General features: G+C 48.1%; 1 long non-coding RNA gene across 1 annotated transcript; it reads left to right on the top strand.

Annotated features, from left to right (window-relative positions):
• The first annotated feature begins 23,090 nt into the window (after window positions 1-23,090).
• On the top strand, window positions 23,091-124,779 carry LOC119382475 (uncharacterized). The gene is made up of 3 exons (XR_005181542.1): window positions 23,091-23,744; window positions 104,491-104,530; window positions 124,748-124,779. It is a non-coding gene; the product is annotated as an uncharacterized LOC119382475 (long non-coding RNA).
• Window positions 124,780-144,179: the final 19,400 nt, after the last annotated feature.

Below are 144,179 nucleotides of genomic sequence, written 5' to 3'. Positions count from 1 at the left end.
CATAGATTTTTTCTGCCCATTATCCCGATGTGCGTGATGCCGCGACACTCACAATGCGCTAACCAGCGGCTTAGGCCGCCAAAAAACTGCTGAAATCAGCCGAAGCATTAAATCGAAATGGCTGTAATCAGCTCAGAAGTTGAAGCTGCTAATGACAAAGCATACACCAAAAATGGGTAATTTGCTCATTCGCAACTTTCCAGCTTGTCCCTGATCACGCCAACTGTGAAATGTGAGTCGCACATTACTGCGTATCACTTTAGAAGACGACTCAGAATAGTAGATGCGATCGTACTATACCATTCCTCATTTTCGTGGCGTCGATCGCAGTCTTCATTTTATTCTTTCGTTTTCTTTCGCGAGTCGCCGCAGGTCACGAAATGCAATCGGAAATCTTTCTCTTAATAGTTTTGCTGAACTGCTTGGTCCCGATGTGATGTCACAGTTACGTTATGGTTTAGTGAAAAAGTGCATTGTGCGCCCTGTAATACCGACCATCGTGCCTTCTTTTACTTTACATTCAGCGGAGTTTTTTCTCACTCATTCACCATATAGTCACCGTTGCGATGATGCCACTAATGGGGCGCTGCGGGCGACCCGTGTGCCAGATTTAAAAATAATGTGCCGCACCTTTTGCATTTATTCGCGCTTTAAAACACAACTAACGTAAATAATACAAACTCTCGTGATAAATTATTGAATTAAATCAAGCTACACCTGCACTGTCTGAGCTTGCACGTTTCCGTTCACATATCAGTGTAGGGGAACAAACCGGATGTTTCAATGTTGCTTGACCTCCCTGCCTTTCCCGCATCTCTCTCTCTCTCTCTCGGTGTCCCCGATCGTGTACTTAATGCTTTGAGTGCACAAGGCTCCTTTGCTGATTCCATACGCATGCATGGACGCATAGGCGTGCGCAGGGTTCACCCCTCACCCCGTTGGTCGAGTTCGAAAGAAAACAAGCTCCAAAATGGATGCAAAAATGAAAATGAAATGATGACGCGCTTCTTGCAAAGGCCTGCCATGGGTTCCCGGTTATCCAGTTAAACGTGAGAAGTAAACAGATCCATGAATAAATTAGGGGTCGTTGGTCACATTATTAACAAAAAAAGCAAACATGCGTAGTCATAACCCCGCGCATTAAAAAAAAAGTGACATGAAAGGTACGACTGAGTAAAGGTATGGAGCAGAATTGGTGCCCCCCCCCCCCCCCCCCCGGATGATTTGGGTGGGCGACCGCCCCTCTTGACATACCCACGTGTAACGTACCATGTGTAATTAATATAAGGCGCTACATATACATGACTTGGTTGAGCATAGATGATATTGTGGACAAATGCAGCTAAAGGAGAAACTTCCTTTAATGCAAGTGGTCGATATGAAAATTTTTCGACGTGAAGATAATGCGAATTGCTGGCCTATCCGCTTTAAACAGCTCAGTTTTGCGAGAAGGCGGATCTTTTTCAACTCGAAACGGGCTATATACATACATCGTAACAAATTTAAGAATGATGAGGTTAAAGAAGACTGCGCCTAAATTTTAAGCCGTCTTTGATGTATCCTTCATTGAAAACACGAAAACAGGTGTAATACGGATAGCTTCGCATTCCTTGTCTGCCTCTGGCACTGCCATGCACCGGTAAACACATTCCAGCCCACGCAGCACCTGCTGGCTGTTTCGTGCCGGATGTGAGGTGTCGTGTTCGTCTCTGAGTTGGATAACGTCAGCCCCGACCTCTGTGCGCTTAATAAACAGCACAAAAGTCGCTCCACGTGCACTTCGAGGTTTGAAGACTACGATAATTTTGTCGCCACAGAGTTTATTGCAAACAGTCGAACGCTTAAGCTAATAGATGGAGTCCAAATCGCACGCACCAGCACCGCTTCTCGATGCAGCATGCACCAATCTCGAATGTAATGACACTGCAGTGTATAAGTAAACTGCAGGAGCCGCAAACGCGTTATATATGGGAACCGTGTTTTGGTCATTGCTTGCACTTCTTCGGCTCAACGGCAATCTGCGTGAGCATCTCTGGCTCTTAACCAGTCGGCTTATAGAGAAATGCCGACAGGTTCTTTCCTTTTTGTATTTGAGGGCAAACATGAGTCAATATTTAGAGCGGAACGTGATACACTCAAGATCCTGCGTCCAGTACTATCAAGTTGTCAAGATACGAACGTGCATGGAACGCGGCAGTGTTGTTTAAGCTCAAGAGATTTTAACACGAAAGTGTTTTATGCCGGGGTCCACCAAGTACATCCGTTACGGATATGACGTTGATAAAATGGACGCCAACGGGTGAGAAAGAAAAAAACCAAGAAAAAGATCCGCCACTGGGAATCGAACCCACGACCTCGCGGCCGTGACGGTGCAGCGCTAGACGCTCAACCGACTAAGCTACCTTAGCAGACGCTATGCAGCTTCCACATGCACCAACGACATTTCTCCGCCGCCGACTGCTTCGATTGCGAGAGCACCGTCTAACAAAACTGCTGCAATACGCGTTGCAGAAAGGACACGATTTCGACGGGCGAATGTCGTGCCTTGTTGGAGCGAGACAGAAGCCAGCGGGACGCACGCGTTTGCGGCTCAAGCTATGAACCTCTGCCTCCCGTGTTGCTGAAGCGCAGTGTGGTAGTGCATGCATGAGCACAGGCGTTGGTTACCCATTACTAGAAGTAGAAGTTTATTTCAGGCAAAAATAAAAAAAAGAAAGGTACAATTTGCCTAGGGGACCGGCGAAAAGGCATAAAAGCCTGACAAAGCGCCTGCCCCCTGTAAACCCAAAACCCACCAAAATGACACAGTACTCAGTGTAAAGTAAAAAGTCAATAAAAAGTAAGCATAAATGAGTTTCTACACGCAAAACATGTGTGTACAGGAAAACATATATGAGCGAAAAATTTGCCCAGCAATGAAATCAATAAAGCATATATGTGTCTGACAAATCAAACAAACTGTAGAGGACATAAAGAAACACTAATGTAAGACATGTAAAATACTTGAAGAAACTTCAAATTTCAATACACAAGGTTTCAAAAATCAAAAGGCAACAGCATCAATAAGCAATATGTGTGACAATAAATTAAACACAGTTTAGATAACATAACCAAACACGAAAGCGTACACCGTGTCCTTTCTTTCCTTAATTGACGAAGTTTTGAAGAAGTGCATAGCGGGTACCAGTGTTGATGATGAGCTTGTTGATGTCATCTTTACGCGAGATTCACGATTCTGTGTCCAAATACATGTTCACAACTTCAGTTGCCACAACGGTTTAATCATGATCATGGGCGTTAGTCGTCGCGATGGAGACATGCCACTAGGCGTCAACATGGGTGCATCCACGTCAAACGGTGCTAAAGCTGCCAAACACGAATAGACATTGTACAAGCTTTCGTATATCACTGTACAATTAGCACTACTTCTGTGAAGACACGTTTCACCTTCGTGTTATACCGATTCCTATGACGGAGGGATCAGCCATGTTTTAGATGCGAAGCATCTTATAGCGGAGTTCAAACCGGTGGTGGTGGTAGTGGTGGTGTGCGGCGTGACCACCCTTACTGCGCATGCGCATACCCTCTCCACACACCTCCTCTCCACTTCGCCTCACCCCTCCCCCTCTCCGCTTTCTCTCTCTACTTCCCCTCTCCCGTTTCCCCTCTCCACTTCCCCTCTCCCATCCCCCCTCTCCAATCTTCCTCTGAAACGCAGGCTATAGACATGCCGAAATCCTCTCCTGCGCAACGCCGCGATGAGCACCAGCGCATGCGCGTCCCCTCCCCCTCTCTCTCTCCTCTCCTACGCTGCCGCCCTCTCGCGCGCCTGTCGACCGCGTTCCCCGCTCGCCCTGTGAGAATTAACGGCCAGGCTAGAGGGAAGACAAGACGCGCGTAGCATTTCTCTTCGCGTTCCACGACGCGAGGTCGGTAGCATGCCTAACGAACGCCAACGGAACGTGATCGTGCAAGTGCTCCGGCTTCGCATCGCCTCATGGTCCCCTTTAGCGAGAAATGTTTTGTATGCTCACTCCTTTCTATATCCCTTTCTTTTCCTGCCCTTTTTTTTTTTATTGACATGATGTAAGGAGATGTTGGCGCACAAATAAGGCGCCGGCTACTCCTTAGCTCTTGGAGTACATAGGGTCCATAAAGATAAAGTACATATTGTCCACATTTCTAATCACAATTAACCCGTAGTACATACAATATACAACTTAGCGTAACAGTCAAGACATAACACCTAATCCCCTTCGATCCCCCAGCGTGGGATAGCAAGCCGCACACGCGTCTGGTTGACCTTCCTGCCTTTCCTTCCTCTTCCTCCTTGAAACTCGTTATGTATGGTGCGCCTGCAAAAGTACAGACTAGAGCGTGCTCCTATTTGCATTTGAAAGTGTAACCAATGCATCGTTAATTCGTGCACTTTGGCCTCACTTCGAACTCACCAATTCTGTAACCTAGAGTGGCCCGCGGATAGGGGGATCGCCGAGGCCCACATAAAACCAGGCCAAGTTCCTGCTTTTGTTTTCTCGCTGTGTCGCGCTACAGTTTTTTACTTCATCACTGGAAGAAGCAGGTTGACATGTACGCTACCTGGAGTGCCTAATCTCACTGGAACATGTAGTGTTACTATACATAGTGTTTTGCCCATGCGCCACAATGTGTGGCGCGAACAAAGGGACAAATAAATTAGGAGTGTGCGAATAGTGAAATTTCACCTCGAATCGAATTCGAATCGAATAGTGCCGAATAGTGGCCAAAAATATCGAATATCGAATCGAATATCGAATCGAATATCGAATACAAAAAATTATATTGAAAATTGAAATAAAGAACAAAAAAATAAATAAATATGCTAATGCCCTCAAGCGCATAACGCGGTGAGGGACTGCTACCGAAAGACTACAAATTTTCATGCAGAAACACAAGCTGTTCCACGTGACCTGGCTTCAGGCTCTCTCGCCCTGATGCTGCTGTGTTTCCTGCAGTTGAAAAAATGCGCACTCTGGGCACCTCACTAGCAGGGATGGGAAGGTATCGCAAAACAGTTTTGGCGATACCTCGATAAAGTGCAGCTGCATGCTCTTTTCAGTATGTCAAAGAATCATACTTCCTTAGGATCAGAAGCTTATTAAAGTAGTTTTGAACCTCTTGACTGTAAGGTCTGAGCTCAGTGGGCTGGTTATTTTTTGACGCTGGCAGCTCGACAGACTCCCATACTGTTCCTTGGCCTTCTTTGCTGGAGCCATGACGTGCAGAAATGACATAATCTCCTTTTGAATAAACATGCGCTCGCTTTTGAGCCAGTATATCAGTGAAAGTTTTAGACCTACTGTAACGACGTTAGCCTTAGATTTAGCCACCCCACTCAAACCAAGTTGTATTGACATTTGTCGCGTTTTAGATATTCGTCCTGTCGAATTATTCGAAAGTTCGAATACTAGCTATTCGAAGGTCGAATCGAATTATTCGATTGGATATTACTCGATTCGAATTCGAAACTCGAATATTCGCACACCCCTAAAATAAATGCTAACTGCTAAATGAGGCTGATGTTCTTTTCTCTTTCTTTACCCATTCCCAACGCTTCAGTGGCGTAGTCAGGGGTGGCACACCGGGCCCGTGCACCGCCCCCCCCCCCCGACTTTTTTTTTTTTTTTTTGCCATGGCATACACAGCCCAAAATGACACTCGACGACATCTGCCTGCCCGTCCTCCACTTCAGACCCGGAAGCTGCCACCTCTCCCTCGAAAAACATTTCTGCCTAAGCCCGTGCAACGCTTCAACTCTTTTACCCCTGTGTAAGAGCGAGTAGACAAAAATAAATAAAGACAGTCGACACTCGAAAGCAAGGTTGCAGAAGAGAAACGTTGCTCGCGTTAAGAGGAGGACATCCTGGAGCTTCCTCGCCCACATAATCGACGCCACAAGCCGAGCCCCTAAGGGTCCATTGCGCTATAGTGTTGCAACGTGGGAGGAGGAACCTCTCTGGACTGTTCATACTTGAGCCTGATTTCATTCTTAGCAGGAACCAACCGGTGAGACGCAGAAGAAAAACGTAACTCGACAAAACAAGGCGAGAAGCCACGCGGTCCAGTTGCCGTATCTTTATTCGTGTCGCGCCTAGAAGTTAAGCCTGTTTACGACAGCTTTTTACGCGCTCACAAAGCACCGATAAAATGCGTGGATTCCCGCTGGGATATGCGGGGCCTCCTTTCATAGCTCGACAGTGAGCTAGCGGTCCTCGTGAAAGAGGTGTCGTTGGCAAGGACGCTTGCTCCGCGGTGTCCTTTCATGCATAGCTGGGATTTCTTTCGAGCATTTCGTACGACACGCCAGCCAATGACCCTCCCTCTAAGCGCATTTCTCATAAACACAGGTGACCGCTCCGCTGTACGAGCGCACTTTTGTTGTCGCAAAACCCGGCGCCACCTGAACAGCCACAGTGCCTTCTCTTTTTCACCTCGACAGCTTCGTGTTTCGGTTTGCCTTTCGGGACTCGACCGCCAACAACTTTTGTGCAGCCTCCATTGTAGTGGTAGCTGTAGATACGCCATTTGACACGCACACACACACACACACACACACACACACACACACACACACACACACACACACACACACACACACACACACACACACACACATATATATATATATATATATATATATATATATATATATATATATATATACACGCACACACAAAACACACACTAGTCGAACCCGCATATATCTAACGCACATATAATGAATTGTGTATATCGAACAGTTGTAAAATCCCCTTGAAAAAAGAAAAAAAAAAAACAAGGGACGAGGTTGCTTATTCAAAGAAATATATGTCCAGTCGTCAGCAAGCTTAACTCGAACGCTCCGCAGCGTATCCTGAAACGGTCTGATTGACGCAAGCGCCCGATAGCTCTGGCTTCTGATGCCGAGATGTTACCAACGCATGCCGACACACTATCCAAGCATACCGAGGTATTATCTCGGTAACAGCGCCCAGCGCTTCGCGACTGGCATCAGTCAAACGAGTCCAGGCCACGCTGCGGGGCGTTCGAGTTAAGCTTGCTGACGACTGTACAAGAGGCTTTTCGGTAGCAAATGCGGTTCCCTTTTACACAGACCTTCCTCCACTGATGAATCGAGAAGAGTCATCGATACAATCGCCATTCCTTCCTTCAACCCACACAAACAGCTATCCACCGTCGTCTAATTGTTTTTGTACGACGAGTGGCGTCGTTTGCAGTGTCATTCCTGGCACCAGACACACGTGACCTTCCTTCCTTCATCGCTTGTGTTGCCCTCCATTATTTGCATCTGTGGTGACCGAGTCTGCGCAAACGCTGCCGATACATCCTCATTGGCGTCGCGTGGTAGTTTCCTTAATGTTCTCCGAGGCCGTATTCTATGGCGTGGTTGCCTTCATTAGAAGTAGTCGTTTTAATGGATGCCCGAGTAGGCCCTTCCAGAGAGCAATATTCACTTTTATTATGGTCTTCTTCTTGATCTTATGAATCGCCTCATTATTTCGCGAGTCGCAAGTTCGTACAAGCCGCCGACGTAGTATACTCAAATAACCGTGACTAAGCATTTTTCAACGGACGCTCGACAGTTGTCGTGTTGCAACGTCCGGTCTTTCGCTGCAGCCTCTTGACATTAAGATGGCCGCCAACTGCGACCGGAAGATCTCATTTAGCCGTCGTGCGACGTTCCTGACCCAGTTGAATAAACTTCAAGGCCTGCCAGTCTTGTTAGCGCCATGATTGGCTTCTTCATTACGGCATGTCCAACCTTTGCACACTTCCGGGGGCTGCCTTGGCCGTGCCTTTGCGACCTTCATCCCGTTTCGGCAGCATGCGCTCAGCAACATCCGCAGCATATTGTCGCATTTTATTGAATCAACAGCGTGAGGCGAATCTCAAGTAAGTTCGGAAGCAAACACAGTGTGTGCTTGGCCTGTAAACGAAGTTTTCAGTCGTGCAGTTAGCCTTTCTCCTGTTTCGGGTTTCCATGCAATGTCGATTCTCGACTACTGACCCGAAGGTCGCGGGATCGAATTCCGGCCGCGGCGGCTGCATTTCCGATGAAGGCGAAAATGTTTGAGGCCCGTGTACTAGCTTAGATTTAGGTGCACGTTAAAGAACCCCAGGTGGTCGAAATTTCCGGAGCCCTTCAGTACGGCGTTCCACATAATCATATCGTAGTTTTGCGACGTTAAACCCCAGATATTATTATTGCAATGCCGATTCTAATAATTATATACCGTTGCTGTTTAAGCTCGGAGCTGTACCGCATACAATAAGTGCGCAGATCGCGGTGTAAGTGCACCTATAAATAAATATATATATATATATATATATATATATATATATATATATATATATATATATATATATATATATATATATATATATATATATATATATGAAGTAGGGCGAACGATGGTTAAGACTGCTTGCGTTTGCGCATGCAAAACATTGTGTTGACGCTGTCATTCACGATCTGCCGGAAGTCCTGGCTTTTCTAGCGTGCGTGGCATGGTGCTTAGATGAAGTACATATTTCTGCTTCGCCCGCAGACTCTGTTCCATTTCAAGGGTGTACGTTTGGCTTAGCGTGCTGTGTTGGGCCGTCGGCGAGTTCCGCTGCTGTTCTCAAATGCAAAAGTATTGCGCAACATGAATTGCTTCTGTATCAGGCCAGAAGTCACGGGAACCCCCTTCCCCTGAAATTTTGGTGAAGTAGGTGTTTTTACCAAAAATCAATAATGAAAATAGGTGTTTTTCTCAAATAGTCAAGACTTTCAGCAAGTGCCCCCCGCCCCCGAAAAAAATTCCTGGCTACGGGCCACTTCTGCACATATGTGTTCTTTCATTGTTTACAATTACCTAATGCACTACGTACGTTCGTGTTCCATCCGCCGTGATCGCCTATAGCGGCTGTGGCATTGCGGTTCAAAGACGGCTAACCCTGAGCGCTCGCGGAGGTGCACTGCCTCCCTTTCTTTATTCCTTCCTTCTTTTCCTTTTCACCAGCCTTGTACTTATTTTCTTTTTGGCTATTCCTTCTCCTTTCTTTTTTGGGAACATGAAGAACGAACAAAATGATTTCATTACCCTCATGAAGAACACTCTTGCCTTGTTTAGAGGTATGCCCCGCCACGGTGGTCTAGTGGTTATGGCGCTCGAATGCTGACCCGAAGATTGCGGGATCGAATCCCAGCCGCGGCTGCTGCATTTTCGATGGAGGCGAAAACGTTTGAGGCCCGTGTACTTAGATTTAGGTGCACGTTAAAGAACCCCAGGTGGTCGAAATTTCCGGAGCACTCCACTACGGCGTCCCTCATAATCATATCGTGGCTTTGGGACGTTAAACCCCAGATATTATTATGTTTAGAGGTATACAATGAAGTCCGATTGTACTATACGCGTCATTGTTTTTTCTCAGTGCTTGACCTATTGCACACAAACATCGAACGTATCTTCTTCAATAGCGCTGCTGAAAAGAACCGGATGGTGTGCGTAGCTTCACGGAAACCAACACAGACACACGAGTGCGTGGACATAGCGCATGCGCACATAAGTGGTTAGGGTGTCTCAATAGCAGATATCGAAGTGTCGTACCAGTGGTGCGAACATAGGTGTCAGATACGACGTGTGTGTGTGTGTGTGTGTGTGTGTGTGTGTGTGTGTGTGTGTGTGTGTGTGTGTGTGTGTGTGTGTGTGCACTAGTGATGCAGAACTATCGATGGTACTATGGATAGTTCAGTCACTGTCGAACTATCGATGGTAAAAAAAAAACACTATCGATAGTGCTATCGATAATAAGTTTGATAGTACTACCCATAGTATAAAATCAACCGCGCGAACTCATTGCAGCATAAACTTGGTTCCCCAAGTGTGTGGAACAGGAGGAGCAGGATGAAGGGCAAGAAAGTTCACACGCTTGCGTTCCTTCACAAGAATTCTCGGCTGACACGTAACAATTAAGTTGAAATGTTCAGGTGTACAGGAAATGAGATCGTTACATTTGACGGCACTGTGCGGCTTCAAATTTATATTGCGTTTTGTGATTTCAATATAAAAAGATATCAAGAACTAGGTTTGTTAATTGTAAGCTTCAAGGGGTTACTTTTTAATATTAATTTATTGATGGACATATTCCTGCGTTCTCACAGCTGAAATAATTTTTGTTTCGCCAGAAAATTGCTTATAAAATAAGTAAACGGAGTATCGCTGATAGTATACGCTATCGCAGTTGCTTTTTGCCAGTATCGCCGGCCAGCACCAGCAAAATTATTCATAGCACCCTGATTTGTATACAGACAACTCATGCAAGTATTGCACTAATAGGGCCACACTAGCGCATATTCTCTGGGAGTGTCCAGCGCTAATTCGCAAAACTAGGGACGCGGCCTCCAATGAAGACCTTCGGGTGCGTTGGCGGGCCGCGCTGCTCAGCTCAGGACTAGACAATCAACTCTGGGCGATCCAGCAGGCCAAGGAAGCTGCTGAGAGACACGGTCTCTCGGCCGACTCCTAGGCGGGAACCCAGCCCGGAAACCTGCAGGAACTTATTAAAGTTATTCACACACACACACTACTGATAGTATTGTCGGTAGTAATACTACCGATGGTACTGTCGATTGCACTATCAATAATATTATCGATAGTTCATCGATAGTAGTACTATCGGTAGTTTTTTACATTATTTAAAAAAAGAACTATCAATGCTATCGATAGTCGATTTGCCGATAGTTTTGCATCACTACTGTGCGCTCGCCCCATCATGTCTTCTCTTCTTTCTCTTTCCCGGCCGAGAACTTTAACATCATTATCTGAAGTTACTCTACATGTGGCATACTGCTAGAATTTACCTGGTGTAAGTGAGCATGAAATTTTCATCACAGCACAACACTGACTCATTTTGCGTGCCTCCCTCAAAACACAGCTTCCCGCCCCTTTGGGAAAGTAAGAAAGCTACGCCCGTGGGTTTGAAATTCTTCTTCGCGTTATTCTTGACGTGGCCGTTGATAAACTAAATGTTCGTTTGTGCCCAGAGGGCTGTCCTGTCCGTCACCTGCCCGGCGGCAAAAGCCGCCGACGTCAGCATTACTGGCTTGTCTTGAGTAGGGAATAAGCGAAGCCGCATTGTTTCCCACCGCAGGGTGCTTCTGATGCCCCGAATGTAGGTCAGTGCTGTATGCCACCAACGCGGCCTCCTCACACTCTGTTTTCTGGGCACGTGTTGCTCTCAGCACAATGCGGTGCCCACGGGCGAGACGGCGACACACCGAGGCGCCCCATGCGTTGAGTATGTGTGCAGGCTCGGCATCCTGCGTACGACCCACATATGCAACGCTGTGCTTCGCATAGTCGGAACGAAGGGCACTTCTTAATTCAATGCCACTGCTCGTCTAACTGCACCTAATTAATTAGGCCATGAGGAAGAAAAAAAAACACTCATGAGGTTGGTGAAAAAGACGTCGGATTATGAGGCGCCTATAGCTCTGTAATGCGCAGAGACAGGTGCACATGAAGAAGAATTGGAGCGAAAATCTCTTGTTTTTTTTTATCACGGATCATTTATTTTGAGGGTAACAGGCAGTTTGTACAACTGTAACCTCGTTGGTATAGCAATTATTTAATTAGCACTTCGTCTATCGAACCTTCCATGAGTGAAGGGCAATTACGACTTACGAAAAATGCAGCAAGAGGCTTTGTGCGAAGCTTCGCAATTCCAAATCAGCATTTTCAGCCACCAAGCTCAGTGTTGCGGATATGATACATTGCGAATAATAGTTGTAAATAAGAAACCATGTTATGTTCATAAGACTGTAAGAATAAATCTGAAGGCAGCAACATAGACATTGCCATAGCACTTCCCTCTACGTGGCGCGTGTTGAACTCTCCCAAACTGGCATTAGTGCCCACTACGTTGTCTGCATGCATTCCTATCCCGATCTGTGGCTCGCAGAATACAAAAAATCCAAGAGCTGTCGGCAGCACATGGTACGGAAACCACTAGTTACCGCGTATAGACAAGGCAGGGGTGCGCAGAAGATTGTGGCCCTGGCATCGTTGTGCCTATATCAGCCATGTACTGCAATTGGGCCCATACACGGGCAAGGTCTCTCCGGTGACGCGATAACCCACGTGACAAAGCTGCCGGAAGCAGACAGTATGCACCCGCACGCAACGTCAACATTGCCTGTACGCGGCATCCGGCTCCAAAGGTGTGCCCCTGCTAAAATGGCGCCATTTGTCACCGGATAAGAGGAACAGGTTAGCCAGCCCTTCGAAGCAGAAAAAGACCCTTCTGCGAAGCGAACAAACAAAACTCTACTGACAAAAGAGGTTCCTGCGGCGATGGGGTGACGGCAGTTAGCACTCGGCACATATATGATAGGCTACTGTTTCTAGATGTGGCGCCAGTCTTGGGAATACAAAATGTCCCTCCAGCCGCACTGGCACGTACAACACGCGCTCGCTCGGATTTCAGCGTCGAGCGTTCCTGGCAGAGCCAGAAGAAAATGATACAGATGCCGTGCAAATGCCGCTTTGGACGAATAACTTACTTATCGCTACGGCTGGTTGCACTTAAGGAGCTCTGCCAGTCGAACCATTCAGATAGACACATCTTCTTGCGCCGTTTAATTTATATGTCACGTACCGCGCGTTATAAATAGCACGAGTGCGCGGCCGGGTCCCTTTGTGGCCTGCAGATGGGCCGTTGCTGCTGCAAAGAGATTTCGTGAGTCGGGCTGCCCTCTCTGCGTGTGTTACAGCCGCTGTTTGTGCAGCCACTTGGCGTTCATGTGGACTACGATGCCAGGCGGCGTGTGCAGTTGCAATGCGCTCTACAGCAGCCGAAAATTACGAATGATTGGGAGCAGATTACAAGTCTGCCGAGCGCCTATCGACGAGACGCCCTCGGAGGTGCGAGAAAATAAAGACGGCCGCCCTAAGCGGCGGCGTGTGTCCGCGGCGGTTACGCTTGTCTTGTTCGTTGACCTTCAGGTGGCTGCTCTTGCAGCGAAATGCAGTGGGCGCCCTTGCATTTTATGCGCACTCTCCGAAAGGCTGCGCGAAGGCGATCGCTAGCAGGCGTATTTTGCTCTCACACATTGACACTTCCCTAAAAATGTATTCGAACGTTTGAATAGTCGCACGTGGAGGTATGCAAGACCGCATTTGTCAGTATTTAGCCTAAATTGAACCAACAAGTAGAACGTTTAAATTTTTTTGTTGGAAATGTGCAGGAAATTGCTAAAAATATTTAAACTCACGTATATCTTCGCAATACTCGTGAAATTGCTTATCATTCTGTTGTACCAAGTTCGTTTTTTTTTTTCGAGAATAAACAACAGAACTCTAACCGACATATAGTGAGGATAGCGGTAGGCGCGAAATTATAGAAAAGCTTTCCTACCTTCATTTCCTCATGTTGTAGTGAGCCTACACGTACCGTGTAAATTAAAATAAAGATTTATTGTCGTTGTTGTTGTTGTTGCATAATGTTTCAGTCGGATAGCGGTTGCTAGCGCCTGATTGAGACACATAATTATTCATGCGGCTGTAAAAAATTGCACTATCTCCCGCTAAAGGGAACCATGTGTGGATGTGAAGCAGCGGGGAGATGGTTCGCTTGAGCGGGAGATGGTTTAATTTTTTTTTCTTGCGTTCTCGAGCCTGCGCCTTCCTCTGGCGTAGAATCAGCACTGCCTTCCAGTCTCCATCCAGCTCCCGCTGCGTGGAACTGCCGGCGTCGGAGGTATTCGACTCCCGCAAAGTCGCAAGATCATGTGCGTCTGCCTCTCTGCAGTCCATGCTATTGGTGTCGTCGTGGGATTCTTCAGCGAGGAAAGGAGAGCACGAGCGCCCCGCGTCTAGAGCCACAGAAGCAGAGGCGGCCATCGGCCGCTCGTGCCACGTCAAGACACAGGAGGCGTCGCTGCTGCCTACTCGTCGCAGGAGAGAATGAGGGGCGCGAGAAGGGGGGAGCGTAGGAGAGGAGAGAGGGGGGGGGGACGCGCATGCGCAGTGGGGGGTGTGGACGCCGCGGGAAGGGTGGACAAAGCCCCCGCCTTAAAATGCTTCGCATCTAAAAAGCCTGCTGTAGGCTTCCTCTGTATGCAAAGGCCCTACACGAAGTGTTCGACCTAGCAAGTGTACTATAAATATATTTCAATCCGCTGTCAAAGGGTGCCTAAATGCTCGGTCTCGCAACCTAGACCCATCGCTAGCGTGACTGACACCGACGTCAGCACATGTGTAGGAGGCGTAGCGAAAGCTTTAGCGACGTATAATCATGGAGGAAGGAAAAATAAGGAGAGGCCCTGACGTCACATTCGTGAAGCCTCCACATCGCAAACACCCGCATCGCCTCCTAGCGAAGGAGCCTCGAAACATTTCGCGATTTCCGTCGTGTCGTTTGCAAGCGCATGCGCGATTCGAGCTTTTTTTTTTTTTTTCGCCGTGCAAGCGGCGCCGCGGCATAGTCGATTCACGCATGCTGCTCCTTGTGTGTGTTCTTTAGGAAAGCTACGCAATGCCCACCTGCTGCGTATACCCGGTGTAAATCGCGTGCACTGCGGAAAGTACCGGGCGTCACTTTTCATGTGTACGTACACGTTCGCTTCATTGCTGATCACTAATGCATGGTCTTTGCATGCGAAGCTCTCGGAGGTGCGCTCTGTTGCTTCTTACTCATTGTGTCAACTCAGAACACACGTGAACTATGCGCCGAAGGCATCGTACGTTTTAGAGGCTGTGTCGTTCAACGAAAGGGCAATAAACTTATGTTGTTGTTATCGGACTACGTGATGCGGTGCTCACGATGCGTTGTGCGGTGTGCGTGATGCTGCGTGCTTGTTGTTGTGTACGTACTGGAATTACAAACTTTACGTGCACGATCGCGTATACAATACAGCGGTGTCCTCTTTTCGACGTGAAGTTACGTAAACTATAGGTTGGCGTTGCGCCGAATAGCTACTACGCTCACTCCATATACACGAACAAAGAACCGCTAATCCGGCAACAGATCGGGAAATCGGGCTACGAGAAAGGGAAGGCCTAACGCCCAGCAGAACGCGTAAGTCACTGCTAGGTGAGTTCGAATACGATGACGCAGGGGCTGAACGTTTTTGATCACGGCACGTACCGGTATTCTGTACTGTTGCACAAAAACGGTCCACGAAGAATTTCAGCACGCAGCGCTCGGGCCTGCCACGCACGAACAGCCTGGTAAATGTCTGCTTGCAACATTTTACTGCGTGCGAACCGCACAACACGGGCTAAGTTTACGCCGGGACTACAAATCTGCGCAGAAGCTAACCACCGCGGAGAGCACGCCGCGGGGCGTCTGCTGTTTTGTTTGCCCCATACCGGTTTGTTTGCCCCATAAATCTGACGTCACTTCCGCCACACTTTTCGCAATGCATTGAAATACGATAGGGCCTCTCCTTAGCATTCCTACCTCCATGCGTATAATACCACATTACAGTGACGTATAATGAGCGGTGACCCGCATCACCGCCGCGCCGGGCACGGCTACAAAGCACCGGCTGCGAACCCATATTCGCTTTTTGGAGCGTTAGCTACACTTGCCTAGCCGGAGCCGATTTCGCGTGGAGGGTCATAAGCCGTGCTGCGCATGCGCGAGGATCAGTGATGTCACACAGCTGGGTCACCGGAGCTCGCATCTCACGCGCTCTCCGACACCGCCTCGCGCGGCATCGCCGCTGCTGGTCCGCGCGTTCGGGAGGAGTGGCGTCGTAGGCACGGTAGACACGGTGGCGCCGGCGCACGCGCAGACTCCGCCACCGCCGCGCGCGGCTCGCCACTGCTGGTCTGCGCCGCATTCGAGAGGAGTGACGTCGTAGCCATAGACACAGTGGCGCCGGCGCGCTGTGCAGTCGCCGTCTGACACTGCGCTGGGGCCGCTTGATAGCACCTCTGACTGGCGTTTGCAGGTGGGTAACGCCATGGAGAAGGAGAGCGCAAATGCTGCTCGACAGCGCAGAAGAGCCGAGAAGCTTATCTCATCAGATCCCGAAGTAGTGCCTGGCAATTAGCGGTTCAGCGTACGAAGAATGAGCAGAAGAAGGCTAATAATCCTAGACAGTCTGGAAAGCTTAGAATAATCACCTGAACCTTTGCTAACGCTACGTATATCCTGGCATAGCCGAGCTAAGCCACCGCAAATTTTTTTTCTCAACGTGTTGCCGAACTAGCCAAGCTTGCTGGCATTTTGCAAAGTGCTCTTCATCGTCACGCTAACCAGGCATCCGGACGGTTTCTCGCGTGTGTGTGCGAGAGCAGACGATACAGCACTGCGTGCGTTACGGATTTTTGGGCTCATTGTCATGCTTCCTACACAGTGACCTCACTGTCGAACTCGGCGCCCGGAAACCGACACCGAAAGTTATTCACATAAATAATGCGATATTAAATTGTTTACCGGGAATATAAGAACCTTCGAGGGTGTATCATGCTTCTTGAAGCAATGCTTGAAACAAAGAACGCGCGCACCACAAAATTTGGTACCTCAGCCACTTTAAACAGCTCAGTGACACAGTTGACAACAACGACACGATGACGTCCACATGCGTAGCCTTCCCATTTACCCGGAAGAGAGGCGTGGGGATGGAAGATGTCTGTTAAACAAAGAAGCGCTCACAATAAATCATTAGTTTGACGAAAACTTGGAGTTTATTTATGTAAGCTCATTTCTGGCAGTACACGTGTAGAATAAGTTCATGATGTTTTCTTCGGCAAGGAGAGGCTCCCTTCCCCAACCACCTTTTTTTGACCTTACCATGAGGGCGGGGGGAGGGGAGGAGAGGTGTGTACCCCTGCCTGCACGCCCTTCAGTATATGACGCCTCCGACGGTGATGAAGCGGGAATGCCCAGAAAACCGCATCGGATTATTTTTAAGGGACTTAAAAAATGTTTATGCAGCCATTGATGTAGTCCTCACTCCTGCGCTGAATGCTGCTCTACTACTTTTAAACCTTAGGCATTGCGTAGCCGCGGGCGTCGGGCACCCAGCAATTCCCGTTCGTGTTCCCACTGCTCCGTTTACCAAACCGCCGATGACGTCAATGCTTGACGTAAGCATGTACGCTTTCTCTAGAACGAGTAGGAGATTCGCTAAGTAGGCGTGCGACATGCACGCTACTTTTTTGCTGCACTTATCGACTTCCTGCTTGTTACGGCAGCTGAGACACTTGCCGTCTGCAGCGAGTTCCGTCAGGTTGTTTCCCCCTTTAGATCTAGCGACGAAGGTGCCGGAGAAGCTCCGTAGGAGCGCCGGTGGAAGGAGAAATCGCGCGTTTGGCGAGGCGGTGGCGCCCTCTCTCGCGCGGCGCGGGTGTCAGCCACATGTTCCCAAGGGTTTTTAGCGTTTATAAGTTCATTATTGCGATTACTTCTTGGTTATTTCTGTTAATTATATTATTTTAGACCATGTCCGTGTACTTTAACCCGATTTTGAGCATTGCTAGCCTTGTTCTAGGCCTGCACTGAGCACTTAATTGTGAGCATGATCGCTCCACAGGGTATGCACGGACAAGCCGGGCCTTTTCATGGCTGCGCGCTAAAAAAAGAAAAAAGAAAGGAAAAAAGAAAGGGCTACACATGATCGCTTTGGTTGGAGCGTACCAGAACAGGGGAGTGCTCGGAACGAGCTTCGAAAAGTGAAGCCCAAACAGGGGCAATCCGCTTGTGGCGCTGCGATCGGTAGTCTGCAATGTGTCGTCGTTTATGAGTTGCGCGCGGCTCCAACGAAGTGGTGCTGGGGTAGAATGCCCGCTTCCCACTCAAAAGGCCCGGGTTCGAATCGCAGCTTTATATGGGGGGTTTTTATTCTTAATCTCACCTTTTCTAGCTGTATTGGTTTTCCTTTGTTTCTTGAAACTAGCTTCCGTTGCTGCATATATTGCTACAAAAAGTAACGCAAAACGTGAAGTAAAATAGAAGAAATTTGACAGTGAGCGTAGTTATTTGCAGCGCCCCCGCCCGGGATTCAACAAAAACGCAAAGTATGGCCTCCGACATTTTTGCGAATACGAGACTCGAAACGATATTTCACATTTTACGTTACTTTTTGTAGCAATACGCAGCAACGGAAGCTAGTTTTAAGAAACAAAGTAAAACCATTAGAGCTAGAAAATGTGACACTAAGAATAAAAACCCACCATCTACAGCTGCTATTCTAACCCTCGCTTTTTTAAGTGGGAAGCGGGCATTCTACCCCTGCACCACTTCGGTAGAGCCGCGCGCAACTCTTAAAGGGACCGACAACTGATTTTTCTCGACCCATTTTTTTTTTACGTCGTGACAGAAAGCTCACCCTTCGCAGTGTTTGTAGCTGCAGTAGTTAATCCCAAAAGCACGTAGTAACTTTACAAGCAGTATTTTTCTATCTGAAAGGCTCTAAACACGGACGTACCTTTCCTTCAGCAGCGCTGAGAATTGATAGCGATGCCGTCAGCCCTTCTCGCGATTTGTGAAAGCTATCGTTGTTCTGCTTTCGCAGGAGTTCCCGTAACTATGCTTAACCACCTTTATTTAGAGCTTTTCAACTATTTTTGAAAATAACAAGCTGTTACAATGAGATGATATGGCATTATACACCTTCCCTGTATTTGTACCGCATTGTGTGCGCATGCGTCCAAGGGTGCCTGCGCCTGTGTCATGGGTGGCTTGTCCCGGCGTCGTGATTCTCTCGATGCACGAGCCAAGCCAGTCATCGAAAACGTCACTACGCATATGCGTGGCCGCGCCGAGTAGCAGCGCGCGTCATTTCTGAGACGAAGTGTAGGTAGCAAAACTATGTCGCTCCAAAATCTTAGCGACCTGGAAACTGATAATTAATATCTGGGGTTTAACGTCCCAAAACCACGATATGGTTATGAGAGACGCCGTAGTGGAGGGCTCCGGAAATTTCGACCACCTGGGGTTCTTTAACGTGCACCTAAATCTAAGTACGACCTGGAAACTGCGTACACGGTTGCATGAGCACACTGAAAAGTTGCTTAAGACGCGCTGACGAGCATGGAATCATTACGTCACGCGAAGGCAGCGCCACTTTAATGCATACTTTTAATGCAGGCCTATATGTACATTTTTATGGAGTAATGCCTTTTAATATAAAGACACGAACAATATTTCAATACTAACAAAAATATCGTCGACTGCGTACAGCAATCAACGGTCACGTGGACGGGTACATCAGATTGTTCATGTTCTTGCTGCCAGAGGCGACACAGGTCATTGTTTGCGACTTCCAATTAAGAAAAAAAATTGAAATCCACCTCTCACAGAAGAAAAAACAAACAGGGTTGGTTTGAGTCAATGCGATGGATAAATGCCATCAGTGGAGTCATCTCATTTCATGTTCTGGGCACCGATCGCAGCGCCATAAGCGGATTGGCCCTGCTCGAGCTTCACTTTTCGAAGCTCGTTCCGAGCACTCCCCTGTTCTAGTCAGGGTTGCCAGGTTTGGCTACTTTGCGCCAATTTGGCTACTTTTTTTTGGCCAATGGCGGCAGAAAAATCGTCTTGGCTACTTGTCTCTTTTTTGGCTACTTTCTTGTCCCCTGGATATGAGCAAAATTATCAATATTTCATAACGTGGCAGCCGCTGGTGCTCGAGTATATGGTGCCAAAACATGGAAGTGAGAGCATGCTTCCAGCTCCGAAAATGGAATTTTGCACTTTGATTACGGAGCTAATGAACTTTGATGAAAAGAATGGCGCCGTGGCCTAAGTAGGCGTAAGGGTCAATGGTCGATCATAACTTAAATATAAAAACAACTACACGTTTATAACCTGCCAGTCAAGCAGGCTTCGCACACACACAAAAAGAAATGCTTTTGGATGTGTGGTTGGGACTCGGCGAGAACTGTTGCAAGAGACGTCATTTTGCAGATCACCCATTGCTGAACGCGGCTTCAAACCGCAATTGCAAGTGAACAAGAATCGAAAGCGCTCCGGATTCCGGGCGCTCTGCACTCATCGACATTAGAAATAGGATATCCGACATTCTAAAGACAGCACTAAAAGGAACCAGGACGCAAGAGACAAAGGCGGGATACAAGCGCTCACTAACAATAGTTGTTAGTGAGCGCTTGTGTTGCCGCCTTTGACTCTTGTGTCCTGTTTTTTTTTTTTTTTTTTAGTGCTCTCTTTAGAGTGTCGTACTAACTTGCCCAACAAACAATCCTTCTAGGATATCCATCGAACTGCTTGTATCATTTCTTAGGCTTGGGTACGGATTACGACTCTGGATTCATCATCACCGAAGAAATTTTTGTGACAGTGGCTTCAGTATATGCTTCAATGCAGTGACTGAGATTTTGAGCGAACTCATCATGGCGTAGACTCATTTTTATTGTCGCAACTTCTAGTCATTTCAAGAAAAGTCATGCAACACGTATGAAGAGAGAGTAATGTTTTCATCAGCGTGAACACTGCGTCATCATGCATGAAATGATTGCTAAAGTCAACAATTTGTGCTGGAATCTTAGGAATCATGATTTTGAATTGTCCATGCAGCACATATTTACATTTCGCCGAAAGTCTTTTGCATTTAGCCATTTAACTAAAGATGTGGAAGGGATTTTCACACATGCGTGGCTACTTTTGGCTATTTCCTTGCCCTGGACTCAAGTTGGCTACATTTTGGCTAGTTTCTGCAATTTTGTGGCTATTTTTTTGTCTTTTCGACCTGGCAACCATGGTTCTAGTACACTCGGTACACTCTCACCTAACTTTGACGGCAAGCCTGCGTCCTGGTGGGTTGTTTCCCTCATGTCGCATTCTTCGTTTTCATGAACCTCTTTCAAGGGATCCTTTATCAAGTTTCAAGTGCTCCGCCCTCCGTCAAATATTGATAGCTTTGTATTTCTGGTTTCTTCGGCGGATACTCGCACTGCATGTTGGTCAAACGTGAGCTTGGTGTTTAACGATCCTTTTCGTGGGCATGCGCTTTACAGGCCTCGTAAACGTATATCTATTGACTACGCTAAGTGTATGTCTCTTATTTTCTTAGAACTTCACCATTCAGCCGCCTTGGTAGTGAACGTGTAATGAATGGCCTTTCGACTCGAGCCATTTTATCCTCGTTGCCTCTGTTGCGTACCTGCGCACTTATTAAAGCAAATTGAATTAATGCGTTGTGATTTGTCACTGTTAATTGATGGGATTCGGTTTCATTAATAGCTATCTTCTGCTGTGCGAGGGCACTCATTAACCTTAGTTTATTAAGCGACTGTCCATTAAAGAGACGCGGTTGAGAGCCGCCCCGAAGCAACCTAGTATACGCTACGCTTGTTGTAGGACCCTGTTCGCCAGCTCGACCATCCTTGGAGCCAACGGTGCTTATAAGATGCCCCGTCGTCAGTATCACCATAGCTCCACTGAGGCACGAAGACACTACAGAAAACTCGTGGGACGCCAAGCCAGTTGCTCTCGTTTAGACATTGGTGCTTTTTTAAATGCGAAGCATTTCTTAGCGAACCTCTGGCACTTTGAGCGTTTCTATCTACGTATCTATCTATCTATCTATCTATCTATCTAGCCGCCTACGTCTGGGTGCTCTCATGATGGCCTCCTTAACTTGGTGTTGACCAAAATTTGCACGGGAGGGTAAGAGCATTTGATGAATACAATGGCCGGGTCATGACATGAATAACGTTAAAATCTTGTCATGTACGTCGTCAAACCCTCTCCACTAGACACGTGTGGCACATACGCGTTTACCACAGGCCGCGATGTACGGGTATGCGCCACAGGTGATTGACAGTTTATATCTACCCAGGAACGACGAGAACGGACATTGGTCACTTAAATGCTAGAGCGTTAAGGAAAACCAACATCGGCAGCGTTGATTCAACGAATGGAATGAATGAAAATTAGGATCCCAGCAGGAATCGAACCCGAGAATTGTGCGTGGCAATCAGGTATTCTACCACTGAGCCACACCAGGACTATAAACCGGTTTGGACAAACAGCCTACGCAGGCGTAATATCGGTGCAACGTCAATTGTGGTTGTGGTGCTGGCTATCTAATTTTACAAGAAAGCAATAAAAACTACATGATACTCCTATGACATAGGCGTCATATGAGTTTAACGTCTGTAGTTCCAGTGTTGGCTCCGCTGTTATAGCAGTCTAATAAACATTACGTTTGTATTCCTGTGATTCAGCAAGCTATATTGAAGCATTGCTCGACCCCGGAGGAATATATTAACGAAAGTTACATATGATATCCACATCACCGCACTGTAATGTGCACTTCGTCCACCAGAACGACGCAGTGTCCTCTTCATTTCTTAATAGGCTGGGCGATGGCCTCATGCTGACGGAGGATGATGCCAGATTGATTGACAGCCGCTTTGTAGACTAGGCTACGTAGGCCATATACGCCCACGTAGTCTACAAATACGACAAACACCATCCACTGATGTTGGTCTACGTACCACTCTCCAGGCCTACCAGCCTCGACGGCCTATACCTCACCAACGTGAAGGGTGGCTTCAGGTTCCGACATGTCGCCGGCTCCGTTGACAGAGAATTTGTCGACGAAATTACTGAGGCATCCACGAATTTCAACAGTTCTACTATACGACATACTTCACTACAAATAGACCACTCTTCACCATGATCACGACCGGATTCTATAACAAGTGTCGACCAGCTGCTGGTGCTCACTGATCACGGTGATGATGCCCTTGTTTAAGAACTGTCAAGAACTTCTTGCACACATGCACACGGGTTCGTGAAACGTGCGTGCGTTCTCGGGACACGTATAAGCACTACATATCAACTTACCGCTTCTGGTGTTGGTAATACCCACGTTGCCATTGGCAGCGTTACCCAATCGTAAACAGCTGGTTATACAACACATATGCGGCTCTTCAAGATATATATGTGTGCGTATAAAATTTATACAAATCTTTAGCGTCATTTTGTAAGGTGTGGCTCAGTAAAAAAAGTTACGCCACAGTCACCTACCCGCCGCATGCTTCGCATAGCATCGACTCCCACGGTACGTGGGATCTGCCGAATTTTTTCTTCTTTTTTCATTTTTTTGTGACCAGCTCGTCCACCATCTTCGTGCTGTTGTTCTTAATGAAACGTCCCGTTCAGCGTCTTAACGAAATGATCTTACGTACGACCCGTACGACTAATGAAGCAGGCAGAAGAAGCACCACTGAGCAACAAGTCCGCCGTCGCTAGCAGAGAGGCCGAGAGGCATCGCACATGCCTTCTTTCTGCAGGCCGCCGCTGCAACTTCACCCGATCTCCCCCGAGCTGCCAGAGTAGGCTCGACCGGAAATATGGTCTGTGTACTTTTTTGCTTCACTCTCGCTCCGCTTGGGGCGCCACCTGCAACACTTTCGCTGATGCCGCCGTGGCGAGCGGTTGTTCAAGTTTTCGTCTCTTGCTGATGTTTGTGGTTGCCCGTTGAGTGTTGTCATCCGACAATACACCGGTGATCTGCTGCTAAAGGGCTTGCGAGTCCGTGGTGGGCGTCGACTGGCAGTGACGCATTTGTGCGTGCGTGTTTTGAAGTGAAGTGTAGCGGCTTCAAACAGAAGTGTTGTGTGCGAAAGGTCATCCTCGTTTCCTCGTCGAATAATTCGCCTGGCTTTTAACAGCAGGCGGTGGTGGCTGTGTCACCTTCATGCGGATACACGTCACGTCATCGTCACCAGCGTCACACGGTGAGTTGTCCTTCGTTCGGCGTCGGCACGTTCGCTCCCCCCGCATGCCGGGCTCACCTGTTGCATCACTTTAAAAGGCAACCACCCTGGCCGGCTTCGTGCTGCTGCCGCGGCGCTCGATTTGCATGTTGTAGGCGCACGTGGTTGTAGGCGCAGTGCCAAAACATCTCACCGCTCTCGCTTGGAAAAAGGATAAAAGCGCGGAACGCGCGCCTTGTCTGCGTGGGCGGAGGGGTTTATACGAGAGCTTCGCGTGTTTGTGCATGATCATATCGTCCGGGAGTGCAGTGCGCTTAGGGCTTGCGCGATGCAATATTTTGCATTCGCAAACGATCGCACAGGAAGGCCCTGCGTGTTGTGTAGCCGTAGGTGCAGTGTGGGTGGTGCGTGAAGAAAATCGCGCGAAACCGAATTGGCGTAGAAGGCGGCGGAACTTTGGTCGTTCGTCGTGCTTTCAAGCCATTGGAACAGGTGTACTGTTCTGTTCCATGCTTGTTTCTGATCTTTACATATTGAGCATCGATGATGTACTGTAGCTAAAAGGAGCTTGCCTACGTGAGGGCCACGCTCATTATTAAGTACTTTGCCCCTGCCAGCGCTAACTGAACAAAATGTAGTCCTCTTCGATGAGTATGCGGTTTCGTTTAGGCGAAAGGTTTCACACCATGGGCGTAACCAGGATCTTGTACAGGGTTAGCAGCGATGGAGGAGTGCGGTTTCTGCACCTGCGATTGTCATAAACTGCGTACGCTGTGTCCACTGCAGGCCTGTCCTAACGCTGTATTGTGCGAGCTGATTACACTTTACGCCTGCGACCTTAATTTAATCGCCACACATTTGTAACTATCTGCCGCCCTCGGTTGCGTTTCCCATCCAATGGTATCCATTCATTCGCCTTCACTGACCATCGATTATCTGTTCTACACATTACGTGATCCGCTCAGGTCAACTTTTTTCACTTAGTGGCAACAAAAATAGCGGCTACCGCTGTTTGTTCTCTGATCCATTCTGCTGTCCTCCGATATTTTATATTATGCCTGTGTGTGTGTGTGTGTGTGTGTGTGTGTGTGTGTATGTGTGTGTGTGTGTGTGTGTATATATATATATATATATATATATATATATATATATATATATATATATATAAACACACACACACACTCTTGTACAGATTCCATGGTCCGGTTGCCAAACGTGAATCTCGTTCTCTCGGGAAACGTTGTGCTTTGGATGTTTATCTTCAATTCTAGTTTAGCCCTCTACGGTTAAGGTCTTCAATCACTTTTTTTTTTTTTTTTTTGCAAGTCGTAGGTGTATTAATATACGTCTACATACGGTGGGTGTCAAGAAATGTTTGGGGAGCGGCGGGGCTTGCATACGATTTAAAAGTAATGAGCCCAACTGATGTTTTTCCTGAGAAGTTAGTGCTAACAGCCGGTTTGCTGTCTTCGCAATGCAATTTCGGTCATCTCGCTTTTCGAACGAAATGCAACCTCGGCAATACCACGTCGGCTTGCTCGCCGCTCTGACGCGAAGTGCGCTTCCCGATGTTAGCGAAGAGCTGCAATGTTCGGCCGTCGCACTACCCTTCAGCGAAATGGTCCTTCCCGTTACTCAAGGCAATGTCGCGTGCCGACCTTCGGGCTTTTACGAGCACGCGCGCTCTAAGTGGATGGCGGCAAGTTTGCAGCAGGGCAGTGTTGTCGTTGGATATCACCGGCAATCCCTGTGGCCTATGCGTTTCCATCGTTTTCTGCGCTGATTCAGTGTATTTGTTGTAGCAGTTACCTTGCTTTGTTTTCATTGTATTTTGCGTATTTAGACATCACTAATTGTACTGACCTTCGGAATATAAGCGTAATTTATGTGTTGCTACGAGTACGGAGTATGTGATATTTTCTGCAAATAGCTCCAGAGGCAAGCCGTGGTGCATGTAAGGTTTACTTAGTAATTATTATCACTGACGACAATATATTATTAACAGTTCGTACATACGCGCCCGTGTACCTGCAGATGTCCACTGTGATCTTAAAATGCTTGTCAAGGGGTTTTGCTTTCTTTTTTTTTTTTCTCTGCATGGCACGCTCACTACGGCCACAGCGCTACTTATGAGACAGACATGCCACGCCCCCATTATTTCGGGATCTCCCGTTTCATCGGAACGCGTGCAACAGGACTTTCGCTTGGCCTGTGCCGGGCAGGTCGGAACGAAATCTGCTTCATGTAATAATAATAATATTCAAATACAGCATTTATTCACTTATCTTGGCAATAACTGCCATGAATGGACAATTTTTTCTATAATGTGCACCAAATTTTGAGTCGTCATTTTGTGCCGCTCGAACACGTACAACGATGAAACAATTACAGGACACAAGCGCTGAACTGAAAGCCTTTTCTGTTAATATGTTACATAGTGGGGAGGATAATGAACTAGGCGCCTGTGGGAAGGGCGCTCTCGATTCGCGCAATGGATGCTTTGCCAAGGAAATATACGAAATGAAGTAAGGTGGGGTCAGTCACTAATTATGTTCAGACAATCAGTAATTATGTTCCTTTAACAGCGCATTGACGCAGTTGTCGCTCTGTCCTGCGTATTCCTCCTGGCTTTCCGCAAGAAAGCAGTAAGTGATGGTTGCGATGATAACTACTCGTTAATGACTTCAGACACTTGTCCGCGCATGTGCCGTATGAAATTGTTTTCAATTGGCAGCAGAGCCCGTCATTATGTATTCTACTGGTAACCTTTCGTCTTTGTTTGAGCAAAAATGTAAACGTTAATCTAGGGTGGGCAGCTATCTCAAGGCAGTGTCTGGAAAAAAACACAAGTTTAGCAACTGCAGCTTTTGAACGGTGCTTAGTGGAGTGTTACCAGAAATTTTCGTCGGCGGTTGGAGGAGATAGAGAGAGAGGGGGGGGGGGGAGGGGGCGGATTTTCGAGCACATTTTTCAGACATCTTTTATATTACTATAATAATATTTGTTCTCGGACGAGTAGGCCTCAGCCTCCCAAGAAAGGCCGAGGGTGTTTTTAAAGAGTAATGGAAGCTGGTGTATTCCATCCCTTCCTGTGTGTGCTATGTGCGAGAAATTTCGGCACCTTTAGCACACCACATTTTGCGTTAAGTGCCGTTGTCTGCAGTTTACGGTCAGTGCTCGTCCTCAGATGACCGTCTTTCCTCCTCATGGTCGCTGGCGCGATTAGCATGCGGCAGCGGGTAAACGCCGCTCTCGTCTTGTCGGGCCACTTTAGCAGTCGCATCGCAAAACTGCTTGAACTCGTCTGAGGGGTCACGGACACGTCGTCGCTCCGGTAAAGAGCCGCTTTCATTGGCGATGTGGAAGCGGCCATCGGCGTACGGACGCCAGCGGTTTTCGCGGAGCCTTCGTTCGGCGCTGCTGCTGTGCGGCCATGTCGAGAGGAAATTCAACTGCTGGCGCTTACTTCTTCTTTTTGAAACGCTTTTCCCTTCAATTTTATGACTGGCTGATCTCGGTCCTCCCGTTGCCTCTGCATGCGTTTCGTCACGAAGCCGCGCAGCTGCGATCCAACTGGTGGCTGTCATTGACGCGGCTGGCGTCTCTGCTTATTTATTTCTTTATTGCTGATAACAGCGTGTCTCTTTCCTCCTCAAAACGAGCGAATTGTAGCTGCTTCCACGACGCTCTTTTTACAGCGCTGGCGCGGCTGTCTCGCGGTTCGGATAATCTACAATCTTCTTCTTCTGCTCCAAGTGCTCAAAAGAGACGAGAGGGAAAAAGAACACGCTCATCTCTTCGCCCGCTGCTGTACAAGTCCAGCCTTTTCCTTTACGCGTGTGTCATTGATGCCTTTCTGGCCGAGCCTGTCGAGCGTGCCCGACAAGGTGGTGTTTAGCCTCCTCCAAACGGGCCATTCAGCCGGCGAACAACAATCCGCATGCACTGAAGTCGGTCGCGTGTGTTGAAAACGCGTCAGCGTGTCGCGCGTGTTGAAATTGTGAGCGCGTGGTGGCGTTCTGAAACACGCCTGGCATCAATGTCTGAGGGTGGGAGGCCATGGATGTGGTAAGCGAGAGTACATCTACACACGGTAGAGCTCTATTACCTCCACGGCCCAGAGGAGAACATCGTCCTGCAGACCAGGCTTGTTGCATAAAGGTACAGTGCAGATTGTAATAAAGGGATGCGCAATGATAACAGCCGGCATCGGGAAATTGATCGGGGTTTGAGTGTCGGAGTAGTCAATCTAGTCGTATTGTCTGAAGTTGACCGCATATAATTGCAAATTCCCTGGAACGAGGACGAAAGTGCGATGAGTAGTGTTCGCAGATGTCTTGGTGTGCAATGAACCTGTCGCGCGAGCCGCTGGCCTCCCCTTGCGGCGTCTCTTTCCGGTTCGTGAAACCTCGGCCACAGGCGTGGCAGACCCTCGTCCGCAGGAGCCCGAACGGTTGTAAAGTCGGTTGAATGGCGTATTCGCGTGATAATTCCTGCCAGTCTGCCTATCGGTCCACCCGGCACAGCTTGAAAGCGATAAGGCACGAAAGAAAAGAGTTGGCAGTCACAAGAAAGAAGTCACGTGATGAGAGACGCAACATTGTGTCGCACGGGTCCCTCGCTTTTTCCGAAGGTCGTAATGACTCGCCTATGGGAGGCGTATATTTGAATATTCGTCTTTTTCCTTTGCTGGTGTGAAACTGTGTAGGCTTTTCGCAGACAGACAGACAATGAACTTTATTCAGGCCCTGTGGGGCGACTCCGAAAACTCCATTACAGGGGAGGAGCCGCCGCGGGCCGCTCGCACGTCGGGACAATTAGAATGAATAAAGAAATAAAAAGTAAATAACTAAATAAAAGAAAAAGATATCGTGGTTTCCCAGGCGGGCTTTCATTTTATAGTATACTATAATGGTAACTCGATCGACACTCAACAGAAGAGGACCCTAGGACAGATGTATAGCATTTTGATAATAACTTTTAGGGTTTTACGTCCCAAAACCACGATATGATTATGAAGGACGCCGCAGTGGAGGGCTCCGGAAGTTTCAACCATCTGGTGTTCTTTAACGTGCACCTAAATCGAAGTACACGGGCAGCATTTCGCCTACATCGAATTGCCGCCGCCGCGGCCGGGATTCGATCCCGCGATAGCAGTCGAGCACCATAACCACTGGACCACCATGGCGGGGGAGCAGATGGCGAGTTTCTGAGGGTCGAACAGCGGACAGGTTCATTCTCGCCGGAGATGGCGATGAACAGCAGTAAGCTATGAGTAAGCGTAATCTCACTTGGTGATTGGAACGATAAAAGTGGGTGATGAGGTCATCGCCATGTTTTATGATGACGACAGTGATGACGAGGTGGAGCAGCTGTGTCCAGATGACAAAGCCACGGGCAGCAGCGGTGGCCGAGTGGCTGGTGTACCGGCGTAGTTTGTGGCGATGACTGGCGGCCACTGCTCTTTCGGCGTCACCTCCACGAGGCGGCAAGGTACGGGCACTGGAACGCCGCCACGACGGTGTTCTTCTCGGTGTTTTATTCGCCCCTGCCGAACAACCTCGCAAACAAGCGAGACCCAACCCTGCCCGACTTCCTGCTAACACGGGCGACCGTGGTGCTAAACTCGTTTGTCTCGTTTTCGGGATTAAAGAGAAGAAAATGGGAGGCCCTGTCATCCGGGGACCGCTTGCCGGGCCGCCCGTTCTTGCAAGATGCGCAGCGAGCAGAATTTATTTGTTCTCGAGTCCACGTTCGCCGTCGGTTGCGTAGCATGCTGGTTCAGAACCTGCGAGTGCTAGGTTCTTCGCCGCGCTTATCGTCGTTCTCGGCCAGGATGCGGAGAACTGCTGGTGTGCACGAGGCACCCGCCGTGGTAGCTTAGCACGGACGATGTCGCGCTGCTAAGCTCGAGGGCGCGGGTTCGATTCCCTGCCACGGCGGCCGCGTTTAGATGGGGGCGAAGTGCAAAGAACACCCGTGTACTTAGACCCAGGCGCACTTGAAATAACCCCAGGTGGGCCCCCATTACGGCGTGCCTCACAATCACGTCGTGGTTTTGGCACGTGAAACCCCAGCCAATGACGTGCTCGAGGAAGATTTTGAAGGTAGCGCTGATCTACCATACGTGGTTTCGGCCGTTCTGCGCTGAGCACAATGCCGAAGGTTCGATGCCCGGCTCTTTTTTTTTATTTATTTCTTTCTCTGTCTATTTGGTTCTCTTTCTCTCAGTTTCTTCTATCTCTTTTTTGTCTGTTTTTCTATTTCTTTCGCTCTCTCTATTTCTAGCTTCCTCTTTCTATTTCTTTCTCGTTCTTTTTTCCCTTTCTTTTTGTCTATTTCTATTATATGCTTCACTCTCTCCCCTCCCTCTCCTCCTCACTCTCATTTCCCTTTTCCACACCCTGGCTATGCTATACAAGGCTATGTTATGCTCTGCTTGCGTGCCTGGATAGCCGAGTGGTTACGATGCGCGCCTTCGATCGTGGGTACGCGTGTTCGAATCCCGCCTCGTCAAGGCAGTTTTCTCCCCAAGAATTTCCTTGTTTATTTCTCTGTCACCCATCAGAGTTATCAGAATCGTGCGCTCGGCAGATCGGCGCACTTGTTCTGTGAGCGAAGCGGAAGATGAAGAAGAGGACGAACGTGCCAGTTTTGTCCTCTCTTTATGATGATGGTTTTCTGTTGACGGATTACAACCAACGGCTGGCATAAACAGCTGCCTTGTTAATAATTGTAATATCTGGTGTTTTACGCGCCAAAACCACGATATGATTATGGGGCACGCCGCATGGAGGGCGCCGGAAATTTCGAGCATCATGGTGTTCGAACCCGCGTGTTTCGAGTCGGCAGCCGAGCACCGTAACCACTGTGGCACCTATAGGCGGAGTGCAAAAAACTCCCATCTATACTTACATTGAGGTTGAGGTTAACCTCAGGCGTTCGAGGCTAATCCGATGCAGCCGACCGCATCGCTGTTTCGAAACTTCAAGCTTAATAGTTACTTAAAAGTCTTAACGTGTGCGTGCTAGCTCCGGTGTAGTATTCTGTTAAAAAAAAAAAAAAGATATCGCGCCATTTATTTCTCTCTTGTTTTGATCTGGATCTATATATATGATATCCACTTTCGTGCGTTCTTCTTATGCATGCGATGCACAGAACATTCTCGGGTCTGCATGAACACGTTGTGATTGTTTAAAGATTACCATTGCACCAGAAGTGTTCACTATAATCTTGGCAGTGTTTGCATTGTTTTGACGCTGCGCAGTCATCCCAGGGCAACACGGGGCAGAAAACTGCGCGTTTCTATAGACGTCGACATGCGTGGCATCGTTTGTATTGAGGTACAGTCGTGCTCAATATGACTTGCAACACGGGAGCGCGTGGCCTCACGCGTTTAAAGACGACTCACGGTTTCCACTAGCCCTTATTTCCATAACTAAACGCTGTTCTCGCACTCGGGGATGATTCCAAATGAGGAAATGTCATTTAGTTGCTGAAATGAAGACAAGTTGAGACCATACGCAATCTTTGAACTCATGAGGCCACGCCCTCCCGTGTTGCAAGTCATATTGAGTGCGACTGTACATGTCATGCGGGAAATGAAATGCGTGCCCGTATGAAGCGCCGCTGTCGTTTCGGCCATTGAATCGAGGCGTTCATTCTTTATGGGAATGACAGTCGGGGCTTTTCTTGTCCGGACGGCGCGACACAGCCGGCCAGGAATGACGGTACGAGTGCGTCCTTATCAACGCGAACCCGCAGCGCCCTGATGCCCGTTGTCGTGACTCAGCGTTCCGGACAAGTGGTTTGATGCTGACCCGGATATTTATCACTTTCAGTTCCACGCACATATCGGGCACAAATATTTCCGAATTCAGATCTCGGCGACATCTCTATCATGTGCGAAGGAATAATAATAATAATAATAATAATAATAATAATAATAATAATAATAATAATAATAATAATAATAATAATATAATTTCTAGGACTTCACGTGTCAAAACCACAGTATTGCTTGAATGTTCGCAATGGAAGCAAGGAAGTGAATGAATGAACATCACGGTGAGGCACGCCGTAATGGAAGACTCCGAAATCAATATGGCCACCTTTTGTTTCTTTAACGTGAACCTAAACCTATCGGTCGCTGTCATATTGACTCATTCGTTCACTGTTTTTGGCTCATATTTTAATGGCGATAGGCAAAAAACTTTAGAAACCCCGTCTTCCATGGGAACGTGTCATTTTATTTATTTATTTATTTATTTATTTATTTATTTATTTATTTATTTATCGGCAAGTGCAATCCTTTTCTATATAGCGCTTTTGTAAACGTGTACTTCAGATGAAGCGTATATGGTATCTCCATTTTATAAAGGTTTTAAACTGAGCTATGAAGACGGGACGACAACAGGAACAAAAACACACACACACAAGCGCAGATCTTCTCCTGCACCTGTTTGTGTATGTGTTCCTGTTGTCGTCTCTTCATCGCGTAGTTTAAAACTTTCCTGAAACATGAACCGACTAGTCCAACAACATGCCTTCCTCCATTCTATCTCGTGGGCTTTCAGAAACTGCTTCTTAGCTGTTAAGTGCGTGGGCCCGGCTTGTCCATCCGTAGATCTCATATGGCGTGATCACGCTCAAGATCAATGGTCAATACAGACCTAAAACAAGGCCAGCAACGCTCAAAACCGGGTTACAATAAACGAATATGGTCTAAAATAATATAATTAACAGAAATAACCAAGAAGTAATCGCAATAATTAACTTAAGATTGCTAGAAAGCCTTCGAAAACATGCGGCTGACACCCGCGCCGCGCTAGAGAGGGCGCCACCGCCTTGCCAAGCACGCGATTTCTCCTCCCACCGGCGCTTCTCCGGCGCCTTCGTCGCTACATCCGGAGGGGGAAACAATCTGACGGAACTCGCTGCAGATGACACGTATGATATCTCACCTGCCGTAACGAGCAGGAAGTCGATAAAGCGCAGCAAAAAGTGGCGCGCATGTCGCACACCGAGTTTGCGAATCTCCCTATCAAGATTCTACTCGTGCCGGGGAAACCCTACATGATTTGAAGTGGGGGCCGGGCAGGCAGATGTCTTCGAGTGTCATTTTGTGCTCTGTGTGCCATGGCAAAAAAAAAATCCGGGGGGGGGGGGGGGGGCTGTTCACGGGCTCGGTGTGCCACCCGCTGGCTACGCTATGGCTTTAGCGCAGGATTTAGCATTACACCAATCGCTACATAAGCTTTTTGTTTGAAGCGCAGACCTTGTTCTAGGTAGTCTTCTCTTTTTTTATTTTATTTTCTCACAGGGTAATGTGTAGACTGGAAGATACCGTGTTCGAAAAGGCGCTCCCCGCCGTTCATTTTTTTAAATGCGAATGCATTTCTTAGTTGGGCTATGTCAGGCGTCCGGCGTTGTCCGCGGCGCCCTCTCCCATAGCAACAGCTGCGGGCGCTTATCCTCGCCCCTAGCAACCGGAGCATGTGGTGCTAGAGAGTGTAGGAGAGGGTAGATGCAGTGCTTCGCCGCTCCTTGTCTCGCCGTTCGCTCTCTCTCCTCCCTGCGCCCCACTCTCCCGACCGCTCGCGCCTCACTCTCGACCGTTCGCTGGCTGGGCGCCTCTCAAGGCGATGGCAGAAGTCGGTGAAGGCGAATGTCTGACGGCAGCGGTACCCTCTCTCGGCGCAAGAAATGCATTCGCATTTCCTCACGATTCCCTTCGGGGAGGTGGGGGCATTTTTTTTTCTCTCATAATGTGCCAAGGGGATGCGGTGATAGGAGCTAAACGGTGGGATTTTCACGCTGTTTCGTAATCTGCGCGACAAACGCTGACAAAAAGCTGGAGAAATGTCGCGAGGTCTCGTTGCGCCAGTGCAAAAAGCCTTCAGGTCGCGAAGATGACGCGGCGACAGCTGCCGCAGCATGCGCCAGCGAGCGCCGGTGAGCCGACCCGTGACGTCACCCTTCATGTCTCTGCAGCTGCTGCGTTGGTTCTGCTCGGCTGCCCGTCCTGCGCACTGATTGCCGGGAAGGACCGGCGGAAGCGGCCGCCACGCGCCGCTGCCTGCACGCTCTTTGGTTTTAAATGTTAAAAAATAAGAATGAATATACGTCGGTTGGACGAAGGCGCGATGCATTCAGCGCAAATGGTCACGTAAACAGGTTACCGACGTCTGTAGATCCCGATCTTCGCTTCGTTCTATTTTCCACTTTCGCCGCCGCGTACCGGATGCAAACAACAGGCGCATTTGCCGCTTGATGTATTAGTGGCTGCCTCCGCGTGGCTCTTATCTGCACGAAGAATCGCCCGCGGAAATACGCTTACGCGGACCGAAACGGCCGGCACAAATCGTTGAAGGGGTTGCACGGACCCGCTGTTTCCCGTGAGCGATGGCACGTGCCGAAAAGTTGACACACCACCATATATTCTCCCACGACACGCGGTTATCGAAATAGGACTTTATTGTTTGTGATACTTATTGCGTTCAATTGGTGCGCGAAAAACGACAGGCCTGCGCGGAAAGCGCAGCACAGTCACAGCGAAAGCTGGAAGAGCGGCATTTCTAGAGCCCGTTATAAACTCTTTTGTGGCTACTAATACAAGTACATTAGCAACGTACCCACTACGCCACAAATCATAATTTTTGGGAAGTTGGGAAGCACCCACCACAACGTTATTCGTTATTCTGCGGAGAAGAGCGGTATCATCTGTAAGGCATTTTGTGCACTTTGTTGATTCGACGGTTGACGGGGATGAAGAATTATGGCTGAGCCCTTTTTAATGGGTTGGAAGCTTTAAATGACCCACTAGTTACGTAATTCATATTGCGTGACGCCCGGTCGTTATTTAACTGTCCCACCGCGCTTTATAACATACGTTAACCAGAGAAACGGAGAGAGAGAGAGAGAGAGAAAGAGAGGGGGAGTTAACTTTATTGAGAGCCTGAGGAAATGGATCATGAGAGCCTTATGGGCTTCCTTGGCAACCAATAATAGAGCACTTGCGAGGAACCCACTACGCTATAATCATCATAATTTTTGTGAAGTAGGGAAGCAGCCACTATGCAAATTTTCGTCATTCTGAGGAGAACCGTGGTACTCGCTAAACACCTGTGAGGCATTATGTGCACTTTGTTGATGCTGTGGCTTATGACGATGAAGAATTATGGCAGAGCCCTTTGTAATGGGTTGGAAGCATTCAACAACCCACTCGTTGTGCAATTCGCATTGTGTGACGCCTGGTTACAGAATTCGCGTTTGTGTAACGCCTGGTTGTTATTTTACTCTTCGACCACACTACATTACATATGTTAAAGGGACACTAAAGGCAAATATTAAGTCGACGTTGATTGTTGAAATAGCGGTCCAGAAACCTTGTAGTGCTGCTTTTGTGCCAAGGAAGTGCTTATTTTGAAATAAAATCACGTTTTTAGTGGTCCGCATCGCGTTAGCGCGCTTCAAATCTCCCGCCTGAAAATACGACTTTCATACGTCACTGCTGCCGCGCCCAACGTTGCCCGCTTTTACTGCGCGGCCGCCGACACTAGTAGCAGCCGAGCGGAAGTAGCGGGACCCACAGTAGCAACAACGGCGCTGCGGCAAAGACTTGCTCGGATGGGCACATTCAAAGCCTTCACCAAGTTGCGGTTGGTCTCGTAATCCTCAGTACGAAAGTGCAGCGAGCACACACGCAGAGGTTTTGACTGTTTAGCACACTGGCGCAATGGCATGACAAAGCCACTTCGAGCGTAAGGGTTCATTCCGCGGCACCCAGTGAAAAGACACACCGGTTTCCTTGCTGCAGCACTGGCGTTGTGCACCATTTGGGCATCCGGCAATATCACACGCATGCGGCATTTTGTCGAACTTTGTCATAGCGACTTTCACGAGCGCGCAAAACACGCACGGCAGTACGCGATCCCGAAACTACCACTGAGACGGGCGAGGCGCGGTTCGGCGAAAACGGAAAATTTGAACCACGCGCGCCGTTCCCCATGACAACGCCACGGAGGTTTTTTTTTCCATGAATCAAGCGGAAACGAACAAACAGCATTTTATTACGTCTTTTGATGCTCGGAATGTTCTTTTTTTACTGCTGCTAGTTTGATTACTAGTGATTTATTGTAGGCCGACTTCCATACGTCATCGGGATCACTTCGAAAATGTCCCACTCGTGGCGCTCATCATGTGATACATTTAGCTTAATTTCTCGGTAAGTAGGGCACTGCTGTTTATAATATTGCCGTTTTAGAAGTTGTCATACATTGGGCTTTCACTCTGACATAAATTGTTATTTGCCTTTAGTGTCCCTTTAATGTGGTTCTTTCCCGACATGAAGCCTGTATAGGGTCTTTTTGCAAAGCACTTTCAAGCACCGGCATGGCTCCGACAATAAAAAAAAGAACGGCATGGCTCCGAGGTAGAACACTGGGCTCCCACGGAGAGGGCCCAGGTTCGAACCTCGTTCCACCCTAGAATTGTTTTATTTCCTTTTTTTTTCTTATTTCGTGCGATAGTGGTTACGGACACCGGCGGCGGCGGCGGCGGCGGCGGCGGCGGCGGACAACTACGGCGCCAAAAACGGCCGTTGAAATGATCTCATAACAGCTTTCGCTGTAATAATGCTCAGAAGAGCACTGTCTATTTAAAGTGGCACGGAACTGGAGCCGCATGGTGCTCCTCGCTTTTCAGTGGCACGAAGTGGTGGCGTATCGGTTAGTGCCATGACGCTGCTCGATGCCCAGCCACGGCCCCGCCATATGCCTCGTAATTATATTGTGTTTTGCTCCGTAATTCCGATAATTTATGTTTAGCTCTTCAAGTGCTTCGCTATTTAAATTGTCGGAACAGCAGTCCCGCCTTCTTTTATTTTTTTTCCTGTTTCTCTTTGTTTGTTCCTTAGGTTACCGTTGGTGATGTGTACGTCAACTGAGATGACATGGCGATCGTCATTGCGATTGGCTACATTGGCTATTCACAGATCATTCAATATGAAAGCGACCGATGTAGCCGAGATGGACAGCCACGACGTGGAGATTTTGGGAATATGTTAGAGCGGGCAAAACCAGGCATCCACGTAGAACGAGAGACACAGGACGGGCGCTGGAGATTAACCGTGGAGATTAACCACGTGCCTGAGCACGCGGAGATTAATCGTGCCTGAGAATATGGCTCAATTTATTTCCTTTTTTTTTGTTTCTCTTTTTCCTTCTACAACAGTGGTCTGGTTCACTTGCGTTCCCTTTCGTGAAACTCGGCGCTCGCTACTTTCTTGTAAAGATTGCTATGTCGCGCTGATAGCGCGCACACCGCTCGTGACCTGAATGAACCAGGCGCGCGGCATTAAAGCAAGGAAAGACACGCGGGGGGTACTTTACAATTATTGCTGGCAGACCAAAAAGAAAAAGAAAAGAAAAACGCCCTCGAGGTTCGAACTGTTTAAAGGGGTACTGACACACAGTTTTCGAACCTTAGTTTTCTTTGTCATACAAATCTCCTGTATACAGAGACGGCTCAGTGCAAGTTTGAAGCTCAGTAAATGCTGACAAGGTATTTTATATTGGTATTAAAGTCAATTTTCGCATGGGGCACTTACTGACATCGACACTAGCGTGGCGTCAAGCTATACAGTACGCCTGTATAGCCTGGAAGGGTGGATTAGAGTGGCTAGAATGGGCCCACCCTATACCCTACCCCTGCCCATTTCTAGCCACCCTATACCAGTATGGCTGACGTCAGGTAGCAAAACGTACAAAATGGCCGCTTGTGCGTAACCAACGGAACCACGCAGCGGAGCGACCGTGGAAACGTCACGATATCTTGCGAGAACACGTGACGAGGAGCTCATACTGGTCGTGACGTCAGAATACATTAGGGATCGAAAGTAGCTTTTAAAAACGTTGTAATTAATTTTTCAGGGTGCACTCACGCTAGCCAGTACACGTTCTAGGATCTTGAAGACTTGGTCATTCATGTGGCGCCAAAAAAAAAAAAAAAGAAGCTACTGAAAATTTTTGTGTGAGTACACTGCAGAAAGACGCTGCAGAAAACGGGCCTTCGTCGATAGAATGAGGAAAAGCCAGCCACGCACGCTTCGCTCGCGTGCTGTTCTGCACAAAGTTTAGTCTCTCTCTGACTGACGGGGCGACGTGTACTTTTATGGCCCGCTTTACGCTTCGCTTGTGCGTGAGGCCTCCATAGACGGCGAGCGGCGCTTTCCCGACTTAATCCTTTGAAACCATTCTACGAGCCGCGACGTTGTGCGTACTCGTACGCACACGCGAGCAGGGAGTGGAAGACGAGAGGGAGACCCGCAGACTGCGCGATCGCCGCCAAGGGCACGCTGGGGGCGCCGCCGGCGTGGGAGCCGTGCTAGTTCAGCCGCAATTGGCTGCAGCACTGCTGAACCTCCGAGTGAGCAAAGGGAAGCGCCGCCACCTACTGCTGAGGTTGCATTCTGGCGTCGTGCTCCGTTGAGGCTCTTCGTGACCAGCCATTCGCACTTTTGCAAATTGACTCTCACCTGGTGGCCTTTTTGAGGAAGGGAGTGGCCCTAGGGAGATATACGGACTACAAAAAAAAAGGTCGCCTCGAAGGAACGATACAGCTGCTGGGCGCGCTGCTCTCTCGAATTCATCACGCAGATGTCATTCAAAACGTTGAGCGCAACTGTTGCTACGCCGTGCAGAAGCGCCGCCGCGTCAGCGTGACCCTGAGCGCACCACGCTCGCGCGAGATGGTGGAGAGAGTGTGCGTTTTCTTCGTTTGCGCGTATATGTAAGTATAGTGCGTTCCGATTCAGAAGTGCTGGCGTCCACACCAGGGATTAGCAGTTTGGGAAAGAAAGAAGGCACTGAGTTGTCAATGAATTGCCGTGGCCATAGGCAATGTGTGTGTGTGTGTGTGTGTCCTTGGCTTTGCTGTCTGTTCTTATTAAGGTGGCGTCTAGCAAAGAAAACCGAGCCCTTAAAATTTCCCTTCTTTCGCTTATATATATATATATATATATATATATATATATATATATATAATATATATATATATATATATATATATACCCTTATACAAATGCACTCTTTTTTTTTTTTTTCTTAAGTCCAGCCAAAGGACAAAAGAAAAGGAATAGGCATTGGCGATGAACTTCAATTGCATGCTAGATTGATACGCAGCATTCATTGCCCCAGGAGTCCGTTTTATGAGTTGAAATGAAATATCTCAAATCGGGCCTTTGCCATTCTTACGTACGTCTCAACACCTGCGATAAATACACGCCATTACCTGTTGCCGTGTGCTAAGAGGGGGCGGAGTTTCGTATACCTCATTAACCTTGAGCTTGACGGTCAAGGCTCTGTGAGTATACTGATTAATTTATGATCTTTGTTTCTGTTTTATTACTGCAATTTTATGCCGCACTTTCAATTTCTAGCGAGACTTTTAGCTAACAAATGGCAAGAGATTGGCGATATTGTGACGACTGAATTTTTTTTTAGTGAACTTGAGGTTTGCAGGCCAGCTAATGCCTCGCATTAAGTACCGAAAATCGATCTCAGCGGCCAAGCATTACGGGCATCGCGATAACAATCACTGTTTGCGTCTTTCATTTTCTTAGTTTTCTATGCAGTTTTTCGTGTTCTTTCTCTTTGTTGGTGACGTCGTTCGCGTGTGCTACTCCTATGCGTTGCTCGACGTCACCAGGCCCATCGAGCCCCACTTGCTTTCATGAATGAAACGGATTTGGCCCGTGTTCCTACACTTACTTCTGTCGGAGTCATCTTTTTTTGTTTGGTGCTATCTTTTTCTCCGTTTATCCCCCCCCCCCCCCCCGCCCCTCTAGAGGGTGCTTCCGTACTTTGTCCGTGTCCTTGCGTGTTTGTGTATACATACCACAGAATAATAATAGTGGGGTGTGTACCTTAAAAGCCGTTGCTGGCCCTGATTGTCGGCGACGTCTGTGTGCTGTGGTGACTTAGCATCTCTGTTGGTGGCAAAGAACGCAATCTGCTTACGTTTGAGATGAAGGTAAACGTTATCGATGTCTTCGAGAGTAAATGCGTTACTAAAGCATTTTTCACTACTATATTTATTATTTTTTCGTAATAATGTATTGTACCGCTAGCTCTAGTTAGTAGCTGCGCGACATTACAAAGTTGCGTCACAGCGGCGTGACATTAAGTAGACACTAGGAAGAAACTCAGTTGTGAACAGATTGCTATAACAATTATCTACTTTTGCCAGTGAAGAAAAAAAAAAACGCGTCTTGTGATCTTAATCTCAAGGTAAACGGAAACCCTGATAAGCGAAGCTATTTTCGTGGTTGCTTGAGGTTCCGTTTATGAAGTCCATTATCTAGGCAACGCGGAATAATTGAGAAATATTATTACACCTGCTTTAAATGCAATCTGTTTGTTCCGCTTAAGCACGCCTCAGCAGAAACAGAAAGTGTCTCACGACTCATGAGTGTCGTTATAGTTGCCAAACAGCCATGCTTACCGAACCGTTGTCACGAGCTATTGTCACATTTTCGTCGGTGTATAGTGTTAGTTCAAGCTTGTTCGGACAATTTGGTTTTAGTGTATTCAGGGTTTGTTTCGAAGGCTTGGAACTCTTTCTGCCTCAAGGCTCACCCACAGCTTCATCATTAAGGACATATTCAAGCAACCTTCCACAGTTAGAATGTAGCGCGACCTTTGTTTCTTCTCCCTTTCAGTAAAGCCCATTGCGAAAAATGTTCAGGAAGCTTGATTACCACAATATTTTCGACAAATGTGGCTTATCACAGCTACGAACATGCCTGATTGTTTCATATAGGTTTTTATCATGTTTGCGCGTATGTCCGCAGCTGCGTTGCATGAAGTTGTCGAGCGTTTATTCGATCAAGCTCACTTAAATACTCATCGGTGTGCAGGATTGATTTACGTGGTCCTCAAATACCGCCACTTTTTGCCGGGGGATCAATGAAAAAGCGCGAACTTAGTGGCGACAAAAGTATGAAACATAGAAAGTATTCGCCGCGAGGTCGGACTATAGGTGTCAGCACCGTCGTCACGTTAGTGTGGATAGGCGGTCGGCGGCGCGTCAACAAATGTTACACAGCGGCGCTGCGTTGTGAGCTGTTTGAGCCGATTGTAGGCAAATAAAGCGCGTTGAGTGCAACCTAATGGGGATACATACGCCCTCCATTGCCACACGAATGCGCATAGCTGGTCTAAAGTTCCTATTACGTGTGAGAGAAGCGCAATCTGCCAATCAATGGGGTGCTGCTGGCTTTCGGTGACGGTCGTCTTTTGCACTGTGCTCGATGCTTCTTTTTTATTTTTTGCTTTATCCTTATTTGTGCGTGTTTAGCTTGTGTTCTGCTTATACTACAATATAAATGGTATTGCGCGACTAAGCCAATTACGTCTTTACTTCTTGCTCTAGCGGCTACAAAAAAAGAGATCCTGTATTTTTGCCTAATTCTGACGTACAGCTTTGTGCTTTCTGCTTTTCTGGTTGCATGAATACGTGTACCGCTATGAAACTGCGTGGCTTGAGGCCTTTTTTACCGCTAACCGCCCTTTGCTGACGCTAGTTCGTGCTCTGCGGTATCACAAGGATTTCAAAATCGCCAACACTTCACGAGACTGTGTCGCTAAAATTCTGCATTCACACCTCGACGTTTAGTACTTCTTTAGGACGGCGCCAAATGCATAATGTGATGTGCTTGAACGAGAAAGTGGCACCTACATTGAAATGATCTTGGCTAATGGAGGGTACAATGATTACACTTAGCGCCATACCGACATGTCCATGCACTCACTTATTAGAGTGCATGCAAGCCTCGGAAGTCGAAGTGCTTGTATACATCGTGCAGGCATACGTACAGTCATCTGATACTGTGCTAGCACACCGGAATAAGCTGCCCTCTGAGGACGTGCATGATGTTCGCACACATGCGAACATGGCGTGGCCAGCAGACGACGCAAGGACCCATCCACACTGTATACGCGGTTTCGTCCGCTCGCCGCTAGGTGCCGACTCTGTTCGATGTCGAGGCCAAATCTTCAGCGTCACAACAGTCACAAGCTGAACATGACTCTAACGCAACCATGGGCACTTGACCTTCGTACATACTGCATGATATGAAGTCGTTTTCCGTGCCGTGTATGAAATAGGTTCTCGCAGCATGTCCCGCGAATAAATGTGCTTTTAGGTGACGCCACGATGAAGCGTCGCGTGCTTACGTTTTTCTTTTTGCCAATATATTGCGCATTGTGCTTGCTTTAGAGAATGATTGTGTACTTTCTCGTGGCTGCTTATTTGTATTATGTGTTTGCACTTGTAGTGCACACTTTGCATACATTAAATAAGGTCTATGGCTCTGTAAGCGCGTGTCTTCTTTCCCACACTGGCGGGGACCGTTTAGATGCGTGGAAAATACTAGGTTTTGGACGATACCTTTCTGCGAGGTCGTGCATATCTCGAACACAAGTAAACGAGACATGAGTGGGCTTAGTTTGGCTCATCTTGGCATCGGCGTTTTCCTTTTTCTGCCGCCCGTTTGATCAGTTCTCTCTTCATACTATACGTCCGATGGTTGTGCACTGTGGAGGATCCCGTGACGTCCGCACGGGAAAGCGGGGCACGGGCGGTCGTGCAACGGCGCATCGAGGCGCCCGATAGGAGCCTGATTGGCCGCATGTTTTATGGCAGGCGCCGGACACCGGCGGCCGGCAGTGCGATATCGTGTCTTGCTCGGCCGACCGTCGTCGCTGTGTGCGCGCTTGGCGCCCTCGGTGCCTTCGTCGGGGGCCTGGTTAGGGGACAACGCGAACGGGGCTCACGTCCGGTCCTGAAAGGACACGCCGTCCCCTCTTCGAAATGCGGCGAAAGGTGAAGCTAGCCCTGGTCGAGTTCTTTTCGGCTTGCATTTCCTTGTACTTTCTTTCAAGCCAGAGAAGGCGCTGGCCAAGCCGCACGGTGCATGTGTCACGGCATTACTTCTTGGGGCAAAAAAAAAAAAAAAAAAAAAAAAAAAAAGCGGAGGATAGGCGATGAACACTGGGTCTCGCTTCGTGTCTGAAAATACGCTTGTAATAATGTAACAAATTCGCGCTTCTGTGTGCGAGCACTCGATGAATGTCACGACCATGCAGCAGGTACTGTCGAATTTCGCCATCTTGGCGTTCCGAGCCAATCAGAGACGGCGTATAGCCTATGATGTTCCGTGCAGGGAATTTTCCCTTTTTCGGGATATTTTCAGCCGTCATTTTAGACGAAAGGGAACTTTGTGATATTGCAGGGAATTTCAGGCATTGTGAATTTTCCTATTATGACAAAGGTCACAGTGCGCTTTCAACTTCTGCAGTCGCGTAATATGTAATAATGGGCTAGTTGGTGAGCCATGATATTGATGAAGCAGCGCAGAAAAGGCACAATCACGCATACACGTACAAATGACGCAAACACAAGTGGTGTGTTTCGTCATTTTATGTGCGCATACTTGTGCATTTTGTGTGCTGCTTCGTCAATTCCTGCACTTGGTTCTGGCGCACGAAGCACGCAAAGTCATATCACTTAAAATTTGTTTCCCATAATTATATGAAGAGACTTGTTGCCCACTCCAGGTGTTAGACTCAAAACCCACGTATGTATAGTGTATACTTACAGCACATGAGTTATGAAGGCCGTGCTTTTTTGTTGTATGGGAGGCTAGGCGCTAGTCATGATTTGAATAGTTGTAAACATGTCACCCACATTCATTATAGCCTACATGCGTGCATGCGTGCGTGTATGTTTGCGCGCATTACTACCACTGTGCAGGTAAATATGCGGGGGCTTTTTCCTTTTCGAAGTATGCAGGGGGAAATGCCCGAAATAGGGAATTTTCATGTCTCGAAATGGGAATTCTTCGACGTAGTACGGACCATCACTGTGCATAGCTGCGCTGTGAGACAATCAGGCGCGGAAGGCCGGAGACACTTGGCACTGCTTCTCATTGTTCAAAGTAACGTCCTTGTCCAACTGGCTCTCTGAAAACTCCCATGTATACCGAAGTCCAGATGCTCTGTGCTGTTTGTGCGTCGTCGGCCACATGATTTGAGTGTCTGATAGCACTGCCGGTTACGTGGCGAACAACAAGCCGCTTGTTGCACATGCGCACGCGCCGCATTTTCAGCAGTGGTCTACGGTTCTACTGAGAGTGGGCGTGGTTGTTTCGCGGGTATTTATTTTTTCTGGTGCCGTTGCTATCTGATCACTTCAAGATTGCCACCATTTTGTTACAGAAGGACAGCGCATGTCAAGAGAAGTGTCTGGCGGAGCGTAGTGAGGCTATTCTTGTTGGTCGTTGTGTTTGGTCTCCGAATGACAATGCCGGTTTGCGCTGTTAATTGTGGGTACTCTTGGGCTTATTGCGCTGGGAAAGTGCACTTAAGAGTCAACCAAAAATGTAAAATGTAATGTAAGCAGCTTACCTCGTTCGGTCCCTTCTTGTCCGAGCGATGTTTGCGATGCGTTACAATCAACGCGTGATAGCCGCGTCCGTGTAATGTTTCGCCACTCTCCCAGGAGTTAGTGCTCAACGCTAAACTTTGATATCGTGTTCATGTTTCGCTTATCGGTTTCAACTGCCTATTTTTATCTCGTAACTTCTGGACAGTAGTACTATTACCGTCTTTTTTGGTATATGTATATCTATTGAAAGTCAAGCTGTAGTTCAAAGCGTCCTTTTTCGTTATAGTCGCTTGCTAGTAGTAATATTTTACACTTCTTTAAATTTTATTATATTTCTGTCCCCAACCACGACGAAATTCTTGGCATATTCTTCATTTTGTATTATGTGCTAGTTCTCGCGGGATCGAACCGGCCGACACCCGCCATGGTGTCCTAGTGGTTATGGTGCTCAAGTGCTGACCCGAAGGTCGCGGGATCAAATCCCGGCCGCAGTGGCCGCGGCAAGATGGAGGCAAGATGCTAGAGGCCCGTGTACTGTGCGATGTCAGTGCACGTTAAAAAACACCAGGTGGTCAAACTTTTCGGAGCACTCCACATACAGCGTCTCTCATGATCATATCCTGGTTTCGGGACGTAAATCATCAACAATTATTGGGGAAAAAAAAGGGAAAAAAAACCTGCCGACGCTTTTCCGCTCGTCTTGTGGCGGGGGGATGCGCGAATCCATACAGAATCGGCCGCCGCCTTCAGTTCATGGCTGTCATCGCGCGCATGCCATGGCGACAAGGTGTCGGAACGAAATGTTTTTTTTTGTTTCGGTTTTAGTTTCGTTCCACCGCAAAAAGTTCCATTCTGTTTCGGTTCCGGAACGAAAAAAAAAAAGTTCCGTAATGGTTCGTAATGGTTTTTATTTGTATGCAAAAAAATTCAAGTTCAAATAACAATAAAAACATAGGATTTGTGATCTAGTTACTTGCGCTCCTCCTTAGAACATGGGACAGGCATAAAAGACGCTCTTCCCACGTTCTTAAGAGGAGCGCAAGTAACTGTGCCACGAATTCCTATTGACTATAGCGCAAACCAGTACCCTTCTAAGATATAGTACTTAATTTTCTCCAAAGTGAAATACGAATTTTCTGAGCAGGCTCAATGCTTTGTGTCAAGGAAGCATGATCTCAGAAACAGCCGTCATCCAGTGTACCTCTCATATGAGAGACCGCTGTTCTGATAAAACAAATTTCTGCGCAGAGAATGCCCTCTTCACGCTAGCCTCTGTGACAGGCGCACGAAAGTCCACTTTCGTAGATATAAACGTCTTTGCCTACCACTCTTTTCGTTTTTTCGCAAAATTTAACGCATATTTACTTCAGACTTCCTGCCTGAGATACGCACTATTACTCTCCCCTGAGATGTAAATTAATGCTCACGTTGCATGACCTCGGTTGTTCGGGATTGCCGAGCTTTCCCGTGAACCGAAAAAATGATAAAAATATTTCGGTTTCGCTACGAAACGAAATGATAGGTAACGTTTCGGTTACGTTTTCGTTCCGGTAAAAAATGTCGTTTTCTTTTCGTTTTTCGTTTTTGCTGTTCGTTCCGTTCCGACACACTGCATGGCGATATATAGAATGCGCGCAGCATGATCGGATCTTGACCTCGAATAATGCCGGAAGCGAGGCGACTTTTGCGTGTTTCTCTGAAAAGTTCATCGCTGTACAGATGAGCGGTGGTGCGCTAATAGTAGCACGATCGCTTCCACACGACCCGCGCCTGTTGCCAACTCGGGCACGCTATATACGTGCGTGTCCGAGTTGGCTGCCGCGGGCAACAATTAAGAAGCATGCTCTCAGTGCCAGTTAATTCCCATTAAACCGGAGCTCGGGGTACGAGGCGCGATCCGTCTTCGTTGCGCGCTTCGAGAATAAAATGGTGCGGAAGAATGCTGGAAGGTAAGAGAGAGGCCCGTGCTGTACAGCGAGGAGAAAATGACGGAGCTTAACTGCATGGATGCCATGTATCCTCTTTAATTCTTTATTTTGTTCTTGTTGATCCTTGCGGCTGTGTTGAAAGCATCAGATTACAGCACGGACAGTTACTGCATGTTTACCTCGCGCGTGCAGGCTGTATCCTTGTCGTCCTTTCGCGCGAGCGCCGTAATTGCTCACGTAAGGGCTATAAGGTGATACGAGCTTCCATAGCGAAACTGGATACCCTTCACTGCATCTCATTAGAGCTGTTTCGCGCTCATCGCCGTCAGATTTATCATAACGTCCAGTGGCTACGCTGAAGCCACCTAGGGAATCGTAATAAGTTGTGCGGATCGCTCTATATAGTGTGGACCGCTTTTTCTTTCGATTGTCTCGAGTGCGTGCAGTGCCGTCTCTGTTCATCTCGCATTCTTACCGTTACTCTTTCTGCATTAACGTTGTTGCATGGATGACCCCTGTAGCGACGTCCTTTCAAAGCTTGCCGCCTATACTCGAACACAGCGAGAAGCCATACAGATGCGAAATCGGCTTCCTCGAAGGCAAATTGCGTCTATGGGAAATAATAATAATAATAATAATAATAATAATAATAATAATAATAATAATAATAATAATAATAATAATAATCTTTATTGTACATTTCATAAGAAAGTATTACACATATCAGGCCTGCAAAAGCCACGTAGGGCTTGAGCGGCAGTGCCTGGCAGCAGCGGAAAACATGATTTGCGTGGTGCAGTTTTGGAACTGTCTTTTTGCAGGCGTTTAGAGTTGTTCTTAGGAAACTTGTTTACCTTTTGCCTGCTTTGGAATGAAAGGTATATCTCGGTGGGGCCGTGTTGCATCCTTGCATACTGTTCACTGCCAATCGTTTCCTGGGCAGAAGTCACATTTCTCTGCAGCATTTAACTGTAGATTGCTACATATGTTCGTAATTCATTACAAATTGACTTAAGATCCATCTGTTCTTTCTTTCTTTCTTTCTTTCTTTCTTTCTTTCTTTCTTTCTTTCTTTCTTTCTTTCTTTCTTTCTTTCTTTCTTTCTTTCTTTCTTTCTTTCTTTCTTTCTTTCTTTCTTTTCCCTTTGTCTTCCTCCGGCACCAAAAGAGGGGCAGGTTGGACGCGCTGCTATAAACTATTCGTGGCGCCAATCGTGTCGACTGCGCTGCGTCTCTTGTCCACCTCCGCTGTGTCATTCTTTTCCAGCGTTACATTACGTTCTCCTCAGAAAGCGGACGGATGTCATTCTACTTTTCTATATGGACACGTGCCGTTTTCAAAGAGTACGGGAACGAGCAATTTTCTTTTCACTCATAATGTTGAAAACTTGGGCTTGTTGGTGCGTTTATTTACCTTCTTGATGAACAGCTGACTCAACCGAGCTGCTAAGTTAGCACGTCACTTGAAATTGCAAAGGGGCACTCGCCATCGGTTGCACTCACTTGACCCTTCTATGCAACCGCGTTTGTTACCCCGTCATCTCCGACGTGAGGAAACGCGCTGCGCCTGCGAATCGCCTTGATTAATGCATAACCACTCTTGACACCGATGACAGGTATCATCGCATGCAATACATGCCTGTGGTGGTAAATATACTATGGAACACTTTCTCTGCTAGTTCGATTCCTTAAAAAACGAAAGGGGTATACCCTCCGGATCGCTCGAAAACTTCTAGAGGGAATGCTTTTGGACATTATCTTGGGAACTTTGTCTCTCGTGTCGCAGCTTTTGAAGGCCTAGGCTGCGATCCGTGAAGGCAACTGGGCCGAGCGATCGCTTGTGAAACAACGCCGAGAATTTTGATTGCGTCGGCGACTCGGTCAACATCGACTCTCGAATTGTGCTCCCTTCCCTCTCCCCCGGTGGTTGACAGCCAACCGGGCTTATGTGTCGTCACGTCCTTGGTCTGCGTCCTCGTCTTATTGCGCTGTAAGCTGATCGAAAATGGACTATAACCAACTAGCCCAGGTTGCCCTTCTTGTTATACGTATATAGTCCTGGTTAACCTCTCCGACTTTCATTTACCGTATGGCGTCTGGTTTCTGTGTATCTCTTCTCTCGTGCCTGCTTTTTCTGACGAAACGCTGTATACATACCTGGTACGGTACGGTATGGAGAACCTTATTTAAAGATTCGGAGAAGTGTCACTGTTTCAGGAAATGTGTCTGAAAATCCTCAAAATATATAGAAAACGCCACATTTGCTCGCTGCCTTCCTAAATACATTTTCTGTGGCGGCAGACATGTTAAGATGGCAGTAAATATAAAAAAATTAATTAACATTTTAATTAGTGGAGACAGGCGATCGCGTCAAATGGAAGAATTGAAGTACTTTCTGCGAAGAGTCCGTCGCTGCTTCGAGATTTCCATAAAGCGGCCGCTGGTAATTTTCGCGGAGTGATGAAATCCGACCAATTTCACCGGCGAAACCAACACATGCGCACTCAAGTGCGCTTGTGTCTCTATTCTCAGGTCCGTGTCCTACTGCTCAGCTAAAAAGAAAAAAAAAAAGCATCTTGAGGCCATTTTACGGTTGGTGACGGGCGGATCGAGCTGACGGGCTCACTGCCGTCTCCGTGCGCGTCGCCGTTCTTCATAAGCGCGCTGCTCCTCGGACGTTCTCAGAATGCGCAGCCGCCCCATACTTGCTACGGACGACCGTGCCAACGCAGCGCCTTGACTCGACGGGGCGAAACATGTGTTGGCTGGTTTCTATCACTTTAATGCATTTGTTCTTCCACCGCTCCGTAGAGGGCACCTGGGGTTTAATCAGTTTAATGCTTCAAATAGACATTTGAGACATTACAGTGATGAAACCCCTGGTGCCCTTTAGGAGTGGAAGAACTAGTGCATTAAAGTTAGTTATTGTACGGCTCCACTGAGGGTTTTTGCTTACGGACAGCGGCACGAAGAAATCAAGGAGGTGTGCCATATTCAGCTCCGCCGTAGAAACCTTTCCTCGCTATTATGGAACGCCGCCACGGAATAATAATAATAATATCTGGGGTTTAACGTCCCAAAACCACCATATGATTATGAGAGACGCCGTAGTGGAGGGCTCCGGAAATTTCGACCACCTGGGGTTCTTTAACGTGCACCTAAATCTAAGTACACGGGCCTCAAACATTTTCGCCTCCATCGAAAATGCAGCCGCCGGCCGCCACGGAATAAGACGAAAATCACGTGCGGGTATACGCGTATGTGTGACTGACGCGTACGAATAAACTTCAGTTTAGAGTCGGAGCTTGTGTTCGTGGGTTAATATTTAGTGTCCTCTTCTTATTGTGTGGCGAAGCTCCATACGAGTACTGAACAAAGACGTATGAGTCTTTACGAGCACATCTTTGTTCAAACAAAGTTCGAGTCCCGAACAAAGACATCGCGGGACAGCGCAAGAAGTCATTTGAGTAGTAATTAAGTTGGCGCTCAGTGTTCGGATTATTTCTTACGAATGCTGAGCTCCGATCGTGCAGCAATATTCCGAGTGCAGGGCCCATTTTACCGAGGATTTTCTTGCAGTTCCAGTGCTCGTCGTTTCGTACACACGTGCTGCCAGCAACAGCGGCCGGCGCTGCGGGTCGGCGGAGCTGTTCCAGATGTATAAACTGGCGCTCTCTAATGGCGGTACGCTTCGGCCGTGTGTACACACGCGCACACGCATGCATGTATACTATACATTGGAGGGCGAACGAGACTTGTCGACGGCTGCTCGCTCACAACGGTCTGTCTCGGTTGCGGCGTGACAGCACCGTTAGCGAATGCTAAGTGGTGCACCTGTGGTCAATGCGTTCCCTGCGAACCGACGCTTTGGTAGCCGCGGCGCCCGGTGTGCAGACAGTATTCCTGCAGAACTCGCTATGGGGAGTCCGAGTGCTTGGCCCGGTGCAAGATGTGCGCGTTTTTCATTCTCTCAGTGAGCGGGTTCTTTTTTCTTTCTCTTCTACTTGAGTCTCTTTCCCGACGCCGTTATCGCTTTCTCTTTTTTTTTTTTTCCTTTTTACCTCTCTTCGGGGGATCCTGCGCTGTGGTTCCACGTAAAGGATCTGCCAGAGGCGTGACTGGAAAAGCCGTTTGTTCTTGTCGAAGGAGACGGAGCGGCCTATCCCCTGCCGCTTGGGCAACGAGATATGTGCGCCAGAGGATACGAAATAGCCTGGCCGAAAGTGGAAGTAGCCACGCGGATAGCGGAGGATGAAATGGACAATAATGTAAGCGAAGATGAAGAAAAGACATGTCTGCTCGAATGTCCCCATTTGACCTCTGTCTTTTCGTTCCCGACCTTGCGGACCGTGCAGTGGTTTCGGTTATAGTTGTCCGTTTTGGGCTTGTCGCTTTTTGGGAATATCTGTTAGCAGTCAAGCACTCGGCGTGTGAAACCTGTTTTTCCTAGAATCACCTCGGTACGTCGCTTTTCCTGTTTTCGTTGTTTGGCGCCGCCGTCCGCGAAGTGTGGTAGTCCGTATACACTGGTTATCGCCGAAATCACGCCATGTCGTTTCGATACTGTTTACTCTTCGCTTCCTCTGCAGTGCATCGCAGCTAAGATAAACCTGCCAGGAGTCCTATATTGATCTCGCCTTCGTGTGAACCAACTTACATCAAAAGAAGTGAGCCTTGTTGATCGAGTGAAATGGGAAAACTTCGATGCGACAGCACTGACAATTACGATATGCTGGTACTTTCGGAAGCATTCGTGTACCAGGCCTGCACTAATTGGTGTAGGCCTCGACAGAAACTTAAAACATGAGCTTCAATGGCGAAGATACGCCGAAGCTGTGCACTCCGTTGTGTGCGGTGCATCTATACTTGCCGAACACGTGATGTGACGCTGTGTGCTATCGCCAATTGAAAACGCCGTCGTAACGAGCGCTCATTCACTCGCACAGGCGTGTGAGCAGAGCTATCGAGATTTCGCACGTGCTTAGCATTGTTTTGCGACAGCCATAACCGCGCTGCGTGCTCGGTAATAAGCCCTTCACCAACGGCGGCTCGTTTGCACAGCGGGAACCAGTTTCGACCTGCATTCCGGCTATCTGTTGCGGCTGCTGCACTGATCACCTTTTCTCTCGCCTTCGAAGCGGAAGTCGAGGGGCGCTTTTTGAGCCCTGCCCTTATCGTGGAGTGACGGATGCGCACGTCGACGCGGCCTCCCCGCGGGGCTGTTCACTTCTTGCGACTCATTCGCGAATCAATTCATTCGGTCCGAATGCCTCGTTATCGGCACCTGCGCCATCGCCTGCTGCATCAGCGGTACGCCGGCCTCGATCGAGTCCGAACAAATTCGATGGTGCTTAGTTCGACGCCACCGACCGATCTGGCGTCTCTGCTGCGCATGCGTCGCGACTTGCGTGCGTGCTTCGCTCGTTGCACGACGCGAGAGCGGATGCAACGGTGGGCCTCTCGCACGATCTCGCCGCCGTTAGTTCCGTTCAGCAGCCGCTGGATCTCGACGCAAGAGGCTGCGTGCAGCCACTTGACCGCGCTGCCTTGCCTCCTCAGCTTCATCTTTATATTTCGAGTTGGAATAGCATTTTTACCACCCGCTTTGCACACTGCGCGCAACTTCTTGCTTCCCGTAGCCGGAGAGTACTCGTGCACGCCGTTTCTTCCCATTGGAAACGCGTGTTCGATGGTTTTGTTCGGCCGAAGCTGATAGTGCGGCGGTCCAATAACGAAAGCGCGTGTCAGATGTTCGCCCGCAGCTGGCGCGGAAACGGAGGGCCGTTTAACGGGATGGCTACTCGCGCTCGGCGGCTTCGAGTGCAGCCTCGGCTGATTCGGGCAGCTCATGTCCTCGTCCAGGTGATAGCGCCGGCGGCATACGTGACGTCACGTTTGCCGGATGACTATCCTCGTGTCTTTGGCGTAAGTTAAATTAATTCCCTTTTGAATGGTTACTTCGAGAGTGTGGACTTCTGGCGCGTTCAGGTTATCGGGATGTTGAACAGTGCTAACATTATGAGCATATGCCATAAAGAAACAACAAGAGAAGAAAAAACGAGTTATGCATGACTAAATCCACGACCTCCAAGGCCCTGACAAAGATGGAATCAACGTGCAACGTTATGTAGCGTGAAAATGGCTTGGGTGCGATGTCTGTGTTATGTGGTTACTTTCCGCATGTCCGTGTTGCACCGAAACATTGATCCGGTCACTTGTAGTGGTGCGCTAGGTCGCTTTCGTCTATAATAATAATTGTTGGGATTTGACGTCCCAAAACGACGATATGATCACGAGGGACGCCGTAGTGGAGGGCTCCGGAAATATCGACCCCCTGGTGTTCTTTAAGGTGCACCTAAATCTAAGTACACGACCATCTAGCATTAAATTCGCCTCCATCGAAATGCTGCCGCCGTGGCCAGGATTCGATCCCGCGACCTTCGGGTCAGGAGTCGAGCACCGTAACCACTAGACCACCGCGGCTGTCTTATGCAAGTGATACAGCATCCGCACGAAACTGATGCGCATATATATATATATATATATATATATATATATATATATATATATATATATATAACTGTTAAGCTGTTTATTGGACGGCACTCGGCGACAATGCACTATGGCGACAGTCAAGGCATAGGCACGGGCTCCGAGCGCGAGCGGCGTTTAGAAGAGGACGACCCACTAGCAGCCGCTGGAGAGCGCAACCGTTAAACAGTACCAAATGCTTCGCCACTATATATATATATATATATATATATATATATAATATATATATATATATATTATATATATATATATAATATATATATATATAGTTATAGAGAGGGGCAATTAGCAGGGCACCAAATGGGCAGGAGGACATGGATTGCGCATTGAGTGACGAGTTTCCTCGTATATAGGTAACCATGCTGACGTTGCATCAAATACCCAAGGCCGAACGAACAGGTTTTTCTTCCTTGCTTCTTGGCGCCATGATTATAGCGACCGTAGCTGCCGTCGTAGAAAACGGCGTACTAACGATACAGGAGGGCTTAGCACGTCGTGTCTGGTTATTCAGTGTAACTAAAATAAGGAAACACGAAACACACGATGATGACGCGGAACTTCAGCTGCATTCCGCGAACTGCTGGCTGTCCTCAGTGACAGGCGACTGATGAGCATCGATAGTGTCCCTACTTGTAGGTTGTGCGTTTGTGTCACTGGCTTATATAGCTAAGGGGGTGAATGGCGTTCTACTCCCCCCCCCCCCCCCCGGAAGTTCTCAATTTTACATGTGTAAGTACACGCACACATGCAAACGCACGCACGAACATGCATAAAATATGGTTAGCCCATATTGAAATCACGTGACTGGATCAACCGTGCTACGATCGAGAGAGCTGTGCGCGCGGGCCATGGCGAAATGAGCGGCCGCAGCTCTATAGGCGTCGGCTTCGCAGCGCGCCATCATTTTTAACGGCCGCACACTATATACGTTGTATCGCGCGCACGCTACGACCTCGTTGTGTGTGTGTGTGTGTGTGTGTGTGTGTGTGTGTTGTGTGTGTGTGTGTGTGTGTGTGTGTGGTGTGTGTGTGTGTGTGCGTGTGCGTGCGCCAGCACAGAGAGAGAGAGAGAGCTGAAGGATGTCGAGCGCAAGCGATCCTGTAGCGCATGCCATGTGACTTCGGTGGCCGTGTGATATCGTGACTTCCGCATTTCCCTATCTCCATCAAATGTTGGTATCGCTGCGGCTCGTTTAGAGCCCGTCGCTCGTGGTGCGCACGTTCAGCGACCTGGAATCGGCGTACGCGCGTTTATACGACACATCGCATTGTCTCGGATACGCGCGACAAGTACACACGCAAGAAGCTATATACCTCGCCGTTTCCTCGCGCCCGCGTGCTGCACGCATCTCGTGATGACGGTTTCGCGGCGGTGGTTTGAGCAGATTGCGATCCCTAAATCGCGTGCACCGGACAGGAACTATCTTCCCGCGCTGTCCATCGCAGTGGATTATTCTCACCGATCTCGCTCGTCAATCTCTCGCGCTGAGTGGGCGCAGTCAAGTTAACCCGCGGCGTCCCCGCAGAACACCTATCAGACACCCGCACAAAGAAATGTGCAAAATGCTATATATACTATTCTGGCAATTTTCTGGCCACTGGTGTTTTCTAGGCACTATATAAACTGTGTGCGCATAGGCAACAGTCGTCACGTGGCATGTACGAAAACTGCACCTAGTTGGTGTTCCTCTTTCGGTTTCACTTCCGGTTCCGGTTTTCGGGCTCACGACGCGTGCTCTGTGGCGAAGTGCCTTGGCTAGGCGCGTGTTGGAATTTTTATTTTTTTTTTTTAAACTCAGAAGGCTTCGTTTTTCTGGCTTCGATTTATATTGCAACTGTATGCTCGGCGTACATGGAAAATGTCGATTGTCGGTGGCAAGCAGCCTGCAACAATATGGAATACTAGAGGCATGCGTTTTTCATAAGTGTGTGTGTGTGTGTGTGTGTGTGTATACGTCCCTTTTTTTCGTCCATGTTTTCCGTGCGTTTTTAGCTCTCTTCAATATGGATTACCAACATGCCCGAACTGCCACATTGGTTCATAAACGAAATTGGGTGTAAGTTGAACCCCTCAATAACGAAGGCTCTCAAAACGAAATTTTCGCGACAACGAAGAAATCTGGCGTCCCCGGCGAACGTCCGCAGATCAGTGTTACGCAGGTCTTGAACAACTATTTGCGTAACAAAATGGCTAGGTGGGCTAGTTGGTAACGCATGATTAAAAAACTTTGAGCGCGCAAAAGGACGTAGGACCAGAAGAAACACAAACCACAAGCGCTCACTCGCAACTGAATTTTATTAGACGGAAGAACATACATTTATACATACATCGCATCGCGCATGTCACAAGGAGTTACAGGCCTACAACCCAAGGAACGTGTTCAGTGTCTGTTGATAAAATTGAATTCTTTGTCATGTAAAGATAGGGATGGTTGGCTAACACATATCGCCGCATTCTTTGTAATGTGATAGGCCTCCGAAATTTCACGCGTGGTCTGCTGAGGGTTTGTGTTTCTTCTGGTCCTACGTCCTTTTGCGCGCTCAAAGTTTTTTAACTATTTGCGTGCTTCGTGGGATTAAAGGGACTGTATCTACAGCTCTGCTTTTGGTATCGGTGTTTCATTACATTTTTATTCAGAAGGCAATGAATATGCGAGACGCAGAAGCAAGTGTAGTTTCGTTTCGCGCGACATTCAGGGAGTATGTCCTTCTGCAATAAGTAAACACGATCTCGTATGTCGCTGACAGCTCGTAACAAGCGCATAAAACATAACCAGCATGTGGCAGCAGCCGGAAATGCCTTACTGATCTGCCTTGTCAGCGCGCATGTTTGCGTGTTCTGTGTGACGTCAGTGCTTTTGCGCATATCAATGTCCGTCCTCTTGACGATGCTTCTTACTCTTTCCTTATACACAAACAAATCAGGCATCGTGTTTTGTCTCTAATTACGCAATGTACAATGAATTATCCTGAGAAAACTGCTTAGTAAGGCTCGGTACAGGTTACTTAAATGCAGCAATGGCATATAGCTTTACGGGAAAATATAAATGCTAGAAGATTACAGAATAGCATGCACAACTGGGCTAATTGGTTATGTTCAAGCAGCGCAAAAACACGACGACACGCGCCTGTCCTGTGTCGTTCTTCGTCTCGTGTCGTCGTCTTTTTGCGCTGCTTTTGCCATGAAGATCACAGAATGCCGTTGGATGAAGCGGCCTTTTATAGCTTCAGCCTTAAAAGGTTAAAGGGACTGACAACCAATTTTTAGGGCACCAGTTTTCTTCAGCGCATTGGAAGGCTAACTGGTCAGAGTGTCTAGCCACGGAATGGTAACGTGGAAAACGCCGTGAGACATTTTTAATCAGAATTTTTCTATCTGTGGCGAATGTGAAGTCTCATACACACTTGACAACACATTCTGCAAACAGTGAGCGCGAGAGCTGTTCGTGTTCGAGCGCGGCGGTTTACTGCGCATGCGGGCACTCCGCGCGCATGCGCCGCGGCTCTACATGGGCCACTGGCAGCCGCAAAGGCAGCGCCCCTTCTCACCTTGCAACTCCTTTTACCTCGTAGGCAACACAGCACAGAGCGGGAATAGATAATAATATACATACTCTAACCTCGAGAACCAATTATGGCGCGCATGACAGCATCAGACTACGTACAGCAAAGTGACCGCCTTCATAATCCTGCTTCAAGGCTCTTCCGCTAGGCTGCGCGACATACCGGTTTTTGTTACTTTTAAGCACGAATTAAAAATATAAATCCTACTGACAACGCGAAAAGGATGCTAGAATCTGTCATTATCACGGTCTTCTCATTTCTACCAGGATCTAATCACACGTTCTGTCCAGTTGTCGGTCCCTTTAAAGGTCCAAAGATATGAAAAATAGTTAAACAGAAACAAGGGGCGTCGATAGAGCCAACGTTTCGACACGTCTTCTGCCTTGAAGACAAGAGCACTTCTCGGAACGTTGGCGATCCAGCGATGCCGCCTATTTTGCATCTCTTCGGCCTGAAAGCGTGATATGTCGGGGCCGCTTATGACAGGACTTATGGTCTGACGTAATGTCAGCAGTCACGTTAGAACACATACGTCAGTATTATCGAAACGAAGTGCACTTTACGGTGCGATGATGTGAATATCATACGTAACTTTCGTTAGCGTATTCCTCCGGGGTCGAGCAACGCTTGAACATAGCTTGCTGAATCATAGGAATACAAATGTGATGTTTATTAGACTGCTATAAAAGTGGAGCCAACTCTGGAACCACAGTTGACGTTGCACCGACATTACGCCTGCATATATTGTTTTCCAAAACACTTTCTATACCTGGCGTGGCTCTGTGGTACAATACCTGACTGCCACACAGCATGCTTCGTTTGATTCCTGCTAGGATCCTAATTTTTATTCTTCGCATTCGTCGGGTGAATGCTACCGATGTCGGTTTTTCTTAACGCTCTCGCATTTAAATTACCAATGTATGTTCTCGCCGTTCCTGGGTACATATAAACTGTCAATCACCTGTGGCGCATACCCGTACACCGCGGCCCGTGGTAAAGGGGTATGTGCCACACGTGTCTGGAGGAAAGGGTTTGACGACGTACGCGACAGGATTTTCACGTTATTCATATCATAACCCGACAGTCATATTCGTCAAATCCTCTCACCCTCCCATGCCAATTTTGGTCGACACCAAGTTAAGGAGGCGATCATGAGAGCACCCACACGTAGGCGGCTAGATAGATAGATAGATAGATAGATAGATAGATAGATAGATAGATAGATAGATAGATAGATAGATAGATAGATAGACAGACAGACAGACGGACGGACGGACGGACGGACGGACGGACGGACGGACGGACGGACGGACGGACGGACCGGGACGGACGGACTGGACTGGACTGGACTGGACGGAAACGCAGAAAGGGCCTAATAAAATCTTGCTGTAAAGATGACTCGTGCTTGATTTCTCTCGTTTGAAAGCTGTGCTTCACCTTGCATAATTGCTGTCTATTCGGTTAGTGTAGCCTCCAGCCATTGTATACTATAGTTCTATGCCAACAGGGATAATCGTACCCAAGAATCTTTATGCGCGTCACATTGCAAGACGCCAGGGCAAGCCATGGGCGCACTGCATCGAATTATTCTGCAGTCGCAGCGGCATCCAAGAGTCATTCATGACTTCTTTTGCGCAAAACGTAAACGGACACAAGGAAAAAAGAGGCAGACAACACGGGCGCCAAGAGTCATTGCGCTCCGTTGATCGCAGGGGCGGTCTTCTTTCTCGCTGCGGCAGGGCAGGGAGACTGCTCGGCTTTCTTCGCCGTCGCGGCTTTGAGATTGAGAGCTCTTGATTGGCGTCTATGTGGAACCCTTCATTTGCCGTCCGTTTATTATCTCCTTACAACTGTGCCGCACCCCAATGTGCTTTTGTACGCTGACACAGTCTCTCGCGTGCCGCAAGCCATCGTTACTTGAAAAAGTAAATGGAGCAGCATCCGTCTTCACCAGCGATGCACACGAACGAGCAGGTGTTTCGTGTATTGAGCCTAACGAACGTCGTGCACTTCTTTCTCCAAGTTCCGGCTGAGAGTGTCCTCCTTTCTGCGGTGCTGCTCGCTCCGCACATTGCTTCGTATATCTGCTCTGTCTCTCGTACGGTCCTTTTATTCCGCTGCTCCTTTTCCTGTGGTGTTGAACCATATTTAATTATCGACTGCAGAAAAGACTCACAGGGTCCCTTATGCAGTCGCCTAAGACGACTCGAAGGAGAAAGTCATCTATTTTTTATTCTCAGTCGGTGTGTTGATTCTCATTGTGAGAAAAAAGAAAAAAAAAAAATCGGCAGATCCCACGCAGTGTGGGAATCGATGTAATGCGAAGCAGCCAGCAAGGAGCTGCATACATCGTCTTGTTTGTCTTGAGGCTAATGAAGTCATTCATGTCGTGACATCTAGTTCGCCATATATCGCGAGATTGTCATACATGCATGCGTGTACAATCTGGTATATGCCATGCTAATGAAACATATATTCTGCTACATATATAGGATGCGTGACCCGCTATTTATGTTCGGCACTCCTGTCATGCCATACCAGTTTAGGTATATATCCAGTTAACAAAATGGCCGCGAGTGCACCATGAGCGTGGCGTCTAAATCATACCTACATGACATGCATGTCATGATTTTCGTGTTACCACCTGTTATTTATGTTCGCCACACAGACGTCGCGCAATACCAATTTTGGTATATATCAAGATAGCGAAACGGCCGCTAGCGCACCATGAGCGTGGCATGTAAGTCATGCTGTACATGACATGCGTGTCATGATTTTCATGTTAACTCCTGTTATTTGTGTTCGAAACAGTCACGTCGCGCAATACCAATTTTGGTATATATCAAGCTAGCGAAACGGCCGCCAGCGCACCATGAGCGTGGCACGTAAGTCATGCTGTGCATGACATGCGTGTCATGATTTTCATGTTAACTCCTCTTATTTGTGTTCGAAACAGTCACGTCGCGCAATACCAATTTTGGTATATATCAAGCTAGCGAAACGGCCGCCAGCGCACCATGAGCGTGGCACGTAAGTCATGCTGTGCATGACATGCGTGTCATGATTTTCATGTTACCACCTGTTATTTGTGTTCGTCACACAGTCACGTCGCGCGGTACCAAGTTTGGTGTATATCAAGCTAGCGAAACGGCCGCCAGCGCACCATGAGCGTGGCACGTAAGTCATGCTGTGTATGACATGCGTGTCATGACACCACCTGTTATTTGTGTTCGTCACACAGTTACGTCGCGAGATACCTATTTTGGTGTATATCAGGCTAGCGAAACGGCCGCCAGCGCACCATGAGCGTGGCACGTTAGGAGCTGTCACTTATGTTCGTCATACACTCTTGTCACGCCATACCAATTTTGGTATATAGCAAACTAACGAAGCGGCCGCAAGAGTACCAAGACAGTGGCATGTAAATCATGTCGTTCATGACATGGATATCATGATTTTCATGTTATGACCTGTCATTTATGTTCGTCATAAAGTCACTTTCGCCATACCAATTTTGGTGTAGGTAAATGCTATTAACGAAACGGCCAGGAGAGCACAAAGTCGTAGGCGGCTATATATATATATATATATATATATATATATATATGTATAGATAGATAGATAGATAGATAGATAGATTGATAGATAGATAGATAGATAGACGGACGGACGGACGGACGGATGGATGGATAAATAGATACGCTCAAAGTCGCAGAGGTTCGCTAAGAAATGCTTCGCATTTAAGACAGCGTGATAGAAACACGACAAGAAAGACCAAAAAGGACCAGCGATGCTCCTTCTCCACCTCCGAAGGCTTTCTCCATCCAACTTGGGTTTTGCACAGCCTCCAGGGTCGGAGGCATGCATTGCAAGCTTTCTACACGTCTTGCACTGCCTCCGTGATCGGCGGCCCACCTTTGACCAAGCGACGATGTTATGTGATGACGTCACGATGACGTCACAAATTTTGACGCTCTGTAAAGTCATCACGTGATTATTTTTTGCATCACTCGTGTTGATACCGACGCCGACGGTCAATTTTCGTGTTTGATGAGGCATCTAAGGCTTTCGCCTTAATAATAATAATAATAATAATAATAATAATAATAATAATAATAATAATAATAATAATAATAATAATAATATTTGCAACGGCGCCTTGTGTACTTGTCCAGTCCCGTGGCTTGACGCCCATAGTGCATTCCTCGCGCGCTGTGCGGGTCTTCGGGCTTTCTTCGTCGGGAAGCCTCGCAGCAAGCGGCCGCACGCATCGATGAGGCGTTCTCAGGAAAGCTCTGTCCCGAGATCTCTGGCTCCGATGTGCAGCTCCTCCGGGGGGACTCGGGTTACCGTCCCCGATCTCGCTCTCTCTCTCAACACGTGCGCTCCTTCCCGCTGACATTCACAACCCACCAGGCGCGCAACCGCATTTGCTCGGATCTAAGGAGCAACGGTTCGCTTCCCGCATTTCCTCATTCATCTCTCGCACAAATTTACACGTCACGCACTGTAGCTGTGTGTGTTTTTTGTGGGGAGCGAGTTCCTTCGGAGGATGGGGCAGTTGGCGTGCAGAAATTATGGGCGTAAATTTATAGTTTCACCCATTTTAGATATTTGTGTTACATGCTCGCAAACACGGTATGCGCTCCCTCACCGTCGTCAGTGGATGCTGTGTCATGGCGCTGCCGCCTTCCGAGCCGCGGCTCTGGGAAACTTGGCGGCAACCGGAGGCCGCCTTGCGCTGTCCTTCTCTCTCTCTCTCTCTCCTTCGTGTTTTGGAATTCTCGCCTCTTTCCTCCCGGTTTCTCTCTGTTTACATCGCTGGCAGCTGCGCCACCGGTTTCGTTCGGCCTGAGGCGTGAAAAGATGCGTAGACAAGAAAAAGAAGAAATAATGAAAAACCGTATGAACAAGAGAGAGAGAGACGAAGAAGCGCGGAAATAACACGGCGTCCTTGGCGCACGCTTCACTTGTCACCCGCTTGTGTTTTTTTGGGTCGCGACGAGCGTATGGTTCAGCATGCGGCTCCGCTGCGTTCGCTTTACGCGTGCTCTTGATGATGCCGATGATGTGTGCTCAGTCCAAGCTGAGTTTGGGGGAGGTGGGAAAAGAGAGACTTCATTAATAAGAAGAACCGCTGGTTCCTTCAATGCGCCCTGCGCGTGGGTGGAGTCCTCCTCAGTTCAGTAAACTAACAGCCGTGGCCGCCCGGCGCGTTCTTCTGACCAGATCATGGACGAAACTGCACATTGTCAAGCTTGCTACCGTGCAAGTGGGGAGGAGAACGGAGGTGTAGAAAAAGAGGGAGACGAGTCAGGATTATACTCGCCTTCGGGTATTACAGTAGGCCCGTGTGGCTTTCTAGGCCGCTGAAACTTGAGAGGCCAGGCTCCCAAAATCTTTGTTTTTTAGAAGGGCGGTCATCATGTATAACCAAGGCATAATGCAGCGTACTCATATAGGCATGAAAAGGGCCGATTCACTCGTCTGTGCTACATCTACAGATATGAAGGGTCCTTCGATCACCTCCTGTGCCACTGTTCCCGCTTTGATAAACTGAGTTTTGCCACGAGGAAAAGTGTATACGACATAACTTACGATCTCGTGTCGAACAATCGGGTAGTGAGCGTGCACTGCTGCATATTAAAATAATAGGCCCTCCCGGCACAGACGAGTAATTTCAAGATAAGCTGCTATGAACCTCAAGTAAAGAACTCCCGTTACAGGACGAATGCGAGCACGGCAGCGCATAAAACATTACGAGCAATAGCTTTTTTGCCGGATGCGCGGGGGCGCGGTTCTTTGCGAATGACGAGAGCGCAGCGTACTCAGTGACGATACGCAGAAGTTCTGGGCGGGTCACCCGGTAATCTAATCGCGCTGAGGCATCCCAGTGGATCCTGTAGCTCATGAGCAGATCGTGTCGCACATTCAGCCACGAGTGCTAATGTCACTTGTGGCACAACCGTTTGTGAATGGTCACGGCCATCGCTGCGTGCCAACACTTTTCGAGACGCCCTGCCCGAACACTTGCGCTTCTCGCCGATTTTAGTTTGTCCGTAAACTTCTTCCGGTTTGCGGATACGGGCTTACTGGAGCTGTTCACGGCAGTGGCAAGGCTCCTAGCGTCACCTGGCGGCGTGTCTAGCTTTTTTACTTCGGGGAACAGCGCAAGAAAACAACAGGACAACAGAAGACGCACGCGGCGCTGTGTGTGTCTTCTTCTGTTCTTCTTTTTTTTTCTTGCGCTGTTCCTTGAAGTATGCACAACCAGCAAGTCCAGCTATCCGCACTTTAGCTTTTCTACTGGACGCCCAAGCTATTTCGCACATCCCCTGTCCGCGTGCAGCTGCTTCTGTGTATAGCTATTCCTATGAAAGAGGGATCATCCACGAATTGTTATATTAATGCAAGGGTTTCTTTTCGCTGCTGTTTCTTAATAATAATATAAACTCTTGGGATGGTCACGTGGTCTCGTTGTTGCCTTAGCTTTAATGTTGGATTATCGCACATCGTATGGTGTGCTATATAATTATGTGGGTGTTCCGACTGCTTTCGAAGGAATGCATAGGTCATATATATATATATATATAGTGTAGTATAGCGTTTGTATTTAAAGGAGCATGACTCTGGGTAACCCATTAGCAAATTATCTAGATTTCTTTTTCAGCTTAATGTCGGCCTGAAAAGTTGAATCACGTTAAGAGGCGCTTCACATGTTCATTTCTTACTAGCTTTTCGCGTTTTTCTCTTGGTATGTTCGTTATTTCATTGGGAATAGTGCAGATATTGACGAACTAGCATTTTGGTAAAGCATTCATGGTCGTTGCATTAAAATTCTGCATGAAATACGAATTGAAAATTTGAAGTGCCTGTGCATCGAAAGTTTCTTTTTGAAATACATTAGCATATCGAGAGAGCTGCATTCTTTTCGCGATTATCTGTAAGGTTGTAAAAGAAAAATAAATACTGGTCAGATAAATTGATAAGCATTTTTTGTGAGCATCATAGGTCGCATGGCGTCAAATGTGGCTCATTGGTATAAGGGCATGGCTTCCGTATTATTGCCTCGTGCTTTCCGCGGTTCCTGGGGAAGCAAGCGGTGTAATTGGATTTCCGCCTCTAATCTTCAGGCGTCGATCCATGGTTTTCTTTTGCGGGCTGCTCCTGCACCCTGGTCGTCGTTCGTATGTTCCCACACGCCGTCATTTACCAAACGGTGGCGTCCGAGGTGCGCTCACAGCCGCCTCCCTTGCCGATAGCCGTTATCTGCATTCATTCCAGGTTACCGCAGCCGCTGTAAAGCGATGTCTTTCTGCGATATCGCTGGCGCCGGCTCTCGCGCGCGATAGCGGGTGTGTGGAAGCCGACCGCCTCGCTCCGGTGTGTCCGACGTCGTTTGTGTACACTGCAACCAGAGACAGTCTCATTCACTTCGGCCACGGTGCAGTATTGTTGACCGTATTCTTCCGGTGCGTGTGTGCACAGAATGATAGGTACAGTGCTTACAAACTCAAGTTGTATGCTGAACCATCTGTAATACAAGTGGGCGACAGATTAGTGGGTACGGCGCCTTACTTTTTTAGTGACGCCTGTTCACTCTCTCTCTCTCTCATTCTGTATAACGTTAAAGAGGTCGTGAGTTCGGGTATAGAATACAACGCGCAACTGCTCTCGCATGCGCACATGACACTCAAGAGATCCTTATTTTATTTTTATTTTTTATTGAGAAGTAAAATCATGCTAGCGTTAGCTTATAAACGGAACAGAAAGAACTTCTCATGCTGCAACACGGTCGATCAGCCAATTACAGACTTCGCTTATCGCGACAAAGATTACATATACCGCTACGCGCAACGGTGCGTTTTATAAAGGTGCATATATATCTAAAAAATGAGAGCTGCGCTTGCCGAAGTTGCGAGGATATCCAGATTCTGTGGTGACTTCCTCTTGATTGGCTGCAACTTTACGAGCACTGGTTCATGGTTCATATTTAAAACCGAGGAGGAAACGGCGCGACTAGGACAAGGACACAGTGGCGATATCATTTGAGGATATAGCACCTTTGAAATGATAACATTTGGTTTCCTATCACTTCAAGAGGTTTTGGCTTTACCTATACTGGGAAACCTTTGCCTCTCGATTGATTTTGATGGCACTGGAAACGCTGGTAACGGGCATTGTGTCGCCGGCTCCTTGACAAGCTGGCCATGCAGCGCGCGTTGGGAGATGAATCGCGCTTGCGGCGCCATTGTTTCTCTGCTCGGGCTTGTAAGGAGATACAGGCGGCTGCGGGAGGAACGAGTGCTACGATGAGGGAAGCTGAAAGAATGTTCGACAGTCGTCAACAGACACGGATTCAGATATCAGAAATGACGCGTGACCGTTTCATTTTCTGCCGCAACTGAAACGCTGCTATAGGGAGGCAATCACGGGGGCTCCTTGCTGCGACAGACATAACATTGGCCTTACTGTACTCACACTTCCGGCAGAATGTGTAACTTCCGGTGGTTGTTATTTTACTCTTTGGATTGGCTTTGCTTTGTGGAAGGGGGCACGCTGGCATGCAACACGTAAGAGAGAGAGAGAGAGAGAGAGACGGACAGCCACTGCATGCAGAGTAGCTGAACAAGAGACATGCGAAAGGTTGTTTTGCATTCGTACTATGGAGGGTCTCTGTTTTCGATGTTTATTTGGTGCGCTTTTGTCGACGTATATTCGAGCGCAAACATTCGGTGACCGCGCTTCTTGTGTATCGGTAATATATAATATTTTCCACGCGTCAACGTATACATTTCAGCCTGCAGATCCATATATTTCTCGAGTTTCGTTTGATAAGAGTTCGCGGCTTCTTCTCGGTTGTTTTTTGTGTATTGATTGATGATATGCTATTGTCGGCTGTTGGCATTTTCTTTTTTTTTTTTTTGCCGACGAAAAATAGCTGTAGTGGTAGACAGCGCATTAATATCAGGGTCGAGCATCAGAGTTATAGACATACGCAGTTGTCATAGTCATCAGTTCACATGACAGCGTTGCGAAGCGTGCGAAATCGATGCTTACGATACCTGACCCAGCACGTTTAATGCGCCGAACATGGTCGCTGTTGAATAGCAGGATTGTGACGACGCTTCCTTTGCTGTCATTCTATGAGGTTCTGCCTTTACCTTCAAGGAAACACATTTCTCTTGGAAAATAGGTCGTACAGAAACGGATATCACCGCCGGACCGATATGAACGCCCCAATTTACTTGTAAAACTTGGAATCTCTTGCCTTGTTCAAAACCTAGTATATCAACCGACTTGCAGAATCAGACATACGCGGTACAACGACGACGACGACGGCAACAACAACAACAACAACAACAACAACAACAACAACAAGCTGTTTGTTTAAACGCAGCTGCTCTATACAATACTACTTCCGGCACCTTATTAGGTTCGCAAAATGACCTATAAAATAGCACTCGTTACAGTACCGGCTCATCGAATCTTATATACCCATTGCCCACGTAGTTTCCCAAGGAAGTCCTTCAGATTTCCGATTGCTGCTGGTTATCATCATTTGCGAGATAAGAACAACACGGCGCGGCTCGGACAAGGAACTCTTCATCCTTTCGCGTCGTTTCTTCGAGCCTTATCCGCGTGGAGCGCTCGGAGAGCCGCGCGTACGTGAGCCTGGCCACGCGTGCTGGTTCCGTGTTTTTTCTTCGAGCTGCCGACATCTCTCAGAGTTCGCAGTAAGCAAGTTGTATCTCGGCTTCAGCTGCCTGTGCCGGCTAGCAGCTCCGTAGCTATACGAGGCCGAGGGTGTTCTTTTGAGCAGCACAGTTCTTCACAAACCCGCTCGGCGGCCGCTGACGATGAGCTTGCGCGTTTCCCCGCCCCCGCATGCGCGCACGATTATGGCGAAAGCTCTTGCACCAGCAGTAACAGTTTGCTTGGTGCCACGAGGACTGTGGAAGGCGCAGTTGCTTGCGACAAGTTTTGCGTCAGGAAGTCGATCCTGTCTCTTACGCTATACAGGCAACGTGTACATTGATGGCATGCGAAAGTAAATCACTCCGCAATCAATCTGCTCGCAGTACGGCACCCGTTTTGCCGCTAAGTTTACAGCGAGCGGCGATGTTAGACAGCTGTGTGGCAGCGATAACAAAAACGGCGAAAACTAAAGCAGATATTCTTGGATCGGTAAATACAACTTGGAGAACGCGCTTCTTGAGTTTTGTTCATGCAAAACTCAAGGCACGCCGTCAAGCATGCAAGAATCATAGCGCCATTGACCGTAGGAGAGACCTTTGGAACGACCTTCGCTGCGGACGTGGATTCACTGTTAGTCCGGTGTACCTGCTGGTTTGGTAACGGCTCCTACCAGCGCCGTCGTTCCACGAAAGACCGTTACGGGCACAGAAGAGACAAATAAAGCAATATAGAAGGAAACTCGCAAGCCTCCTGGAAGCGGAATGTTTTCACGGAAGCGCATTTGACACGCTGTCTGCTGGGGAACCTACACCGGACTGTTGTGTAGAAATGCGTCTCTCGATCGCGAGAAAGACGAGGAGGAGAGGTTACTAAATGAATTGCACCTCTTCGCGATTGAAAAACGCGGCACGTTCGTGGTTTGCACGTTCTGATTCGCAACGCACCGAATGTCCACAACATAAATTGAAGAAGAAACAAAGAGGGAATGGGGTGTTCGCCTCGCGAATTCCGATACGCGGCCCCATCGATATTCCTGCCATGAAAGAGGGAAACAAAATTCCTCCAGCAGCGCCGACCACCTCGCCTTCCGTGAATGAGACGACGTCCGGCCAACACCGGCGGCTTTTGTTTGCTTCACCTCGGCGGTGACACGTGCCCTCTCCGGCCAGCGGCTGGTCGGTCGCTGTGGTCCATTGGAAAGGAGGAGGAGCAAAATAAAAGGCCGAGTGGAAGGTGGTGAGGATATTCCAGAACGCGTTTTTCAAGCTGGCCTTCGACCGTTGCGGAAATATCGGGTCTCGCCGAAGAAGGTTCGCGACACTTCGACGAGGCTGGCCGGTTGGCGAAGAGTGGGAGAGAGCGGGGACGAGGTGGCAACAAATGCGCGCGTGAGGCTCTGTTTTAGCAGCGGAAGCGCTGGCGCCGCAAGCCGAGCAGGCGCGAAGCGGCCATGTGTTTCGCTTCCATTCGGTTTGGTACTTCGGGTTAGAGCTGTGCACGGGCCGTATTTCTGAGCCCGAGCCCGGCCCGGGCCCGCTGACTTTGTCGAAGGCCCGCCCGAGCCCGACGGCAAAGGGCTGCGAGCCCGCCCGGCCCGGCCCGACGTACGAAAACACAATCCCGGGCACGGCCCGGCCCGGCACGGCTTTTTGAAGGTTCGCTGCGGAAACAAAACATCGTTTTCCGGTAATTTGGCATTTTATTGAGCATATCAAATATGATCAAACGACACGCGACGAACAGTCTCTATTACACAGATTACAAATTACATGTAGACGGCCTCATGCCAGCAACAATGGAGTTCGCTCGCCAAAGCCGTCACGTGCATGGGGTATGCCCATGCAAGCGTCAGCTTGCACGAGGGCGATCTACTTCGAGTTGCTCGTCGCTGTCGCGTGCATTTTCACTCATATGGGACTTGGCCTTAAATCTAACGCGAACAATCGCGTGGCGCCGTCACTAGCTCAGGTGGTGTTACTTCTCTGTTTGTCGGAGTGCAACAGAGGCAGTGTTTTACCTGCTCCCCATTTGCTTAAAGTAGCGTATGGAAATGAAAAGCGGTAAAGGGCGGTCGCGGAAGAGGCGCTGTATGCGTACTGGAAAACAATTCCCGCTCATTCTCTATATTTCGGGCTTGAGTCGGGCTTTGCGCTGGGCCCGAGCCCGGCCCGACAAAACTTCAAGCAGCCCGAGCCCGGCCCGGACCCGAGGTGAAAATAGGTCGGCCCGCCCGAGCCCGGCCCGCGGGCCGGGTCGGGCTCGGGCTTTCGGGCTACCCGGAGCCCGTGCACACCTCTACTTCGGGTCACCCGTGACGGTGGCGGCTCCTAAGTTCGTCCTCTGGTTACCCACTCCTTGTTCACTTAAAAGGGCGCGGGAAGCACATGGCACGTGTTCGCTGCTGTCTTTACAGTGGCAGCAAAAATGGCACGTTGGGTAAGGTGTTTTATGAGCAACGTAAACGTGGAATAAGATGCGACTTCACAGTACCGTTCTTTAATATAACGTGCCGGGAAGGCTGCGTAAAGAAGCAGGTAAAGCGAACTTCACAATAGGCCGCCCAGGTGAAGACGCGGTGCGGTGCCCGATTCAAAATCGGCCCCTCAACAATATTACAGTCGATGAACAGCAAGCCAACGAGCAGCCGGTGAAATAATGCGGGTGATACGTAATGGCGTAGCCGAGGGAGGGGGGGGGGGTCGACCCCTTCTCCCCCCGACTCCCGACATTTTCCAATTTTGCGTGTGGATACCGCACATATACAAACACACGCTCGAACATGCATAAAGGGTGGTTGAACACCCCCCCCCCCCCCTCTTCCCCCGAAAAAAAAATTCTGGCTACGTCACTGGCGATACGCTATTTCGTGCTGCAAGAAATCTACTAGCTACATGCGCGCATGAGGCTTTCGGATAATGCAACATCGGGATAATGAATAGTTTGTCATTCTTCTGTTGCAGTGGCGGAAACATTACTTCGCTGTAAGCATGGATGGGTGGTATTCTGCGGGAGGACTTGTTGTTGGGCTAGTTGGCGTTTGCTGATCGTCACAGTTTTGCGTGACAAATAAAGAAACACAGAGACATGGGTTAGAACGCTGCACGTGCCAGGGCACGGCCTGTGGGCCGAACTCTGGGCCGACTAAGCGCATGTTGGCTAGGGCCCGGGTCGGGCTCAGGTCCATGAGCTTCGAGCTAGGGTCGGGCCTTAGTCAGGCCAATAATAGGCCTGAGTCTCATGCAAGCCTTTAAAAGGCGCGGGCATGCTATATGTAACTTCCGGAAACTGCCCAAAATAAATTCGCACCCATGCATAATCTTGAGTAAGAGACGCTTCTGGGTATCTTGTGAAGAAAGGGTAGGCAGACAAATTTATATAGGCATTACCAAACTACTAATGTCCGCCATGTTTATTGACCTGCTTTGGGCGTTGTATCTTACAACTGTTCTTTGAAATGCAGTATTAAATTAAGTGGTTAGCGCTGTGCACATCACAAAGCCAGCTCTACCCTTGCTTATTTTACCCTGTAGCTACTTCGCAAGTGTGTCTTTCGTGCCCGGTTTGTTTACGGGCCATGTTTAAAAGCACCGAGCCGGGCTCGGGTGGGTCGGACCATGGCACTTTCGGGCCCGGGCCCGACCAACGCCACCTAGACTGGCCCTGCCCGGGCCTTGGCCGGTGAAATCGGCCCGTGCAGTGCTCCAGAATGGGTACCCTTGGAGGGCTCCACTTGCCAATGCGGCTCGCTGTGCTTAGTGATGCAGAGCAACTTGGCTCTCACGATCCTTGCCCGCGAGCCGGACCGGCCACCGCCTTTCGCATGAATTTGTAGTAAGAGTTAACTTTCGCGTTGCCTGTGTCTACGCGTTCACAGTGTGTGGGTGAGAGATGGCCGCTCGCAACACTACGGACATGTGCCCGGTATTGCGTTGAATGGATTTCATTGAGGAATAATGGAATGAGGTAGTTGTTCTTTAGTAGTCGGCGGTAGTCCCGTATAGCCTGCCCTAGTAGAGTGTGGCAGTCATGGGCACGTTACCAGTAAAAAGTAACAGTGTTACAGTTACAGTTACCTAAGCCAAAAAAGTAACTCTGTTACAGTTACAGTTACAGTGTTTCCGAAAGTAACTTGTTACAGTTACAGTTACTGTGCAAAAGTAACGTCGTTACTTTTCCGTTACTGTATAAAATAATAGATCACAAATCAAGTTATAGAATTTATTTAATAAGGGTTGCACGTCGTAAAACCCTAGACGAAGGAAACATAAAAGGGGGCCCAACACCAGCAATCACTTTGAACACCTCTTACTTGAAGTGGAAAACGTGGTTGATGTACTGGAACGACGGCAGTATATCCTAAGACGTTTATTAACTATACCCAGAAGCGCATGCGAAGAGCAGCGGGCAGTGCATCACGAGTGGTTACGACGTCCATTGTGTCTGCTCCATATGTTTAAGGTGTGTCAGACTCTGTTCGGAGAGCTTCGGGTCCGCTGGGCATACAAACCGTTTTTAAGTCCCGTTATTATACCTTGGAACATGACAACGTGTGTTCACGAAATCATAAGACTGCACACCTACGGATGATCATGGCGGTATCTAAAAGTGCGATGCGGGGATCGGCGAAACGGGCAGGAAATGATCAACGAGGCCTAAAGAACTCAAGCGGAATGTCGCTAAAGCAACCCATGCAACGCGTTCTAAGACCGAGCTTGTTGAGCACTGCTGGATGACAGGTCATAGCTTTGACCTAAACAATGCGACGACGCCGGTTTGTGAACGAAGGTGGGGGAAAGCAACTACTGGAATCGTGGTTCATTCGCCGCGGCTTGCAAAAACAGCCGCGGCCCCCCACTGGACATTTACAAGGACATGTGTGACAGGGGCGTAGCCAGAAATTTTTTTCGGGGGGGGGGGGGTTCAACCATACTTTATGTATGTTTGTGCGTGTGTTTGTATGTCTGCGTATATATATAGGCAAGCATAATCGAAAAATTTCGGGGGGGGGGGGTGAACCCCCCCAACCCCCCCCTGGCCACGCCCCTCATGTGTGACTAGTGAACTGGTTCACCTCGGCTCATTTTTTTTTTTTTTTTAGGATGCCACCTGCATTGGGGGTGAAACGTCTGCCATTGTGTTAATAATTGTTGCATTAAGTCGGAGTAAACATTTTACAACCAGCTACAAAGAAGTTTTACAATATCGCTTCGCTAGTTCACGGAATTTCTGGCCTTAGCCGTTTCGCGTTCTGCTGTTTTCTAGCCACCTGTCAAACATGATTAGCTCGGAGTCTCAGACGAGGGAGACTATAAACATGGCATCCTAATGCTCCTCCACCTGTACACCAAGAACATAGCTAGATGCTCAAGTGACGAAAAGGATATATATGCTGAAAAAATAAAGACGGACGCGAACTTAGCAGGCTGTTCAGTTGAACCACGATTGATTTACATGTTGCGTTAATGACAGACCTCCAACCTCGGTCTTCTGCAGGGAAGATAATACGCTTAGTCACCTCCTCTCCTAAACTGCGAGGGGAGCCCTATTCTGGAAAGTTGAGGGGTGGAGAGGATATATGGTAAAGAAGAAAGTTCGAAAAAGTGTTGCTGTTGGATAATTTTTCATAGACAGAAGTAACTGTAACGGTATTTTCCGTTACAGTTACTGCGAAAAAAGTAACAGTGTTACAGTTACAAGTTCCTCTAACTTAAAAGTAACTAGTTACAGTTACAAGTTACTGAAAAAAGTAACTAGTTACCGGTAACGCGTTACTAGTAACTAGTTACTGCCCAAGACTGGAGTGTGGGATGTGGCGTGCTGAATTTCTGCCTTTTGTGCCTCCACGTTGTCGCGCAGGGTGATCTGAGGCTTTTTCGAAAGTCTCGTTTGGCGCTCGGATACTCTGCCGCATGCCCTCTGCTTCCTCATCAGCCATGTATTGCCGTCTTCCCCCAGCGCTCTGTGTGCGCTTGCGCTCTCTCCGCAGTGCGACTTTTCGTCTTCCTTGCTGGAACTCCCGTCTCTCTACACGTGGTCCTTCCGCCGGCAGCTACCTTTCAGTTGACGGCTCGCGTGCGTCCGGAGAATGTTGTCCACGCTTGTCTCTTCGTTGCAGGGATGTTTTCGTCCCTCGGTCGTGAAGGGCTGGTGCCATTTCTGAATGGTAGGTTCCAAGCGTTCTCCGGAGCATGCTACCGCGTCCGTCAGTACTCGGAAGGCCGTTCTGGTTCCGTCGCTGTCACCGTCGTCGCCGTCCACCCTGAAGCTTCACTCGGCTTCCCCGCGGTAAAAGATAAAAGCGACACGCTTCTTGTGAAGACGCGCCCGACTGTCACTGCGGTGCGCCTGTTCTTGCCTAGATTGCTGTCGGATAACGTCCTTCAGCTACTCGTAATGGTACCTAAAGACGAAGGATGTCCGCGTGGGGCGAGATTCCGACTGCCGCTGTCGACTTGTAGCACGCGGCCGTGCCCTGGCCACTTGCTATGGCAGCTTGGTTTTGCGCACTCTTCTTTTTTCTTCTCCAGCTTGATTGTTGTTGCTCGGAATGTCATTATGGCGCCGCCTGGCCTTGTAAGTGGCCCGTCGTTTTCTGGACCTATCTCTGGAGCTTTTCAGCAGGGGCATCCTCGACCTTGGAAGTGCGTAGAAGAATAATAACCGACCTTGCTCGTCTCCGGTTTTCTTTGTGAGCTACCTAGCTTTCGTGTCCTCTTTCTCTGCCACGTTCCATGCCCGCGGGCCCGTGCTGCGCGGTGGGTGCGATTACGCCAACGTGCGCATCTACCACTGCTTCCCAAGTGACCGCCGTTCTAGAGCCGTCTTGAGTGGGGCCACACGGGCAATCTCTTCGGCTTTGCTGCACGACGAGAAATGTGCTGTTGCGTTCTTGCATGCTCGTGGTCTGGAGAGCGGTGACAAGATGTCTCCTCTCTTTCTGTTTGCTGTGGTTCTGCGGGAAGCCATACGCAACAAATGTGACCGCCAAAGTGTGTGCGTCTCTCGGCTTCTCCGTTTCCTGCTCCTTGCGGATGGTGACATGCCCTTTGTCAGTTTTCGGTTACATCGTTTACTTCTTTAGGAGGGTCCGCTGGGCGACACGGTCTGTCTCTTCATCAGAACTGAAGGCCCGCTGCCCGGCAGTAAGCCTCTTTGTGGCTTGCTTTGTTGGTCTCCTTAGTGCATGCCTCAGCCGGCTTTTATACGTGAAAGGAGGTGGTTTTTCCATAAAGGCCGAACCATATAGAGCGTTTTTGCCGGCGTTTTCCCGGCGTTTCGTACGCCGGTGTCCCTCGACGTCGAAGCTACCGGTGACGGTGGCCGAAACGTCCACCTCTGGACGGTCCAGACATCACGGGCGGCAGCGTCGACGCCGGAAGCAGTTCGATGGACGCAGGACCAATCAGCATGCGGCTGGCAGCGACTTCCGCTACGTAACGGCGTCGTCGATGCTGCCAAAATGGCTGCCGCCCGCCTCGGGTCTAATAAGTCGTCGCCGTGCACTGTGTGGCCCTTAAGTTCTCAACTGATGCTTGTATTTGACTTAGCTTGTTCCCTAGAAGCTTCGACAGCAAAGTGCTCGTGATATCTTTGAACTCTTTCCGAGAGCCGTACTCAAGTTCATCGGTAGGCTTAGCAGGAATGAGTGTATTGGCCGAATTCGTGGCCTCAAACATGTACGGCAGCTTCAAGCTCAGATGCCATATATTACAAGTTCGTGGTTCTTCTTAATGCCAATAGCTGGCGCTACAAGTCAAATAAAAAAAAAGACTTTTCGGTGGCACTGTGACTCGTTTTTTTTTGCACCACAGAACTGCAAATGAGACATAAAAGCTATAATCAGGAGTATATCTTGTTGGTCCATTGACAGAAACTGTACACTGCTTTACGAGGTGTCAGGTTCATTCCCTCTGGTCACACTGTGCGACGCTGAGTTAACGCCCTTCATACGGGCTGTGTTCCAATTCTGGACAGCATCGTAGACAGTCTACGCTGACAGCTTAGAAGACAGCATCGAGGTCATGCTGTGCGACAAATGGAACGCGTCTGGAAGACGTCTACGCGACGTGATGCCACCTAGCGTCGAGAAGAGAAAGCTAAGAAAAACAAACGTAAATGTTCTTTCTTTAGCCTCGTTCGTGTTCAAACCTATGAAAAAATTAACGTAGCTTACATTGAGCGCCTGGAAAAGCGCCTACTGGTGTACAGACGACCATACCGGCGAGATCCGAGCTACGCGAGCATTGCGCTGAGCTGCCATCTTGTTTGGACAGCAAAGTAGCCTGCATCGTTTTTGTCTTTCTCGAAGCTGTCTATTTTGCCGGCTACGTGAGAATTGGAATGGGACTTAAGATGGCCGCTGTCCACTTAGCTGTCTATTTAGTTGCTACGGTGAGTATTGGAACACACCCACGGTTTGCCGCCCTCTCTGAAGGCGTTGATGCGACGACGCCGAGGGACGCAACGTCAGAAAACGCTGGCAAAAACGCTGTATATGGTTCGGTCTTAAAGGAGTGGTGACACAAAACTTCGTACACAATTTGACTGTTGAATCACAGTAATGGGTGCATATAGGTGCCATCTGTACAATATCAGCCACAAATACAGCCTAAAAGGTATTTTAATTGAGTTTTGAAGTTCGTGAAAGTGCCGGATCGGAAATAGAAGCAAAAGACGATGAGGTCACCGAGTGGATACCACGTACGTCACGAGTTCTGGCCGGGTTACCGGAGGCGTGTACGAGACCGACAAAGCTGGTAGCGACACCTGATGATGCGTAGCCTAACCAGAGACCTACAATATAACATCGCAGCGACTTACCCGCTTACTGATTCTATGTAAAGCATTTGCAGTGAGATAATTAGCAACTCACAGTATTCTCATTGCTTTTTTTCCCGACAAGAACTACAACGCGACGGAAAAAGTCGAAAAAAAAAATTATTGTAGTTGGACAAAACGCCACAAGATGTCGCTACGGGCTCCGCAGTTGTCATTCTTAATGATAATGAAGGCAGTGAGCATAAGATACAGGAAGTCACGCTGGAGATAGTGGATAAATACAAATATCTGGGCGTATGGATAAACAACGGGGATGAGTACCTAAGGGAGCACGAAAGATACGTAATGACTAAGGGCAACAGGAATGCAGCTGTAATGAAAAATAGGGCACTGTGGAACTACAATAGGTATGACGTTGTGAGAGGGATTTGGAAAGGGGTAATGGTCCCAGGTTTGACGTTCGGCAATGCGGTCTTGTGCATGAGATCAGAGGTTCAAGCAAGATTGGAAATTAAACAACGTGGCATAGGTAGGCTTGCTTTGGGAGCACACGGGAATACCCCAAATCAGGGGGTACAGGGTGACATGGGATGGACATCGTTCGAGGGCAGGGAGGTTAGCAGCAAGATAGAATTTGAGGAGCGATTGAGAAAAATGGGAGAGGAGCGTTGGGCTAGGAAAGTTTTCAGCTACTTGTACATGAAGAATGTTGATACTAAATGGAGGAAGCGAACTCGAAAATTGTCAAGCAAGTATTTAGACAACAGCAGAATACCAAGCCAAAAGGAAACATCGGTTAAGAAGAAGGTGAAGGAAACAGAGAGGGACATGTGGAAAATGGGGATGCTTACGAAATCATCACTGGAGACCTACCGAACTTTCAAGCAGGAAATTGCAAAAGAAAAGATCTACGATAATTCTCGGGGTAGTTCTCTGCTGTTTGAGGCCAGGACGGGAGTATTGCGGACCAAGACGTACCGAGCCAAATACGAAGGCACAGACACGTTATGTAGTGCGTGTGGAGAGGAGGAGGAAACGGCTGAACATTTGATAATGTTCTGTAAAGGGCTTCACCCTACAGTCCAAGATAATGGCGCGGAATATTTCAAAGCATTGGGGTTTAGGGACAGTGAAGGCAAAATAGACTTTAAACGAGTAGAAATAACCAGGAGGAGGCTAACCGATTGGTGGCTACAATCAAGGCACGAGTGAATTGCAATCCTTCAATACATAGTGATAGTACTTAACTTTATGGCTAGGTGGCGTGAGCCGCCGCCCGATCTAAAGGGCACAGCCGTATACATCCATCCATCCATCCATTGTACGCAGTTGCTGCTGCTGCTGCAGCCGTCAACAGCTCCGGTATAGTGCCTAGAATATACTGGCTAGTGTGCTGAGCGCGCGCTTTGGCGTGGCCACCGCGCTGATGCCTTCCCATAGTCACCGCATGGCGGCGCTGCGACTCGCTAAGGTCCACCGGTCCACCGCGCTTCGGCGGCTCCTGCGCTTGCAGCTGCGTAGCACGGCGCTTTCTGCCGCATATACAGTGTTCTTCGTTCCTTTTAACACAGTCGTCAAAACACTCGATCGGAAGAAGGAAATCTTATTGCCAAATTATTGCCTGCCAGAGAATCCTCAACTGGTTGGGCATTAGAAAACGACGAAGCGTTTCACGCGTACCTCACGTCCAGGGGCGTAGCCAAGGGGGGGGGGGGGGTTCAACCCCCCCCCCCCCGAAATTTTTCAGTTTTGCTTGCGTATATATACACGCACACATGCAAACGCACGCACGAACACACATAATGTATGGTTGAACCCCCCCCCCCCCCCCGAAAAAAATTTCTGGCTACGCCCCTGCTCACGTCTGCTAGTTTTCGCGACTCTGTGCTTCACCACCAAAGCGAAGTAGAAAAGCCGCAATTAATATACTACGACACACCAAATTTGCCAGTCGAAAACAATCAGCTAAGGTTGACACGTTAGACGCATCGTGTCGTAAGGATCGTATCGTAAGGATGGCTCACGGCAATTTCGATCGCGATCAAGTCCGACTCGGATTCTTCGCTGCTACTGAACATTCGCTGGCGATTTTACTCTCAGCAGGGTGCTTTGAAGGGCCAGTTGGTACATCTTATTCCGTTGAAAACAGCGCGAAGACGAGACGAAGGCTAAGGAAGCGCTTGTGTTCCTTATCCTTCATCCCGTGTTCGCGCTGTTTTCAACGCAGCGATTCTACTCGAAGTCGATCCAGTCAACTGCAATTCGCGCCTCTCAGTCGCGGTCATATTTTATTATATTAGCGGCGCATCACACTCGGTATGACGCACCATCATGGACTTGCAGAGCTCATGCGCCGTCAGATCGGTGGCTACGATAATTCTCGCTAGCAGATATTTTATCCGGAGCGGGTCGACAGTAATCGCAAATCCCCGTGTAACGCTGGTATTACACAAATACAAATATTACACACGCTGGTTTTACACAAATATTTCTTGCAGACATTATGACACTAGCTTTTGCACTTTGTTCGCTTCCACAAACAGGATGCATTTTGCTCATCCAGTGCTGCAGATATCAGCATATGCCCCATACTTTCGGATCGGTTGTTTGGATGTTTCTGCAGTTCAGCTGTGCCTACTGCATTGTTGTACTACATGAGTAAGTCTGTAGAGCATGTAGAGCAAATGTAGGGTGGGGTGGGGTCACTTTCACTGTTCTGCGTTTTCCAGCATGGCATCCGTATTTTCTAGACCACATGCGGTGAACACAAACCAGTCTGAATAGGATTCACTACTTATGCATTTTATTTGAACGGCACTGCTCACTTCACAAAAACATTACGAATGTGTCTGGAGCTTGAATTTCATTTTAACAGAAGGAAAGGTAAGTTCAAATAAACTGAACAGGGATCACTATATATATATAGTCAAGATCGACATCTCAATTAGATAATTTCATTATTGTAGCATTGTGATTGTCTGAAATATTGCCTGAAAAAATCAAGTGCAAGGCACCTTTATGAATACGGGCTCTTGTTTTTAACCGCAATGAATTAACAGTTTAAGGTGGGTTTTTGGTAAAAAATTCAGTTTTGGGATTTCAAAATTACCTGATACAGCATTTATTTACCTTTCAGAAAATATATCACATTTCGGCACTCGCCGTTCCAAAAGATTTTTGGTTCTTTTTCTTTGACACATTGACAGGTAATGCGCGCGCACCCCTACGTTATTTCTGCGTTTTTTTTTTCAAAAGAACATTTTTGTAATTTCTGTACCTTTTTCTCGAGAACTAGTGGGCTTGGACACTAGAACCAGTAGCCTATGCGCATTCGTATTTTTTAGTATTAAATAAGTGGCAATTTTCATAATATCAACAAACGTAAAAAAACATAACAAATTTAGTTTTTGTTGTACGCTCACAATTTTACTTCCAATTCTGTAAAACCTTTATACAAAATTGCAATGCTCAGCAGATGGCAGATCTTATTTAAAAAGTACATCAGTAGAAAAACAAATACAAATAAAAAATATTAAACAATTTCAAACTATCTTTGAGCTTTAATGTAACCTACATCTACCTTAAAATACCTCGCAAATTTCAGTCATAGCTTTCATTACCACTGCTGTGCAGTCAAACTTCGAAACTCACCTTCAAAGTTTGACCTCACCTTAATAACTGGGAATATAATCTGAGCTTCGCAATGAGAAATCCCTCTTTTCCACAACTTAACCATCAACTTATGAAACACAAGTATAATGTTCAAAACACACACATCAATGTGAAAAAACGCTCAACAGATGAGACACAATACAAATAGTCATAATACCAGTTCCTAAATGAGCAAAACACAGTGGAAAATGTTTAACGAGCAGGAAAATACTCACACAACTGCTTAATACAAAAATATTAGTGAAAAACCTCATCCGTACATCGACAGAAAATGCGATAGCCACTCCGACACAGCGGCACGAAGCATGTTTTCTGCCTGCCCTGATGCTTCATCCGCTGCATCAATACTCTTTGCAGTTCTCATTACATGTGCGTACACAAACAATAGCGCAAACACGATAAAAACAGACAAATTCGGACACGAGGCACGGGCAGTTATAAAGCTGCGGAGGCACTAAGACGAAGACACGCCGGCCAAACCGGCGCGCGGGCTACACCCGCTACACCTTTGCGACAAGCGTCGCCGCCTGCCGGCGAAAGTTGGAAGGCATCACCGGCCCTGCCACCTCCTCCCATAGGAAACCCCCTCCGCTCAACACACTAGCCAGTATATTCTAGGCACTATAGCTCCGGTAACCAGGTACCCGCAAACGATAGGAAGTCTACAGACGAACTAATACCCCTGTCACACGGGCACCCGCTAACTCCGTGTAACTCCCTCGTCGTTACGTCAACGGAGATGCGGTCCGTGTCACACGGTCTCCCTTACGCCAAGGAAGTTAAACGGGACGTTTCGCAAAGGGAGTTCGGCGATCTCCATTAGCGGCCGAATGGAGTACTCTCGCCCCCAGTAATCTGTAGTTACGGAAAAAACCGCGAACACAAAACAGCCGCAGTCAACACAATAATGAATTTTATTAATTTTGAAAGATATTTCACTGCCTAATCCATTCATAACGTGCGTTTAAAGAAAAGAAATGCGCATATAAGTGCACATACTCTCTGCACCATGCCTCGAGAAAAATCGTCGTGCCGCCATTTTGAATAAGTGTCTCCGGGTCCGTGTGCATCGTCTTGTTTACGTCTGTGCATCTCGTTCCCTTCTTATTGCGCTGCCCTTCATTCTACTTCAACACTACCAATAGTCATAACAGTGAGTGACGCGGGTTTTCTTCCTTCTTCGTCGACGCCGGCACTCGTGCTGGCAGTACATGCGGACTGTTGTGGGAGCCATACGCAGCAAAGGCTTCGTGGACTGGACGTTAGACCTGTGCTCAACCGAAATTGGAAAGGACAACGAGATCTGGGTGGTAGCGCAACTTCAAAGAGCTCGGCGACAACTTGCAGCGTGTTTGACAATCGGTACGCGTAGAAAAGACGCGTACCAAAACAAGCGTACAGTGTTGCCAGCACTCCTGTCAAAATTACTGCCAACATACTTGCAGGTACACGTTTATGTGATAAAGACAAAAAAATTGTATCGGTGTGATTAATTTATTCTTCTATAATCACACATACCATTGAGAATGCTTTCAGCGTGATTACACGCGAAATCTTGCATGCAGACGTAGGTGCAGCAGCGCCTAATGGACCCCTTGCGGCTTCTGTCCGAAGCTCGTAAAACTGCCGTGTGACATGGGCACAACTCCATCTCCGTCAAACTCCCTCATGGAGTTTTACATTGATGGAGTTTAACGAAGTTCGGTGGTGGCCGTGTGACAGGGGTAAAGCTCTCTGCTGCCGGGATCATATTGCGTAGTGGACAGATAACTGCTTCGACCCTCCGACGTGCGTACGTGGGATTGGTATGCCTTTAGAACGCGGTGTTGCCCGATATAAATACGAGTCAGTCGTACATCACGTCATTTGCATGTTACGCATAAACACTGTTACAGAGTGCCAATGTTGTGATTTCAATGCTTCCTTCGTCACTTCTCATCCTGCTACTTTACGAATGATCGGAGCGAAAATGTTTCAGCACGTCTAATGCTGCGGCTACTCCAAGCCTGGCGGAAAACGTCGCCTCAGTTGGACAACGACTACAAGAACAAAATCGCAGCTGCCGGCGAGATTCGCAAAGTGAATCGAGCTTTTCTTACTGATTTTTACACTCCTGCCAGCTCTTTCGTCCATCGCCGCACTAGATAAGCAACGTAGTTTGACAATCGAGAAAACAAGCACTCGCAACGCTCAACACCTGCTCAACACAGCAAACGAAACAGCAACACTGACAACATAGCAGAAGCTGGCCAGTGACGTCACTGGTTCTTGCGGTCTTGTTTACCAAGTAGACCATCTACGTCACGGGGCTGCCGAGTGCTCTTCGAAATCGAAACTGCCTCCGGTCGTAACATATGAGCATATAATTAAACATTCGTCTCGCGCTAGGGCAAATGAGTTTCGCTGCCGCTATTATCGAGTCAGTAGCCATTGATTAAGAGCAAAAAACAGAGGTTCACAAATTTTCTGTCACCACTCCTTTAAGTTTTCGTGCGCACATTCGAGGCACCCGGACGCTGTCGAAAGTCCTGCGGTGTCGCTGTCATTCTCCCGAATGCAGGGTGCCTTGTGCTTGCGCATCAAGGCACCTTTTCGTATCTCAAGGGCAATAGATGAGGGGAGGGCAAAAAAAGAAAGAGGCAGTGGTTCATAATTAGCATTTGTAATGGCTCTTTACAGCTGTCTTAAGGTGGATGCAATTTGATAACGTGGCAGTGTGGGTGGGAAGTTCGTGCCAATCTTGTGCCGCATATGCTGAAGGCAAGAGACTTTTGGAAGGTCTTTGTACGAATACGCTTATATAATAATATCTGGGGTTTTACGTCCCAAAACCACGATATGATTACGAGAGACGCCGTAATGGAGGGCTCCGGAAATTTCGACCATCTGGTGTTCTTTATCGTGCACCTAAATCTAAGTACACGGGCCTCTACCATTTCGCCTCCATCGAAATGCGACCGCCGTGGCCGGGATCGAACCCGCGACCTTCGGGTCAGCAGCCGAGCACCGTAACAGCTATACCACCGCGGCGGAACGAATACGCTTGGATACATCGCCGTGGTGTGATATTCGATGGGCTGGTATGATTAATACGTTATCCGGTGGCGTGTGTGTGTCCCATGGAACGCCGGCCGATACTATCGGTCTCCTTCATCCTGCTCGTTCTGTGGATTTCGCAACTCGGCGCGCTCGTGTTGGCGCGCTGCAGTTTAAGCTAGGAGTGTCGGTTTCTGCAGCGAGCCTATATACAGATCGCATTATCTTGCTCGGCGTGGCATATTTTAATCCTTGCGTGTGCCTCCGGTGCTAGTTTGTTTTTTCGATATCTTTAGCTCTGTAACCTGTGGGGCTTGCGTATACGACCGCCATAGAGAGGGAAATTCAGTTTGTATTCGGCGATGTGTACGCGTTTAGGCTATTATTAAACTCAGGCTGCGAAAAGAAACAAAAATCGTCGTGGAATCGAGGCTAAAGCTAATGCGCTCTCTTGGCTCGCGCATCACGCTGTAGCCGCTGTCCTGGAATTTTAAAGAGCGCGTGCTCGCGCGTGCGGAGTGATTAGTCTTATCTGTGCTCGTTTTTGGCTCGCTTTTTCATCTTTCTTGTGCCCCTCACCTGGCGAAGGGGCGGCGCGCCGTTTTAGGTTAATGAGTGTGCGCCTCGAACCTTTCCCACTTTGCGGCAGCTCGTCCTTCTTCTTTTACTTCGCTAATTGGAAGCAAAAATGGCAACGTCCCTCAATTACACTCTAAAAAATTTTACACCCTTAAGGGTGTATTTTTTTGTCCCATGGGCAACACCCTTTTAGGGTGTTTAGAAACACCCTGAACATAAGGTGTTTAGAAACACCCCTTCAAAACGTAGGGTGTAAGGACAGATTACACCCTACTTTAATAGGTGTTTATGAACACCCCTAAACTATGGGTGTTACAATAAGTTACACCCGTTCGAGTAGGGTGTAATACACAAAAACACCCTTGAAAGGGTGGCTGTAAAAGGGAGAAGCACACATGCTACTTCTTCCCAGCCAGCCCCCTTGGGGCATTAGACATCAGCGTGATCCGATCCCTTCAGGTGCAGCTGAGAAAGAATTCTGTTAAGGAGATGATTTAGAAATGCGCAATACCTTGATAAAAATGGATTGATAAAAAGTTTCAAAAACTGCAGCAGTGCCCATACCAGTGTGGCTGTATATAGTCGACTTTCTTAGCGCTGCCACCCAACAGCTGTAGCTGATACACGAGCAGCGATTCTCCATAACTCACATAACTCATGCGACACGATAAGGACTCAGAATGACGCTTTGCTCAGCAGGCTTCCATTTTCTTTTTTTTGGGAAAGCACATGAGTGAAGTAAAAGACTGTGCACATTGCTGCAATGATGAAACTTTTCCCGCCTACTGAAAAGCAATGGATTGCGGCTCTAACAAAAACAGGTGAGCAATCTGACTATGGCGTGCATGTTACAGCTCATACTGAATGCCATAATATGCAGGAAATACATGTAATAGGGATGGTTTGGTCACAACCGCACTGCAGAAACATGACCTGCATCACAGCAGTAGAATGAAATTTTACATAGGCGTGCTCAGACAAATTTTAAGGATTATCCCTTTCCAAGCAAAAACAACAGAATCATTGGTAATTGAATTAAATATGAGTATTTATTTAAGAGAAATCTTGCAAAACTAAGATATTGTCATAAAACTAACATAAATTCCAAAACAATAGTCGATACACTGATTTTACTGACAAGTACTGGCAGTTTTGTTATGCTAAAATTTCAACAGCAAATGATCTAAGTTACTATACATGCTGCAAAAAAGTCACAAAGCACTGAGTCAAAAAGACCTGTGAGAACATGCTGAAAATCCGCAGGAACAAAATGACTCATAACATGTCACAAGAAACTGGAGCAAAAAATAAGTTGAAATGAAGTGCCAGTATCACTATATAGTAATCTTTTCTGTATATTCAAAAACAAATAACTACACATTACATGATGAAAAGATTACTTTTGTATAAACTCGATTTTGTCACATGTGTCAGATGTACCACACGCGATAAAATTGAATTTATACTAACAGTAATATTTTCATCATGCAATGAGTAGTTATTTGTGTTTTCAATATATGTTTTTTGGATTTTGTCCCTGCGGAAGCTAAGGCCTATTTTGTAGCTTTTTTGAAAACGTTCAACAGCTTAACAACTGGTGTTCTTGGTGAGGTTGATCGCTGACCGAGTAGCAGCCATTCCATGGTCACAAGAACGTTGAAGGCCTTCCGGGCGTACTCTACGTTCAGGAGCCAATGTGCTGACATCAGTACAAGTACCCTTTCTTCACCGTTCGACATACGGAACATGAGTTCTTTGTCTGCATGGAGCGAAAGGTTCCTTGCATATGGAAGATCAGCCCCATCGTACAAAATACAGGGTGTTATTGGAACGCTCCCTCCCTGCAAAAACAGTAATGAACTAATTACACACTCAGTACATTACTTACCAGTTGTTGCAGCTTTTCTTATCGTATTTTTTCATATCTATTAGTAAAATTTTTCTATTCTGAAAGAAGGATTCACACTCCCAAACTCTACAACTCAGTAAAAGAGCATTTCAATCTATAGTAAAGAACGAAAACAATGGATGGCTGGTGTTACATTTTACAGCGTGTAATTGTGAGCGCTTCTTAGGAATAGAAAGGTTTTATAAACTAAACTAAAAGAGATGAACTAACGAGATCAATAATATAAGCGGCAAAAATGGGCAAGCAGGTAAACGGATGTGCATGCGCTAGGCTCTTTAACAGATAGAGAATTGACATTCGTGAAAGTGAAGAAGAGCGAGTTATAAGTCTTTTGTGTATCTTTAAAAATGATACATATCTCAGCCCATGGCATTTTGGTGCAGCGTGTAAGCAGAACCTGTGTATAAATTTGTTCCTTGGGTGCAATAAACTATGTTGTTGAAAATTAGTACACATTTTTCTTTGTTAATCCTTGTGCTGTTTCTGCACTAAATGTTAATTACTTTATTATCCTACGCATAAAGCCCAAAGGGCGCATGCTTCATGGGAAACATCATCTTACCATCTTCGCCTTCTTGTTCCTTCGGAGTTTGTCATCCAATTCCCTTGTGGATGTCTTCTTTGTGGCAAACTTCTGTCTATTCTCCTTTAGGCGCTCATCTCCTGTCATATGCCTCCTTGCATTCTTGAATTTGTTTCCGAGCGCTATCTTCCACCAGTCCTGATAATTTTAGGTAGAAAACAGAAACTTTACTAGGTCTTTGGAATTAATGTTCACTACCTACTCAGGCTAAGAGAACTAAGTCACCTTGTTTACTTATATGGCCTACAGTATCCTACATGTCACCAATGTAAATTTAACTTGGGCAGTTTACTTGTCTTACATTCCTACATTAACTACTTATGTCTTATGCCTTACATTAACAGTAGTGTTTAAAGACCCATAAGTGCATGGCACACATAAGAGAAACAGAAACTTCAGAAACTCTATGCTGATGAACTGGCTTTGTAACGTTTGCTAAATACCAAAATAGTGTATACTGTAGATTAACATGTAGGAATTGCAAAATTTTAAGAAGTCTTACATTTCCAGTCCCTATCACATCTGCCAGGTTTAGATACTTTTAAGAGTGATTCTCTTACGGTTCAGTACGTTCGATGCCCGAAGCTTCTTGAAGATCAAGAGAGCTGCTCTCTTCAGGCCCCTATAACAAGTGATAGCATACTGTGTAGGTTGCGCAATACTTTTTTCAAGTACGTGTCGTAAGGTACACGAAAGAAAAAAATGCAGCTGTCATGATTCGCACAAAAGTGAAAACTTTGATTACCTGCTCTTCAGCATTCTCAACGTCACATGTCGATGATGACAAGCCATCCAGAGGTGGGCGACTGAAAGGCAGCCAATTTAATCTTTGCCATGTGTGGTATATCATCACAAGGGCCAAGGTCGACGTACTCATCACAGTTCATGTCCACAACCTATGTAAAAACATTTCTTAATTTTGCTTCCAGCTTTGTCACAAAATCAGTGCGTCAGCACACACACTCGTTAGTGCAGAATGCCGTTTGGCACAATCAGCAGAATATATACGAGAAGAGAAACATCACAAAGTATCAGGGCGCGAACACTTCAAACTTTCGAATAACCAATCAAATGGTGCTCTATTCAACGTTTTCATGTCAACCCGTGCTAGGGCCGTAACTGGGGGGGGGGGGGGGCAAAGAGCAACCGGTGCGAGCGTACGAAAGCAGACTGTATGGTTCTATGCCTGTCCGGAAATCAAAACGAGTAATAATCCTTCGTCTTATCGCCAACGAGACGGAGTTAGTTTTTCCGAGTCCCCAAAACACGAAACGCAACCACGGCGGCATCGTTCGTGTAATTTAGCACCGCATGGAAACAGGTGTAATCGCGCCCCGGCGAGCAATAAACGAGAGAGTAACAAGCGGTCACCCTTTTAAAAAGTTTAGAAAGCACACAGTCGGCTCGAGAAGCGATAACCGCCCGAAGAACTCATCTAAAAGCACCGCGCGCGCGCTCGAAAGCGCAGGCGGCAGCCGGCGTGCCGCTGTAGAAAAAAAAAATATTAATGAAAACAAAGAAACATCGGCGCATGAAAAAAAAATTCTACGTACTTCCGCAGTGTACATGCCAAGAAAGAAAAATAATCGGAAAAGGTGCGCATTTTGAACATACAGGCAATGACGTGCCTCCACTGACGTAAAATATAAGCAAACAACTACGTACTGCCTTTCTTCGAAGCGCGAATTGAACTAAGTACGTTGCGGCAATTAGAAACTAAGCGCATGCTAGCGACGTTCATTTAGCGACACAATCACCTAGTTTATCGCTGAAATCCCGCACAGCAATGCCAAGGAGTGCATCTTTCACACAAACACTTTACGTTTCACTCAGGATCTGAACACGAAAACACTCACGTATGTATACGTACCTGAAAATCTAGACGTAGACAGCGCGACGAGGTTTCCCAAGATGGGGCACACCGCAATGGCTTGTTTAAGGTCCTCAAATGTGCCAATGCTCAGGGTGTACGGCCTCTTCATGTGAAGGTGAGGCTCGTCGACCAAACATTTCACGTGTCACATTCTTCTCGCTATTTGAAGGCAAAGACCGCAGTGGCAACAGGCAACCCGCGCGATTCTTTTATCGAAAGCGTGTCCTTGGCGTGTCAGCGTATATGCCGCACGTGTATCCGATATCCGAACATCCGCGCGGCGCAATCAGCGACGCCTAGCCCTGGCAACACGAAGCTCTGCACATGCGCAATTGATACTTATTGCCGTGAGCTCTCAAGTGTATGGAGAGAGTCTGGTGAATCGGCGAAGCAGTGACGTCACGCCTTGGTGATGACGCCGGAGATATCATGGCGCTTCTGACGGCTGCGCGGCTACAGTGTACTAGCGCGGCTGCGCTGAGTTAAAATGTTGCGAAAAATGATCGTGTTACCTCGCCCATCTTTGCCCCTCCCGCTCTCTGCAGACGCGCCGTAGGGATCATCTGGCGGATCGCGTGGCGCACGCTCCACGCCTCCGTGTAATTAGAGTAGCGTGCTTTGCGGGAGCTCGCGCAACTACGTGGGACGCAGGTGTTATCGCATGTTGCCTTACAACGCGCACAAAGAATTATGCCGTAGTGGGCACATAAGAACTGTGCGTATTCTATAGGATAATTTTAAATGACCCGACCACGCTGTTGCGTTCTACTCTTGAATGCGAAGCTCAAGCGTCCTCCAAATTTTGGAGAGTATGAACTGAATTAGGGGCGCGATAACATTAAAATTATCGAAATGCTGACTTTTATAGTTGCATAAGCAGATTTCTAGGCAACAACGTTCTATGGAGAGCGCGGCGATTTTTGTGCTATGAGAGCTTGTTCAGTTCGCGTGTGTTTAGCCTGTACAGAAGTCCGCCTGCGCGCCTAACATTGTGTAGCAGGTGCACAAACACGCTGCTGAGGCCTCCCGCCATCTAATTTCTGAAGAGGTCATGCTCATAGGTGTGCGCAATGTATGGGGCAGACTTTTCGCACTTCTTTCTTAGGTAACTAGAAAAGACGGCCGCCTCTAGCTCTGCGGGGGGGGGGGGGGGAGGGGGCAGAAAGGCGCACCCCCCCCCCCCTACTGTGCTCACGCCGTTGTTTTAACGGAACGAAAACCAAAAACGAAAAACAATTAAAAAAACGTCATTTTTCACCGGAACGAAGACGTAACCGAAACGTTATCTATTGTTTCGGTCGGGATTGAAACTGAAATATTTTTTATCGGTTTTCAGTTCACTGGAAAATTTGGCTTTCTGGAACAACCGAAGTCATGTAAAGTGAACAGTAACGCATATCTCGGGATATAGTGTGAGTGCGTATCTGAGGCAGGAATTCTAAAGATACTGAAATTTTGCGAGAAACGATAAGTGTGAGAACGAGAGCTGTTTGTGTTAACGCATGTAAGCTGTCGTGTGCCAGTCACGTTCTAGCGCGGAGAGGGCATTCTCGACGCTGAAATTTGCTTGATTATGCCACACTCGTTCGTATTTTTTGTCATTGTATACCCACTGCAGCTTAGCAGTCAGGGCATTTGTACGTGTGCATGATGTACAGGCTCATATTTTCTTCATTTTACATGATAATTCATGTTGACCCAACTTAAGAGCATAGCCTGCCCAAAATTGTCATACATTTGCATATTAATTCGTTTACACCCTTCTGGTGAGGGTGTAAATGGGGTGTTGCAAGGGTGTTTTCATTACGAACACCCCAATTCTAGAAATAAGGGTGTAATAAGGGTGTTCACAAGGGTGCTTCTAACGCATACACCCGTTTTACACCCTTTAGGGTGTAAAATTTTTTACTGTGTAGTCTTCGAGCGCCCCATGTGCATATGGTTCTGTGTGTTGCGCTGTGACTTCTTGAGGATGCAGGCGGACCGAATTTTCTTTCTTGCTTGTTACGTCTGACCTCGTTCCTCGCAAGCGCACGCGGAGCATGTTTTATTTTTGCTGGCGCTTTAGTTGACCACAGTTCATGCGCCCATAAGTGAGGGCAGGACATCTTCACGGCCGGGCATCTCTCAGCGCGCTGCTCTGCATGCACCGTTTACGTGGTCTCCGCGAGTCCTTTATCCTGCGTTTGCTTTTATCAAAGGCACTGAAACGGTTCGATGACTCCAGGCATCGTGTCCCGCACAATGCGAGTGGTACCACGCAGAACAATGCGTGATTCTGCATTCGCAGCAGACCGATGGTTCCCCTTTTGTCTCGAGAGTTGCCGCCCTCTTTCTTTGTCTTGCGCTGCGGTGCCAACAGCTGGCGTCATAGTAAACATCTGCACGCGGTCGACTGAATGAAATTATAGTTTTTTTTTTCCCGAAAGCGCTTCACCCATTCTTCAATCCGAGTTGTTTTTGTCGTGCATAAATAAGTTTTCCTTCAAGTCTTCGACGAATGTGTGTGTTCAGACCAAACCTGTCGGGTATGAGGACTGGTGCGCCTTGTATACGATATGTCCTTTGCGCTTGTGTTGGTGGAAAGTGGTCTTCAGGTCTTCGGCCATCTTTAGTCGTGCTTCATGCACTCAGCGTTGACCGAGCTCTCGCGACCCTTACGTTCGTTGCACCCGTACGACGGCCTTCTCATTTCTCGACGTGATTACCATTGTCTCTTTCGTCGCGGTTCAGTTCGCACCAGCGCCGCCGCAAAAAACGACAGCGGCTGGCTGACCCGAACACACGGGCGGTCACCAAGGGCTTCTTTGGACTGCGCCGACGGCGTCGCTTTCATCAGCGCTGAATGAGAGAGTTTCGGCTGGCGTGAGCTTTTCTTTGACGCTGCTTCACAGGCCGCGCACGCCACTGTGCCGAGGACGAAAGCTCCTTGCTTGCTTGGCTTCCTGTCTGTTTCGTGTGTGGAGCAGCGATGTGCCGGCTGTGGGATGCGCATGAAAGCCAAGTAGCGCGCGTGGAGCTAACGCTGTTCGCCTCCAGACGAAGGTTTATCCAGTGTGCAAACTGCCAAGGCATTGAAGAATAGTTGCCACAAACACACACATTACATTTATATATATATATATATATATATATATATATATATATATATATATATATAATACGGCGTGATCTATAGCACTTTATATGAATGTAGGGGATTTACCTTAGAAGCTGTCAAACTTGTAGCCCCAATAAATATTTCTTCCAAAGCTGCCCCTGTCTGCAGGGCTGGGCAAAGATACTTTGAAACTGCATCGCGATACGATACAAGATACTCAGACAGGAAGTATTTGAGATGCAAATACACGATACCACAACACCGATTGTATCCGATACGATACATTTCAATTGTATCTTAAGATACTTCGATACATTCGGAAATTTCTTATTATATATCTGTATATACCGTAATATAGCACTAAACGCCGATGCACAAAAATGTTCGCTTGAAAGTTTATTAACTGCGACCAATTTTGTTTCACTTGAACAAATGTCTATTAGTATCTCAAAAGTTTTGTGTTTCTTGCTGAAAGTATATTACTGTCGTTCAGAAACAAGTTATTGGTGTTGCTTTAGCTGCTTATCATGATAGCTCTTTATACATTTCGCTGATAGCTTTCGTAATTGGGTGGAGTCGATGGTCTGCTTGCCGACCAGCTATCGGGCTGCCATCTAATCTCGAACTTATATAAGAAGCCTCCACACAATGGTGCAAGTACCGTTGTTAAGTTCTACCTTGCCCCTAAACGTATCACGGTTTTCGCAACACCCGATCACCGGACAGGTGTACATCAGCGAGAAGCTGGTAGCGACAGTCTTTGCGACGCATCGTGTTTACGTAGAAGACATAAAACTTAAATTACTTTTATACTCTACTTATCTGCTGGCGTAAAACGTTCGTTGGCACCGTACTCAGTAATGCGCGATTTTTAACAATTTTTCTTTTATGAGAGGACATCTGCAGCCCAGAAAACGTGTCAGACGTGTTGTATAGTTGCACAAAGTGCGGCAGGACACCGCCGCTATTCACACTATGTTGCCACTTAAGCTCCGATTACCTGGTGCGTAGTAACAGTAAAAATGTTTCGAGAAGACTAAAAAAGAAAAATATAACGAAGTAAAATAGAAAAGCGGATCTGTGTCAAGCACAGCGAATAAGTATAGGAACACGATACAGGCGGCACCCCAAAGAGCTAATAATAATTGCTGCGTTTAACGTCCCACAGAACCACGATATGATAATGATAGAGGCCTAGTGGAGGGCTCCAAAAATTTTGACCACGTAATGTTGTAAAACTTAAATATAAGCACACGGGCACCGAACTGCGGCCGCCGCGACCTACGGGTTAGCAGTCAAGCACCATAACCACTAGACCACCGCTGCAGGTAACCCCTAATAGCTATGAGAATTAGGCATTTTAGGTAAGACCACAGAAAATTCAGTGCCTATACGTAAAATAGCGTAAACCGACCCGTTGAGACGCTCATGAGAAAAACGGAGCATTTTGTGTAACAGTGTTTCTCCAATCCCTTTGCTAACGTCTTTGAGGTGGCTCCTAATAATTTACGTTATTATAATGAAAACTCAATTTCGCAATTTTATCAAGCAGTAAGCAGAATTTTTGTTACTGTATACTCCAAGCACGCGCACATTATTATATGTTTGTTCTCAATATCGCCTTGACATAACAGTAAACTTAAGCAGAATAGAAGTCTGTAAACAGTATAGCAGAAATAATGCAGACAGCTAAAAGTAAGAATCAAGCAGAGAGCTTACCTTGCCAGCACGTTAAACACATATTGCCGTAAGCAGACCCGAAAAAAGCAATACAGAGACATATGTAATGTATGGGATGGAAAAGGAGAGCTTAGAAAGAACTTGTGCTCACAATCGAATAATGATTTTCAAGACTCATCGAATAAAAGAAAAAGAGACGTATGCCAAGATAGCTTCTGTTAAGTGAATGCTTGTTCTGTTAAATCCATAATCAGTACCGGTGGTGCTATAGCTGTTCGAATCTTGTTTGCATATAAGTCAATCTCATTGCATGCAAGTCAAACTTGCATCGACGAGGTTCTTCAAACCACCGATGTGTGAAAGACACGAGACGCAAAGCAATCCCTTTTCTTGCATTCTTCAGACTTCGTAACGAAGCACATCGCAAGAGAAACTTCGATAACGATACTACAGCGGCATTAAAATTTGTGCAAAGGACACCGCATGCATTGGAGTACGTGGTACAGGACAGTGGCTAAGTGCCAAGTGCCATAGCACTGACACAACTAAAAAAAAAAAAAAAGAAACCGTGAAAACAAAATGTCCTCTGGGCGTAGACGTTCGCGCGTTTGTCTGTCGAGACGACGCGAGCGCCACCACGTGACTCTGCTCCTTCAGTAGGACGCTCAAAGCTGGAAAACTGCCCTAGCTGGAAAACTCTCGCGGAAAGATAAAATAATGTCATTGTCTTTAGTTTTAACCTGGTGCCTTAGTGGGAAGAGTATCGGATTGAGAAGCGGAGTTCAACCAACGTTTATTGTTTCGCACCGTGCTGTTGCGATCGCACTATCTTGTATCTTAAGATACACGATACATTCTTGAATGTGTCGGAAATGCAGATACTGATACACGTCTTGCGAGACGTGTATCGCGATACATATACAAGATACCCAAGAGAGAGAGAGAGAGAGAAATGTAATGCGGAAAGGCGGGGAGGTTAACCAGAAAACATATCTGGTTTGCTACCCTGCACTGGGGAAGGGGTAAGGGGAGACAGAAAAGTAAGAAAGAGAGGGATGGGATCGGGAGGGAGGGAAGCACACACACACACACACACACACACACACACACACACACACACACACACACACACACACACACACACACACGCACACGCACACGCACACACACACACAGAGGAGTGTCACAGTCGTTCAACGAGGCGGGTCGCTCGCAGAAACTTCATCTGCGCCTTCGTTGCTTTCTGGCGTGAAACTCGATCTTTCCGACATTCCAAGATTGACTGCTCAGAAAGCGGCTGGTCGTCGAGGCGAGCAAACATTGCTGAGAGGGACTGTCTCTCAGAGTTGTACCGAGGGCACTGACATAAAATGTGTTCAATGGTTTCGTCATTGCCGCAATGGTCGCATGCAGCGCTGTCTGTCATTCCGATGCGGCACGCAAAGAGTATATAAGATAGTATCGAAGATACGTGTATCTTCGATACTGCCCAGCACTGCCTGTCTGAGCCATATGGATAGATAGACCACGTTAGACCACGTAGGCCTCTTTCTCGTACCTCGGGAATAATGTTGCCATAATTACACCCTATCCATCTATATCTTTCTTTAAACGTGCCACCGCTTTCCTACGTACTCTTATACAGTTACACTGCCACGCTAACCTCAGTGACGACAAACTTCAGTTAAACGTAGTGGACTACAGTTACTGCCAATTGCAGTTGGCAACTGTTACACTGGAATAGTCGTCCTCGGTTTTCGGATTTGAAGCAGGTCATGTGACACCCAGCTTCACGAATAAAAATATAAACATTTAGCTACTTCTCACAAATATACTGACAAATAAAATGTATTTATTTTAACATAAATACTTCCTGTTTGCATGTACATTCTCCGAGCGTATTGCATTAAGTATTTTGACAACGAGCGAAGTCACCTTGCGGTCGGTGCGAACGCCAAGACAATCCGTTGTCTGGTACGTTTAATGTCGCCGTGGGTGGTGCGGGATTTGTTTTGCCGGACTGTTTCGCGTATCAGCGTCTTTGTAGTTGAGACAGATCAGTTGATGTGCTTTTGGGAAGCGGTTTCGGCCTCCGTTGGAGCCACGCTGCCTAGGACCGCCGACATCCATGGGTGCCGCCATTTTGTTCGTTAGCTGCGTTAACTGAGGTGGTCAGCCTCAGTTTTTAGCAACCACAGATGGCGGGATAACTGCAGTTAGGCTTTCCGTCTAACTGGATGTAACTACGGTTAGCGGGAACTGAGGTTCATCGTAACTGAGGTTAGCGTGCCCGCGTAACTGCGGTGTTACTGACAAATTAGATTGTGTGTCGTATATAGAAATGACGTCTTTTCTCGAACGGATTCCATATAGGAGCTTGTCGGTATAGCCAATCGCAGTGCACAATCGCTGTCTCCGTGCTTTCTTGTATAACATTCCCAGAGGGCTTGTTGTTGAAGCGCCACTTCCAGCAGGAGGAGCATGTAGCGCGGTCTTCTTTGTGTCGTTTCCACAATGCAGACGAGAGCACGGGAGAGAGGACACCAGACGACTGAATGCGCCGTTGCATGGTCCAGGGTAAGGCGATAGAGGTGCCCAAGCGGTTCTAAGAAGAGCGCCGTGAAAGGCGGCGGGCCTTCCTCACAAAGGGAGCAAGGCGGCCTTGCTGCAGGTTTTGCTGGCCGAGCCCTTGTAGCGGCCTCAGCGTAACAGAGATTCGGGCGCACTCCTTCCGGGTTCCACTGCCCGATGATTTGCCGTTGTGCGTCCTTCGGTTTTCCTATGGGAATGTTGCATTGTCAAAATTCTCTAGCATTCGGAGCGGTTTGGCAGCCGCGCGAAGATAAGGGGATTTGTGCATGAAGCTGATCAGCTAAGCCCCGTTCCAGATAACCGAAGCGCGACAGCCAATTGCCTCCGCAACCAAGGAAAAAGTCCAGCTGATGAGCCGGATGGCGGAGTCACCGGCCTTGCGGCTCATGTCGTCAGTCTAGAGATAGCGCCCGTTAGTGTAGGTAGCCACTGTAGTGCAGGCTCATATTCATCCAGATTTGAGGCGGCAGTGCCGCTGACTTCTAAAGTTGTGCGGTCAGCAGTAAAGTTACCTTTTCCTTCCCCCGTTTGTGAACATGTGTGTCCCGAAGTAAACGACCATATGCATGCTTACTGCGTGCGCTGACCGCATAGTCTGTAGGACTTGCATTTCTGCGGAACTGAAAGAATCGCAACGGTGCAGTGCCTTGAATATCGATGACACATCAGGAGCTACGATGCTTCTGTACGACGTTGCGTTGTAAAGAACGCGCGAGAGCATCAGATGCTACTCTTTGCCCGTGAGGTGCGGAAATTGAGGCGATTTTATAACAGTGGTAGCGGGGGCGAGGTCAACTAATTTTTCTCGCGAGTCTTGGCAGCACTTTTCGACGCACCTGTACAGGCACGGACTTGCTCCGCTTTCGAAGAAGCGCCGCCCAGGGTCACTTCCGACAGGTACATTGTATTCAAATGATATCTGGGTGGTTCGCCAAGGGCCCGGCGACACCTGAGCGGGCGGACGATCGTCGGGCTCGCTTGCCTGTGGGCCACGCCTTTGCAGGTGCGGCACACAATGGAGCCGCGGCTTTTCGTCAAACCGCGCGCGTCTCAAAAGGGAGAAGCAACAATGCAACTTGACCAGTGGCAGTGGGTTCTGCCTGCGTTAGGTTGGCGGGCGGCTTGTTTGGTCGGCTCCCCGGCGGCGTATTGGCTTTCCTGATTCTTGTCTGCTAGGCTATCCTCGCTGTATTGATAGCTCCACGCTCACTGCCTGTACGTCTGAACGTGCGTCCACGTTCGAGAGTACAGCCGACCTTGAGTGGTACAGCCGAACAAGTCCCGGATCTCCTGCTGCGATACCAATGATGGCCCTGTGCGCTTTCTGCGCGGACAAGACGCCGTGCAGTTTTATCGGGTGTGTGCATCACTGCCTTCGAAGAGTGTCGATCTCATTCACTTCTGATCCACGCTGCGCTTCTCTTCTGCTGAGTGCTGGCTGATGAACAACAATGCGCGTTCACCGTTTGATTGAATTGTCCCTTTTACTTGACTTTATTTGCTCAACTGCCTGCATAATCACGTCATCCGGTTGGACGTGACAGTCACATTCGCACGCCTCAAAATCTGCTCGGTTCAGACATACAGTGCGAGACCCCACGCTGCGTCTTATATCGTGTTTATTCAGTACCATCCTTGTCGAATGACACCGAAGGAAAACGCTGTTCAGATTGATGAAGCTTGCCGCCAAAACCTCAGCGCCGATACGCCATTGTGACGACAGGGACGTCACGGTAGCCTCTTCTCGCAGTTGGCTCTCTGTGGCAGTGTAGTTGCTCGCAAAATTATTTGAAATAAAAACATATATATATATATATATGGAAAGAACAAGGTGTTTGACTCACAAGTGAACAGAAGCCTTATTTGACGTTTCAGCCTGGGCCCACGGCCGAAACGTCAACGTCAAGTCATTCAGACGAAGGCCGGTCCCACGGCCCAAACCTTAAGAAACCATTATGTTTTTCGACGTGTGTCTTCTTTTTTATTATTATTTGCCGGCGTCCAAGAAGCTATTCACTGCAGTTATATTGCAGCAGTGCTATTGATTGTTTGTTGTAACTTCGGAACTTTCTTTGTTGTAAGCAGCGCGCGTACTCTTTACGGACACTTGACTGGCAGCGAATATACCTTAAAATGTTTCTATGCGCTACACAGAGTTGCATGCTGCAGCGCTTTGTGGGAAGCACCGCGGGCTGATCTTCCGAAATCAGCCATCGCCTTAATGCGCCACAATCGCGAGGCGTGTGCGGCGCAGCCCTGTCGCGACTCGGCGAACAATGAGGCCAAGACCGGCACGGCAGCAGGTGGTAATGCTGCATGCCCGTGACACACCTTGCATTCCGTCTCCGCGCTTCGCGACCTCCTGCGGCAAGGGTTGGTTCGGCTCCTGTCCATCTCGGGCGTAATTTGATCGACTGGCCCGACAGAGTCTGCAGGGATATCGCCTGGCACTTCAATAGTGCCGTCTCTGTTGCACTTTGAGCGAGCGAAAAAGGTGTTTATCGAGTTAGTTCACCAGGGCAAACTTGCTGCAACTTTCGTAGTGAAGAATCATTTCAAGGCAAAAATCCATTTATCTCCATCACATGCTTCATTATACCACGGCCTCATTATGTCCACGAACCTTTGAACCATTTCAACACGAATTGTTGACGTCTCGACAATGCTCACAAGCGTGCACATTCCTTTTCGCTCATTCATCACTCCTTGGAGTAACTTAATAAACATCGGTGCTTGCTGTGAGAACGCTGATTCGTTTGTACGCCACATCCAATTTGCTTCAGTCGCATCGTGAAATTTTATCTTTTGCTCGTTATTACGGAAGATAATGTGTTCCTCTAATAAACAAAACCTGTTCATATACCCACTTCTGGGACGGCCACGATGCGCCCGCAGCACGTTAAAAAAAGCACGTGTCTTCTCGTTCATGCATGTACCGAAAAAGATAAGACGCTAGGCAATGTAGCTAATAAACTCAGAGACTGTGGCACATTCGAACTTCGAGCGCCATTAATTATCGGAATGGAGGTGTCAGCGTTTATTGCCCGTTCCAGCGTTGCACGAGACGGTTTGCTCTCTGGACCGATGCGGAAGCAGATATTTAGATCACGCTGTGAGCCATCGTTCTATCACAGCAGTCTCAAACACGCGGCCCGCGGCTTCACACGGAATAAAGTTTTGTGACTTTGCGAAATAGTACTCGCATTATTTTCTCGCCTATTGCAATTAATAGGTGGTGCAGCGGTTACGGTGCTCGGCTGCTGACCCGAAGGTCGCGGGTTCGATCCCGGCCGCGACGGTCGCATTTCGATGGAGGCGAAATGCTAGAGGCCCGTGTACTGTGCGATGTCAGTGCACGTTAAAGAACACAGATGGTCGAAATTGCCGGGGCCCTCCGCTACAGCGTCCCTCATAATCAGGGTTCCCAGGTTTAAACGACAAAAAATAGCCAGAAAATTACTAAAACTAGCCAAAAAGTAGCCAACTTGAGCCAGGTGCAGTAAAAGTAGCCAAAAGTAGCCAAGCATGTGTGAAAACCGCTTCCACATTTTTATTTCAATGGCTAAATGCAAAAGCTTTACGGCGAAAATGTAAATATGTGCCGCACGAACACTGCAACATCACAATTCCTGAGATTCCAATATAAATTGTTGAATTTAGAAATCATTTCATGTATGATGACGCACTGTTCGGGCTGTTGAAAACATTATTCTCTTCACGCGTCTTGCATGAATTTCCTTGAAATGACTAGAAGTTGCGATAACGAAAATGAGTCTGCGGCATGATGAGTGCGCTCAAAATCACAGTTGCTTGCATTGAAGCATAAATTGTAGCCACTTTCGCAATAATTTCTTCCGTGATCACGAATACAGAGTCGCAGTCCTTACCTAAGCCTAAGAAATGATACAAGCAGTTCGCCGGATATTCTAGAAGGATTGATTGTTGGGCGAGTTGGTACGACGTTCTAAAGGGAGCCCTAAAAAACCAGGACACAAGAGGCAAAGGCAGCAACACAAGCGCGTTCACTAAGAACTGTTGTTATGAGCGCTTGTGTTGACGCCTTTGCCTCTTGTGTCTTGCATGGTTTTTTCAGTGCTCGTTTGAAATGTCGGATATCTGATTTCTAATGTCGATGAGTGCATAGTGCCCTAGTTGCAGAACGCCTTGGATTCCTGCTCACTTCCAATTGTGGTTTAAAGCCGCGTTCCGCAATGGGTAATCTGCAAAATGAGTCCCCATGCAACACTTCTCGCTGAGCCCCATTCAGTTATCCAAAAGCACTTTTTTTTGCGTGTGCGCGAGGCCTGCTTGAGTGGCAGGTTATGAACGTGCAGTTTTTTTATATTTATGTTATGACCACCACCTTTACGGCTACTTAGGCCACTGCGCCATCATTTTAATTAAGGTTCATTATCTGAGTAATCAAAATGTCAAATTAAATTTTCGGAGTTGGAAGCACGTTTTTACTGCCATGTTTTGGCACCATATACTCGAACACCAGCGGCTGCGACTTCACCAGTTGTCGATAATTTTGCTCAAATCGAGGGAACTAGAAAGTAGTCAAAAAGGAGCCAAGTAGCCAAGACGATTTTTCTGTTGCCTGCGGCCTAAAAAAAAACAGCCAAAATGGCGCAAAGTAGTCAAACCTGGCAACGCTGCTTATAATCATATCGTGGTTTTGGGACCTTGTACGCAGATATTGTTATTATTATTGCGATTAATAGCGCTTTGTTCGGGTAAACAGAGACGGGACTGTTCTCAAGCATATTATTTTTTTCGTGAAGCACCCCATGAGTTGAAACATCACCGTGGAACGGAAACTCTATAGAATGGGCGGCCAGATTTTAGTTATTGTGGAAATCAGTATCGTTATGTTTTTGGAAGCTTGACGTAAATCCCCTTAAGAAATGACCAGTGTTGTACGGAACGGCGTTCCAAGGAACGACGTTCCAGGAACTAGTTCCTTTTTGGGGGAACGGGGGAACGCCACCGTTCCATTTAGTATCGGTGGAACTGTAACGGTAACTCGTTACGTTTACATTGGAACGGCAGAGGGAACGGCGTTCCTTCTGTAAACGTTCCTCGACATTGAACAGGCTCACGAACGCAGCAAATCGTGCAGAACAGAGCGGATGGGCGACCGCGTGAGGCGCAAGAATATAACGCTCGCCTGTCACTTGACTATGCTGCATCTTGATTTTCACATTAAGCGCAGGGAAGGGCGCAGGGAAGCGCACGATACCAATACCGACCATGTGCGGGAGGAACAGCAGATTTTTTTCTTTTTGTGTGAGCCAGTGTGACAGCAATCAAGGGCCGTTCTGGAGTGTATAGACACACCTTGCAGAAAATTTACTTGACATTCGAGACTCATCGAAACCCATTGCAAAGCCGCTGCCAGGAAACGGCGCGCTATTTTTTTTACCTAGGTTACTTTTTGTTCGGCCAACTCGAACAATATGTGTGTGCGTGCGTGCGTGTGGGTGAGAGTATGTGTGCCTGTATGTGCGTGTGCGTGGGGGGGGGGGTGGCTGCAGTGGCGCCTGGAATACCTTCAACATGCGAGTTATCTCCGCGGCTATTGGTCGATATGTTGCTTATAGTTCAGTTTGACAGCCGCCTCACCGATAACGTCTGTCCCGCAATAAACGATATTTGTACTACATCTAGAGCTGCATTCTTGTTGCACCCACTGAGCCTGCCCTCGGCCCTACGACCTCGGTCGACTTTGTTCCTATGTGTGTACAACACGGCAGTTCCCTCAAGCGCTTTATGAAACGGCTCTTCAACATTGGCAACGAAGTGCTGACGAGAAAACAGGTTCGTCTGACGGATACCAACATCTAGATGCTAGTCTTGCTGAGTGCGAACGAGAGACTTCACTAAGTTGCGAATACGTAATCCTGGACATTATTTTCTACTCACAGTGCAATATTGAATCAGCACTTGTTAAGCGCCATGTATTGTTCCTTTCGATGCCGTTTCCTGTGCAAGACTTATTTATAACTTAATTATATTGATGCATGTCTGGAAATTTTTGGTTGAATATCTGAAGAGCACTATTCTGACTGCGCATTTGAAGATTAACGTAGAAATTGCCCCATGTGTTGCACTTGTGATAGACGAGCACGAAATTGTAGTTTAGTGTGGCCGGGGGTCTAAAAAAAATTCGTCTAGGAGCGTTTCTTTAGATCCCTATTATCTACATATAACCTGCTTCCGGCGATGTCAAATTAGTAAAATATGTGTAGCTTGATGTGAGAATTATAATGCTGACCTAACTTCGCCTCAGGATTATCCGGCAGTGACCGGCACTATATTTTCAATAAAAATTCAAATGTAACGTTAATGTAACGACACGTTCCAATATTCGAAATGTAACTGGAACGAGTTCCTTTCTCATTAGAGGAACTTGTAACGGGAACTCGTTCCAATATTGGGAAGGAACGAGCTTACGTTCCTGTTTTAGAGGAACGTGTACAACACTGGGAATGACCCATATATGTGGTATGGGAAAGGCGTTCTTTCAAATGGCAACGTTAGGTGATATTTTGTTCAAACTCTCTTGGCCCCGCACTTTAGCACTGGCAGGCTATATATACAAAGCTAGGGTGATCTGGTTTCATCGAACACTTTAGGATACTCGCAAAGTTTTCAGTGCATCATCCATATAGTGTTCTTTTAAAGTGACAGTGTACTTATGATTCAGCGTTGGGGTCACTGCCACTTGTACCATTGTTGTGTACCTATAACCAGAAGGAATTGCCAAAAGTCCTTCTCGGAGATTGATGGCATGTTTGCGACGCGTCGATAATCCCGTCAGCGCGCGTTATTAACCTGTTAGGTGACAGTGGACCGATTATTTTCACTTCTGAAATGTGCGTCGCTAACCGTGACCGTTAACTCCCTGCCGCGAATTGCTCCATGGAAGCCTTTTGCTGTCCGTCGACCTCTCGCTCCAGGTGCGGCGAAGCTGCTCGCCCCTTTGCGCCGAATGCTGCTCGAGGCTCGTAGGTTTCACTGCTTTGATGGACTCTCCTGTCGACGCAACGGGGATGCACCGACGCGTTCGTTCGCCTTATATTACTCGCTCTCCTTAGTGCGCTCCACTGGCACGCAGTCCGTGTGCTATTTTTTCGCGGCTACTGCCCGCCTTGCTGGCGACCTCCCCGCAGCTCTCTGCACCACGCATGAGTGACCATTTACGCTATAGCTATTTAGCCATTTCACCGGCGCACGTGAACTGCGCGCGTGCTCTGCTACACGTGTTGTGTCTCGATTTTCTTTTTACTGCATGTATTTCTTTTTGCCGCGGCATAGTTTCGAGGCACATCTTTCGCGCCGTCGTGCTTTCCCTCCGAGGTTTAGCTTTTCAATAAGTTGCCTAATGATGATCGCCCGAGCGGTGCTCCCATCCAACCCGCTTCCCGTGCGTATGGCTTACCCCGTGCATGCGTGTGTACTCGAGCAACCTCCTCTCCGTCGGATGGAGAAGGTCAAGTGTCTCTCGTTCGTTTGCGAGGCTCGCTTGGCCCCTTCTCCTCGCGTTCGGTGGTGCAGGACCACCCGCGAGTCGCGAGCCCCGAGGCGCTGTTTGCTTTAGCTTCTTCTCGCTGCTTTCTCTGAAGCGGAGCCTCGCGATGCTTCTGGACACGAGACCGGGCGAGGAGAAGAGCTTGCCGTTTGCCCCCTGCACCGCCGCCGAAGATGGGGACACGGTGTTATTATTTTTCCGGGTGGTCCGCTGCCGACGTCGCACTGGTACGCGATTGTTTTTGCTCGCCTCCGCCCTCTCTCGCCCTCCAGCGTGATAGAGCCGTATTCGACCGAGACAAAAGTGAAAGAAACAGAGACCGTTTTGTTTTTTGGGGCGCGGCTGGCGTGGAGGTCACTTTCGACGGGAGGTCCTGTTCCGGGCTCTTCTTCCTTTGCCGCTCTGCCTCGCCACACGTGCAGTAATGGATGCCCTGCGTCTCAGTCTGACCGAAGGTCCTTCATACCTTGCTTTCATGCCCATCTTGACAAACGGGTCTTGTCGCGAGCTGTTGGAAGTCGGACTTTTGCTTTTGAGCACTCTCGCCAGTCACTGTGTGTGTGTGTGTGTGTGTGTGTGTGTGTGTGTGTGTGTGTGTGTGTGTGTGTGTGTGTGTGTGTGTGAAAGAGAGAGAGAGCCTTTCGACTTTCGTAAGTTAATTTGCTTTCCTGTATTTACTTGAATTGATCCACCGTTCCTAGCATTTCTTGCATCTTAATCAGTACCTGTCCTTGTCTTTAATTTGTTTGGGACAGTTTGCTCTCAAATCGACACGACGCCTTTTAAAGCTGGCTACAGCTGGAAGAATGCAGGATAAGATTAATTGTTCTTGCAGAACTTGCACGGCATCTGTCCGTGCTTGCGGATGCTGTGCATCGTATGTATATGACATCATGTTGGCCGCTTCTACGTGATGCTATATCGGGCCAAAAGCGGTGTTCAACGCACTGCGAGAATACTAAGCAGAGCAACGGTGCTGCGAAAGCTCCGATGCTGCGCTGCCGCCCGTTCTCTTATGCGGCGGCCTTCGCTGCCCGATGGCGGCCTTGGCGAATAGCTGGGCACCGTGTATACTGGAGAGCGCATCCCGCTGGAAACTCGATAGCACCTCGCTCGTCGACGGCTGTCTGGCTAGTTCGTTCCCCTCGGCGGCCAAGCACGCGTGGCGCGCGGCTGAGTTCGTGCCTGCGCGCACTGAGCGCCGCTGCGTCAAGTGCTACGTGCCCATACACGTGGATTGCCGAGTGCGTTACGCTGCTTTCTTACGAGGCTTTCGTTGAGCGCAGCAGAGTGCAACGAGGCCGCGCATTCCAGCCGGAGGACGAACGTGTGCCTGATTGTTCGCTAAACAAGTGGCGCTGCTCGGCTTTTCTTGGACTGGGATGCGTCGGGGGGCTTGTGCTGGGCTATTTGGCGGAGGCATAATCCAGTGGCGCAACTTGGGCCAATACTTAAAAAATGAGAAGTGCGTCGGAAGCGAATTAATCCGAACGCATGCAATTCGTACTAGCCTTTATATAGCTACTCAGGTTATTTTTTTTTATTTTCCCCTTAACCAACTCATTATTTATGTTTAATTACCCAACTTTTTAATTATTGGCTGAATGCCCAAAGTGTGAACGCAGACTTGTAGAGCGGCTTGAGCAACCACCAATTGAATTGTTTCCTGTACGGCACGTCTCACGTAGTCCTTTTTTTTCCCGTTGGAAAGAAAGCGCGCGAAATATGAAACAGAAAAAAAAGGCCACATGACGGAGTGCACTGTTGTCATGCTTCTCTTAAGCGAGCAATCGGTGAACAAGGTTTGTGTTTGTATGTATCTAACTAAATACATTGTTTTGAGCTCACTATAACAGTCAGAAGTGCGTACGCTACTCTGCGGTTCGCAATTAATAGTTTTTTCTTTAATGTAACAAGTAAACAGGCAAGAACCGTGCAGGTCTGTTGATTTATGATCTCGCTTTATGAATAGTGCCTACGAACAGCCTGCAGAAAATATGCGTGTGCGTGTGAAGCGAGATTTTTCTTTTGGCCAGTTTAAAACGAGCCTTTAGCTTTTCGATTACAGCCGCTTCGTTTCCTACACAACAACGCGCTGTCCCGAAGCCCATCTTGCGAAAGCGGCTCTTCCAGCAGCTCAGTGGTCTTTTACAACGGGTGCTCGAAGCTACGCGGCTACACGTTGTTCCGAGTGCCTCGCACCCGCTGCCACGGGGCCTTAGTGCAGCGCATCTCTCATCGTGCCACCACCCCGGCAGTTGTAAAGCGGCCGCTCGGTGTTTCGACATCGACTGGCGCAAAGTTCACGCCTGCGCTGGCCGGCCGTTTCACGGCGGGAGTGCGACTTGCGGTGGGGTGTCCCCGCGCACTTCAATAAGGCTTCCCGGAACGAGGCTCATCTGTCTGCGATGGCGAGCTCGCTGGGGGGTGTCCCGGAGGCGTCAAAGGGGTTGGCCGCCGCCGCCCCGAGCGTTTCACACTCCTTCCTCGCACGTGAGGCCACCACCCGTCGAGGAGGCCCGTGTGCGCGTAATGAATGGTCTCGCCGCGTCGCCGGTGACAAGCGGCTGTTCCGGCTCGCTCTGCGTCTCCCGGAAGCCTTTTGTGTTCCCTTCAGGTTGCCCGCCTTCCGCGAGCACACTCCCGCTACAAAGACACCGTGTCGTGTGTTGTCTGTTCAGGTGGTTCCTCGGAGACTTTCCAGTTATGCTATCGTGTTTGCTGTTCGCCGTAGGCGTGCTCGAGAAAATTGTTCCCTGACGGGTGGCTCGACCCGTGCTCTTTGGCGCTCCTTTTCTGAGCGTTTCGTTTGCGAGATAAGTGGTTTTAAATCACAGCTCGGCTGTCCGGTCTGCTGCGGAGATTGGCTGAGCCGATGGTTGGTGCGGTTTGGGTAGTTTGCCTAAACGACCATCTTGGGGGTGGGGTACTCTGTTTGAAAACGCACTGGGGCTTCGGTTGCAGCGACCCAACTGGGCTTTTGCTGGGCCTGGCGCATGCTTTAATGCGGAGATGGCAAAACAAGATCACTCGAAAAACAAAATGGGCTGATTAACGTTCGGATAATGCAAGGAGAATGGGGTTGCAGTGTGCATTCTCCCTGCCAAGAAAGGCTGACCGTTGCTCGCAGGAGAAGGGGCCGTCGTTCCATCCGTTTGCAGAACTGCATTGATCTAGATGAAACTGCTGCCTAAGCTTATTCTGGCGTTATACTTACGCGGCTTTTCTCGTTTTTCGTGCAGGTAAACTGGATGTCTGTCCTAGCCGCGTGCCATAACTTTGGTAAGTTCCGCTGTGCTAGCCCAACTGTGTCGGCCGGCTCTGTTTACGCGCGCCGTTTGCATTACTTAACTTCACGCTATGAGTAAGTTCCGGCTGTGGAGATGCTATTAGAATCCTAGAAATTGTTCTTCTCTGCATCCACTGCACCGAATCGACAAAAAGAAAAAAAGCTTAAGTCTGTAGCAACTCTGGGAAGCGGAAATGAAATTTGTACGTGTTGGTATAAAAAACAAATTATTAAAAATTGTAAGTTGTGATTCGAGTAAAGGCGAAGAAATGCTTCCGCAAGGGTGTTTTGCACACTAGAGATGTGAGCGAGCAAAATATTCGCGCGTTTAACGTTCTAATTCCAGTTTCATTAACATGCATCACATATGTGACATTATTATGCCGCGTACTTCATTTGTTGTTGCGCATATATGGGATCGTAGGCTGGTCAGCTGTCCATATGCATATGTAATTTTGTGTGCTCAATTCTTCTTGCGCCCATATATGTGTGCACTGCAAGTTTTGTTCACTGTTTTATTACGACGCCATGTGAACAACTTTGTAGGGAAGACGAGACCTTGTCAGGCCTATCATCCTTTATTCCGGGCTTGCACTTTCTTTGAAAGGAAAGAAAGCAAACTTTTTAAGGAAGGGATGTAAACTTCAAGCTCAAAATGTCAAAAAGCTCACGTATCCCACGTGACACCATAGTTGTTCACTTAATAGTAAGCGAATATGTACTGCTCTTATTAATTTATACGGTCGAGTAATCTGTGCCTTATTTACCACGTGTATTTCTCTAGCGCTTTGCAATCAGTATATCAGTGCTTCGCCTTGTGGGCGAGACTGTCACTTTTTTTTATTACTTGGTTGTTACTACGTATACCTCTCTACTCGGCGACCTTGAGTTGTCCTTTGTCCTCGATGGTTTTGTCAAGTTGGATCGTGTTTCGAGCTGACGTCTCAATCCGACCACATCTCGCGCTCTGCCACATCGCACTAAAGCTTCGATGTACAGAATTGCAATATGTGAGCTCACACATCGGTGACGCTTTTGATTGCGTTTTGCAGCACGCCTCCGCAAAGCTTGCGAAGCCAAAAGCGGAGGCTATATATCCAGTATTCGCCCATGCGCCTCTTGGCGTGTCTCGCGATATTATTAATCCGGCATCGTCGGTCATTCCGGGCGTCTTCGGGCGGTGGATGCATCCATCATGCCGCTGCCGATAAGAACGTATCGCGCCGCGGACCCCGCTGACGTGACGGCCTTTCTCGCTGTCACCGTATAGCATATGCGCGGAGCCCTCTAGCGCTTCACCACGAGTCCGTCAGCGGACGACGATATCCAGTTGGCGCCACTGTCAAGCAGCCGACGTACAGGTCACTGCCACCTCCCAACGCACAAAGCGCACGCGCCGTCTACCCCGTGGCAAACTGTTTTTATGGTGACCTTTTCTTCCTGAAAGATGATTCGATTCCCTTTTCATTGCTCTACTTCACAAGGCACTGGGCACTTTTGAAACGCGCAGTGCGCAGGCTATCGTTCCAATTTCTCACATTATGTTCTGAATGGCAGATGTCTAAACGAGCATTAAGACTAGATACACGGTAAACTGTCTCTCGCCACACTCCCAGGTACGTTAGCGACTGAATCCTACTTGGTCGAAGTATAAGCGAGCGAATGACAACCATGCAGTCTCAGCATATTGTAGTACTGAAATCCTTGCGCCACACGAGCATTCGTTATCCTCACAACTGCCTCGTATTATGTACTATACGTTTCAACATGTCGTGTTTGTACCTCCTTCCGCTAACCATGCACCGATTTTCATGCGCTTCGCTGGACTGCGCTGCATTTGCTTCGTGAATTGACCTCTCCGGGAACCATCGCTTCCAGGTCGCACCACTTATATGAGATATCCCCAGTCATATCCCAAGCTAATCACCTAACGATGGATATAAGCCGTATGTGCTGGCCCATGATGTCGCATTAATAAGAGCACCTGGTATGATGGGGCCTGGAAACGATTAAGACATTTCAGTGATTTCCCCAGATATAAGTGAAGGAATTTACCTGTCATGTTCTTGGATGTATTAGCAATAGTTCGTTTGGTTTCAAAAAAAATCAGAACCCTTCCACTACTGTGAAGATAGAAGCCGGCAGCTGCGGCTGCACGTTCTGCGGCATCGCGTCGTTTTCACGCTTCTGCGCGCGTTGACGCTCCTTCAGTTCCCACTCTTCTTCCTCCAAGCGAAAGAGACGCGTCCGTCTGGGCAGTATCGCGATACAAGAGTATCGCGATAGTATTTCAGAGGTACTTTTGAGTATCTGTATTTCTGTATCGAGATACATTTGAAAAATGTATTTGTATCTCAGCAGTGAAATACATTTACGATGTATCGCCTGTATCGCGATACTATGCAGGACACGGGTATCTCGTTACATTGTTTTTTTTGTGTCGGAAATGAGTTGAGGCGTGTTTCCAGTGGGGGAATGACGTTTCTTTTTCTTTTTTGTGCCAAGACAAGCAAAGGCGCGCCGCCGGTCGCCGACAGATGGGGCGGCGATGGTTTCCCCTCAAGCACAGAATGGTCCATGTGGTAAAGCGCGCGACGCCGCAGACGGCAGAATCGCGGGGGCAGTGTTGTCGGCCTCTGCCGACGAAAGTCACTGTCTCTCAATGTCAATGCAGCACGCCTAGTTTTTTTCGGGTGGCAAGCCACTACTTCGGGACCCCCCGCGCGGATACCGCCTTGGAACAGGCTTTGCAATGCTTCGCGTGCGTTCAGTATTCAAAGCGGCGGCACTTCCAAAAGCAGTTAGTTCCCGTAGTCGCGGCGGAAGTGACTAGAAGATGGCTATCTTTGACGCGCTTTCAGCCACCTTTCCAATGTCAGGATGCGTTCCTAATTGATTACATGCGTGAAACGGTCTTTTGTGGTAGCAGGCAGTCTTGGGCAGTAACTAGTTACTAGTAACGCGTTACCGGTAACTAGTTACTTTTTTCAGTAACTTGTAACTGTAACTAGTTACTTTTAAGTTAGAGGAACTTGTAACTGTAACACTGTTACTTTTTTCGCAGTAACTGTAACGGAAAATACCGTTACAGTTACTTCTGTCTATGAAAAATTATCCAACAGCAACACTTTTTCGAACTTTCTTCTTTACCATATATCCTCTCCACCCCTCAACTTTCCAGAATAGGGCTCCCCTCGCAGTTTAGGAGAGGAGGTGACTAAGCGTATTATCTTCCCTGCAGAAGACCGAGGTTGGAGGTCTGTCATTAACGCAACATGTAAATCAATCGTGGTTCAACTGAACAGCCTGCTAAGTTCGCGTCCGTCTTTATTTTTTCAGCATATATATCCTTTTCGTCACTTGAGCATCTAGCTATGTTCTTGGTGTACAGGTGGAGGAGCATTAGGATGCCATGTTTATAGTCTCCCTCGTCTGAGACTCCGAGCTAATCATGTTTGACAGGTGGCTAGAAAACAGCAGAACGCGAAACGGCTAAGGCCAGAAATTCCGTGAACTAGCGAAGCGATATTGTAAAACTTCTTTGTAGCTGGTTGTAAAATGTTTACTCCGACTTAATGCAACAATTATTAACACAATGGCAGACGTTTCACCCCCAATGCAGGTGGCATCCTAAAAAAAAAAAAAAATGAGCCGAGGTGAACCAGTTCACTAGTCACACATGAGGGGCGTGGCCAGGGGGGGGTTGGGGGGGTTCACCCCCCCCCCCCCCCGAAATTTTTCGATTATGCTTGCCTATATATATACGCAGACATACAAACACACGCACAAACATACATAAAGTATGGTTGAACCCCCCCCCCCCCCCCCCGAAAAAAATTTCTGGCTACGCCCCTGTCACACATGTCCTTGTAAATGTCCAGTGGGGGGCCGCGGCTGTTTTTGCAAGCCGCGGCGAATGAACCACGATTCCAGTAGTTGCTTTCCCCCACCTTCGTTCACAAACCGGCGTCGTCGCATTGTTTAGGTCAAAGCTATGACCTGTCATCCAGCAGTGCTCAACAAGCTCGGTCTTAGAACGCGTTGCATGGGTTGCTTTAGCGACATTCCGCTTGAGTTCTTTAGGCCTCGTTGATCATTTCCTGCCCGTTTCGCCGATCCCCGCATCGCACTTTTAGATACCGCCATGATCATCCGTAGGTGTGCAGTCTTATGATTTCGTGAACACACGTTGTCATGTTCCAAGGTATAATAACGGGACTTAAAAACGGTTTGTATGCCCAGCGGACCCGAAGCTCTCCGAACAGAGTCTGACACACCTTAAACATATGGAGCAGACACAATGGACGTCGTAACCACTCGTGATGCACTGCCCGCTGCTCTTCGCATGCGCTTCTGGGTATAGTTAATAAACGTCTTAGGATATACTGCCGTCGTTCCAGTACATCAACCACGTTTTCCACTTCAAGTAAGAGGTGTTCAAAGTGATTGCTGGTGTTGGGCCCCCTTTTATGTTTCCTTCGTCTAGGGTTTTACGACGTGCAACCCTTATTAAATAAATTCTATAACTTGATTTGTGATCTATTATTTTATACAGTAACGGAAAAGTAACGACGTTACTTTTGCACAGTAACTGTAACTGTAACAAGTTACTTTCGGAAACACTGTAACTGTAACTGTAACAGAGTTACTTTTTTGGCTTAGGTAACTGTAACTGTAACACTGTTACTTTTTACTGGTAACGTGCCCATGACTGGGCAGGCTCCCCCACCGCCGGAGCCGACTTCGCCTGTTGCGGCTTTCTGAAATGGGTGCTGGTAGCGTCAATGGTGGTGAAAGCTTCATTGAAGCCGACAGGGTGAGACGGCTGAGGATTCCGAAAATGGGGGCAGGCTTCGGATTCTGAACAGTCAGAACAACCCAAGTGAGGGCGGAAGTGTTTCGGTATCTAGATGACCCGAGAAGACATATCGCCACGCTGCAGGGCAATCCGGCTATGAAGGCGGTATTTATTCACTATAACACGAATTTGGGCTCGCTTTCAGCGACAGACAGACTATTTTTCTTTCGTGACTCGTGTGCTGAGGCTGAACCGACGCTGTTAGAAGACAGCCTATTTGAGAAGCCTACACAGCAACCTTCTCAGCAAAGCAGACCTCCAAAATAAATATGTGCTTTTTCTCAATTCACTGGTGTTCATAGGTGATTCGAGTGATTTGCTTAAAGTGTGTTATTTCTAGCATAGCTTAGTTTGTTCGCCAAGTATGTCGATTTCGGTGTCTAATCCTTGTTAATGTTGCTGTGAAATATTGTATTTTTTATTGCAATTGATACTTGTAATTATGTCATTATTACTAATTATGTATTTTGTTCGCCCCCCCTCCCCTGCAATGTCTTAATAGCGCTGAGGGTACTGTATAAATAAATGAACTGAACGTTTCGATGCGCTGTAACTTTAATTACAACATTAGGCTGCACTAATAAGTGCCTTTGCGTAGTATAAGCATCCTTGAAATAAAAAAATCACAGTTTTGCCGCAAGGGCGAAACAATGAATGCGATAGCAAGAAACTAATGCTATACGAAGTGAGGCTCGCCAATGGATACTCTCAGTTTGAACAGCGCTTCCGTTGCAAAGGCGGCCGAAGCAGCGAAGGAAACTAGCGTGCTTCAAGTGTCGAGCTGTGACACTTGATAGTTCGCGCTCATCTTCTGTTTGTTCGTTTAGCGGCGTCTCTTGAGCTCGAGTGACTTTCGTACGCTCCGTAACATGAGCGCGGACATCACGGTGAAAACTTGAAACATCCCTCTTGCCCTCACCACGAGAAAACCGCGCGAGCAGACAGCGGAAGGCCACGGGCTCTCCCTGCGCAAATATAAGAAGAAGCGAGCGAGCTCGCCGACGACGTTTAAATGCGCCCGTTGCGCTCCTAGCGCCATCTCGCTGGTAATGAAGAAACGCTTATAAGCGCCGGCCGTCTCTGAGTCCGTCCAGCGGTAAAAGGTGTGTATATAACGCTCGCCGTTAGCTACGTGGAGGACCTGCGTTCCGTGGCGTAGTGGTTAGCGCCACTCGCTGCGGAGCAAGAGGTCCCTGGTTCGATTCCGCGCTTCGGAAGATTTTTCTGGATCATTTTTCTTTGGGCCTTTTATATATATATATATATACATACTTATACATATACGGTGCATGACGGCGACGGCGACGGCAAAATCCAGTTGAGACTGTCCATATAATTGCTATCGCAATAAAAAGTATTCCAGTATCTGTATCGTTGTAACTGTATTCCGGAATACTTTTTTCGTCATATTGCAAAAGTATCTCCGAAATATCCCGTTACGTTAAAGGCAAATGTATCTCAGTATCTGCATTTTAGGCTTCCAGTTCATGTATTTCGATATCTGTATTCCGGAATACTTTTCTGAGTATCTCTGCCCAGCCCTGGTCCGTCCCATAGCGTGTCCAGACGACAACTGCTGATAACAGCGCTAGCGCGGTCTCTCGTCACGTGACAAAGGGGCACGGCGATTGGCGGGAAGTGCCGCCGCCGAGTATCGCGACACTCGTGAAAAAGGCACTGGCACTGGCGTGGGGCTGACACGCGAGGGGCGCCGAAAATTGCTGTCCTGGGCGTTTGTGTCATACAGCTTCGCTGTAAGGTGCCTCCTGCAGGATCAGCTGAGGTGCGGGACCTGGAGATGCATGGTAATAAAGAAAGTCAAAACCGTTGGATGGTGCAGTCAGACGCAGTCCTTGTTGCGCAGGCGGCAGTATATGAACGAGCATCGCTTCCCTAACAGCGAAATCATCGCCTCTAATGCCACGATGACAAACAATTTATTGAAGAACTATGTCATGGCCCAGTGCGTCCACATACTGAAAGCAGAAATGTCGGCCACAGTGACACTTTCAGCCACACAACAGGGACCGAAAGTTAGAAATGGGTGACGTTGAGACCATTACACTCTCAGCAGTCATGGCAATGCCGGGCAAATTACTTCTCTTCGCGAGTCGAAAAAGCGAACGATTTTCCCACAAGACCGCATGCTCACTGTCACCGCTCCGTCACGAGATCCGACACGCTATTGTGGTAACTCAGACAACTTGGAACAGCACCAATATGCCGTCCTGAAAGGGCACCTGTCGTCAAACAGACATCTAGTGTGCAAAACTGTTTCGGCGAGGGTTCTTAGTACATAAACACGCACTCTCCGTCCGAGCCATGCATCGCTTTCGAGTGGGAAAAAAAAAAAAAGCCGCCCGTGCCGCAGATGGCGCAACAAGAACACGCGGCAGTTAACGCGGCAGCGCTTTCGGCGGCATCACGAAGCAGCGAATGATTGCCGGCCGCCATGCCGAGCGGCGACAGGGCCGCGATGGCCTCTGTGCCGTCGGGCTCTCGCACGGGGCAGCCGGAATAGCGCCGCATCGCCAGCCGCCCCGCTGAGAGCGCGACGAGCGTGTCGAAACGCCGACAAATGGGCTCCGACCCTTTCTCTTATCCGCGCACCGCTGCTTTCGGCGCCAAGAGCCGCTCTTTTGGCGGGTGCTGCCCGGCGCCGTCCACAAAGACAGCGCCAGCTATTCCCGCGTCTACAAATCCTCCTCCTTCTCAGCAAGTCGTTTCTTTTCCCATTCACGCTTCTTCAGTGGAGAGAAGTCGTATACCGCACCCAGGTGGTATCGCGGAAGACATGACACCCCAATTGCCCAAACTGTACGTCGGTCGCTGTGTGCATTGACCTGAGGCGAGCGGGCCACGGCTACTTCCTCACTGGGCGCCGTCTATGAGTGAGTAGCCAGCAAAAGAGCGGGACGAAGCGTAGTAGAACCACCAAAGTATAACAGAATTAGCGACGATGCAGAAAAAGCTGTGTGCGTTTAGCCAGAAGTGGTCCCGAGTTTTCTTCGATGCCTACATGGACGTATATATTGAACAGATCGTTGTGGCATGTATTACAAGTAAAGATTCGCGGGCAACTTTGGCTGGCTAAACGGCAATAATTTTACCGCAAACACACACACACACACACACACACACACACACACACACACACACACACACACACACACACACACACACACACACACACGCACACGCACACACACACACACACACACACACACGCACACGCACACACACACACACACACACACACACACACACACACACACGCACGCACACACACACACAAATAACCGGAGAATGAAAACAGTTTTTTTTGAAGGCGCTAGCGTTGCACTCAAACTGCTCGCCGAATATGGGCGCGAGGCCCACCACTGGAGACGCGGGCGCTGCAATCGCTGTGACGTGCAAGGTTGGATCACGTTATCTCACCTCGCTCTGGCGAAGGGAAGCGGACGGTTGAATGCGTTGTTTTTAATCGCGATTTCTAGGCGTTTTTCCTTTTGAACAGCACTATTTTGCTCTCACTTTATGTCTACGGAACCCTAGAGGCTACAATCCGGAAAAGTGCAGTAAATGTTACCGAAGGCCTGGTACTTTTCTATTCCGTGCCACAGTGCGCTACGTACGCGAAGGAACCAGGCGTGAGCTTTCACTTATACCCCGTTTTGCAAGAGCATAATTCCGCTGTCACCTGTCCTTTTTTTTTATTGTTATTTCTAGCCCATAGGGTTAAAATGGACATCGATCACGAATGTTCACACAAAAGCAGGACGTTTCTGCTCCCGCACGGGAGCCTTGTTCACAACGACAAATGAATGCGCAGACATTCCGGTTATGTCTGTTTTAGAATATGACGTACGCGTATACATGCGTGCACGTGTGGGAAGTAGCCGTCATTACATTTAAGCCTGTGCGCCGTTGTCCGGATTGTCAGAGATTCAAGATAAAGCCGAGAAGTCAAGTTATTTTCTCTCTCCGTTATTCTTGCCCTATCCCTGTCTATTTCGTGGCCAGTTGCTTCTGCGTGCTCGGCCATTGCTGTTCGACGAAACCTTCTTTCTTACGTCATACATGTGCTGCTTGAATCTTTGCTGAAAGTTACCTGTCTCGCCGATGAAACTTCCACCCCAGTCTGCCCCCCGCCCCCCCTCGGGTGTCCATCTTAATTGTCCTCACGTGACACTGATTCTAACAGCAGCAGCGAAGTGTCATACTGCTTATCAATGAAGCTGTAAAGGCTGGACGATAGTATTCTAACCGAAACATAAGATTGCCGTTTAGACCACGGTAAGCCACACCTCGTAGCATGCTCATTCAAGTGCGCAATGTAATACGGCCGGCTGGCACATGGTGCATACTCTATCGCAATCGAGCCCTATCGGGACCGTATTTTTCGATCGCGATTGACCCCTTTGTAGAAGCTGGAGAACTGAGTCAATCATCGAAAATTTGCATCCCTATGTGGCTCGATGGTGATCGAAAGTGCACCGTGGGACAACCGTAGAAAATTTGCACAATAAGGATCAACAGGTAAATATTAAGATCTTGCCGCAGAGAAACTTGTGCTCATGTGAAATGTTATCTGGCTACAACTCCGAACGAGGCACGCGCGCGTGCGTATGACTCTCTTGCGTTTGCCTCCAATCAAATCAGAAAGGTTGCGGCTGCATGCAGCTCTAAGCATGCTTGGTTGCTTTCCACAAAACGGAGAATCCGCTTGCGTCGTGCTTCATAGAGATATGTGTGCTTAACAGTAATGTAAATGTGCGCATGCTTGTCGTGTCAGCCGTGGCCCGTTTTTAGGCGCTAACATACAATGGATGAAGTTGCGTGGTTGCACGCATTTCTTGGAGCAAAAATATGTGTATTAGACGCAAGCACGCGCTAAAGCTCATTTGATGCTTCAATTCGACACATGATGGTTCGTAACCTTCTACAAAAGCAGCGCGCTCGGCACCCGTGGCTTGCATGTAGGCGGCCATAGCAGACGACGTCGGCAGTCAGGGCGTTGTCTAATGCATTATGAGGAGCGTAATATTTTTTTTCAGAGCAGGTATTTAGCACTTCGTATGGTCAGTGACGAAGCCGCCGCAGTATTTTACTGATTTCGTCGAAGGGAGGTGCAACGAGAATAATAATAAGACAGACGCGAAAGCGGCTGTGCGGGAGAGGGCTGGCGGAGCAATCCAACCTTGCACGTCACAGGGATGCCTCCGCATGGTGGCGCCACGGCATGTCCTCGCGCCGAATAACAATACGCACATGTGACAGGGAACGAACGACGCAGTGCCCGACACATCTGATACCAAGCGTGTCACTATACGCTGGCGCGTGAGTAGAAGCGTCGCTGTCGGCCTTGCAAATCGGTGGTGCACGAGATGAGATTGCTGGAAAATCACCAGACGTTTATTAGCGCACAACGATATTATTAGATGTATTTAGCGTGACGCTTACTGTCCGTTCTACGCACAACGCTCACCTTGCCCGCATTGATATGTATGGAGCTATGAAGCGGCTTCATTCATATGTATTTGCAAGCGAGTGCACTGCATGGCCTGTTGTTCTCGCTGATGATACATCGCTGACACATTGGTCATATCCAGTGGCATCGTCTGTTCCCGCGCAAATGCCGTTGCTGGACCACGCCGCCTGGTTCCGCCGCCGCAGCCATTCTCCTCTGAGACGACTCTCAGCGTGGAGCCAGTAAAATGCAATGTGACGTATTACTTGCGGAGCGACCCCTTACCACATGCTCGAGGTAATCGTGCGAAAAGTCTCAGTGGCAGGCTGGCATCACACATAGATCTCTCTCTTGCATTGTGCAGGCAGACACATGATGGACGAAATGTGCGTACCTCAGTATCTAGAGCTCAAGATAGTGAGCGAGCATCGACGTGCACAACTCTTCAACTCATTTAAGGTGCGCCTGTCTTCCAAATCGCAGTGTCAGGATAGAGACGAGCGTTCTAACCGTACGAAACACGCACACACACGCACACGCACGCACACTTAATAGAGAGTAATAGCTGGGCGGGTTTGCGAGTCAGCGCGCCCAGCGGACGAGCGGAGAGGCGAACTGCGCATGCGCGGTACGCTGCGGAGCTCGTCCTCTCATTTGATCTCCTCAGCAAAGCTCGAGCAGCGGACGAGCGTGCAAGCGTTTTCCAAGATGGCAGCCCCCAACATAAGCGGCGGTGGCATTTCGTCAGCGGCCTCCAATAATTCTAAAAAAATCTAATAAAAAATGTCTTTTGCAGTATTCTTTTCGCAGTAACCTCAGTGTTATTCGGCAGGTGGCGAAGCAAAGCCTCTGCTCGATCGACAGTAATTGAACCTTGTTCAACAGGTGGCGCAGCAATGCGCTCCGCTGAAACAGCCGCTCAGCTATCTCTCTTCCTTTCGTGCTGCGCTCTCCGCTCGCCCGCTCGCACCGCTGGCTCGCAAAACCGCCTAGCTATATTACTCACTATTGCGCAGCGTTTGTGCTTTTTAAGCGCTGGGATTTCATAATCTGAGCAATGCCATACCGACAAGTCAAGCTGTCCTATGTTTTCGCCTTTCGTGGCTTTCGTGGAAGTCTATAGCTCATGAACTCCTGTGTAAGTACACGGGAAAGAAAAAAAAAAGATCGTTTATCTTTTCAGCCACTTAAATAGAGGTTTTTTGCACCTGAAAGAAGAAGAAAGTGTGAAGCGACTACTCAATTTACGTTTTCTGAACGTCGTCATATTTCAGAATATTCAAATACTACGAAGTTTAAAACAAAGCCATAAGGGACAATATTACAAATTTGTAAGAATGTACCACTTTTTGCAAGACCCTCGTAAACATTGTAACGCTTTCACAACAACTGTAACTGCACATATCACATTTCTTAGTTTGATATGATTTCACTGACGCAACTTATAGGGCTTCGTTGTTTGTTTTTTAGATGAATAGGTACTGGTTTCTGAACTTCTTGCTCGTGCGTTTTTTTTTTTTTTTCGTTTGTGGAGTTTATGTGGAGAAATTAAGACCTTAAATAAATATTGTACTAGTCAGAGTTTCTGGAATTTAACGTTTTATCTGAAACATGTTCTACTGAGATCGCTTCGGCGGTGGTTTCGTAAAAGCGTGCGTGGGTTTTACTTGTCTTTCATGAAATACGTTTTACGCGTCTGTGCTTTACATGAATAGGAAATTCGGAACTGCATGGCTTAACGGCTAGAGCATTGTCTCAAATTTCATCCAGTATAAACATGTGCTCATGGACTCACTCACGCAGCGTTTCTCTATTTCTGGACAACGTTTTCGCGCCTGAAGCCAGGCCCGTCACTGCGCGCTCTTCGATTACCGAAGCGCACAGAAATGGTTGCTGTACGCGAGGTAAAACGTCCGGGACAACGCCAACAAGCGGGCCTAATTCGGGCACGTGATATGGGAGGCCAGCTGCCAAAGGCTCCACGCCGAGTACAAGGCAACTCCATTGTTTCCATGCACACTTCCTGCGCGAAATAATATACACATAGTCGCTCTGTGCTTTCCACCGCGGCGTCTCGACCCCTTGCGCCCGGTTTATTTCACGCGTATACGCTTCGGGGTAAAACGCGAACACTGGTGACCCCGCTGTGGAGTGCCGCAACACGCGAGGACAGCTGGCTCGTGCGGAAAGGGAGTGGCAGCGTTCACTCTATGGCGCGCGTGTGTATGTATACAAGACAGCTGGCGCATGCGCGTGGATCATTCGCTTAGGCTCTGTAACTTCAGTGCGGAGTTGCAACAGCGTGGGATTAGCTGCACATATTACCGTACATGTCGCGAACGTCACTGCTGGCATGTGCGAAGGAAAGATTGCGTGGGAAGCGGTTAGCACGCGGGTATTAAGAACCATCTGTGTCACAGCGAAAATGGTTTCGTTGACCTCTAACAAAAGCAGTAAAAATTGCATGACCGCGTGGGATTCATTTGTCGTCTTCTAATCGTCGTTCTTGCAATGTTTGTGCATGTCGTAGAAACATATAAGCAATAACGTCGAAGGGTGAGTTGGTACATGACGCCGAGGCAAAAACCAGTCAGAAAGACGCTGGACAGTTCCCCATGGTGAACTGTTTTTAGCTGTGCGTGAACTGATTGATCAGAATGGTCCTGTTTCCTTTCAAAATGCCTGTGGGTTGTCCGTTGACGCGTTCCTTGAACTGCTAACTATGTATCTTTCTTCCACGGCTGTGGAATTCAATGGCTCGCCGTGCTTACAGAAAAAAGGAATCTGTATTGGGGCGTGCGTAGCACCGATTCTTTGCCAGATATTTTTAGCCAAGTTTGACAACCAGCTTCAGGGCTGTCTTCGTGATTCACGTGTCCGTCATATCTTTAGATATGTTGATGATTTCTTGATCATTTTAAAGCTATCATCTAATGACACCGTCACATGGCGGCTGAACAAGTTCTGAGTAACTTCCGAGTTTGCTCTAACGCCCTATCTTTTACTCATGAACTTCCGGTTGACAATGCCATTAGGTTTTTGGATCTTTTGCTTACTTTTAGGGATGATGGACAATTGTGCTGGTGCTTTTCTCCCAGAAGCAAAAAATCCTTGTTACCCTACTCGTCTGCTCATTAAAAAATTGTTAAGAGAGGAATCGCGAGTAACTGTTTCTGTAATGCACTGCAGAAGAGCTGCCACCACTGCATTAAGTCGAGTTTTGACTGTCAGGTTGAGCGCGAAGCAGCGGGATTTCCCAAGCAGATCTTGACAACTGAAACTCTGCTGCAAAAGGTTAAAAGGCCGGCGAATAGATGTCCAGAACCAATTGATTCCCAGCGGAAGAGTGTTGTAGTGATGCCTTACATACATAAGGTTTCCCACAATGTGAAAAAAGTCGCTTTGAGACAGGGCGTAGACGGTGTGTTTTCGGCGCCTTGCAAACTTTCTGCGCTGTGTACACGTGTTGCTCGCGGAAACACTAGCACGCCGGTGTGTTCTATTCGGCATAAAACCAAGTACACTACCTGCGCGAAACATGTTGTGTATGCGATCCCGCTAACATGAGAAAAAGTATACATCGGTCACGTTGGCCGATGTTTGAAGGAACGACTGTGCGAGCACCACAATTCGTTGAACACGTGAGACGGAGCAAATCTTCCCCGCCACTGCCGGATCTGTGGTTGTGTGCCGCTGTTTTCCAATGTTAAGATTTTGGGTAGAGGTGGGGGCAAGTAGGAGCGCGAAATCCTTGAAGCATATCAACATGCACCGTGACGATTGTGTCAGCACTACGTCCATTTCATTATTACAGAAGAAATGCGAGTTCCTGTCACTCTGGCGGTAGATTCTTGGCCGTCATGTAGGCCAATTTTTGCTTTTTGCTTGTTTCATGTTGTGGTTTTTGGCTTCATGCTTTTACGTGATCAGCGTATGCGCCGTGGTTCTTCTGGGAGTTGCATGCTGTCAGCTAATAAAGCACAGTTGCTAGTCCAGTCGTTGTGTGTGTCACTTCTTCCCCTTGTCCGGCGTCTTTCTGACTGGTTTTTGCCTCAGAAACATAGAAGATATTGGCAAATGCTGAAATGCTGTCGGTAGGGTGTCGGAACGAGCTGTTTTAGGAGCGAAGCTCCTTATAGCATCACCTGGTCGCTTGTCGCTCCGTCCGGCGTTCCCCCGCCGTCGCGTCTCCTGTATCATTCAATAGATGGCGCTGTCCCATAGAGATGCATGCAAACTGCACATATTGGGTGACGATATACTAGATGGCGCAGTCCCATAGAGATAGGAAAAATAAATAAAAAATAAAATAAAATAAAATAAAATAAAATAAAAAAAATAAAAAAATGAAAAACGAAAAGAAGAAAAAAAAAGGGAAAGAGACCATGATCGCTTCAGGAGCTTCGCCCAAGCTCTTCATCATTCACCCGTGGATATTCTGTAATTTTTTCGTTTCGGTTTTAGTTTTGTTCTAACGCGAAAAGTTCCGTTCCGTTTCTGTTCCGGAACGAAAAGAAAATGTTCTGTCACGGTTCAGAACGGTTTTTATTTGTATGCGAAAATTTGAAGTTAGAGAAACGATAAAAAGCGTTTTAATTTGTGCACGGTTACTTGCGCTCCTCTTAACAAAATGGGACAGGAATAAAACACGTTAATCCCACGTTCTTCAGAGCGGAAGTAAATATACCACGAATTCCCATCAACTAGCACAAGTCAGTAAGTACCCTTCAAAGTCATAGTAATTATTTTCTCAAAAGTCAATTACGAATATTTTGAGCAGGCACAATGATTTCTGTCGAGGGAGTGAGCACGATTTCAGAAGGAGCACGTCATCGAGTGTACTCTCTGTTGTGCGAGACCGCTGTTCTGGTAAAACAAACTTCAACGCAGAGAATGCCCTCTCCACGTTGGCCTGCGTGCAAGCACACGAAAGTTCACTTGCGTTAATATAAACGTGTCTAGTCGCCACTGTTTTATTTTTTTCGCACAATTTGAACACATCTTTACTTTGGAATTCCTGCCTGATCGAGGTACGCGCCAATACTGTGCCCTGAGATACGCATTATTGCTCACGTTGCATGACCTCGGTTGTTCTGGATGGCCAAGTTTTCCCGTGAACCGAAAAATGATTTTAAAAAAATTTCGGTTTCATTCCGGAACAAAATAATAGATAAAGCTTTGGTTACGTTTTCGTTCCGGTCAAAAATAACCATTTTTCGTTTTTCGTTTTTGGTCTTCTTTCCTTTCCGACACACTGGCTGTCGGTGTGTCGTTCGTGATCGCCACACAATTATGCTCGCCACGGCATTTCAGGACCGTCTAAATAATTCATCTTTTCTGATTACCACTGGTGTAGCCACGGGAAAAGGGGAGGGGGGGGGGCTTTGGAAGGGTTGAACCGCCCTCTCTGATTTTTTTCAATTTTGCATGTGTATATATACACGCACAAATACAAATGCACGGACGAACATACACAACTTATGGCTGAACCGCCCTCCCCGAAATAAATTTCTACGCAACTGCTAATTACTGTAAAATGTTGCCATGTGAGCCCGAAATTTGTGCGGGCGGCTTGTTATACTTTCTTTTTATTCGGTATTGCTTGCCGCAAGTCATATGAATATGCCGCTGGCAAAGAAAAATAAAGAAGAATAAAGCGGTCAGCCCGAACTGATGCCACTGACTTTAGTGTTCATAGGAACCTCTTCGTTTAGTAGCTAGAAGGAGCGCAATGAAGGGAAGGAAGACAGCTTCACGGGAGCTGCCTTTATAACGTGAAGCTGAATGCACTCAGGCAACAGCGAAGGCTGCAGGTCACTGCGCTTGGTAAACAGAGGATCCAGTTGTGGAATCAGTCGGGCTGGTTCTCCCCTCGTGTTCATGGCCTTGGAGCTTCGCATGCGTTAATGAGAAATGTAGGAAAGTCAACGCAGGGCCCGACATTAGACGACGGCCACGTTACCTTTCGGGCGATCGCCCGATTAATGGGGCTGTTCACTTCGCGTCAAGCGCGCTGGCGACCTGCCCATCTCGCACGTGCTGCGTGCTCTCTGAAGGGGTGCGTCTGGCCATTTACAGCGCCATTTTCCCTCTCCGTAGTCTTTGCGTTTCCGCTTCCTCCGTGGTGCGCTTGTGCAGCACCTGCTTTTCGTTACGTATACGAAAGCGCACGTTAATCCCTTTTTCCCGCGTGCGCATGGACCACTTGTAGTCAAGTATAGCTACTGCTCATCATAGTAAATTGGAGCCTGTCAAGCTGTTCGAAGCTTTTTGGAGGACTGCATGTCTCGTTGGCATTTTCGGCGTGCGGCACTATACGAAAGCGATGCCGACATCTCGTTTGACCTGTGAACACTATGAGAGGGAACACGTATCTTGCTTTTAAGTAGCAATAACAGGACTGACTTCTGCATTCCTACCATGTCGCTATGTGCCATAGGTATATACGCCCTAGTTAGGTTTTGGTTGGTATCGACAGCCCCTCGATGATCCGAGTGCACGCTGGCAACGCGAAGGAAGAGCCAGAGTCTGGTTGAAGGCAGCGTTTATTCAGGACGACCGTCCGCACGGGCCGCGCCCAGCGAACTCTCCAGTTCTGTCTTCCAAACCGGGCCATTCCCGCTCAGTTGAAAAACAATAATACAAACAGTATACGTTCCCCCTCTCCTTGCTCTCAGCTAGGAGAAAAGGAATCTGCGCGACGCTCTCCTTCGGCAGAACCTCCCGCGTTGGCCATTACTAGAGAGTTTTAGTTTAGCGCGCGCAACGGCCTTGCGCACGCAACGGGTGAGAGAGAGCAAGACTGCGCATGCGCTGAACCTAAGAGAGATGCGTGCGTTTGCGCACGCAAGAGATGCGCAGATGCGCACGCTAGATCTCGCCGCTTACGTTGCGCCCGCTACGGCCGTTGCGTACCTTACGGACGCTTCTCTCGCGAGATCTCGACCGGTCGAGACAAGCAAAATGGCTGCGTCCGACAGCAGCACAAGCGGCACGGCGGTCATGGCAGCGAATAAATCCCGCGTCCATTTCGGAATTGCCCTCGATTTGGAGCTCCTTGCCTACGTGAGTAGCTTGAATCCGTTCGCGGACCCAGTGCAGTGGACAGTGATCGCTGCAAAGATGCAGGAGATATGCGATGTCATCGAGACTGCAGTCGCCCTTCAAAAGCCACCGCTCTCGGTTTCTGAGCATCAAATCGTCTATCTCTTCCCTGAAAGAGTGGCCAAAAGGCGCTGATTCGAAAGGATGCTGGAAGGCATTTTTCCTCCCTCGCTGCTGCTCGCCTCGTAGAAGTCGCACCAACCGTCACCGTTCACTACAGATCACCTCAACAAAATTCGCGCCATCGTAAAATCTTGCCTTGTCTCGTGCCTTGACTTGTGTCAACTATGATCGGCTTAGTTTATTTCTTAGCCACTAGATGGCGCAGAAAAACACGCCGAGACGAAGGTGCTGACGCCTAGACGCAGTCCACGTTTCGGTTGTTGCGTACGGTAAACTAAAAGTGTAGGAGACAGCCTCAACTCTAACGTACGCAGCGCGCAGGCCGTTGCGTACGTAAACGTTTGCGCGCGCTAAACTAAAACTCTCTACTGCCGACGGACGTAACCCGATATCCCGCCTCGGACACCCGCTTCACCTCTTCCGTCGCTGCGGCCACGTGGCCTGGACCGCGGCGACCGCCTGACCGTCCCGAGAATCCTATGCGGCCGTTCGCATCCCCGACACAAACTCTCCAGGCAATAATTCCGGGAAACCCGCCACAGCTCTCGAGCCATCTATCCCGACGACCCCCTGTAGTGTCGGCGCCACGGATCCGTATCCGCTGCGACCTAACAGCTGGCAAACCTAACGAGCAGCAGCCCGCTCACACATTCTGAGACTGACTGTCCGCGTCGGACATTCGCGAACGATGTTTTTCATCTTGTTTTATCTTGTTTTCGCGGACAAGGAGATATGCAAGCTTCATGTAACCTAAATAACGTCAGCGTCTAGCGCACTAGGCGGGACGGCCTTGAGAATGCCAAGAGCTACGTACTAACCCTATACGTGTCGGCCATAAGCACACCGATACAAGATATATACACTATTGCTATATAGGGTGCGTTGACTATATACGAGGAAAAATATTTCGCGCAGCCTTGACCTGTATGTATGGAACCAAGTGCCGTGGTTTTACGCAATTGTCGATGAAAGCAGTTCGGTAAATAAGTGAATAGTTAAGACTCGCAATGTCTATATGGTGCCGGGTGCATATGCAATGGCACGAAAGGGCGGCCGCACGTGATCGCGCTGCTATTCTGCCCCCTCCACTGACCCTGCTGCCTTCTTTCTTTCACTCGTGCTCTCTCGACTTCGAGCCTCCTTGCCTTTCCCTCATTGGTATCTCTGCTACGGGTGCATATATGCACACATATGTGTGCTCGTTGTACCGTCGTGGCTTCTCGACGCTTTCAATCCGTATTGCAGAATCGCTTCCGCGCGAACAGTCCAAATGCTGGATACGTGAGCGGTTACATCAACGGCTGGATACATGAACGGCTTTCGCACTTCCTTCGCCCCCATCTCGTCTCTTTCCGCATCTCCTCACAAATAACGCTCGCGGAAAATTTGTTCTCGCGCTAATCGGAGGCTGTCACGCGATCGGCTTTGCCCGTTTGTCGTGCGCGGGCGGCCGCGCTTTCTTTCTCGGTCTCTGTGCCGGCTATACCGTTTGTCTTGTCAACACGCTTCTTCGCCGCCGCATAGCTGGGACGTCGATTGGACGGCCTCAGATCGCTGCGGCCTGCCGTGTGGCGTGGGAGGACGGCAGTCGCCTTTCGCCGTCTCCTCGGCCCAAAAGCCGTCTCTTCCTTCGATAAGTGTTGGCACGACCCCCATCCCTCTTTAGCGCACGGCGTGTCGATAGCGCTGCGTTCATTGCAAGCTGGCTGCACCAGTCAACGGTCTCTCCCCGTCAGCGGGGCTTTTGCGCCTCGTGAGGTTTCTCCGCCTTCCATAAGGACGAAATAAGAGCGGTATACGTTCGAGATTGTACGAGCGCGCGATTCTGCCATTTGTACAGCCTGCTTCTATTCGTTCGCCGGGATCGATAGTGCTGGTTCAATTTATAAGCGTCGCTTACTTTTCTTCTTTGTGTTCTTTAGAAACCGAAGTATGTGGGTGCGCGGGCAAAGCGGTCGCCGCCAAGTGCCCTCGCTCACATCTGTTATTCGAGCCTCCGTTTCAATGAAAAAGCTCGCATACCGCCTGGCAGCTGGGTCCGCGAGAAGCTGGCGGAGATGCGGGCGTCGAAGGGAAATATATTTTTCGATGTCACCTATGGCCTACATCGGCCGGGATTGATCTTCTCGTTCGCGCGCTTGCACGAGATCAGTGCCCTCTCGAGCCGGCTTCGATTAGCTCTTTGGAAGTCTCGCTGATCGATAGCGCACTTGACGGGGCTCGATCGGCAGCGGCCGGTGCAGCGCCGGCGATAAAACTTTAGGGTCGTGTGATCGCATGCGGCGGCAGTGTTCTATGCAGTACATATATATACGGTATTACGCTCCCCTCATTTGCAATATGTCAACCGCTGGCAAATGTCGAAGAGTGGCGTGTTCTGCGCGTGCTTTGGTCAGTATAATACCTTGGAACGCTCCAAATAACGCTTACGCCAAGCTTACAGCACGTATACGCTGCCAAGCCTACGAGCGTGAACGCAACTTCCTCGTTCATTGCGCGCTAGCATGAGCGCATTGGGGAACAATAGTATTTCCGAGTTATTATGACCTATAGTCGTTTCAGTGTGTAAATGTTCTGTTTTCTCTCTCCCTTCCTCCCTGCCCTTTACTCATCTCCTGCCACACTTACTGCTCATCGCATTTCGGGGGCCAGCAGCACACGCTAGGCAGTTACAGTGCGGTCAGAAGTAAGTCTTTCTTTTCGTTCTCTTCTTTTATTCGTATAAAATAATTACGTGATTAAACAGCCGCCTATACTATACTTCGCCCTTTGGAATCTTTCCGTATGCCAGCATACCTGCAGCTAACTGAGACGACGTAAAAAGTATTCCCTAGCCATTCGAGCGCTGTTATGCTGTCGCATTGATGAGTTCTCGAGTTACGGAAGCGTGCACATTCGTACGAGGAGTGCGTCGTCGCGTGCTCTGTCAGAATCGCTCAAAATCTCGGTCGTCAAGCAGGCTGCGACTCTTCATTTTCTTCACTGGCGCTGCTGTGTGACGCGTCGTCGACGGGGCCGTGATGAATGGGTTCGTTGTCCCACATCTGCAGCCCTCGGCGTGTCCTCGCATGGTGGGTGCAGGCGGGCTTTATGGAGCAGCGGCTCTCCTCCGCTGTGTGCGCGGCCCGTATTACGTACGAAGCGGCGTTTACACGGCACCTTCCCTGAACGCCTGTTGGTACCGTGCGCTGACCAAAGAGCGCTAGGTAACTCTCATTTAACGCCCAGTGTCGCCGGCATAGGAAGGGAAAGACATGGGGAGTGTCGCGGACAAGGGTATAGGGAAAACAAATGAGATGACACTGAAAACGAAGCGCCACACACCTCATCGTTCATTGCGTGAAGGACACTTTCAGATTACGGACACTATTGCCTCGCTGTAAGAAATGAGAGATGTCACGGCGAGCGTTTATCACGTCCGTCCATGCATGGCCAGTCCAGAGCATCCTCTCCTCCATGGCCCATGCAGTCGTGGCCGGCTGTGGCTTCCGGTGCATGCTGTCACATGTGGAAAGCTCCAGCGCACAACTCCCTGTCTTTCCGCTTGTTTCTTCCTTCCTTCCGGCGCACTTTAGCACAAAGCTACAGGTAAATCCATACAGATTTTCTCAGAAAGAAAAGCTGCTTAGTTGACGAAAAATTTTAGTTTTTCGTCAACTAAGACGCATATCTTATGCATGCCTGTTGGACGCCGTGGAGACTGTAGCCGCTGCATCGTTTTCAATATTGTGGCATGATGCGGCCGCAGCTGGTGACAAGAGGGTATCATGCGCGCTCTGTGTGCGGAGATGAGATGAAAGAAAGCGCCGCTATATATCGGCGCTTTCTGAGCGAAGTTGTTTTCTATATTCCTGTGAGCCACATTTGTTAGCTGTGCCCCGGCAAAGAATCGCAGCGAATAAGGGCTGAATGAGCAGACTCCTTTGATATCCTCTGATCGTGCAAGTTTTGCATTAGTTGTCTGCCATCTTACGTCACGTGCTGCGCGTCCCGGATGAAATCGAATGTGACGGTCGTGAAGAGAGGCGATTCTCATTTTCCCTTCCTAATTTTTTCTAGCAACGTTCTCTCGTCGTTCTCAACGCGCATTATTACATACATCGATGCGTTATACTATATCAGGATTTGTCTTCCTGGAGGCTGTCGAATTTCGCATTATATATCTTCAAGTTCCACAAACTTAACTGAAATGTGTATTAACTTTTTTTTTTACGTTTGCTTAAAAGGTTAAAATACAACTAGGCCCTAATCTTTAGCTTCCTCCTACAAGCCTTTGTCGATGGCGTCGAACCGCTTGCTCTGGTTCGATGCAAGTTCATCGTGTCGATATCTGTAAAGATTTTGCTCATTAGAAGAAAAACGTGTGAATAACAATATGTAACGTTCCTAAGTATCGCTCCTGCTAACAAAACCGCTTGCGATGGTCCGAAGCGTTTATAGTCTTCGCTTGAAGTTGAGAAAAAGTGCGAGTTTAGCGGTAAGCCGCGTGGAAGTCTTAACAACTTTTAAACTCTTGGTGCTGTACTTAATATGTCATGGGACCCGCATACTGAGCATGTATCGCTAACAGATTGGCTCGTGCATTAGGACTTCTCTACGGTCATCATGACTCATTACTAGTGATGACCAGACTTATAATTTATTAACTTATATGTCCTATATACATCAAATACACTTTTCTCGTTTGGGGATACCACCACTTCTACAAACATTTTGAAACTTAAAAGACTCCAAAACAAAATAAGAAGGGCAAATGCTAGCATCGCTCCCGATCATTCGCCTCAGCCGTTACTTAAGAAGTACGACTTAATTAATTTAGACCGCCTGTATAAGTTTAATTAAGTTTGACGCTGCTGCAAAATGAAAAGTAGAAAGGTATTCATCTTCTTCGCACTCTGGCTAACCGAAACGTAGAGTCGTAAACGCGCGTAGCTGTATAACACTACAGGTCTTTCGAATATTGGGATGTGCGTCTCAGCAGAACTCTGGCGAAGACAGACTGTGTTGCCTCACTCCTAGAATATTAAATCAGTTTTTTATGAACACGGTACACATATAGAGTACTTCGCACTCGACCAACTTAAGCAGTATTATATTGTTATTTCAGTCATTTTTTATACAGTATGCTTTTACAGCACACTCACAGATGTAGAGGGAGTACTGCGAGGGTAGAGCGACTGTGTTACTCTAGCCAGAGTTCTTTAACGCCGTGGGGGAGTAGTGGAGAGTTAGCCGCGGAACTTGCTCTTTCGTTGAAGGCAGGGTAAAAGAGACCGCGAACTCTCTGCTACTCAGGTAGAGTTCCCAATCCACGGAACTCCCTCCCCGACGTAGCGTGAACAGGGTCGGGAACTCCCTCCTAAGCAGACGGAGTACAAACTAGCGCTAGCTTCTGGCCGACGCCGCACAGCGATATATAACTGTCTCTTAACCATAATCCTCCGAGCGTAGACGCCACAGATATCACTTTATTGTGCAAGTTAATAGGATAGCTTTCAGTAATAACAAAAGAAAGTGTTTGTGATCGTAAGCCTCTGGTTTCTGAAACGCCAACAGAGGCATGCTTCGAAGCCTCGAACATCGGCAAATTCTAACGCATGGCTAACTTAGTTTACGACACAAACTAATTGCCACTGGAATAAGGTAGACACTAAAGCATTATTGCAATAAAAAAAAGAGCCATGAGAAAAAAATAAAAAAGACGTCCGGCGGGAGGAATCGTACCTGCCACCACAAGATTTTCAAGCTGAGGTCTCTACCACTACGCCACGCCCCAACGCAGCACTCTTGCCGTAAAAAGACTAGTCAAGACAGAGTTCACCGCTCGACTTCATCTTTACGGGTCGCATACTCAAGATAGACGCGATCTTTCTTTTCAAATAAAATTCGCGTCTTCATAACACACAAAACAGCTGACGACCACGAATGACATTCAGTAACCTGTATTTTCTCGCGCTATCGACGATACACCCGCACAGCGCCCGTGACAATGTACTGATTTGCATCTGAATCGATAGGTGCAACTACATATATAACCGATCGCCAAACACCAAATTGAACGTGCAAGAAAGTATGCCATCATGTTAGTTCAACAAGGCGTACTAATTGACAAGTCTGTGTCTGCGAAGTGCCGGCGAGTGCGCCCGGCGGCTTTCGGTGGCTGCCGGGGTGCGTTTGCTGAAAGCGGCGTCGTAACGATGCCCATCGCTTCTTGTACGAACACCGTACGCAAGAAAAAATGGTTCATTCAAGTTAACCGATACTAAAGCTCTACTGTACACTCATTTTTACACGTCGGAATTGCGTATCCTTAAACCCAGAAGCGCCGACAGCATGTACACACGGACTCGGCAGGTGCGCTAGGCCTACCTTCGCTGGGAGTCGTACGGGTCATATTGAGTGCGACCGATCTCGGCGCAAGTGGCTGACGAAGGTTGAAGAATGCGCATTTTATCGTCGAAAGCTTTGAATGCATTAAAAATGCAACCGAGGTTGAGCGAAAGTGCGAGAATCGCCAGAGATGCGCTTGCATTTGGTGATGTTGACGTCGTTGATTTTCTGTCGTACGTACCGCGCCTGCCGCGGCACCGCGTGTCCGAGCGGACGCCAGATCGTAACGTCGTAAAGTATTCATCAGCCAGCCTTGGTAAAAGATCGCCGCAAGTGTATTTGTAAGCGCGTGACTACAACTCAGATTTGGGCATGAGCGGCTGTACGGCACTGATCCGATATCATAGAGTCCCAGCTGATATTTGGAATTTACGAATGAAAACAGTGTTGAATATTATGCTGTTTTATAGTAAAAGATCGATGTGCCAACAGTATCACAATAGATCATTACATATTTACACGTGTTACATGTATATTTGCTGTGTAAATACGCACAGCAGAGCTGTTGCCACTGGCACTGGAAGGGGGCCAGACATCATGGATATATATACCGGTTACCGGGTGTATGGTTGTGTGCAGCGCCAGTAGTGCATATGTTCAGTGTTGCTATGTTGTGTATGAATGAGTGTGCGGATGTGAGTTCTGTGTATGTGTGAGGTAAGCTTGAGGTATTTCAGCCAGGTTCATTATTACATTGTAGAAAACGTACGAAGGATTTCTTTTTTCCCCCTTTTTTAAACGTTAGTCCTAGCAGCAAGAGTGATTCTACTCTTGGAGGGAGTTCATGCACTCTAGCCCAACCAGCATTGTAAAACTCTGCGAGGGAGTAGCGCAATTCCAGCCGAGAGTCTATGTACTCCATTTCAAAAGCGTGACTTTACTCTGGCGAGGGAGCTTGTTCACTCTGGTTCAGCCAGAGTACCAGAACTCTGTCGAGAGAGCATGCCTACTCTGTGCAGCAGAGAGTTCCCAGCACTCCTGAAAAGGGAGTGAAATATGGGACAAGCGTTTACTCTCGCAAAGAGAGTTGCTAGCACTCTCTTGCCGCTGTGAGTGCAGAGCTGTTATGGTCGAGGCCGTGTGTCGTAGGCAGAAAATTATCATCATCATGAACCGACACGCGCTGCATTAGTCCTCTCTTTCATCGCCTTCCTCTTCTGCTTCGCTTCCAGAGCACGTGCGCCGATCTGTCCGGCGTGGGATGCGATAATCTTGATGGGCGAGAGGAGTACAGAGAGAGAGAGAGACAAAGAAAGAGAGATGAAGACTGAAATTCTTGGCGAGGAGAGATTCGAATCCGCGTCCCCACGATCCGCAGGCCGCGTTTTCTGCGCGCCGGGCGCGATCAGTTCCGATTTCGCCCTTAATATTCGACGATCAGTATCTAGAATTACGTGTAACTTTCGTGATTTCTAAAAAATCGGTACGCCATAAATTGGCACGCACTACAACTTTGTAATATAAAAAACTGCCCTCAAGTCAATAATTAACAGAGTTAATTAACGAGCTTTTGTTAATTAGTCTCGTCAGTGTCATTTTAGTGGCGACAAAGTATTTCCGCCTCGACATAGAGAGCGTGTGCGAAAACGACTGGAGCGTCACTGTTATAAAATATTTATAAAAATTCTGTATTGTCTAAAAAAAAAACAAAAAAACACGCACCCTGTGTGTGATGTGTAAGTTTGTGGCCACATATATGCTGACCCAAGTCCAAGATGCAGGGAATCAAGGTACCTAAAAACAGCCTTTTCTCTCACTGCTCATGAGCTGTATTGCTCATGAAATAAACATCTAAGTATGTTTTTATGGAGGCGCAGAACTAGAAACATGCGAACACTGTTTATTCATTATTATTATTATTTCTTTGTTTCTCACCTATCGCCGACCGGGGTGCCGCTCTGAGAGGTGCGCTCACCGGAGCGACTAATTTACGCGGCGATTCGTGGAACTCGGCCGGATAAGGCCGTGAACTGCGGCATAGATGGATGTGTAAGGCAGGACACGCCCGTTTCCAGCGCATTCTTTCTCGACATGTTTCTTAGCGAGACATGCGCTCGTTCTGCCGCGCATCTGAATGTTCGCATCAGCTATACGCCCGAAGCTTTACGAAGAGACGAATGGGCATGTGCCGGCGCATTATTTTGTTTGCACATCGCGTGCTTATTTTCTCTTCGCGTAAACGCGCGCATGTTTTTGTAATAGAGATGGTGGAAGCTGTAAGAATGTGTCGTGTCTCTTGCAGTGCAAGTCCCACTGCAATTCGTTCCTTAAGATACTAGGCTCCTTAAGGTTGGCCACCACGCGCAAGTGCGCGTATGTATTATTGTTGTTATTCCTTTACTTCTTATCGTTGGCAGTGCGTCTCTTGTTGCGGCCGGATTGATAAAATAAACTGAAGTTAAGTGTGACCGAATAAATGACTAGCGATCCTTCGTTTGTTTCTGCAAAAGAGAGTTTTAACGCACAATTTACACCTGCTTATGTGGAAAACTTGACCTTGCGCAGACGTGGTGGTGCTAACGCCTTTCATGGCGTGCGCGGGACACTGATTTCCTCGCTGTGTGACCCCGTGTATGGCGCTTGTATAGAGAACATCCCGTTGCAGTACGCTCTTTTCGCCACAAGGCCACTGAAGGCTCCCCGATGCAAGTTTTTCCATTCGGGGAAAGGAAAGTGTCTCACCCAAGTGATGATAATTATTGCTTACGGAAACCTTGTGATACCAGTATTTTGTTCGTCCTGAAGAGAAACTGACATGGCATATAGTCGGTGGGGTCCCGGAAGAGGGGCTCCATCCACAGTAACCAGCAACCGAGCAGCCTTATATAGTACGTTAATAAAGTTGTTTCTCTCTTTCTGCGCATCGAGTACGTATATATAGAAGCCACGCACAGTACAAGTGCTCGGGCTTTTCTGCTTCTTATTTTTTCCGTTCTCTTGCTACCTGGCAATCCTCATGCGACATGAGCGAGGTGGTGGATAGCCGTGCGTCCTCCACATCAGGTCGACGGCTAACAGCGCGGGCGGCAGCAGGATCTCGCGAGAGCGGTTGCGCGTAACCTGGATTCCTCGTCTCGGCGGCGCGTCGGTATGAGCACCGCCGGCGCGATCCATTCAGGGAGCAATCGTCGGCGCCGCAGCGTGTACTCGTTTGCGTGTACGGGAGGTCGCCTTATCGCCGTCGTTTACAGATTCTTCGTCGTCGCGCCATTCATGCAACGAAGTCTCGGTGAATAGTCAAAGGCTTGAACGCTTTAACTCCACGTGTCTCTTTGCGTGGCTCTCATTTATAACTCTCGCGAAGCTTCAACAAAAAGGCCGTCGTATGAGCATACGCGAACGGACCACGCAGAGCGAGGGAAAGGAACAGCCAGAAAAGGAATCGCTTTAAAAGGTCGCATTGTCGTGCACCGCTTATATATATATATATATATATATATATATATATATATAATCTCTCTTCAGGAAGGTCGCTAATTAGGCCACTGATACTGAGTGAGTGAGAGAGTGCTGACAGTTGTTTCGCTTACGGCATCGATGTGCGCCATTCGTATGCTGACCGCATATTCAGTTGCGGCTGAAAACTATGCGCGTAGAAGAACCCGCTCGATCATTGGCTCCGCTAAAAACAGAGGGAACGATGCTGCCACGCATGAAAGGCTACCCGCAGCGAAGGGCTGCACGACGACTCCGTAATGAACTCGTCACGTAGCAGTCGGAGGTGCGTGTGTGTGCGCACATTGTTGCCTGTGCGGCGTGCGCCTACGTGCCCTTCTGTTTGGCCAATGCGTGGAGCTCGGTCTTGCCGGCTGTGGTTCACGGCTCTGGTCATCACCAGTGCGTGTGGGCGCCTGTATCTACGTGAGTGTTTTTCGCGATTGCTCATTGCATTGCGGAACTTGCCAGATGCTCTGAGGCAAAGCTTTGCCCTTAATGGACCGTTTTATTACGCCGTCACGTGGTTTCGGGGGCGTGGGACCGGAAGACGGAGATGAGATTTGCCCGGTTTTGAGAACGCTGTATTGAAGCCCTTGACGCAGGACCTCTGAAATTGCTTAACAGAGGTAAAAGAGGAAGGAACTTAGTCTAGGGTGGTAATGATACCGTTCACGTGTAAAAACGGTTCGCGCCTTTGTTCGTCTCACGGTCTTCTTTCGGGTCCTCATGGTCTCTAGCTTTCTCTCGCAACGTATGGTACTCAGCGCAGCTTCTCAGATGCCATAGCCGTGCGTGTGAACCGCACATCTGCAAATGTGTCACTGCCTTCACGAGGCAATATATAATACAGGGCCCAACAAACTATACCCTGAGGAACTCTACAACGAATCAGCTGCAAGATGAAGAGAAAGTTGTCAATGACGAGCGCTTGCTTGCGGTTACTCACATATGAGCGTGTGAGGTCGAGCGACAGGCCCTGGATACCGTAATGTGCATGTTTTTTGGAGTATATTGATGGTGTGATTATGCAGGCCAACGGCATAACAGGAGTACCAATAATTGCGTCACACAGTTATACACTAATCTGCTGTACGCGCACTTTACGAGCGAGCACCACGAGTGCCGTTGAGTGAAGATCCTTTGTTTTCTTTCCCTGCAGCCACTCGTCGTAGTGGTTGCCTGAGCGGTGGCTTTATGCAGTACCGGTGGATGGGTTTTTAATACGCCTTGCGCTCACGCACATGGAGGAGTAACGGGTGGCGCATAATAGCAGCATTTCTCTCGATCTAGAACGCGGTGGAGTGTATTAGATGCGAAGCATCATATGGCGGAGTTCAATCCGGTGGTGGTGGTGGCGTGCAGCGTGACCACCCTTACTGCGCATGCGCAAACCCTCTCCCCACACCTCATCTCCTTTCCCTCTCCACTCCCCCTCTCCACTTTCCCTCTCCCATCCCCCTCTCCCCTCCGAAGCGCGGGCTCGACATGCCGAAACGCTGCTTCGCATCACCTCACGGTCCCCTTTAGCGGGAGATTGTGTGATTTTTCATCGCATTCGTTTCGCTTTATTATTATTATTATTATTATTATTATTATTATTATTATTATTATTATTATTATTATTATTATTATTATTATTATTATTATTCCAATGTACCGCTCATTTCAGTTTTCCGTCTGGCGTGTCGGTGCAGTGTGCGTTATACTCTTGCTCTTTAAAGACTTGCGCTGTTGTAGCGAACGATATGACGCATGCTAAGGCTGCAACTACCACTGTAATATTATATTGCCAGATATATAACGAACACAGGTACCACGTATTAGGCTCTATATTTCACGTACAAATCTGCAACCCAATGTATCGCTTGAAACGGACTCGATGAACACAAAGCGGCTAACTAAATTGCGTTGGAAAAAAGCCCGTAGCGGCCGGTATTTCTTCCCCGCGTAAACTTCTCCGCCATCTTTTTTTTCTACTTTTTTTTTTTGTTGCCGGCTACGCGGCTCAGAATCTTTAACATATTCTCACATAACCTGATATGGTGCGATACGACGCGTGACCCGATAGAGCGTTAGGCGTCCTCTATAAGGCGTGAATCTCTGTCGCTATTGATAAGGCGTGAATCTCTGTCGACAAGGCGTGGATCACAGCGCCTGTGCCCTGTGTACCCTCTGTCCGTCCTCGTCAAGTGTGCGCTGTTTTCGCCTCGCTATCGCTGTTGTTGTGAGTAAATCGTTGTTTATAACAATTTCTACTCGCTCATAACGCAGTGATCATAAGAGTTTGCTATATCGAAATTCGGATGTAGCGAATGATAGTCGGTGCATTAAACTATCCTAAGTTCACGAAACAGTTCATTACAACCAAGTTTATCTGCATGCAGTTCTTTTGCACATGCATAAACACTTATACTGGTGCCCCTTCCGGCTATTCGTCGAGTCCTTTCGACATGCGCCGAGCATATCGTCCGTTCGGCTTGGAATCGTTGCTTCTGGAGAGCGCACTGTTCGAGGTGCTTAGCTGTTGAATGATGGTCTTAAATTATTCACCAGATAAGCACCTCGAACAGCGCGTTCTCCAGAAGCAACGACTCCAAGCCGAATGGACGATATATGCTCGGCGCATTTCGAAAGGGCTCGACGAATAGCCGGAAAGGGCACCTTGTGTTGACTTGATAATCTTCCCCAAGTGTTCTGTCAATCTCTATCTCTCCGCCCCCTTACCCCTTCTCCTGGTGCAGGGTAGCAAACCGAACTTGCGTCTGGTTAACCTCCCTGCCTTTCCTTGGTTCTCTCTCTCTCTCTAAGGCCATACAGTCTAGTTTCAGTGAAGTAATCTTGTGACTTCGAAACTGCTGTCGATAAGACCATGTCTGTGCACTTGCTCGCACTGATTGCGAATCAGTTTTCAATGCGTGTGACCACTGTAGCGTGTGTGCAGAACACGTGGGACTCTTTCAACAACATTCGTCGGGAAGTGCCCATGTAGCGCGGATATAGCCGTCTTTTAGCAGTGCTGGTTTACCGTATGGTAATGCGACAATACTGTACCCATTTGGTGGGAACGTCGCTACATTAATCGGCAAGACCTGCATTAACCATTTTAATACTTATCGATAATCACGTTACCGTGCGCGTCGAGCGACTCGCGCAGCTAAATCGTTCTCGGGATCGTGGTATGCATTTAATACGGAACGGTAATACTGCAGAGTAAACGTGCGGTATTACTGGCACTGCTAAAACACTCTGTAGAAGACATGCGCATACGACCGCCTCGTTACATTAGTTCCAAGTCTTTGTTCTGTGTCGATGCTGCCGTTATAAAATAATGCAACTTTACGGACAAAGCGTACCGATACAGGAGCAAGTTTTGAAAGTTGTTGCTTGCCTGAGTGCTGCAGAGTTAACGATGGTGAGACTTGACGGCGTATGTGCATTACACGCCTGCCCTTTAAGGCGTGCGTGATGAGGGGCCTGCGAGCGGCGTTCACGAAATTGCCAGGAAGTGTTGGCACGACGGAGCCGCGGGCCGAGGCGTGTTTTTGTTTGTTAGTCGCCCGGTGATCTGATGTGCGTTCGCCCAGCAGGGAAACGGGCGCGCACGCACGCACGCACTCGCGGCCACGCCATGACATGACCGGCCGTCAGGCGTCCCGCCGCCATTGTTCGTCGCAATCGGGCCGTGACGACAGGGGCCTTCGAGGAGGAGACTGCCGCCTCGTGAATGTATGCGCACTTCGTGCGTGAAAGGGCCACGGCCCAGCGAGTGCACTCGTAGTGCACACGCACGCTGTGAGCTGTACGTCATTCGCCTTTGTGTTATACTACTGGTCTGAATCGTGCACTATTCCGTGCACTTCGGTGTGCGCGCGTGAGGAGTGGACCGTGGAAAGCGAAGGTGAATTAAGTTCGTTTGTTTGTGCGCGCCCACGTGTGTGTTTTGCGAGTGTTCTGGTTTGTGCGGATAACACGGCGGCCCCGTTACATGACAGCGCCCGACTAAGGGCTTTTATAAGTGTTGTTTTCTGTTGCGAAATCAGTGCCAAACCCTGTTCGTTTTACACTTATACAAAATTAATTAAAGGGGTTCGAAGAGTTAGAATGAAAGGCTGGCTCAAGGAGCTATTAGCGTCGTACAGGAACTTTGGCAACAGCACAGAGGGAGGAAACGGGAAAGAACTTATACAGAAGCAAGCTTATAAAGCGTCGATACACCTTATAGAACAATATTACCAGAAGACTATTGGGAGCTTACTTGTATACAAGCAGAAAAATCAGGTGTACAGAATAGGTAGTCTGAGATATCCTCGAGGAAATTATGTGGAGACTAAGAAAAATTGATGGCAACATAGAATGTGTAACGCAGAAGAGTCGAGACGAAACATGCAGTGTAATGAAATCAAAATAACAAGAAAAAAAATCTACAGACAGCGCTCCAAAGGTTTAGAAAAATGTACGACCTATTCGGACATTCCTACCTGAGATATTCGCTGAATAGAAGAGGTAGTTCATTTCCCAACGCTCGGAGATACGTGGAATGGAATGTTTGGAATTACGCCCTTCCTGCTAATTTCTTGTGCTCTAAACTCAGGTCGCGGGTTCGGATCCCGGCCGTGGCGGCTGCATTTTCGATGGAGGCGAAAATGTTTGAGACCCGTGTACTTAGATTTAGGTGCACGTTAAAGAACCCCAGGTGGTCGAAATTTCCGGAGCCCTCCACTGTCTCTCATAATCATATCGTGGTTTTGGGACTTTAAACCCCGGATATTATTATTATTATTATTATTATTATTATTATTATTATTATTATTATTATTATTATTATTATTATTATTATTATTATTATTATTATCTTGTGCTCTAAACTCGGCTTATTTAGCTGGAAGGTTTTTTGTTTTAAATTTAAAAGGTACACGATAGCTAATCCGTACCGGTCGATGTCACTGATTCTGAATATGCAGTATTTTTTGAACAAATGCGACGTGGGTACGCGTAAAATACTTTGAGACTTTGGAAGCCTGACCAGGTCTGTCTACGTTGGGGTTCTCTATGTAGAATAGGTGGCTATAAATCAATTGTCCGTTATGCTGCTCATATGCTGCGACAGAAAATTCATGACTTACAGAACTGGATACAATGCAAATTATTGGTTTTATAGCGTTGCCGTTTGTGAGAAAACAAGTCGCGTTTAATGAAGACGAAGTGAAAATGTGGCCTACACATGCCGTGGCAGCTTATAGCGGCTATGGTGTTGCGAGTCGAAGAGTGCGCATTTGATTCCCGTCCACGGCGGCCGCATTTCCATGGAGGCGAAATGCAAAAACACCCGTGCACTTAGATTAAGGTGCACTTTAAAGATACCCATGGTGTCGAAATTAATCTGGGGTGCCCCACTTAGGCGTGCCTCATAATCATGTCGTGGTTTTTAGCACGTAACACCCCAGAGTTTAATATTTTTTTTAACGGGAACGCTCTGACGTGTGTGTATGTACACTGTTTCCCCATACCTTCTGCCATGAAGTACATAGGGACAAACGAAAAGAAGAACAGCCGTAAGAAAGAGATGGGTATGCACAGTGCACGAACGTTGTTTGTGGGCTTCATGGAAACTCTGCGGACATGGATCCACATTACGCATTCAGCATGCGAACTCTCGGAATGAAAACAGTTTGCCATTACAGCTAGAACATGCTGCTGCGTATTTCGTCATTGAGGGCCGAGGGAGTGGTTTCTTCGGCCGCAGCGAGCTTTGGCTAGCTTTGCCGCATTCGGTGTGAATAAAGGATCCAAGTCTTTCCACACGTGTGAGCCGTCCTTACGAGTATCGGATAGTACTCGGGACGATGCCACACTCGGACCAGACAGCAAATGGAACTCAGCTAATGGAACGACAAGCTTTGCGCGCACCGTTCAGTGTGGAGATAACGTGTGCGCTGTGAGCGTCGGTGCATTTCGGAGCTGCGTCGCATCGCTACCGTATCCGTCGAGCGCTCCTCGCGCAAGGGAAGCGCGTCAGGTGTCGTGTTTACCCAACTGAATCAGTCGGGCTTCGAGGCGCCTGCGATACACGACACACGCTGAAGCGGGGCGCCGTCGCTACCACTGTGTCGTGTCTTATCGGCAGCCGATTCCTAGCGGTATATGGCCCTGCTCGGAATCTCTGAGCGTCCCCGCCTCTGAGGAGTTTGCTCGTCTCGAGAGCAGCTCTTCCCGATATCTGCGGCCATAGATTTTGGCATGCGGGCGCCGATGAGTGCGTGTTAGACCGCGAAGTCTATCCTGATGTGGTTCTGCAGTGAATGTCGGCTGCATGTGCGCGTACTGTTTGGGATATAAGGAGGGCACAGCATCTTTCGACACTTACGCCTCGGTGAGTGCGCTGGTTCATGCACCAGCGAACATTTTAAAGCGTTCCGTTTTTGATATTACTATTTGTTGCGTTAAGTTTGGTGCCTGGCACTAAAAGCGATGTTTTTCTGCGATGCATATTTGCTGTCGGTTTGGTAGCGTTCGTGGCTGACTGTCGCATCCTATAACTGTGTAATTAAAAAAAAACCCTTATATTAATTTCTTAATATAGTGGTATGTTCGCACTGGAGGAACCCTGGCAACATTGACGGCTTATATTTTGTAGACTTTGGCGTAACTTAACATCTCAGTGTAAAGTATAACAAGAGACTGAGCATTTCGGAGATGGAATCTGTGTGGGAATGTCGTGCTAGAATAAACTTTGCTTGTCACGCCGTGCTCCCTCCAGTCTGTCAATTTACCTGACTGATCACAAACTAAACTGTCATAATCTAGCGTTTGCTCAACGTACGCCTATAGTATACGCGCGATTAGTTTAGGCTGACTGCAGTTTCTGACGCAAGAGCGAAAGGATCCTTTCAGCAGTTTCACATACTCCTTTGAATATATGTGAACAGCTTAATATATAGGTTATATTTACCCCTATAAGTATTTAGGCACGCGGACTTTATGAAAGCACTGAACAATATTCACTGTGTAATGAAACCGAATGTATCATTTGTCAAGCGCAGTAAAACAGGGTTGTTCTCATTTATGTTTATTTTGCGGTTATCGCACCTTATTTCAGCAGCCCTTAGAGCGTCAGTGAGTGACTGCTGATCTCGCGTGCTATGCACTTTTTCGTCCTATAAACAATATTCGGTGAAAATTCCTTCGTCAAAGCTGGAGGAAAGATAATTAATATAGGCTGAAAACACTCGCAGGTTGCGGGAACGAATCCCGGCCTCCGCGGCCGCATTTCAATGGAGGCACTATGTTAGAGGCCCGTGTGCTTAGATATTTCCGGAGCCCTTCACTACGTCATCTCTCATAATCACATCGTGGTTTTGGAGCGTAATAAACTGCCAACAATTACTATTATTAGAGTAAAAAAAAAAGTGGACGTCACGTTCAACTGCTTCGATGCAACGCGTTCAGCTTAAGCATACTGAGCTCTGCCCTCCACGGAGGCACGCGCTTATTTTGCTTTTTTTCTATTTATTCCCGATCGGCCAGCGTGCACAATTAACAATCGATGTGTGGCGCTCTGTGTTAGCTAGCTGATTAAACGTAATTCTAACAGCTAAGTTCAATGAAAACGCGAAGCCCGTGTTTGCCTCTCTTAACATCTTGGACAGCTACAAGCGTCCACCTCCCGCACCAATCACTCTTTCCTTGTCTTCGGGCGTAGGACGATCGCCGGATAGCTTATCTGAGTTCGGCGTGTATCGGCAAGTGCGTTTCCATTGCTCTGTCGGTCTCCGTCGAGGGCGGTGCGTTTGTTCTTGGTGTCTGAGGAACAGCAGCTCCCAAAAACCGGTTGCTGCCTCGCTGGAATAGAAACGTCAAACTGTGCGGCGCTGCAGCCGAAAGCAGTGAGGCGCACGGGATGATGTCGCGCCCGTGTCCCCTTTGGCGGCGACAAGCGAGCGCGCCGACTCGCGCACTCCCGGCTTCCTCGCATCCGCGGTCGCTTTGTCGGCGGCGCAGTTCGGCGACCGAATCGCCACCGCGTGCACCTCTGAGAGGAGTGCATCCGTGCCTCGACTCAGAACCGATGATTGATGGCGGCATTGGAGCAGGGATAGCGACTGCAGTGGGGCAGGGGCTGTATATGGCTTCCTCTGGGTCGGTGTCAATCGCGATTGACTCATCGACAACGCATTTTATTGTCACCGTATGGATTTTCCGTAGCCTTCTGTATGTAGACTGTACTTAGAGACAAACCTTACGTATGTCCTAGCTGTCCCGGAGTGGCGCAACGGGTTGCAGGACTTGCCCATATTAGACGAGAGAGCGCGATGAAGGATAAATGTCGCTGGCTCTACATTCAATAGGAGCAACTGTTGTGGTGAGTAAGAGTCGTCGCTACTCGATTTCAAAACAGGGTGTGTTTGTTGTGCAGCTCTTCCATACATGACATTCTGGATAGATGTTCCAGGATTGCTTGTATACATGCGCTCCAATAACGGGCTCGTCGTTTGGCCTGCTGCCGTGGCTCTTGTTCGGTGTGGCTGAAGTATTTTAACGGCAGCTGTCTTGCGAAGAAAGTGACCGTGGAAAATAATATCGTGTTGGCTTTTCTAAATGTGCATGATATTGTATCCGAAAACAAGCGTTGCGGTAAATTTATTTAAAAAGATTATTTTCGTGGAATCTAGCCGTGCGTGCAGAAAGTGTGGCGAACTCATCTGTGCGCCCCTTCATTTTGCTTTGGCTCCTCAGTCGGCGCCACAGAGCTTGCTCTTCTGTGACAGCTGTTAGCCGACGTGTAAAAGTGCGCATGTCTAGTCCAACTCCTTTTACATTTTTCGAGGTGTCACTGCTAGTGACACCACGAAAATTTTCGCTGTTGCCTGGTATAAGCATTGGCGAAAGTTTGCGGAAGAAAGGTTCGGTAATATAAGCACCACTCCGGTAGCATCCAAGGGAAGTTCATAGGCTCACGTGCGGTGTGCAGTAGCACTTGGGCAGTGAACATGAAAATGTCTGCTCCGTGCAGATGGCGTTATGTGGCTTCAATCAATCAATCAATCAATCAATCAATCAATCAATCAATCAATCAATCAATCAATCAATCAATCAATCAATCAATCAATCAATCAGGCTGTATCGTTTCATGTCCCAATAGGAGATGTATACAAAACTATTTGTGCTATAATAGACCTTTCGGCTAGTACGTGGTCGAATGCGAAAAGAGCATTGTAGATCAGCCCTCTGGTTTCTTTGGAATAATGGCTTGTATAGCTTATCTCTAACCGGCTAAACACGAACTGCCGACGTAACAAGACTCAAACAAAACAAAAATACTAACGCTGCACGATACACGTGTAGCCCGCGGTGCAAGCACAATGCCCCCCCCTTATTTTTTTAACTATAGAAGCAGAAATGGGGAACAAATATTAGGTTCTCTCAGGTGCTGTTTGTTCTGCAAGTAATAGTAACTTTTCGTAACGGCTGCTACAACTAGCGGGAGTTTTATTAGTGCAAGCTTGTTGAGACTTTCTGGACAGCCGCGGAAAGCGTTCACTTGTGATGGCGAGCGTATTGAAAAGGGGCGGAATGCAGGGGCGTAGGCAGAAATTTTTTTTTTTTTTTTTGGGGGGGGGGGCACGGGCCCGGTGTGCCCCCCCCCCCCGTCCCGTCTACGCCACTGGCAGAATGTGGACCCAGACGCCCTCTTCGGTGTAGATCTGATCGTAGCTCACAATAGTACTTACCGCTTGGTTTGCGACAAGCGTGTCTTCTGTTATCACTCAATGCGCAATCGTTTGGCGAGGTTCACGTCCACACTCATTCCTTATACTAAGGCGTCGCCCATGCAACACGATTGTCGGATAGGAAAGTCATTCGATGTTCACAGCCGAAACGTATCTTACAAATCCGGTCTTGTATAGCTGAAATTGAGTGATTATAGTGACTTAATTTGAGAAAATTAACTTGGGAATAAATATATGATAGTAATAAAAGAAAGTTTAATGAGTGCTGTGTTAATTATGGACAGTTAATTAATGATAATTAATCAGTGAACGGTGGTCGTTGATATAGAGTGCGCGGTAACATAGTCACACCTGATGCGGCGATCGAGCGGCACCAGGACGCTCGGACGCGGGTTCGTTTCACATGCACCGCTTTTTCGCGGCGCGCGCCTCTGCGATGCGCAGTGATGGTTGTGGAAAGCGACCGTTACCCGCGGGTTTCCTGTCTCCGAGTTCGCTTGTTTTGGTGCGCTTGGGTTGCGAGTTTCACCAGCCTTCTACATCGGTGCTCGATTTTCGCGCGCCTAAACCATGAATGATGAAAATGTGCAGTATGTCAGAGTGCAATTAAAGAACTTCAGTAGTCACGTTTATTTCTGTTCCAGCTTTCTTTTTTTACCGTGCAGGTGTTGTTGCACGCTCATGCACTTGGCCATGGAAAAGCAAAAGAAAGAATTGGCTTTTGTGCTTTTAAGCTTTCACAGCGCTTTCGGTGGCTTTTGCACTCGAATGCCGCAAGGCGTTTTGGTGGGCCGTCTGGGCCGGCAACCGGATGCAAGCGGCTCAGTCGACGATATTAGAGAGTTTTAGCAAGTTACGGAAATACGGTACGCAAATACGTTAAGGCAGTGCGGTAGCGTTCCTCCTTTCCCGCTGGTTGTGCTTTTGCCGCTCCCCGTTCCAGTGACAATGCGTACTCCATACGGCAGGTGTCTCGTTAACAATGCGTGGGCTGACAGGCAACAATAAGCCGTGACAACCCCACAGTAAATTTTAAAAAAGCTTTTGTGGTGTTGGGGTGCCTTCACCGGCAAAAGGTCGACGACCTGGAAAGGAGGAGCGGTACCGTCTTACGGTAGCGTATTTGCGTACCGTATTTCCGTAAATAGCTAAAACTCTCTATTGTGGGTTTGTGAAGGAACTCGTCCCTCTTTTTGCCTATGGGCATTCCAGTAAACAGGCGGCGGCATTTGTCGTCTTCGCGGTACGTGACCATTAAAAAAAAAGAAAAAAAAAAGAAAACAAAAATCAGCAAACTATTCGAACGTGCTGGGCCAGGGTAATAAAAAAGAAAAAAAAAACTGAAACGTGTGCTGCGAACTACAAGTGCGGAGTGCCGTAGGGTTTCGATAAAAATGCAAAAGAACAAAATGACACGTGCAAACGATTTGTCTGCTTTTATGGAAGCGCCGTAGAGAACAAAAAAAGGATAAGAACGGCACTTCTACACTGCCAGCTCGTTGCAGCGAATGCAGTCTGCTAGGAAAGCGAGTTCTTCCCGGCGCACGCACCCGCTCCTCGACTCCACCCCTGCAGTCACATGCTCTCCATGTCACTGCTCTCCCATTGGTTGACCTTGGGCAGACGCTGTGCCGCGAGCGAATTTTTCCAACTGCGGCGATCTCCATCGCTGCGACCAGCGGTCGCTCCGCGACGGCAGCCGCTCCGCTCTTGGAGCAAAATCGCTGTCATGTGAAACAGGCTTTAGGTGAATGCGTGAGGGACTCCGTTAGTTTTTTTGACGAGCCGGCTTAGGTTCTGTCAAAGAGCGGAGGAATTGAAGCTTAGATTAAGTTGCAGTGATGCTCGGCCTGATCTTATCTTGAATAAACAAGGCGACAGAACGAGGACAAACAAAAGAAACGACAGACAACGGCGATTTTATCGACGGTTCCTCTCTGCCACGCTGGGGGTCTGCGGCACACTGGCTCACCACGGCGGGAGAGGCTGGCCGCCTCCGCCGTGATTCCGAGCAGGCCGTTGCTTGTGTGTGGGTTCCTCCTCCCTGAGCGATCGGGGCATCGCCGAAAGTGGAAGGACGTTGTTTAAGTGGCCTTCATTAGAGGACAGGAAGCAGAGGAACCCCTCCCGAGCTTATCCGCTGCCCTCGTTTCGGTCTCCGTGAGATTTCTGAAGGCAAGCGTTCCCCCTCCCCCCCTCCCCCTCTTGTTCCCCGCCTTGTGTCGTCGGGGCTGCATTTCTCCGAGGGTGTATGGAGCGGGCGTGACGAAGCGGGATAAACCTCTCCTATTCGGTCCTCACATTGTCAAGAAAAAAATTGGAATGGATCATTATAACCGTTGGTCGTAATAACATTTGCTTCAGTAACATTTCGTATAAAACGTTTCGGTCGTAATAAGGAGAACAAAAAATGAAAGGAATCTAGACAGAGAGATATAAAGCACGGTGCTGGCATTTGAGTTGCAAAGGGGCATATTGCTGAACGAGCAAGCACGCGCGCACGCACGCACAGTGCCAAGAATTGTGACAGA

Source organism: Rhipicephalus sanguineus, chromosome 2 (assembly GCF_013339695.2).
Source record: "Rhipicephalus sanguineus isolate Rsan-2018 chromosome 2, BIME_Rsan_1.4, whole genome shotgun sequence".
Classification (NCBI taxonomy): Eukaryota; Metazoa; Arthropoda; class Arachnida; order Ixodida; family Ixodidae; genus Rhipicephalus; species Rhipicephalus sanguineus.
The sequence above is the reverse complement of the archived record's forward strand: the minus strand, read 5'-3'. Positions and strand labels throughout refer to the sequence as shown.